The following is a 121028-nucleotide window of genomic DNA, read 5'->3' as shown; positions in this document are numbered from 1 at the left end:
TTTGTAGTATGATTGGGCATCTCTTGGGTATATTCCCAAGAGTGGTATTGCTGAATCCTGAGGTAGGTTGATTCCAAATTTACTGAGAAACAACCACACTGATTTCCAAAGTGATTGCACAAGTTTGCATTCCTACCAACAATGGATGAGTGTTCCCCTTACTCTACATCCTCTCCAGCAAAGGCTATTGTTGGTGGTTTTGATTTTAGCCATTCTGACAGGTGTAAGATAGTATCTCAAAGTTATTTGATTTGCATTTCCATGATCGCTAAGGAAGTTGAACATGACCTTAAGTGTCTCTTAGCCATTTGAACTTCTTCTGTTGAGAATTTTCTGTTCAGCTCAGTGCCCCAATTTTTAAGTGGCTTAATTAGAATTTTAAAGTCTAGTTTCTTGAGTTCTTTATATATTTTGGAGATGAGACCTTTGTCTGATGTGAGGTTGGTGAAGATATTCTCCCATTCAGTAAGATGCCTTTTTGTCTTAATGACAGTGTCCTTTGCTTTACAGAAGCTTCTCAGTTTTTGGAGGTCCCATTTATTCATTGTTGCCCTTATTGTTTGTGCTACTGGGGTTTTATATAGAAAATGTTCTCATGTGCCCATGTGTTGCAGTCTACTTCCCACATTCTGTTCTATCAGGTTAAGTGTGGTCAGACTTATAATGAGTCTTTTATACATTTGGACTTGAGTTTTGTGCATGGTGATAGATATGGCTCTATTTTCATTCTTCTACAGATTGATATCCAGTTATGCCAGCGCCATTTGTTAAAGATGCTTTCTTTCTTCCATTGTATACTTTTAGCTCCTTTGTCGAAAATCAGGTGTTCATAAGTTTGTGGGTTAATATCTGGGTCTTCCTTTCGATTCTATTGGTCGACTTCTCTGTTTTTTTTCTTGCCAATACCAAGCTTTTTTCATTTCTACAGCTCTATAATAGAGTTTGAAGTCGGGAACGATAAGGCCTCCAGAAGTTCCTTTATTGTATAGGTTTGTTTTGGTTATCCTGGGTGTTTTGTTTTTCCATATGAAGTTGATTACTGATCTCTCAAGGTCTATGAAGAATTTTGTTGGGATTGTAATGGGGATTGCACTGAATTTATAGATTGCCTTTGGTAGAATTGTCTTTTTTACTATGTTGTTCCTACCCATCCATGAGCATGGAAGATCCTTTCATTTTCTGATGTCCTCTTCAATTTCTTTCTTCAATGCCTTAAAGTTCTTGTCAAATAGATCTTCCACTTCCTTGATTAGAGTTACCCCAAGACACTTTATGATATTTGTGGCAATTGTAAAAGGTGAAGATTCTCTGATTTTCTTCTCTGCTTCTCTAACCTTTGTGTATAGGAGGGCTACTGATTTTTTGAGTTGATCTTGTAACCTGCCACTTCACTGAAGTTATTTATCAGCTGTAGGAATTCTTTGGTAGAGGTTAGGGGTTCACTAATGTACACTATCATATAATCTGCAAATAACAAATGTTTGACTTCTTCCTTTCTGATTCGAATCCTCTTGATCTCCTTATATTGTCTTATTGCAATTGTTAGTACTTCAAGAACTATTTTGAAGAGTAATGGTGAGAGTGGTCAGCCTTGTCTTGTTTCTGATTTTAGTGGAATGGTTTTGAGTTTCTCTCCATTTAATTTGATGTTAGCTGTTGGCTTGCTATATATTGCTTTTATTATATTTAGGTATGATCCTTCTATCCCTAACCTCTCCAAAACCTTTATCAAAGAGTAATAGGGGAGTTCAGTCAAACACTTTCTGTTTGTGGGGCGTGTCGCCCTTAGGCTAAAGCTTGCCTATAAATCTGCAAGCGTGCTCCTACTAGCTCTCTCGCCTGGCTCCCATGTCTGAATGGATCGTTTGGATTCTGGTGTAAGCTGGTGTATGTCTCACTTCTGTTTATTAAAGCTGTATATTTTTTATTAAGATATTCTTGGGACTTTTCATTACCAATCGCCCTGCAGCTTCAAAAGAGGGGTGCTGAATTTTGTCAAATGCTTTTTCCACATCTAATGAAATGATCATATGGAATTTTTCTTTCAGTTTATTTATATGATGGATTACATTGATAGATTTTAATATGTTGAATCAGTCCTGCATCTCAGAGATGAAGCCTATTTGATCATAATGGATATTTTTTGGATATGTTCTTGGATTCTGTTTGCCAGAATTTTATTGAGAATTTTTACATCGGTGTTCATAAGTGAAATTGGTCTGTAATTCTCTTTCTTGGTTGGGTCTTTGTGTGGTTTTGGAATCAGGGTGACTGTAGATTCATTAAAAGAGTTTGACAATGACTCTTCTGTTTCTATTATGTGAAACACATTAAGGAGTATAGGTATCAGCTCTTCTTGGAAGTTCTGGTAAAATTCTGCATTAAAACCATCTGATCCTGGGCTTTTGGGTAGAGAAATTTTTGATGACAGTTTCTATTTCCTCATGACATATAGGTCTATTTATATTGTTCACCTGGTCTTGATTTAATTTAGGAAAATTGTATTTATCTAAAAACAAATCCATTTGTTTTACATTTTCCAACTTTGTGGCATACAGGCTTTTGTAGTAAGACCTAATGAGTCTCTGAATTTCCTCAGTGTCTGCTGTTATGTCCTTTTCTTTTCTGATCTTGTATATTTGTGTGTTTTCTCTCTGCTTTTTGATTAGTTTGGATAAAGGTTTGTCAATCTTGTTGACTTTCTCAAAGAACCAACTCTTTGTTTCATTAATTCTTTGGATTGTTTTCTGTGTTTCTATTTTGTTGATCTCAGCCCACAGTTTGATTATTTCCAGTCTTCTACTCCTCCTGGGTGAATCTGCCTTTTTTTTCTAGAGCTTTCTGCTGTGCTGTTAAGTCTCTAATGTGAGATTTCTCCAATTTTTTAATGTGGGCACTTAGAGCTATGAACTTTTCTCTTAGCACTGTTTTCATAGTGTCCCATAGGCTTGGGTATGTAATGTCTTTATTTCCGTTGAATTCAAGGAAGAATGTAATTTCTTTCTTTATTTCTTCCCTGACCCAGTTGTGGTTCAAGAGTTGACTGTTCATCTTAGATGAGTTTGTAGGCTTTCTGGGGCTAGAATTATTGTTAAATTCTAACTTTATTCCATGGTGGTCTGATAATACACAGGAGGTTACTAATATTTTTTTTGTATCTGTGGAAGTTTGCTTTGTTACCGAGTATGTGGTCAATTTTCGAGACGGTTCCCTGAGATGCTGAGAAGAAGGTATATTCTTTCTTATTTGGGTGGAATGTTCTATAGATGTCTGTTATGTCCATTTGATTCATTACCTCCATTAATTCTCTTATTCTTTGTTAAGTTTCTGTCTTATTAACCTGACCATTGGTGAGAGAGGAGTGTTGAAGTCTCCTACTACCAGTGTGTGTGGTTTGATGTGTGCCTTGAGTTCTAGTAATGTTTCTTTTATATATGTGGGTGCTTTTATATTAAGGACATAGATATTCAGGATTGAGACTTCATCCTAATGAATTGTTCCTGTTATGAGTATGAAATGTCCATCTCTATCTCTTCTGATTGATTTTAGTTTGATGTCAATTTTGTTAGAAATTAGTATGGCCACACCTGCTTGTTTCTTAGGTCCATTTGCTTGAAAATCCTTTTCCCAACTTTTTGCTCTTAGTAGATGTCTGTCTTTGTTGGTGAGGTGTGTCTCTTGTAAACAGCAGAATGTTGGTTCCTGTTTTCACATTCAGTTTCATAGCCTGTGACTTTTTATAGGTGAATTGAGTTCATTGACATTAAGTTATATTAATGACCAGTGGTTGCTAACTCCAGTTATTATCATTTTAGTTGCTAGTTGAGTTTGTGTGATTCCCTTCTTTTAGTTTTGCTGGTGAAAGGTTGTTAGATGTCTGAGTTATTGTTTGCATTGTTGGACTCCTTGGTTTGTGATATTCCTTCTCTTACTTTGTGTAAGGCTGGATTTGTGGCTATGTATTGTTTAAATTTGTTTTTCTCCTGGAATATTTTGTTTTCTCCATTGATAGTGAAAGAAAACTTGGCTGGGTATAGTAGTCTGGGCTTGAATCCATGGTCTCTTAGCTTCTGCAACACATCTATCCAAGACCTTCTGGCTTTCATGGTTTCTATAGAGAAGTCCGGTGTAAGTCTGATAGATTTACCTTCATAAGTTACTTGACCTTTTTCCTTTGCAGCTCTTAATATTCTTTCTTTATTCTGTATGTTTTGTGTTTTGATCATGATATGGCGAGGGGATTGTTTTTTTTGATCCAATCTATTCGGTGTTCTGTATACTTCTTGAACCTTCATAGGAATATCCTACTTTAGGTTTGGAAAGTTTTCATCTATAATTTTGTTGAAAATATTTTCTGGTACTTTGAGCTGTAATTCTTCTCCTTCTTCTACCCCTATTATTCTTAGGTTTGGTCCTTTTATGGTGTCTTAGATTTTCTGGATGTTTTGTGATGAGAATTCATTGGATGCTGCTTTCTTTGCTCAGTGCATTTATTTTCTCTATGGTGTCTTCAGCATCTGAGATTCTTTCTTCTATCTCTTGTATTCTATTGGTTATGGTTTTCTCTGTTGCCTCTAATAGCTTACCTAGATTTTCCATATCCAGCCCACCCTCGGTTTGTGTTTCCTTTCTTGCCTTCATCTCAGTTTTCAAGTCTTGAACTGTGTCCATTATCTGTTTGATTGTTTTTTCTTGGTTTCCTAAGGTGTCTTTTTCGGATTTACTCATGTCTTCAAACTTTTTGTTATTCTTCTCATCCATTTCATTAAGGGAGTTTTTCACCTCCTGTTTAAGGGACTCTATCCCTTTCATAATGTCAATTTTTTTCTATTTCTTCTCTGTTAGGGTGTTCAAATCTTCCTGTTGTAAGTTTGCTGGATTCTTGTGTTTTCATGTTGCTTTTCAGATTGTTGGAGAAATTCTTGCTTTGGTGCCTGCCCATCTCTTCCTTCAAATGCTCTCTGATGTATCTTCTCGTACAGGATCAGTTCCCCTTGTTGATCCTGGACCTCTCTGACAAAAGGCCTACCTTGCTGCAGTCAGGCTATTGAAACAACAAACTCCTTCAGGGTTGTACTCACCACCCTGTCCCAGAGCCCCAACAGGCTGAGCTGGGGGATCTTATGACCCTGAAGAAGGGAGGAAGTATAGAGGGGGTGCTGAACACAAGCTTGGATGGGACAGGAAGAGAGAGGCAGTAGAAGGGGAGAGAAGCCCCTACAGACTGACCCAGAAGTTTAGGGTGTTGAGGAATGTCTGTATTCCAATTCCCAGGCTTATGCAGTGGATCAGGAAGACACACATTACTCCGATGGATCTTCTGGTACAGGTACAGGTCCTCTTGCTGGTCAGGGGCCTTGCAGACAAAAGGCCTACCTTGCTGCAGGCAGGTTATTGAAACAAAGGAACTCCTGGCTGTCTGCACTCACCATTCCATCCCAGTGCCCAAACAGGCTGAGATGGGGGATCTTATAGACACACTCACCCCTCCGATGGATCTTCTGGTACAGGATTAGGTGCCTTTGCTGGTCAGGGACCTTGCAGATGGGTGGAATGCTATACAGATATCTGTTAAGTCCATCTGATTCATTACCTCCATTAGTTCTCTTATTTTTCTGGTAGGTTTCTGTCTGATTGGCCTGTCCATTGGTGAGAGAGGAGTTTTGAAGTCTCCTACTATTAGTGTGTTTGGTTTGATGTGTACCTTTAGTTCTAGTAATGTTTCTTTTACATAAGTGGGTGCTTTTATATTAGGGACATAGACATTCAGGATTGAGACTTCATCCTCATTAACTGTTCCTGTTATGAGTATAAAGTGTTCATCTCTTCTGATTGATTTTAGTTTGAAATCAACTATGTTAGATATTAGTATAGCCACACCCATTTGTTTTTTAGGTCCATTTGACTTAAAAACCTTTTCCCAACCCTTTACTCTAAGTAGATGTTTGTTTATCTTTGTGGTTGAGGTGTGTTTCTTGTAAACAGCAGAATGTTGGATCCTGTTTTCATATCCAATCTCTTAGCCTGTGCCTTTTTATAGGTGAATTGAGTCCATTGATATTAAGAGGTATCAATAACCAGTGATTATTAACTCTGGTTATTATTATTATTACTATTATTATTAGGTGGTAGAGTTTGTGTGTTTCACTTCTTTGAGTTTTGCTGGTGAAGGGTTGTTAGATGTCTGAATTACTGTGGGCATTGTTGGGTTCCTTGGGTTTCGATTTTCCTTCTATTACTTTCTGTAAGGCTGGATTTGTGGCTACATATTATTTGAATTTGTTTTTATCTTGGAACATTTTGTTTTTTCCATTGATAGTGGACAAAAACTTGGCTGGGTATAGTAGTCTGGGCTTGCATCCATGGTCTCTTAGCTTCTGCAACACATCTATTCAAGACCATTTGGCTTTCATGGTTTCCATAGAGAAGTCAGTTGTAATTCTTATAGTTTTACCTTTATATGTTACTTGACCTTTTTCCTTTGCAGTTCTTAATATTCTTTCTTTATTCTGAATGTTTTGTGTTTTGATTATGATATGGCGAGGGGATTTTTTTTGATCCAGTCTATTTGGTGTTCTGTATGCTTATTGAGCCTTCATAAGAATATCCTACTTTAGGTTTGGAAAGTTTTCTTCTATAATTTTGTTGAATATATTTTCTGGTCTTTTGAGCAGTAATTCTTCTCCTTCTTCTACCCCTATTATTCTTAGGTTTGGTCCTTTTATGGTGTCCCAGTTTTCCTGGATGTTTTGTGATGAGAATTTTTTGGCTGCTGCTTTCTTTGATTAGTTCATTTATTTTCTCTATAGTGTCTTCAGCATCTGAGATTCTTTCTTCTATCTCTTGTATTCTGCTGGTATTGGTTGTCTCTATAGTCCCTGTTCATTTACACCTTTTTTTCTTATCCAGCTGTCCCTTGGTTTGTGTTTTCTTCCTTGCCTTCATTTCAGTTTTCAAGTCTTGAACTGTTTCCATTATCTATTTGATTGTTTTTTCTTGGTTTCCTAGGGTGTCTTTTTCGGATTTACTCATTTCTTCAAACTTTCTGTTATTCTTCTCACCCATTTCATTAAGGGAGTTTTTCACCTCCTGTTTAAGAGACTCTATCACTTTCATAATGTCTCTTTTTTTTCTACTTCTTCTGGATTAGAGTGTTCAAGTCTTCCTGTTGTATGTTCCCTGGGTTCTGGTGTTATCATGTTTTTGAGATTGTTGGAAGAATTCTTGCTTTGGTGCCTGCCCATCTCTTCCTTCAAATGTTCTCCAATGAATATTCTGGTACAGGATCCGGTCCCCTTGTTGGCCAGGGACCTCACAGAAAAAAGCACGGGCTTGCTGTGTGCAGGCTCAGTGTAACAAAGGAACTTCTGCCCAGTTGTACTCACCATTTTGTTCCCAGAGCCTCAGCCCCTAAACAGGCTGAGTTTGGGGATCCTATGACCCTGCAGATGGGAAGGGGTACCTGGGACGAAGCTGGTTTGGGATAGGAAAAGTGAGTTAGTAGCCAGTAGAAAAGCCCCTGCTGTATGGTCAGAAAGTTTAGAGGGCTGAGGGCTGTCTATGCTCCCTTTCTTCTGTGTCTGCCTGCTGGTGGGGAACACTCTCACCTCTCTGATGGATCTTCTGGTATGGGCTCGGGACCACTTGCTGGCCACGGACCTTGCAGGCAAAAGTGTGGTCTTGCTGTGTGCAGGCTCTCTGATGGATTTCCTGGTAAGGGATCAGGACCACTTTCTGGCCAGGGACCTCGCAGACAAAAGCAGGGACTTGCTGTCTTTACTGGATTTCTTTAAGGGATGTATTAATTTCATCTTCAAGGACCTTTGTCATCTTCATAGAGTTGATTTTAAGGTCTTTTTCTTGTTCTTTGGTTATGTTGGCATATTCAGGACCTGCTGGTCTTCTGGGAGAGTTGGCCTGTCATGTAGTTCAGTTAAGATAGTACTTGTTATGTACTCCCAAAACCCATGGCTGGATCATCTACACAGAAGAACAGGGCATGGTTGTGGTTCTAACACCTACACTCCAGAGGTAGAGACGGGAAGATCAGAAGATCAAGACCAAGTTGTCTACATTGCAAGTTTAAGTTAGTTAGTCTGGGCTAAAATGTGATACCCCTTATTTAGTTTTTAAATGTACATGAGTGCACAATAAGAAAACCAGTAGTTAGAGACTCCAGTTTGTTGTTGGAGGTTTCTTTCCCACCCGGTCCAGTAATAAGCACACAGAAACTATATTTGCAAAACGGTTTGACTGATAGATTAAGCATCTTTCTGACTTACTCTCATATTTTATATTAACCTATTTCTATTCATCTGTGTATCGCCATGTGGCTGTGGCTTACCAGCAAGGTTCTGGTGCATCTGTCCCCAGCAGTGACTACATGGCTTCTCCCTAACTCTGCCTTCTTTCTTCTACTCTATCTGCTTGGAACTCCTGCTTTGCCCTATTCTGCTAAGCCATTGGATGAAATAGATTTATTCATTAACCAATAAAAGCAACACATGGACAGAAGGACTTCCCAAACCACCAGGTTTTTAATATACAGTATTATATATAGAGCATATATTTTTATACTTGCATTTTTAATAAACAGTATTGTATCTACATGCTCTCTCTATGCAATTCAATTTTATGAACATAAACAGCACAAATGCTGCTGGGGTTGTAACTTAGTGGTAGAACATGTGAGCAGCATGCATGATATCCTAGATTTAATTCTTTCTAGTATGGAGAAAATTTCCAAATCCACCAATTTTGGCGACATTGGTAATTCATTGGGTGGGTGAGATGAGTTGGCTGGTAAATATGCTTGCTGCCAAAACCTGATGATCTGAGTTTGATCCCTAGGTCCCACATGGAAGAAGGAAGGAGCTAAATCTTGATGACTGTCTTATGACTTCCTAGTCATGAGTACCATAGTACAGTCAGACACACACAAAGCACATTTAATAGAAAACACTCAAAATAGTACCAAGACCATGTATTTAGTCTGTTGTTTTCCCTATAAAGAAAGACCATGAACATGTATTAGAACATATACATGTCCTGCACACTGAGCAGGTGGCATAGATTTCAAGCGCTCTGACCATGTCCTTTGAGGAGCAGGGCAGATAGATGGCCATGAGCCTAATGTCTCATACTTCATGAAGAATCTGTTGTTTCCATACATTCAAAACTTAAGAGAGTGGATGGAAGGAATGTATGAGTGACTAGCTGTCAGGCTTAGAAAACAGACCATCTTAGCAAGTGTGTGTTTTAGAGGAATGTCAAAGAAATTTTCACAGAGCAATGGCTTCTAAAAAAGAATCAGGAAGATGTTGGGTTTAGATGAACATGTTTGGCGTTGATGACTGCAGGGTAATTCACTCTTCTTTAACCTTCCTTGAGGGTATTCACTGTGATTCTTCAGTTGGGAACTTAGAAAGGGGTGATCCCACTCACCCACACTTTAGTGTCCTTCTGACTCACATCCCTCTTTTCCCTCTGAGAGGGGATACCTGCTGGGTTCTGCATGGAGTAGTCTGCATGTTGTAAGTATGAAGGAGAACAAAATCTCAGTATTTCCCCTCATCTCTAGAGATAAAGAGACTCTAAAAGGTATAGCAGGTTAACAGTCAATATTTTACAGGTATGTTGGACAGGTGTTTGGACCAAGTGAGTTATTAACAACAACAGTAAAAATGACAAAAGGTGTGGGGCAGAGGCAGAAGGATCTCTGTGAGTTTGAGTCCAGCCTAGGCTACTAGAGCTGGTTCTAGGACACGCTCCAAAGCTACAGAGAAACCTTGTCTGAAAAAACTAAAAAAAAATACAAGAAGGAGGAGATGTATTAGGAATGCCTAGGAGGGAGAGAAAGGAGGAGTTGGGTGTGTACAATCAAGAAACATGACATGCATGAATGAGAGTCTCAGAAATAAGTAAAGGATACTCAATTATAAAAAATAACTCTTGGGTCTGGACGTGTGACTGCTTCCCAGAAGTCCTGAATTTTATTTGCACCCACATTGAGGAGCTTATAAGTCCCTGTAAATCTATCTCCAAGGGGATTCAATATGGTCTTTTGGCCTCCAATGGCACCCAGGTACAAATGGTACACACATATGGTACACACTTACATACATACACACACACACACACACACACACACACACACACACACACACACACAGAGAGAGAGAGAGAGAGAGAGAGAGAGATTTTAATGCAAAAAAGCTATTTACTTACAAATTTTAAAAAGTACCAAGATTAAAAGATCCTAAACCATATATCTCAGCAGGATTTAATATCCATGACTATTTCTTCATTATGCTCTCTGCTCTCATCTGAAGTTTCTGAATATACAACATATGGAATGGGAAGTGTGTGGTCTCTAGCTTTCCTAGACTTGCCTCTTCATCCATGTAAAAGAGAAATTGAAAAGAATTAAAGCAAGACCCAAGTGACCTCCCAGAGTGGGCAAACAAGGCCAGAAGGAAGTGGGCAGAAGTCGGCAGGAGACCTGTGGGAGTAGGCAGGAATGCCCAGGAGACCTTCAGAGACAGGAAAGCAAGATCAACCTCCCAGAGCAGGCAAGAGGGCCCAGGCAAACTCCTCAAGCAGGCAAGCTAGATCCAAGCCCTGAGCACGTAGGAAGGTCCAATCCTTCTCCAGGAGCACAGAGCAACCAGAACCATAGTCCACACTCCACCTCAAGGAGTGATCATCTCAGCTTTGAACCCATTGGCATAAGGATGAGTAATTACCAGAAACAGTTGTAACTACATTGATTGGAGAAAAAGATAAATAGGCAACAAGGTAAGAACAACACAAAAGGCAACATGGCATAACCAAAAAATAGTGGTTCTACAAGAGCAAGATTTCAACATATCAACATAAGTGAAGAAGAAGGAAATTATCTTAAAAATAACTTTAAGAAAATGTTTGAGACTCTGAAAGAAGAAATGAAAATTCCCTCAAAGAAGTAGATGAAAAGACAACCAAAAATTGAAAGCAATCAACAATACCTTTAAAGAAAACCAAGGAAAACCAACAAAACAGGTTAAAGAAACAATCCAAGACTTTAAAACTGAAATGGAGACAATAAAAAAAATAAAAAAAACACAAAATGAGGAAGTCAGACAGCTAGATGGTGCTGGTCGGATATGTTGCCAACACTAAAAGACCATGGATGCAAGCCCAGACAACTGTACCCAGCAAAGCTTTCAATCACTGTAGGTGGAGAAAACAAGATATTCCATGACAAAACCAAATTTGAACATTAACTACCCACAAATCCAGCATTACAGAAAGTACTAGAAGGAAAACTCTAACCCAAGGAAAATGAACTACACCCAAGGAAACACAGGCAACAAGTAACATCACACCTCACACTCACAAACCTCAAAGAAGGAAAACACACAAACACTACCACCAAAAAAAAATAACAGAAATAAATAATCACTGATCACTGATATCACTTAATATCAATGGGCTCAGTTCACCTATAAAAAGATACAGAAGAACAGAATTGATACAGAAACAGGATCCATTCTTCTGCTGTATATAAGAAAAGCACCTCAACCTTAAAGACAAACATTGCCTCAAAGAAGAGGGTTGGGAGCAGATTTTCCAATCAAATTGACCAAAGAAACAAGCAGGTGAAGCTATTCTAATATCTAACAAAAATAAATTTCAAGATAAATTTATTTTATCTTGAAAGAGATAGAAATGAACACATTATACTCATCACAGGAAAAATTCACCAAGATGAAGCTTAAATTTTGAGCATCTATGTAACAATATAAGAGCACCCACATATGTAAAAAGAAACATTACTAAAACTTAAATTGCAATCCAACTCCACACATTAATAATAGGAGATTTCAACATCCCACTCTAACCATGGATAGGCATGTCAGACAGAAACATAAAAGAGAAGAAAGAGAACTAACAGATGTCATGATTCAAATGACTTTACGGGCATCTACAGAAGATTTCCCAAACACAAAATAATATACCTCCTCTAAAATTAATCACATATTTGGTCACAAAGCAAACCTCCCCAGATACAAAAAATTTGAAATAAACCTGTGTCTCATCACATCTCCATGGCTTAAAGTGAGAATTCAACAGCCACATGAACTAAAGAAAGTCTCAAAACCCATGAGAATTAAATAGTTTTCAATTGAATCACCCCTGGATTAAGAAAGAAATAAAAAGGGAAATTAAGAACTTCCTAGAGTTCATAGAAAAGAATGCACAGCATACCCAAATCTATGGGATACTTGAGAGCAGTACTTAGAGAAAAGTTTACAGAACTAAGTGCCTACATAAGGAACCTGGAGAAATCTCATTCAAGTTACTTAACAGCACATCTGAAAGCTTAAAACAAGAAGAAGCAAATGCACCCAGGAAGAGTAAATGCCAGGAAATAATCAGATTGAGAGCTGAAATCGATAAAATAGAAACAAAGAAAAAATTGCAAAGAATTAATGAGAGAGTTAGTTCTTTGAGAAAATTAGTAAGATAGATATGTCCTCACCTAAACTAACCAAAAGGCATAGAGGAAATATGCAAATTAACAAATTCAGAAATGAAAAGGGGGGTCATAACAACCAACAGTGGAAATCCAGAGAATCATCAGGTCATACTTCAAAAACCTGTGCCCCACAAAAGTAGAAAATTAAAGGAAACGAACATTTTTCTGGATAGGTATCACATACCAAAAGTAAATCAAGAACAATTAAACAGATAAATAGAACTTTAACCCCTAAGAAAATAGAAGTAGTTGTTAAAAAATCTCACAACCAAAAAATGCCCAGGGCCAGACAGTTTCAGAGCAGAATTCTACCAGAATTTCAAAGAAGAGGTAATTCCAACACTACTCATAGTGGTCCACGCATTAGATATACAAGGGACATTGTCAAACTCTTTTTATGAACACATACCACAAACCACACAAAGATGCAACTAATAAAATGAATTACAGGCCAAATTCCATCATAGACAAAGACGCAAAAATATTCAATAAAATACAAGCAAAACTAATTCAAGAAAACATCAAAAAATCATCCACTGTGATCAAGTTGGCTTTACCTCAGAGGAGCAGGGATGATTCAACATATGAAAATCTATCAAAGTAAGACACCATATAAATGAAGTGAAAGAAAAAAATATGATCATCTTATAAGATGCTAAAACAGTATTCAACAAAATCCAACACCCCTTCATGATAAAGGTCTTGGAGAGATCAGGTATAAAAAATGTATATAAAAATATAATAAAAGCAATGTAGAACATGCTAACAATCAACATCAAGTTAAATGGAAGGATAATGAAAGTGATTCCACTAAAATCAGGAATAACACAACGCTGTCCACTTCCTTCAAACATATATGATATAATGTTTATAATTCTCAAAGTTGTACCTAGAGCAATAAAAAAAGGGATAAAATTTGGAAAAGGCTAAGGCAAACTTTTGTTATTCGCAGATGATATGATAGTATATATAAGTGACCGCTAAAATCTGACAAAGGAATTCCTACAGCTGATAAACAGTTTCAGTAGTGTAGGAGGATACATGATCAACTCAAAAAAAATTACTCACCTTCCTATATACAAATGATAGAGGTGAACTCCCAAGGCCAGCTGAACTGGGACTGATCAAACCAGACTCTCTGAATGTGGCTGACAACGAGGGCTGACTGAGAAGCCAAGGACAATAGCACTGAGTTTTGATTCTATTGCATGAACTGGCTTGATGGTAGCCAGTCTGTTTGGATACTCACCTTCTGAGACCTGGATGGACGGGGAAGGACCTTGGACTTCCCACAGGGCAGGGAGCCCTGACTGATCTTAGGACTGGAGAAGGAGGTGGAGGGGGAGTGAGGAGAGTTGGAGGGAAACGGGAGGAGAGGAGGAGGTGGAAAATTTTAATAAAGAAATAAAAAACAAATGATAAAGGTGCTGAGAAAGAAATCAGAGAAATATCACCATTTACAATAGCCTCCTAAAACATAACATCTTTGAATTTGCAGACAAATGAATGAATCTAGAACAAAAAACATACTGAGTAATGTGAACCAGACCCAAAAGGACAAATATAATATGTCCTCACTCATAAGTGGATTTTATACATAAAATCAAAAAAAAAAAACTATCCTACACTTCACAACATCAGAGAACCTAGATAAGAAAGAGGACCCTAAGAGAGATATAGATTGATAAAATAAGCAGGAGAAAAAAAAACAAGGCTTTCTGAGTTAATTAGGAACATAGCAGTCTCAGGAGATTATAGAAAAGGGTGGAAAGGAAGGAAGAAGTTCAGAGAAAGTTCAGAGAAAAACAATAAAAAAGAATTGACTGAGAAGTCCAAATGCCTGATAATCACAATCTTAATATCTTTACTTTTCTAATTGATTTTGTTGAGTTCTACATTTTCTCTGCTCCCTTCCATGCTTCTCCCCTTCCCTTTGGCACTCTCACAAGGTCCCCATGCTCCCAATTTTCTCAGGAGATCATGTCTTTTTCTACTATCCATGTAGATTAGATCTATGCATGGCTTTCTTACAGTCCTCTTTGTTGTCTATAATCTCTGGGATTGTGATTTGCGGGCTGATTTTCTTTGCTTAATGTTTAAAAACCACTTATGAGCGAGTGAATACACATGATAATTGTCTTTCTGTATCTGGCTTACCTCATTCAAAATGATGTACTCTAGCTCCATCCATTTGCCTGCAAAATTCAAGATGTCGCTATTTTTTTCTGCTGTGTAGTATTTCATTGTGTAAATATACCACATTTTCCTTATCCATTTTTTGGTCAAGGGGCATTTAGGTTGTTTCCCTGTTTTGGTCTCAACAAACAATACTGCTATGAACATAGTTGAGCTCCTGTCATTGTGGCACAATTGAGCATCCTTTTAATATATACCCCAAAGTGGTATTACTGGGTCTTGAGGAAGATTGTGTCCTAATTTTCTGAGAAATAGCCACACTGACATCCAAAGGGACTGTAACAGGTTGCATTTCCACCAGCAAGACAGGAGTGTTCCCTTTACCCCATATTCTTTCCTGCATGAGTTGTTTTTCATCTTGGTCATTCTCACAGGTGTAAGATAAACTCTCAGAATTGTTTTGATTTGCATTTATCACATGACTAAGGATGTTGAACACTTCCTTAAGTGTCTTTCAGCCATTTTAGATTCTCTACTGAGAATTCTCTGTTTAGGTCTGTACTCTATTTTTTTATTGGATTATTTGTTCTTTTGATGTTCAATTTCTTGAGTTCTTTGTATATTTTGCAGTTCAGACTTCTGTCTGATGTGGGGTTAGTGAAGATCTTTTTACATTCTTCAGGCTGCCATTTTGTCTTGTTGATCATGTCCTCTGCTTTACAGAAGTCTTTTAGTTTCAGGAGATCCTATTTATTAATTGTTTCTTTCAGTGTCTGTGCTGAGGTACCACATGGCTCAGTACCTTTTTCAGAGAGGCAGTCACATCTTCCTTCTTCTGTGTCTGATCTGGGACTCCAGAGTAATGGGCTTCCTTCTTCCCAGAATTTTCCTGTTCTCATTGACTCACCTTTACTTCCTAACTGATTGTCATGATTATACTTCCTGCCTTGCTACTGGGGAATCAGCATTTATTTAAAACATAACTGACAGAATATAAATCATTGTCCCAAACCACTTCTCCCTCTTTTTTTTTTATAAAAAACAAGAACTCTGAATCTAATATCCTTTGTTTAGGTTCCTCCTTACCATTAGCCGTAAAAATTTGTATCCAACATTCTAAACAAAGAAAAATATTCATAGTCCAAATTTTGGGGAATGTGGGTGTAGTTTTCCAGGCTACTTCCTGCTAGTTGTGGGCACTGATAATCTTATGGGGACCAAAAGAAAATTTTGAATCATGATCAAGTCTTGACGGAGTATCCTGTGAGGCTTGATTATCTCACACAACAGTCTTGAATCTGTTCTGGTTGTAGAACTCAGACATCTGGGTCATTTGTTCCTACCAGCAATTTCTCAGGTGGTCTTCCTTAGTCAAACCTGAGTTTTCTTAACTCACAACGAATCCACTGCCTCTCATTTCCTGTGGAAAGAAAAGAAAATCCTCTTCTTCAAAGTAATATATATTTTAACTTCAATTTTGAAGTCAAGGTATTTTCAAAATACCTATCTTGGATTAATTCAGCCACATTTATAAACAAATATCTTTTAGGAGATGCTGATCCTTCATCAGCATCCAAACAATTCGATGACAACATAATAATGTATAGTATTCAGACTCTGTGTATTTTACATCTTTATGTGCCTTTGTTTTAACCTATATTTCTTTTATTTTTATTTTTAATTTTTGGCTTTTGAGACAGGTTCTCTGTATATCTTTGTCTTTCCTGGAATTCCCTCTGTAGACCACGCTGTCCTTGAACTTACAGAAATCTGTCTGCCTTTGCCTCCCAAGTACTGGGGCTAAAGGTGTGTGCCACTACACCTTGAACTCACAGAAGTCTGTCTATTTCTACCTCCCAATTGTTGGGATTAAAGGTGTGTACCACCACATCCAGCTACTCTCTTTCTTTTTTATTTTAGGGACTTTAACCTTTTTCTTTACTCCACCAAGCTTGAAAATATTTTGAACACACTATAAACCATTTAGAATTTTTCTTCATCTTTGAATCTCTCTTTACTGTATATCTCTCTTTTTCTGACCATGTGAGTCTTTAATTTGCTAAGAAATATGGAGAGGATTGAAGGTGTGGATTTGATGACTAGATCCAGTCCATTTCTTAGCTTTCTGGGATTCCAGCCTTATGGTGGAGGTACCAGTCAGAGCCATGTTTGTTGTCACAACTCTATGGCGTTTCATGGTCTTTTCCAGAAAGCAACCTGCAGTAGTGTGCTCACAAACCACACTCAAATGCTCTATAACTGGCCCTCCTGCCTGAAAGAGTTAGAGTTTGTGCTCGCAGGATGACCCAGAAAGCTGGCAATTTAAAACACTGTAGCTTTTTTCCTGCTACAGTTGAAAACCAAAAAGCATGTAGTCAGCTTTTCATCAATGCCATTTAAGTGTTTCGTGACAGGACCACTGAAAAGAGCTGCAAGGTTTTGCAGCTAAAGCTGAGTCAGGAAGTATCTCTTAAATAAGATGTGCTTGCCTCTAGCAAACAGAACAACCCTGAGAAATTGGTCCTATCAAGACGCTGTGCCTAACTCTATTCTCTTCTGTCTAGATTTACTTCCCAAGCTCTGTTAGGCTTTATGTGGATGCAGTCATACACATGTTTGGCACCATTTGTTGCCAGGGTTTTCTGTCCTGCCCAGTTCCTGCAGTCACACAGAGGTCAAGATTAGTTATAAAACCGATTCGTCCATTAGCTCAGGCTTCTTATTAACTCATAACTTATATTAGCCCATTATTCTAGTATATGTTAGCCACATGTCTCAGTACCTTTTTTGTGAGGCAGTCACATCTTGCTTCTTCTGTGTCTGGGCTGAGACTCCAGAGGAATAGGCTTCCTTCTTCCCAGAATTCTCCTGTTCTCATTCATCCATCTCTACTTCCTGTCTGGTTGTCCTACTTATATTTCTTGCCTGGATACTGGTCAGTCAGTGTTTATTTAAAATATAATTGCCAGAATATAAATTATTGTCCCACACTGCACAAGTATTCACTCTATTACTCACTATTATTTTTTTTCAAAGTTTATTAAATTATAAAAGTTTCCATTTCTGCCCCTCCTCCCAACACCCTCCCACTGCCCCCACTCCCCCTCCTCCTCCCTCTCCATCCATAAGAGCAGTCAGGGTTTCCTGCCCTGTGGGAAGTTCAAGTTCCTCCCCCTCCCTCCAGGTCCAGGAAGGTGAGTGTCCAAACAGACTGGATCCCCAAAATCCAGTATATGCAGATGAAGCAAGTCCCAGTGTCATTTTCAATGGCTTTTCAGAAAGACTCCGGGCCAGCCACATTCAGAGAATCCGGCCACATTCAGAGAATCTGGTTGGATCTATTATTATTAGTGTTAGTAAGCTCATACTAATTTATTATACCATCTAATGTCCCCACCTTTTTTTCAATGAGGTCTCTGAGCCTATAAATTTTCCTCCCAAACCCCTACCCTATACCAATTATAATCAACCCCTAAATGATGTCCCTAATCCTGAGGTCAAACTTTGTTGGGAGAGAGGATGTTGTCTTCCAGAATTACTTCCAGCTGTCATGGGAGCGATGTTTTTTCTTTGGGATCCTGTAAAAGTAAAATTATGCTTAAGTTTCAAGATTGATGTCTGGTATAATTGCAATGAGTCTTTGAGTATTTGGTTGGGTTTTTCTGAGGTTCCTATTTGAAGTTCTGGTCAGAACATTGTGAAAAGGTGTACCATTTTAACTAACCAAATTGGCAGCATCTTGAGCAGCTGGTACCCCAAACAGGACTTTGTAGAAGCGCTATCAGCATCATGATTTCATAACAACCAGGTCAAGTTGTTGTTGTAGGGCACCATCCTTTTCCTGGAAACTTCCAAGATTACTGCAGGAAAATTCATTGTTCATTATGGAAAACTTAAAAATTCTTTATGTAGACATATGCAGACATATATATTCAATGAAAAGTACAATAGAGACAAAAATAGGTGTGAAGAAAAGTAAAGTTTTTTCAAAATTATTTTTTCTTTTTGTTCCATATCGTACTGCTCTTGACATGAGACAAAACCTTTGAATTTTTCTTTTAATAACAAGCTTGAATTTAGAGGATAGAGCCATTGTCCAACTCCCAAACCAGCTCCATATATTCATAAATACATATATGAGTGTGTGTGTATATACACACAAGCACACACATATCTATATACCTATGTATATCTATATCTATCTTTGTATGTATCTATCTATGCATCTATCTATGTATATATGTATGTATGTATGTATGTATGTATGTATCTATCTGTTACTTGATCTCATAAATTTGATTCCTTTTTCTTGATTATCCTTAGTGGATAGTTAATTTTCCTTCTATTAGAATTCAAACATCAGAGTCTCTTAAATTTTTGAAGGTGAGTATTTTCCTGCAAAAACAAGAACAGAACCTTGCCCCAACCCTTATGAGGTTTCCATATCATCTTATGGTTGTCACCATTGTGGATGAGCTGTCATTTCTCTTTTTCAAGTGATTTCTCCTTTTCAAACTGAATCTTTATTGATTTTGTTGGTATCCATAATTTTTCTTCTGCTGTGGAAGTAAGAGCAAAGCCCCTTCCCCAACATAACACATCTCATGGCTTCTACTGTGAGGTCAACACTTCCTTGAATTAAACCAGTTGATTTAATTCAGAAGAGTTTTCTTTTACCCAATGTCTCTCTGCTGCTGTTGTTCCTTTCTCATTAGCATTAAGAAAATTCAAGGCTAATATTGTCTTTTGTAGGGATGCCGCTAGTTTGTTCCCAGTTACTCAATCCCAAAATAATTACACAGACACTATATTATGTAAATCACTGCTTGGCCCATTAGCTCTAGTTTCTTATTGGCTAACTCTTACATCTTAATTTAACCCATTTTTGTTAATCTGTGTATAGCCATGTGGATGTGGCTTACTGGCAAATTTCAGTCTGTCTGTCTCTGGTGGCAGCTCCATGGCTTCTCCCTGACACTGCCTTCTTCCTCCCAGCATTCAGTTTAGCTTTTCTCACCTAACTCAGTTGTCAGCTGCAGAGACTCTAGAATCACCTGGGAAGGATATGGACCTCCAGACATGTCTGTGGGTGATGGGTGTTTGATGGAGTTGGCTAAGGTGTGAAGACCTACCCACTGGAAGTGGTACCATAGGTTTTCCAGGACTATATAAGAAAGGAAACTGAGCAGAAGCAAGGACTCATTGTCATCTGCTTCCTAATAGTTGAGCATATGACCAGTCTTCTTGTTCTTGTCTCTGAGTTTCCCTCCATGACCAAATCTCCACTAGAACTGTGAGCCAGAGTAAACATTCCCTTTAATGTGCTTATCTCAAAGTGTTTATCATAGTAACACCAAGACAGAACCCATCTTCATCTCTTCCATGTCCGACAACATAAACATCTCTTCCATGTCCTATGAACACAAAGTTAAAATTTCTGGCTGGTCAATGGATTGGGCAATAAAGGCTAACGTGTTCTAATTTTATCCAGTATCAGAAGCCTCACTGGATTCTTCCACTTTAGTGTCTAACATTCCATTCTCTTCCTGGGTCATTCAGTCTAAAACCATTGTGTGGGACTCATAAAGGAGACCACTGCTGTCTCCAAATGAAGCCTAATTGATTGGGGAAGAGGTTTACATGGAAGACAGCCTGCCTATGTATGAGTCTGTGTCAGCTATGATACCTCCACTGAGGCCTGTCCTTTCACAAGAAGCTTGTGCTTTGGTAAGTAGAGAGCCCACTGGTGACTTCAGCACCAGAGTATCTGATGTTTCTTGTAGCCTCTGCAGGCACCTGTTCACGTATGTACAGGCCTTCACAGGAACACACACACACACACACACACACACACACACACACACACTCTTAAATAAAATAATTTTTTGAAGAGATGAGCATTTATTTACTGGGGGAGGAATTCAATTGAAAATATATTTTTACTCACATAATATATCCTTCTTATTTTTCTTTTCCTACCACTCTGTAGTAAGAAGGGTCACTTGTTTGTTCCCAGCCACCCGGCTAGCTTAACCCCAAAATAATCACACAGAAGCCATATTAATTAAATCACTGTTGGTCCATTTGCTCTAGCTTCTTATTGGCTAACTCTTACATATTAATTTAAGCCATGTCCATTAATCTGTGTGTTGCCACATGGCTGTAGCTTACTGGCAAAATTTTGGCATGTCTGATGCTGACTCCAGCATCAGTCTGACTCTGTCTTTCTTCCTCTCAGTATACAGCCTACCTTTTGATGCCTACTTTTGTTCTTTCCTGCTATAGGCTCAAAATAGTTCTTTATTTATTAACCAAAAAAAGCAACACACAGGCAGAAGAACCTCCCATACCACTTCCCCTTTTCTGTTTAAATAAAAAAGTCTTTAACTTTAACATAGTAAAATTATATATAACAAAACAAGTATCAGGCAATAATTATAGTTACAATATTTATATCTACTTTATCTTTTATCATAACTAAGGAAATCTATAACTATCTATTTATTTTTCAAATCCATCGAAGTCTCAAGAAGGATATAATAGTACTTAAGTAAACAAGTAGTATGTTGTATTCAACTTCCAAACCTCTAGAATTAACAGAAACATCTCACTGTCTGGATAGTCACCCAAAGTACTTCTGAACCATTGAGATATTTATCTTCAGCCTACAGACCCATAGCATGCTGTAGACTTTTCCATGAAGCAGGAACTTGCAAAGAAAGTTCTGCCTATATTGGCAGTTTGTCAGTCACCTTTTTCTGTATCCTGCACAATGTCTCATAGACTCTTTCATGAATCCTGAACACTGAAGGATTGTCTCACATTTAGGCAAGTTCAGCAGTCATTTCTCTATGGATCCTACATGTCCAGTTAAGCAGTCCATGCAAGAGCAGTTTCTTACCCAAATGGTTAACCATCTCAGTAAGAAGCCTCTGCAATGCCCACCTTCCTCTTGAAGTAGCTTGTGCTGCCAGGAGCAGATGTGTCTCATTGTCATCAAAAGTCCTAATTTATTAAAAACATTTTAAATGCCATATTCCGAAGGTCTTTGGAATACTTGAAGAATACTTCTAACTGAAATATATTTCTATACATCTAGAAAATCTAACTAACATGACTACAAGCTTAACTAATATACATGAGTATCTATTATCATATTTCTCAATAATACATTACATTTTTAAATGAGTTACACAAACACAATACCTTAGTAAAGATGAGAAATACATACACTTATAACAAAATTGACCTTAAATTTGCACAATCCAAACCAATGCAAATTGTTCATATCTATATCAAATCCCCCTTTAAATGTAAACAAGCATTTATAGACCATATTAGGGAATATGGGCATAGTTTCTCCAAACTGCTTCCTGCTGATTATTGGGTGAAGTATGTTATTTGTGGGAGTGTTTACAGAAAGTTTTCAGGGGGTCTTATTCCATCACACCATATTGGTCTTGAAGCATTTCACAGAATATTATCTTCTGTGATAAAAACAAACTTTTCCAAGGCAACATACACTTAGACTCAAATTTTGGAGTCCATAAAATGAAATGTCTCTCTGTAATTAACTACTTCACAGTCAAAAAATTCAAAGAAGACACATTAATATACATAATCTTGACTCTGTGAATTTTCCATTTTCACATGGCTTATTTTTCTTTACTCATTTTAATTTATCACTATCTATACTCTGTCTCTTTAAATGCTTTACCTTTTTAACCATTTACTTCTTTTTATAGCTCTATATACTTCTTTTCTTCCCTCTCTCAAGCCTATGTACATTTTTAAAACATACTATGTCTTATTTAAAGGTCTTTCCATCTGGATTTGTCTTTACTGCATATTTATAATTCTTTACTATCCAGGTGCACTTTTGAAAATGCTAATCTCTGCCTTTTGTCAAGTGGCCCTGATCCCATATCAAGAGATCCATCCATCCAGAGGGGTGAGTGTGTGCCCGAGCTGCCAGCAGGACACCCTGGAAAGGGAGCACAGGCACCCCCCAGTCCCCTAAACTCTCTGGCCATTCAGCGGGGAATTTTGTCTCCAGCTACTGCCTTTCTCTTCTCATCCAATGCCAGCTTACCCCCAAGTACCCCTTTCCCTCTGCAGGGTCACAGGATCCCCCATCTCAGCTTGCTTTGAGGTTGAGGCTCTAGTGACAAAGTGGGGAGTGCAAGTGCTACAGGAGTTTCTTTGTTCCACTGAGCCTGTACCTAGCAAGCCCACCCTTTTGTCTGAAAGGGCCCTGGCCAGCAAGTGGCCCTGCTCCTGTACCAGAAGTTCCATCTGGAGGGGAAAGTGAGTGCCCAACTGGCTGGTGGGACACCCTAGGAAAGGAGCACAGGTACCCCCAATCCCAAAACTTTCTGGCCATTCAGCGGGACTTCTCCCTGGTACTACCTTTCTCTACTTTCCCCATTCCAGCTTGTCCCCCAAGCACTTCCTTCCATCTACAGGGTCTTTAGATCCACCAGTACAGCCTACTTCAGGGTGGAGAGGATCTGAGAGACAACTCCAGTACTGAGGGGTCCTAAGAGAGGGAAGACCAAGAAAATCCCCCAAGTATACAGGTAGCCACAGCATAGATTGAACCAAGCTGCCAAGATTCCCAAATAAAATTTGAAGGGAGGTGTGAATGCAAGAATTCGTCCAACAATCTGAAAAGCACCATGATAACACCAGAATCTAACTAACATACTAGAGGAAGTCTTGAACACTATAACCTGGAAAAATTAGAAGAAATAAAATTTAAAAGAAACATTATAAAACATTAGAGATCATTAAACAGGATGTGAAAAGATCCTTTAAAGAAATAGATGAGAAGACTAACAAAAAATTAGAAGAAATGAATAAATCCCTCAATGATATCCAAGAAAACCAAGAAAAAGCAATCAAACAGGTAAGGAAAACAGTTCAAGACTAGAAAACTGAAATGGAGGCAATGAAGAAAACAGAAACTGAGAGATGGCAGGATATGGAAAATCTGGATAAACAAACAGAAACTACAGAGACAAGTATAATCTACAGAATAAAAGAGATAGAAGAAAGAATCTCAGATGCTAAAGACAACATAGAGAAAATAAACGCACTGACCAAGGAAAACAGCAAATCCAACACATTCTTAACACAAAACAACCAGGAAATCTTGGACATGATGAAAAGACCAAACCTAAGAATAATTGGGGTAGAAGAAGGAGAAGAATTACAGCTCAAAGTACCAGAAAATATATTCAACAAAATTGTAGAAGAAAACTTTCCCAACCTAAAGAAAAATATTCCTATGAAGGTACAAGAAGCATACAGAACACCAAATAGACTGGATCAAAAAACAAAAAACAAACAAAAAAAAAACCCAACATTCCCTCACCATATAATAATCAAAACATAAAACATACAGAATAAAGTAAGAATATTAAGAGCTGGAAAGGAAAAAGGTCAAGTAACAGATAAAGTAAACCTGTCAGAATTACACCTGACCATGGAAACCATGGAAGCCAGCACGACTTGGGTAGATGTGCTACAGAAGCGAAGAGACCATGGATGCAAGCCCATACTACTACACCCACCAAGCTTTCTTTCACCATCAATGGAGAAAACAAGATATTCCAGGATAAAAACAAATTTAAACAACACATAGCCAAAAAAACAAGCCTTACATAAAGTAAGGAATTACAATTCAAGGAATCCAACAACACCCATAATAACACAGGCATCTGAAAACCCTCCAACACAACTCAAAGAAGGAAAACCCACAAACTCTACCACCAAAAAAAAAAATAACTTGAGTTAAAAACCACCGTTCATCAATATTACTTAATATTTAGGGACTCTATTCACCTATAAAAAGGCACTGATTAATAGAATGGATATGAAAATAGGATCCAACATTCTGCTGTTTACAAGAAACACACCTCAACAACAAAGACAGACATTTACTCAGAGTAAATGTTTGGGAAAAGATTTTTAAAACAAACAGATCTAAGAAAAAAGTGGGTGTTGCTATACAAATATCTAACAAATTTGACTTCAAACTAAAATCAATCAGAAGACATGGAGATGGACACTTTATACTAATAACAGGAAAATTCCTCAGGATGATGTCTCAATCCTGAATATCTATGCCCCTAATATAAAAGAACCCACATATGTAAAAGAAATATTGCTAGAACTCAAAGCTCACATCAAACTTGACACACTAATAGTAGGGAAATTCTACACTCCTCTCTCACCAATGGACAGGTCAATCAGACAGAAACCTAACAGAGAAATATGAAAACTAACAGAGGTAATGAATTAAATGGACTTAACTAATATCTATAGAGCATTCCACCTTAATAGGAAACAATATAACTTCTTCTTAGCATCTCATGGAATCTTCTCGAAAATTGATCACATACTCAATAACAAAGCAAACTTCCACAGAAAAAAAAATTTAGTAATCACCTGTGTCTGATCAGATCACCATGGAATAAAGTTAGAATTTAACAAAAATCCTACCCCCAGAAAGCCTACAAACTCATGGAAACTGAACAGTCAACTACTGAACCACAACTTGGTCAGGGAAGAAATAAAGAAAGAAATTAAAGTCTTCCTTGAATTCAATGAAAATGAAGACATAACATACCCAAACCTATGGGACACAATGAAAGCAGTGTTAAGAGAAAAGTTTATAGCACTTATTGCCCACATTAAAAAAATGGAGAAAACTCACATTAAAGACTTAACAGCACACATGATAGCTCTAGAAAAAAAGAAGCAGACCTCACCCAGGAGGAGTAGAAGACTGGAAATAATCAAACTGAGGTCTGAAATCAACAGAAAAGAAATACAGAAAACAATCCAAAGAATCAATGAAACAAAGAGCTGGTTCTTTGAGAAAATCAGCAAGATTGACAAAACCCTATCCAAACTAATCAAAAGTCAGAGAGAGCACATAGATATTAATGAGAACAGAAATGAAAAGGGGGACATAACAACAGTCACAGGAAATTCAGATAATCATTAGGTCCTACCACAAAAGCCTATATGCCACAAAGTTGGAAAATGTACAAGAAATGGACTTGCTTTTAGATAAATATAGTATACTAAAATTGAACCAAGACTAGGTCAACAATTTAAATACACCTATACATAGTGAGGAAATAGAAGCTGTCAAAAAAAAAACCTTCCAACCAAAAAAAAAGCCCAGGACCAGAAGGTTTTAATGTACAATTTTACTAGAACTTCCAAGAAGAGCTGATACCTATACTTCTTTATATGTTTCACATAATAGAAACAGAAGAGTCATTGCCAAAATCTTTTTATGAAGCTATAGTGACCCTGAGAACAAAATCACACAAAGATTCAACCAAGAAACAGAATTACAGACCAATGATGCTCATGAACATCGATGTAAAAATTCTCAATAAAATACTGGCATACCGAATACAAGAACATCAAAAAAATTGTCTAGTATGATCATGAAGGTTTCATCCAAGCGATACAGTGCTGACTCAACATATGAAAATCTATCAATGTAATCCATCATATAAATAAACTGAAAGAAACAAAACCATATGATCATTTCATTAGATGCTGAAAAATTATTTGACAAAATTCAACACCCCTTTATGATAAATATCTTGGAGAGTTTAGGATTATAAGGATCATATCTGAATATAATAAAAGCAACATACAGCAAGCCAACAGCTAACACCAAATTAAATGGAGAGAAACTCAAAGCCATTTCACTAAAATCAGAAACAAAACAAGGCTGTCCACTCTCATCATATCTCTTCAACACAGTGCTTGAAGTTATATCAATAGCAATAAGACATTATAAGGAGATCATGGGGATTGGAATTGGAAAGGAAGAAGCCAAACCTTCATTATTTGCAGATGATATGATAGTATACATCTGAACACCAAAAACTCTACCAAAGAACTCCTAGATCTGATAAATACCTTCAGTGATGTGGTAGGGTACAAGATTAACTCAAAAAAAATCAGTAGCCATCCTATACACAGGTGATAGAGAAGCAGAGTGGGAAATCAAAGAAATTTCACCTTTTACAATAGCCACAAATAGCATAAAGTATAGCACTAACCATGGAAGTGAAAGATCTATTTGACAAGAACTTTAAGGCATTGAAGAAAGACATTGAAGAGGATACCAAAAATGTAAGGCTCTCCCATTCTCATGGATGGGTAGGAACAACATAGTAAAAATGGCAATTCTATGAATGGCAATCTATAAATTCAATGCAATCCCCATCAAAATCTCAACAAAATTCTTCACAGACCTTGAGAGAACAATAATCAACTTTATATGGAAAAACAAAAGAAACCAGAATAGCCAAAACAATTCTTTACAATAAAGGAAATTCCATAGGCATTACAATCCCTAATTTTGAACTCTGTTACAGAGCTACAGTAATTAAAACAGCTTTATATTGGGATAAAAACATAGACATCAATCAATAGAATAGAATCGGGACCTGGATATTAACCCTCAAACCTATGAACACCTGATTTTCGACAAAGTAGCTAAAAGTATACAATGGAAGAAAGAAAGCTTCTTCAACAAATGGTACTGGCATAACTGAATGCTAACCTGTAGAAGAATGAAAATACATATCTATCATCATGCGCAAAGCTCAAGTCCAAATGGACTAAAGACCTCTATATAAATCTGACCACACTGAACATGATATAAGAGGAAGTGGGAAGTAGATTGCAATACATAGGCACAGGAGACTACTTCCTACATAAAACCCCAGTAGCACAGACAATAAGGGCAACATTGAATAAATGGGACCTCCTTAAACTGAGAATTTTCTTTAAAGCAAAAGGCACTGTCATAAAGACAAAAAGGCATCCTACTGAATGGGAGAAGTACTTCACCAACCTCCATCAGACAAAGGTCTGACCTTCAAAATATATAAAGAACTCAAGAAACTAGACACCAAAATCTCTGTAACCCAATTAAAAAATGGGATACTGAACTGATCAGAGAATTCTCAACATAAGAAGTTCAAATGGACAAAAGATACTTAAGATCATGTTCAACCTCCTTAGTCATCAGGGAAATGCAAATCATAACAACTTTGAGATACCTTCCTACACATGTCAGAATGTCTGAAATTAAAAACTCCAATGATAGCCTATGCTGGAGAGGATGTGGAGTAAGAGGAACACTCATCCATTGCTGATTGCAATGTAAACTTATGCAACCACTTCAGAAATCAGTGTGGTGGTTTCTCAGGAAACTGGGAATCAACCTACTTCAGGATCCAGCAATACGACTCTTGGGAATAGACCCAAGAGATGTCCAATAATATTACAAAAGGATTAGTTCTTCTATGTTCATAGCAACAGTATTTTTAGTATCCAGAACCTGGAAAAAACCTCAATGCCTCTCAATGGAAGAATGGATAAAGAATGTGTAGAATATATACATATTAGCATACTACTGAGCAGTAAAACATAATGACATCTTGAGTTTTGCATGCAGATGGATTGAAATAGGAAACACTATCCTGAGTGAGACAACTCAGACCTTAAAAGATGAATTTGTTATGTAGTTACTCATTAGTGGACTCTAGCCATACACAAAGGACATTAAGCCTTTTGTTCACAAGCCTAGAGAAACCAAATAGCAAGGTGAACCCAGTGAAAAATATATATAGTTCCTCCTGGAAATTGGAAGCAATCAAGATTGCAGGGCAAAAGTTGAGAGCATGGGTGTGGGTGTACAGGTGGAGATGGCGTTGGAGGATGGTGAGGGGGGAGAGAAAGGGAAGAAGGGAAAGACTGGGGAGAGCTTGGGAGAATGGAAGAGTGAAGATGGAGGAAAGGTGAATATCAAAGAAAGAAGAAGATATCTACATTAAGGGAGCCATTTTAGTGTTGGCAAGAGACTTTGCTTTAGAGGGCATCCCACATGTCCACAGGGATGTCCGCAGCTAGGTCCTTAGGCAGCAGAGCAGAGGATTCCTGAACTGTCTTTGCCCCACTATCACACTGATGATTATTTCAAATACACCCATAGGACCTTTGTCTAGTGACAGACGGAAATAGAGACAGAGACCCTTATCAGAGCAACAGACTGAGCTCCCAAAGTACAGTTGAAAAGCAAAAGGAGGGAGAAGAAGAGCAAGGAAGTCAGGATTATGAGGGGTTGATCCACCCACTGAAGCAATGTGCCTAATATAAAGGGAGCTCACCAAATCCAGCTGGACCGGGACTGAAAGAGCATGTCATCAAACAGGAGTCTGAATGTGGCTGCCAATGCGGGCGGACTGAGTAGACATAGATAATAGCACTGGGACCTCTTTGTACTGCACGTACCGGCTTTTTGAAACCCTAGTCTATTTGGATGCACAGCTTCCTAGGCCTGGATGTAAGGGGGAGTGCCTTGGACTTCCCTCATGGCAGGGTGCCCTGCCCTCTCTTAAGGTGGGATGGGGCGGGAGGAGGGTGAGTGGGGGACAGGGAGAGGAATGGGACGAGGGGAGGAAGTGTAAATTTTTCAGTGGAAAAATAAAAAAAAATGTAAAAATAAGATATTTTTCCAAAAAAAAAGAATATGCTAAGCTCTTCCTAAAACATAAGGTGCACCATTAATGGGGTATATATGGTACTTCCTGCTTGCTGACTCAGTCTAAAACTTAATCTATGCCATTATTATGGTACTTATGGTACTTCCTGATTACCTGCCCAGTCTAGTATGGCAGAGCTGCTCACGCTGCCTCTGAAAGCCATGCACACAGCCCCATTCTCAGGCTCGCATCCAGTCCATATTGCCATTAAGAAGGCTGAGGCTCTGTTCACAAACCCCACTCAATAGCTCTGTAGCTGGACCTCCTGCCTGAAAGACTAAGAGTTCATGCTGAAGCATGATCCAGAAATCCATTATTTCAAACAGTGTGGCTTTTTTTTTGCTATAGCTGAATCAGAAAAATCTTTCTTAAAAGAGCTGTAGCAAGCTGCCAGCTAAAAAAATTAAATGCAGCTAAACTTTGGTTTTTCATTTAGAATTTCTTTTCAAGCCCTCTCAGGTTTTACTTGTATTAAGTTCACCACGTTGATAAATCAATTGTTATTAGAAGGGATGTTTTTTCATTTCCAGCTGTCTAGCTAGCTTAGCTCTGAAGTAATCACACAGAAGACATATTAATTAAATCAATGCTTGACCCATTATCTCTGTCTTCTTATTGACTTACTCTACATACTTATTTAACCCATCTCCATTAATCTTTGTATGGTCACTTGGCAATGACTTACCAGCAAAGTTTTGGCATCTCTGACTCGGACAGTGACTCCATGCATCTCTCCCTCCCATCATACATCCTACATTTCCCCACATGTTGTGTTCCTCCATGCCACAGACTCAAAGCAGTTCTTTATTCATTAACAAATGAAAGAAGCACATAGACAGAAGGACCCCCCCACACCACTACTCCTCCCAATTCTATGTACACACAACATTTCCTATCGAGTTCCACTCATTTTCCATCTCTTCTTAGGAAAAAACAGGTTTCTCTGAGATAAAATATAATACAAACAAAACAAACTAGGATAAAAGAGTCTAAGAGAAGGCATAGGAGTCAGACTCAATCATTCATACACTCAGGGATCCCATCAAAACACAAAACATGGACCTGTAATACTTATAGAGAGGTCCTTGTGCAGAACAGTGCAGGACCTGTGCATGTTACCTCAGTCTCTGTGAGTTTATGCTTGTATCAATAGAGGGTCTTATTTTCTGGGCACCCTCCATATACTCTTGCTCTTATACTCTTTCTGCCTCCTCTTTTGCAGGGTTCCCTGAGTTCTGAAGGGAGGGATTTGATGGAGACATCCCATTTAGGGATCAGTGTTCCAAGGTTTGCATAATGTCTGGCTGTGGGTCTCTGTATTTGTTCCCATCTGCTGCAGGACGAAGCATCTCTGGATGATGGCTGTGTAAGATGCTGATCTGCTTGCCTGTCCAGACACAATACAAATTTGTGTGTGAATTGATTCTTAAAGTACAAGATGAAGTGTCTAGGAAAATGATTAATAAGAGGGAAATGAAGGAAGATATGGCAGGAATTGTGATCAAAGACCATTATAAGCTTGCATGAAAATATTACTAGGTACTATTTATAATAAATACATTACAGTAAAACATGAATTGACCTAGCCAGGCATGGTGGTACTTGCCTTAAATCACAAGACTTGGGAGGAAGAAACAGGCAGATCTCTGAAATTTGAAGACCATTCAAGGCTACTATGTGAGTTCTGGGACAACTCAGGCTATTACATGAAGAAATACTGTCTCAGAACAATAACAAAAGATGATTTGAAAAAAATTACTAAGAATATCAAGATTAATGAAGGCCCAGATTCTCAGTCTTGGTAAAATGAGGTAGATTGAAAATAAAACCAAAAGAGAATCTTTGTAGAAAGTCACAGTGGAATAATGTGTCTGTGTTAGATTCCTATTTCTCTATATAGGTGGTAGATAAAAATGACAGAGGAGGGATAGAAATATGCTCCCACATCTCTGAAATACCAAGAAATATTGATATTCTAGCTACCAAGAGCAATTCTCCTGCCCAACTCCTGGTTTATGTTGACCATTTTTTTTGGTTCTTTGGAGAAATGACAGAATCAAATCTGTAAAAATCCAAGAGAAACTCAGCATTGCTTCTTGTGCCAGAAAGTACACACACACTCTAAGACAAGATATAATGATATAGAGGCAATGATAGGACCGTCTGTGGAGTTTACTGGATAGATAGTCTTGCCCAAGAAATGAGCTTCAAGACACTAAGAGACCCCCATCTCAAAAGGTAAAGTGAAAGTCCAGCAGGATGACTCAGTTGATTAAGGTGCCAGCTGTCAAGACTTAAAACCAGGTTTCAATACCCAGGAAACACATGGTAGAAAAAGTGAACCAACTCCTTCAAGTTGTCTTATGACTTCTACAGTGGCACTGTGATACATATGCATATGTGCACACACACAACAAAATTCAATTTAAAATGCTAATAATAAAGTAAAGAGTAATTGAGAAAGATACCATCACATCAACCTCTGGCCTACAAGCATGTGCACACACATGTGAATACATAAATATATACACAAACATACAATATACACACAAGTAATGACAGAATGAATGGATATATTTCCAAACAATAGGAAAAGTCAACAAGGGTTACACTCACCTGTACTAATAAATCGAGATCTCAACTAGACCAAACTCCATTGTTTATGAAGCCAAAAGCATTTAGTTTTTGTTGTTTTCTGGACTGGAGAGAACAATTTCAGTCATGGAGCACAAAAGTTCTGGTTACCTGCACCAGACCCACACAAGATCAGCCAGTCATCTTTCCATAATGGATGTGGAGGGACTCTTCAGTCCTAACCACATAGCTGAGGAGCTCATGAGAGTTTATGGTTTCTAGAGAAAAACAGTCAAATTTTTTCAGAAGTGTAGCCCCAGATATTTTCATTTGCTCCAGTGAATGACCCCATACTATGAACATATGGGCAACATTAATTAGACTCAGGTGCTTATAAATGAAAAGAAGACATGATATTGGGAGGGGGGTTTGGGAGGGCATTCAAAGAAATTTGATCAGGAAATTAGGAGATGTACATGAACAAATTACATTGTATACATGTAAGAAAATCTCAAAGAATAAAACTTTTAATTATATTTATAAAAAGTACTTTATTTCTGGTTCCTCTTGGTTCATATTTCTATCTTTCCTCTTGATATATATGAGAACATTATTTTACTTTGTAGTGTTCATGGTGCTTGAATGTGCCATACACTATACTGGATGAGAAAAGTAATTAACAGACATCTAACTGTGAACCATGTAAGTAATAATAATGATCTGCCTGAAAGGTATGTCCACTGGTGAAATTCTGGCAGAAATGTTAAGAGAACAGTCAAACACTTATTAAGTGGTATTTCAAGCCCATTCTATGAGATAGAATGCATATCCTATACTGAGTCCAACGAGATCAAGACCTGAGACTAGAAAAACCATGAGTCCTAGGAGAATACATAATACTACTAATATATTAAATTCATATAGCAAAATAAATGCCTAATGACATACTGCTATTTCCATAGAATTGGGCATCACTTATCCCTCATCAGTAAAATTTCTTGTAGTAGACAGTAGTTAGCAAAAAACCCTACAACTTGTCAAAATAAAGAGAGAAAGAGACTTAGGAATTCTCAGTTCTGACCGTGATGTCTATATAATACTCCTCTCCTCAAGGCTCAGAGATCTATGTAGAATAGAAGACAGAAAGTTTGTAAGAGCCAGAGGTAGTAGATGACTTCAAGGAAACAACATTTTTCCAGACACAGCATGGCAAATGAACATATGAACTCACAGAGACCATGACAGAATTCACATGAAGTGCCCGAGCTCAAACCAGAGAAAACCCTAGCATATAGGAGCTCAGCATCCTACCCCTAGCAAAGAAAATATTGTCAACTTACAATCCCTGAGAGAGGGAAAGTCAGTTTTCTTCAATGGAGTGACACTGGGTTTGTCACCTACACTCAAGGGCAGGCCTCACACCCAGGAATAGCTACCCAATATAAACTGGACGCTATGGTCTGGTGTGGTTTGAAACAGTTGGAGAGAATATAGAGTTAGGTGGGAGCAGCAAATTAATTCTTATAATCAAAATATGAAGCTCTCACTTAGTATAAAAGGGAATTTAAACTAAGTCTTTTTAAGGGAGCATACTCAGATATCTCTTGGAAAGGGAAATTGAAGAGATTTTGTAAGTGGACTGAGGGCAGATGGAGAAGGGTTCATGAGCAGTCAAGTTGTGATGCACAGAGTGGTAGAGCACTAAAAGAGACTACTGGAAAACAAAGAGCATTTCAGAGTCGGGATAAAATCTGATGCAATGGAATCCCCCAGAAATCTACAAGGATGACCCTAGCTAAGACTCTTAGAAAGAGCAGGTATATACCCTGAACTGGCTATTGTCTGTGACCAGACTGGTTCCTAGCCCAATTTTCATCAAAGAAGTTTCATCCAACAACTGATGTAAATAGATTCAGCCCCACAAACAAACAATAGATGGAGTTCAGGGAACCTTGAAGAAGAGGGGGAGAAAGGATTGCAGACGTCAGAGGAGTCAAGGACCTCACAATAAAAGTCAGAGAATCAGCTAATCTGGCCTCATAGAAGCACACAGAGACAACCAGGGAGCCTGCATGGGGCTGATCTAGGCACTCTGCATGTGTGTTAGAATTGTGCGATTTGATACTCTTGTGAGCCCCTTAACAGGGGAGCAGGGGCTGCCTCTGATTCTTTTACTGACTTTTGGAACCCCACTCCTCATTCAACCCAGCCTGGATAAAGGGCAAGGCGCTTAGTTTTACTTACTTCCTTCATATCATTTGTTTTATTCACACTTCTCAGTGTAAATCTGCCATTTCCTAAACATAAACAGGGAGGAGTTGTTGGTACCAGGGTTTTTTCCCCTTTGTTCGAGGTGCTATGCAGGGCCATTTTTCCTCTGACTTCCTGGCTTCTCTGCTCGCTGCACCGGCTTGGGGGATTAGTTTAGAGAGAGCTTGGCCCTCTTTTGTTATGGTAATTCCACCTGCAAGCAAGGTTCCCACCGCAGCGCCTCCGTCTGACACCGCAGCTGTTCTCTAGCTGGTGGCGCCAGGTGCCTGGCACCCTCTTTCCCTGTTCTGGATGGAAGGGGGCTCTCGTCCTTCTGCCCCCTAGTATATATACCCGACTTGTGCTTAATAAAGCTGCCATTTACTCCTTGGGTGAATGGGCCTGGTCTCTCTGTGTGTGTCCGTTCAACTCCTAGGATATTTATCCATTCTTGTGGACTCGGTTCGGGAAGCGTGCACCCACATTGAAGAGTGGGCTTCGCAGATTGGGCGGGACAAGGAGTGGCCTGGGGAATAGAAGCAGAGCGTGTGGTAGGGGAACAGACCAAAAGAAGAGGAGTGCGGAAAAACTGGCCAGGATGCAAAGTAAACCAGCAAATGAATTTAATTTTTTTAAAAGAGATGTTTACATTTTCATTGTAAAGTTTATTTTAGAATATCACAACTAAACCATCATATCAATTTGACAATAAAAGTTGTCATAATGCTTCACATTTTCATTAAAAATGTATTATTGATCAAATGCAGAAGCAAGACTACTCTCGAAAAAGCTCAAAAGAACAGATGGAGGACCAGAGAAGATGAATTTCTCATTCTGCCACTGACAGTCAATTTTTTACATTTTGTATTGACACTGAGAAAGCTCAATACATGTATGAAAGCTCATAATGATCACTCAAGGCCATTCATTTAAACCCCATCATCACCTGGGTTTTATTCATAAAGTAAATTAAAGATTCCAATGTTCTTAGAAATCACCTTCTTGAGGAACACAACAGAAATTCTTAATGAAAAGTCATGCTCCATTTATGGTTGCATCTTGTGGCCCAACCTTAAGAAGAATGGGTTTTTCTGGTTGAAGCATTGGTTTTTGGCTTAATTTCAGAGGGATCTGCAATAGTGTAAAAACAGTAAGAAGATCAATGAGTGAACCAACAGCAATCTTCAAAGAAAAGCTTAAAATATTCAGGATGATAATTTTTGCAGAAACATAAAAGCTGCATTTAACATAAAATATTTTGACTTTTTTATTCTCCAAGATGTGTCAATTAGATGGTGAGAGCATACATTCACACCATTGGGTAAAATGGCTCTTAAAAAGGAACCTTGCATTGTCTCTGTGAAACCCTGTACATGCTTATTTTTTAAATATTTTAGTAAGAAAATAGTAAAATAAGTGAAGTTGTATGGAGGTAAACTACACAACTGCCTTAAGCCACAAACTACAGAATAAACATTCCCATCTCTCTATTCATCCACAAATAAAACTAATTGACAAAAAGAAGACATAACCTAATACAGAAGTCCTGTAAATTTTAGCCATCCCTTTGCATGAACAGGAACAAGTTTTTCAGAAAAGTATAAATTCTTTCTTCAAATACTTCATCATATTCCTTCTATATTTTAAGTATTATACATGCGTTTTCCATAGAGGCATACAAAAGAGATGTATATAAAATATGAGTACTAATGGTGTGTGTTAAGGGTTTAGCTGGCTTAATGTTTTCTTGTAAGAATATTATAATTGTTAACCATACTTTAAAACATTTACTAAAGACTTTCAATGTCCACACTCTCCTTAAAAACCATTTGGAGTTTGTGTAATAAAGAATATAAAATGACATAAAAAAGAGAAATGCTATTTTTCAATATAGAGAGAACAAACATAACCAAACTGGTGGCTTTAATGACAAAACATTGGCCAAGGGAATAAAAACAGCCTGTGGAAGCCAGAAGACGAGATAAAATAAATGAGGAAAGAAACCCAAGAAGAATATTGCTTTGGGGAATTAAAAAGAACACAAGAGCAGAAAATAGGGGGAGAAACATGATTGATGGAATTATGATAACTACCTGTTTTCTGGTGAATGAAGCTCCCGAGATTTGAGGTAGAACTGTCAAGATGCACCATAAAGTTGGAGCTCATTATAAGTAGAAACTCTAGAAAGATATATTTATTTTTATTTTGTCCATATGAATGTTTTGTCTGCACATATGCATGTATACCACATGTGTGCAGTCTCACAGAAGTAAGTAAAGCATATCAAAGCACCTGTGCTTAGAGTCTCAAATGGTTGTAAGGCACCATGTGGGTACTTGGAACTGAACCAAACTCCTTTTTGAGACAACCAAGTGTTCATAACTGCTGAGCCATCTCTTGAGCCCTAGCAATTGTGTTTTAAAATTATAATTTTCATCTTGGTCTCACATGCTGAGTCAACAATGAGCTTTTAAAGCCACACATGGGTGAATTATTTTAGGGCTTCAGAAATTGCCAGGAATCACGAGTTTCTATTTTTCTTTTGAGACCAGATTTCATATAATCCATGCTGGCTTCAAATTCAATAAGTGGCCAATAATTACTTGGACTTCTGATCTTCTTGCATCCACCTCCTAAGTGCAAGAATTACAGAAAGGCACCACAACAGCTACTTCATGCAGTACTGGGCATGGGAACCAGGGCTTTGTGAATGCTAGGTAAGAACTTAGCTAACTGAGAAACATCTCAGACCCCATATATGAGTTTTAAAGGTCCTCAGTGATCCTAATGTACAGTCAGGCATTGACAAGACTGTCAAAGGAGAGCTTTTTTGAGCTCTTGAAGAAGAGAGCACCACCCAACAAGCATGAAGTCATGATCACAGCTCCTCTGACTAGGACATGGCATACTCAAACTCCAATGGGCGTGACTGGAACTTCAAACAGAATACATATAATCTTTTCATAGCAACCTGTACTAACTCATTCAAATGTTACAGTTTGAATTTTTTATTCACACAGAACCAAAAGTTCCTGAGTACAAATAATTCATTTGGCCATAAAACAAATTAGTGAAACTCAAAGAAGCAGATTCATTTTTCTACACAGAACTTTCAATTGAGATCATTATTTACAAAGATAATTTTCTCCCTCACCTGTGTTTCCTTACAAGGCTGGAAGGAGAAGTTATGTAGTACTTTTGTAAGAGCAAGTTTCATGTTCATGAGAACAAATCTCATGCCAGTGCAGTTCCTGGGTCCATTCCCAAAGGGCATGTATACATAAGGATTGATGCTGCCCTTGTTATCCTTGCTGAACCTGGAGACACACAGTAATGACAAGTTAGCAAAGGAAAGGCGCATAAGAGCTACATATGTGAAGTTTCCTTTAGACATCTAATAAATAACATACATGAATTTTGAGAAAGGTTCATTGAACTTCTGCTTCCAGGTATTTGACTCTGAGAAATGTACACTAAAAGTCCTTCCCAATTTCTTTGTCCTATAAGATTTTCCATATGGTAGATGAAACAAATGCTGTCTGAGAAAAAATGCATTCTGAGTGCCCAATATACATATGATAGTGGTGTTACGGGTTAGGGGTTATCAACCACTGTCTGATTGCATTGGAGTTCCAATTTATAGGAGGAATTAATGCTTGATGCTGGAAATCTGATCAAAATCCTATGGCTAACGTGGTCATGGGCTCTAGGGGAGAATGTACTACTATTGTTTACCTAAATGGTTTTGACATCAAACTGTCTTCTAAATATTTGTTTATACACAAAAATCAGTGCTACTGCTCTCAGTTTTGGTCAGAGAAGTTTCTGAGTGGACTAGGAAACAGTTAACAAAGAAACCAATAACTGGTCATAATGCTGAGAATAAGTGATGGTGGAATGCTCAGCATTTAATAGGATATCTAAATCTTCCTCACCAAAGTTAGAGAACATCTCAGAAGACAAAGCAAAAAGATGTAAGAACCAGGGAATGAAAGGAGTGGTTGTGAAACACTATCTTCTGGACCTGACAGCTATTGCACTCATGAACTTCCAGCAGCTCTGGTTTGCTGCACAAGTCTAAACCATATTGATGCATTCCATGATGGATATTAAGGGAATTCAAGAAACCTCATCTCAGTAAAGAGCTTTTGACAATTAATAGTTGCCGGGAGAGGAGAGAATTCTCTTCAATGGCATAACTGCTGGTGATTCGTCCATACTCCAGTAAATAACTTCTATTCCTACACTTATGCAAACACGCCTAATTAAACTCATTAGTCACAGTAAAAAAAGGAACTAATGAAAACAAGAAGAAGACTTGATTGGGACAAGTTGAGTTTCAACACGTGTGGGAGGGAGAAAAGACGGGGCAATATCAGGTGGAAATAACCAAAAATACCTTATATGTGCATGCAATTGTCAATGAATGGAAAAAAAAGAAAAAAAATAATTTTTAAATCTAAAAGTTCATTCTGGATAATGCTGGGTTACATGCCTGAAAAGCACACGTCAGTTAGACTGAAGGAAAATGGGCTCCTTTCTCACACTTCAGTCATTTTGTTACTTGAGGAAGGACGAAAAATATACTCTCTATTTAAATTGTCGTATTTTTCGTGTATCTCTTCCTCTCTTGTCATTTTCTTCCCTTTCCTTCCAATTGTCCTCATAGAATGAAAGTGGTTACAAAATCACATTTAAGTCATCTTCCCATAAGAGACAGCATAGCATACACAGGCCAACGTAGTTCAAAGTGGGTTCCAATTGCTGGGATCAGGGAGGAATTCTGCAGGATCTGGCTAGTACTTTGGGTCATGGTGAAGAGCATAAACTGGTACATTTACAATAGACCCTTTGGGAACAAGCACACCATCAATTTCCACATCCTGTTTACAGACTCTTTCAAGTCTAATACCAATTGGGTATACTCTGAGGGTTTCATTCAGCACCATGTCAAGGTACTCCATCTCCATCACTGTATCATAGTTGGGAGGTGCCTGGGAAGAAAGAAAAAAGATTTGTGCTGAGATTTTACAATAACATTCAATAGGTCTACATTGTACCTCCGCATTCTCAGTAGCTACAAAGCTGAGTTCAGCATTTAAAACAACCTAGGCACTTACAATCCATTTTAAAGGGATTTTTAATTGTTTCATTTTATGTGTGGATGTGGTTTGCATACATGTGTGTATATGAACCATATGAGTGTAAAAAAAGATTTGTGCTGGGATATTACCTTAACATTCAGTAGGTCTTTGTTGTACCTCTGTGTTCTCAGTGGCTCAAAAGCTGAGCTCAGCATTTAAAAAGACCTAAATACATTTTGAAGGGATCTTTAATTGTTTTTTTTTATGTGTGTATGTGTTTCGCTACTTGTGTGTATATAAACCACATGAGTACAAAAGTCAAAAGAGAGTGCTGTATCTCTTGTAACTGACATTACAGACAGCTGAGTGCTGCGAATCAAACCTGAATTGATCCTCCAAAAGACCATCCATTGAGCCATCAACCCAGCCTCTTACAAGTTGTTAGAGTAATTAACTAACACTTTGTGCTGGGAAGATGCCTCAATTAATGAAGTCTACTACACAAGTCTGAAGACCTTAGTTCAGATACACATCATTCATAAGCCAGACACAGTGGTACACATCTTAAATCCCACTAGGAGAAAGACAGGGAAAGGGAATTGGCCAGATAGCATCGCAAAACTGATAAACTCCAGAATCAGTGAGAAACCCTGTTTTAAAACATGCTGGAGAGTGATTAAGAATAATACGCAGTGTAGGTTTATGCCGTACAGACATATGCATGCACTCACACAAACATACTCACATACATACAGAAATACACAGATGCTCATATGCTTTTTCTCTGTCTCTCTCTCTTACACACACACACACACACACACACACACACACACACACACACACACAGCATTGCAGGCAATGAGAAGGGTCTTCTTTGCCCTTGTACTGCAAACTCCAACTTTCACCTTATTGGGCAGAGCCACATCGATCTCTTCCTGCAGTTTTTTCTGAATATCAGGGTGAGCAGCCTGTGAATGCAGAGCAAAGGCAAGGGTGCTGCTGGTGGTGTCATAGCCAGCAAAAATAAATATAATTGCCTGGGCTAGGATCTCCATGTCAGTCAGAACTGAAAGTAAGAATATAGTTTAGGAAACTCTGTGGACAAACACAGAAGAGATGAGGAGAAAATCAAATGAGACTCCAGCTTCCCTATAGATGAATATGGAACAGCCGTTCTCTCACTCTGGGACTGTTATCACTTTGATGTACATGTGACACAGCCAGAAAAGGCAACCATTCCTATAGTAAGAATGTCCTGCAGTTTATGATCTGTTCCTCATCATCATTAGTTAACTTCAAGACACATTTTATTTTCTTTTAAGATTTTTTTCTATTTTTTATTTATGTGCATTCATTGTGTAGGGGTGCTGTATGTGGAGGAGTGCCCATGAAGAACAGAAGAGGGCATCTGTTACCCAGGAGATGGAGTTTTAAGGTTGTGAGCTTTCAGTGGTAGGTGCTGGGTACTGAACTCCAGTCCTCTGTCAGAGCTTAAATTTTAAATATGTGTGTGTGCACATACATATATGCAAGTGCACATGGAGAACAAAAGATGGATTAGGAGCCCATAGAGATTGAGTTGCAGGTAGTTGTAAACCTTTTGCATGAGTTATATGATTTTGTTCTTGGCAAATTATTTGTAACAATTAGTGTAAGTACTTGCTACTAAATTGAAATTGGATTAAAAAAACCCAAAATCATATAAACTTGATTGTTGTTCTCTCAAGGTCTGTGAAGAATTTTGTTGGGATTTTGATGGGGATTGCATTGAATCTATAGGTTGCTTTTGGTAGAATTGCCATTTTTACTATGTTGATCCTCCCAATCCAAGAGCAAGGGAGATTCTTCCATTTTCTGGTATCCTCTTCAATTTCTTTCTTCAAAACCTTATAGTTCTTGTCAAATAGATCTTTCACTTCATTGGTTAGAGTTACCCCAAGATTTTTTATGCTATTTGTGGCTACCATGAAAAGTGATGTTTCTCTGATTTCCCTTTCTGTATCTTTGTTCTTTGTGTGTAGGAGGGCAACTGATTTTTTGGAGTTGATCTTGTATCCTGCCACATTACTAAAGGTGTTTATCAGCTGTAGGAATTCTCTGGTAGAGTTTTTGAGGTCGCTTATGTATACTATCATATCATCTGCAAATAATGAAAGTTTGACTTCTTCCTTTCCAATTAGAATTCCCTTGATCTCTTTATGCTGTCTTATTGCTATTGCTAGGACTTCATGCACTATATTGAAGAGGTATGGAGAGAGTGGACAACCTTGTCTTGTTCCTGATTTTAGTGGGATGGCTTTGATTTTCTCTCCATTTAATTTAATGTTCACTGTCAGCTTGTTGTATATTGCTTTTATTATATTTAGTAATGAACCTTATATCCCTAATCTCTCCAAGACCTTTATCTTAAAGGGGTGTTGAATTTTGTCAAATGCTTTTTCAGAATCTAATGAAATGATCATATGTTTTTTTCCTTTAGTTTATTTATATGATGGATTATTTTGATAGATTTGCATATGTTGAATCAGCTCTGCCTCTCTGGGATGAAGCCTACTTGATCTAATGTATAATTTATTGAATGTGTTCTTGAATTCTGTTTGCCAGTATTTTATTGAGAATTTTTACATCAATGCTCATGAGTGAGACTGAGAGAACAATAATCAATTTTATATGGCAAAACAAAAAACCCAGGATAGCCCAAACAATTCTATACAATAAAAATACTTCCAGAGGCATTACCATCCCTGACTTCAAACTCTATTACAGAGCTATAGTAATGAAAACTGCTTGGTTGTGGCACAAAAACATAGATGTTGACCAGTGAAATCGAATCAAAGACCCAGATATTAATCCACAAACCTATGAACACCTGATTTTTGACAAAGGAGCAAAAATTATACAATGGAAGAAAGAAAGCATCTTTAACAAATGGTGCTGGCATAACTGGATGTCAACATGTAGAAGAATGAAAATAGATCCATATCTATCACCACGCACAAAACTCAAGTCCAAATGGATTAAAGACCTTAATATTAATATGACACACATTGAACCTGATAGAAGAGAAATTGGGAAGTATTCTGCAAGATATGGGCACAGGAGACCGCTTCCTAAGTAGAACCCCAGTAGCACAGGCAATAAGGGCAAAATTGAATAAATGGGGAGTCCTGGAACTGAGAAGCTTCTGTAAATAAAGGACACTGTCATTAAGACAAAAAGGCAACCTACTGATTGGGAGAACCCCTGGCTTCTACATGCAGATGCATATCCATCTACATGTACCTGCATGATAATGGCACTCATGTACATGCAAATACATAAATACATAGTTCAACACACACACACACACACACAAACACACACACAGATATTTTATAGTTTTAAGTTAGCAATAGATTCCTGAGGAATCACTGGACATTCTGTAGCCTCATCAGAACACATAGTATGAGGACATGAAATCTCAGAGTTTCCTTCCAAGGAGCAGTTAATAGAACTAAACCATTATAGACTATCAGGTATCAGCATTTACCTTGTAATAATTCAGCAGAGTTCCTAAAATTGGTAGAGGTTTGGGTCCAGGAATTCCCTGTTTCTTAAAAATGTCATGTTTTTTTAGACCCAAATCTATAAAGTAAAATAGAAAGACTTGTCACCACACATACAGAAGAGAAGAGATAGACATAACCAAAACCTAATCAGGAAACAAACCAACAACTTAGCTGCCTCTCCATTTCCTAGAGACCTTATGAAAAGGGTGAGGGGTTCAGTGTGCTTTGCAGCCCATGGTTTCTTTCTGTTTCTACTGAGTTCTGGTGAATTTAACAAGAACCTGAAAGTCAATCACTGGTGTGGGAGGTCCTTCTATCTATGTGTTGCTTTTATTGGCTAATAAATAAAGAAAAGGCTTTGGCCTGATCAGGTAGAACTTAGGGAGGCAGGGAAGACTAAACCAAATGATGGGAGAAAGAAGGGCAGAGTCAGGAGAAGCCATGACGCCTCTAGAAACAGACACTGGGAATTTTAACCAGTAAGACTGTTGATACACACAGATTATTAAAATGAGTTAAACTAAGATAAAAACATTAGCCAATAAGAAGTTTTAGCTAATGGGCAAAGCAGTGATTTAGTTAATACAGTTTCTGTGTGATTATTTCAAGGTTGAGCAGCTGGGAACTAACAAGTGACTCCTTGCAACAAATTGGCCCCCACATGGGCCTGATTAACAGTGCCCCCAATCATCAAGAAGAACCATGGTCAAAACTATGCCCATATTCCCCCATATTGTTTATAAATGTTTGTTTACATTTAAAGAGAGTTATGCTATAGAGATTTGCATTGGCATGGATCTTGCTGTATTGATACAAATTTAAGGTCAATTTTTTATACTGTGTATATGTATTTCTGCTCTTGATTAAGGTATTGTGGTTTTGTAGCTCATTTAAAAATGTAATGTATATTTATAAAATATAGGTTAATAGATAATCATCTATAATAGTCAAGCATATAGGCATATTAGTTAGACTTTCTAGATGGATAGATATGTATTTCAGATGGATAGGCATTTTTCAAACTTTTCAAGGACTACAGAAAATGGCATATAAAATGTTTAAGAATTTACTACTTTTTATTGCAATGGGACTCATCTGTTTCTGGCAGTACCAGTCTACTTCAAGAGAAAGATGGGCATTGAAGAGGCTCCTTATGGAGTTTGCTTGTCATTTGAGCAAGAAATTGCTCTTGGCTGGACTGCTTAACTGGACATGCAGAACCAACAGTGAAATGACTGCTGAACCTACCTAAAGGTGAGATGGTCCTTTGGGGTTCTTGCTTTATGAAGGGATCTCCTAGACATTCTGCAGGACACAGAAGAAAGTGACTGACAAACTGCCAATAATGGTGGAACTCTCTTTCCTGCTTAGTGGAAAAGTCTGCTGAATACTATGGGCCTGTAGGCTGAAGATGGATGACCCAATGGTACAGTAGAAGTTTGGGTCACTGTCCAGGCAGCAAGATGTCTCTGTCAATTCTAGAGTTTTTGAAGTTGCTTACAATGCACTTCCTGTGTACTTATGTAATATCATACCATTCTAGAGTCCGTGATGGAGTTGAAGAATAGATATAGTTTTCCTTTTTTTGTGATTAATGATAAAGTAGATATAAATATTGTAACTGTATTTCTTGCTTCATAACTGTTTTGTTATATGTAATTTTACTATGTTAAAGTTAAAGCCTTCCTTTTTCTTTAAGCAGAAAAGGAGAAATGATGTGGGAGGTCCCTCTATCAATGTGTTGCTCTTATTGGTTAATGAATAAAGAAACTGCCTTGACCTAATAGGGTAGAACTTAGGTAGAAGGGGAAGACTAAACCAAATGCTGGGAGAAAGAATGACAGAGACAGGAAAAACCATGGAGCCTCTGGAGACAGACACTAGGAATTTTGGCTGGTAAGCCACAGCTTTGTTGTGATATACAGATTACTAGAAATGAGTTAAACTAAGAAGAGTTAACCAATAAGAAGTTAGAGCTAATGGGCCAAACAGCGATTTAATTAATACAGTTTCTGTGTGAATATTTTGGGGCTGAGCAGCTGGGAACCAAGTGACTCCTTGCAACAAATCAGATCATATGAAGAATAAATATTGTCAGTAAACCTCCAGACCACAACAAGACACAGTTGACAGTGTGTGAGGGTGTCTCTAGCAGATCTGTATAATGTCAATATTAACTTTAAGAATGAGTATCACTGGAAATATAGCTCTGTAGTACAGTGCATGCCTAGTACATATAGACTCTCATATGACTATCATTCCACCAAAAATAAAAATGCACAATGAACTCAGTTGTCACTTCACTTCTGTCCTTCAGGCTGCCTGCACCATATAGGTACTGGCTACCAATGTTCATAATCTGAGTTTCACCTGCAAGACTCACACGATAAGAGAGAACTGACTTCCCAAAGTTGTCTTCTGACCCCCCCAACACACTGTCTCACATGCCACCCCTAGCCCCAATAAATAAGAACATGTAAATTTAAAGTGTTTTTACAAGAGTTAATTTCAGCTTCTGCTATTACATTTTAATATCATTTTCCAGTACCTGTGGAGGGCATGAGATCCCTGGATCCCTGGATCCTGGAACGGTAGTTGTAGATGATTGTGAGCCACATGTGGAAGGCAGGATACAAAAATAGGTCCTCTAGAATATCAGTCTGTGTTCTTAACCACTAAGCCATCTCTCCTAGCCCTGATTCCTATGTCAGTTTGACCTTATATCAATACCAGAATGCATGTCTGAGTATAACCCTATACCAAAGAGATAGTGGGAGACAGACTTTGTTGGTTACTCACAGGTATAAGAGCATCAAACTGATTGCCAGGAGCACCCAAGTTTCCAGTGAGAGAGCTGAAGTCCGGTCCATCGTTACTTCTCTGTCAACAATGTACCCCTCTGTGTTCTCCCTCTAGCTGTGTGTGCTGCACTTTGCAGGGCCTGCCTTCTGCCCACTTGTGCTGAAGTGTTCTCAGCCTGTGGTATTTATGCCCTAGAAGGATGGTTGGAGCCAGGGCCCTAGACAGTAGATGGCTCATATCTGCATCACCTGGAATTTGGTATTCTCTTAGACTTGACAGTTTATAAAGTAACTGTGTTGCCTATTTTGGTGTTCTGTGAGTTAATATTCTGGGAAGAATCAATAAACGATGTTGTCATTTTAGAAAGACCAAAGGTTCTTACTTTTCACCAAAAATTAAACAAATTCATTGACATGGAATGTTTTCTTACCAAGACTTTCTTCAATCAAAAAATACATGAAATAAAGCCAACATTTTGCCATCTGCATGGAGATCTTTACAGAATGTCTTTGTCCCTCTCTAAAAGATATTTTGTCATTTTTGACAAGTCAACTCAGCACAACAATAGCAACCTGTTAGAATCTGTCGTTACCTCATTCCCTAACAAATAAAGTCACTTCACCAAAGGTATGACTCTCACATATGCATCTCCTTTCTTCTAACCCATTACTAAGTGTCTTCCAGTTCACCCAACTTTTAATATTGTGAGAATATTCTTGGCAGTCCGCACTTATATTATTGAGTGTTGCATAGTGGTTATTCAGACCTTTCAAATTTAGTCTGGAGAGGTGACTGGCTCTAATATGCTCCAGGGGTGGAGATGCTTTACACAATTTAATGATGTTATGCTTTACAAAAGAGGGAAATAAGACTCAAACCTAACAGCTATGGGTCAGTAAAAAAAAGCCTATATAAAAAGAAGGAAGTGTGTGTGTGTGTGTGTGTGTGTGTGTGTGTGTGTGTGTGTGTGTAGGGGGTAATGTGTGGTTTCCCTCTGGATGATGTTATTACCATTAATAAATAACGAATATACTTTGGACCTATAGCAGGGCAGAAATTAGCTAGGTGGGAAAAACTAAATTGAATGCTGGGAAGAAGGCAGAGAAGGGAGAAGCCATGGAGCCACAGATGGAGACAGATATGTTGAATCCTTGCCAGTAGGCAACAAGATTCATGGTAAATATAAAATAATGGATATGAGTTAAATTAAGATGTAAAAGGTAGCCAATAAGAAGTTAGAGATAATAAGCTAAGCAGTGATTTAATTATTACAGTTTCTGTGTGGTTATTTTGGGTCTGAGTATCAGGTGTCCAGGAAACAAACAAGTGGCCCTCCTACAATGGAGGGAATTCCTCTTATTAATTGCTTGTAAATGTTCCTGGAGTTTTTTTTTTTTTTTGAGGAATGAAGATGTTCTTAAAAACACTGACTGTGTAGTTTTTGTAGAACCATATTAAAACCATTGAAAATTACACCGTGAATGGATAAATCATGCAGTGTGAATTATGCATGCCAAGAAAGCTGATGTATTATATAAAGTTTTTGTTTTTATTTAAGACCACTGATGCTTTTTTGTTTGTGAAAAGAGGAAAATTGAGGAGTAGTGATAAGAGTCAGCTGGGAGAGTAAAAACTTAGCAGTCACAAAGCCCTGGCTCCATCCCCAGCACCAAGTAATTGGTGTGCACTTCTGTAATCCCAGGACTCATGAAGTAGAGGCAGGGAGATCACAGATTGAAAGAGGAAATTCAAAACTACCTAGAGAATTTGGTCCCAAATGAGCCCACATGAGGTCCTGTCTCGGGCAAAAATACAAGAACAATAACCAAACACTTCTACTCATTCTATCCACCAAAATTCAATACCTGACACTCCATGACAGTGGTCATCATGATAAAGAGACAGACATTACCACTTACTGCTGAACTCATGACACCTAAGCATTGTATTCATTTGTGTGTTAGTCCACTGGTAGGTAGTGAGTCCACAGGCTCTAGTGAAGAGGTCTAATACCACAGTCACACAGATGGCACTAGTTCTAATCTGCAGGACACCAAGGAATTTAGGCATATGGGAAAGAGATTTTCATGGAAGATTGACAAAGGTGGGAGAGAAATAAGAGAATTGGGGACATTAACCAGAATGCATTATATACATGTGTAATGTTGTCAGTTATTAAGTCCAAAATAGTATGATATGATACTCTTGTTTGGTCATGTAGCTCAGTTGATAGAGTACTTTCCATGTTCTCACAAAGCCCTAGACTGGATCATCGACACTGCAAAACAGGGCCTGTTGGTGGCTGTAATACCTAAACTCCAGAGGTAGAGACAAGAAGACCAGAAGTTCAAGACCAAATTGTCTACATAGTAAGTTTAAGTTAGTTAGCCTAGGCTAAAATGTGATACCCATTGTTTATTTTTTTAAATGTACATAAGTGCACAATAAGAAAATCAGTAGTTAGAGACTCCAGTTGTTGTTGGAGATTTCTGTCCCTCCATACAGTAATAAACACACAGAAAATATATTTGAAATACTGTTTGGTTGATAGCTTGAGCATCTTTCTGGCTTACTCTTATATCTTAAATCAACCTATTTCTATTCATCTGTGTATCACCATGTGGCTGTGGCTTACCTGTATGGTCCTGGTGCATCTGTCCCCAGCAGTGGTAACATGGCTTGTCCCTAACTCTGCCTCTTTCTTCTCCATTATAAGCTTGGAACTCCTGTCTTACCCTATTCTGCTAAGCCACTGGATGAAACAGATTTATTCATTAACCAATGAAAACAACACATAGACAGAATGACTTCCCACACCACCAGGTTTTTAATATACATTATTATGTACAGTGTCTGTATTTTTAACTTGTATATTTTAATAAGCAGTATTGTATCTACGTGTTCTTTCTATGTAATTCAATTTTGTGAACATAAACAGCACAAATGCTGCTGGGGATGTAACTTAGTGGTAGAACATGAGCAGCATGTACGATGTCCTAGATTCAATCCGTTCTAATGGGGGGGGGAAATCCCCAAAGCACCAAGTTGTGGCTGCATTGGTAACTCTTTGAGTGGGTGAGGTGGGTTGGCTGGTAAAGCTGCTTGCTGCCAAATCTGATGGCCTGAATTTGATCCCTGGTTCTCACATGGAAGAAGGAGAGAACTAACTCTTGAAAGGTGTCTTTTGACCTCCTGATTATAGGTACCATAGCATAGTGAGACACACACACACAAAGTACATTTAAAAGAAAACCCTCAAAATAATACCAAGACCATGTATTTACTCTGTTATTTCCTCTATAATGAAAGACCACGAACATGTACTAGAATGTGTACATGTCCTGCACACTGACAAGGTGGTGACTGTTGGCATAGATTTCAAGCGCTCTGACCATGTCCTTTGATGAGTATGGAAGATAGATGGCCATGAACCTAAGGTCTCATATTTCATGGTGAATCTGTTGTTTCCGTACATTCAAAAATTAAGAGAGTAGACAGAAGGAATGTATGAGTAAGTAGCAATTAGGCTTAGAACACAGACCATCCTGGCAAGTGTGTGTTATAGAGGAAGGTTAAAGGAATTTTCACAAGGCATTGGCTTCTAAAAAGAACCAGGAAGATGTTGGCTTTAGATGAACATGTTTGGCTGTTGATGACTACAGGGTAACCCACTCTACTCTAACCTTCCCTGTGGGTATTCCTTGTGACTCTTCAGTTGGAAACAGAATCGGTGATTACACTCACCAACACCTTAGTGTCCTCCTGACTCACCCATCTCTCTCCCTCTCTCTGAGAGGGGATGCCTTCTGAGTTCTGGGCATGGAGAATCTTGCATGCGTCAACTGCAAAGTAGAACAGAATCTCAATCATTCCCCTTATCTCTAGAGACAGAGGGACTCTAAAAGGAATAGCACAATGTTAGTCAGTATCTGACAGGCAGGTTGGACAGGCAATTGGACCCAGTGAGTTATTAACAACAACAGTAAAATTGACAAGAAATGAAGGGAGAGGATATGTATTAGGAATACCTAGGAGGGAATAAGGGGAGGAGTTGGGTGCGTGCAATCAAGATACTTGACATGCACGTACGAGAGTCTCAGAAATAAATAAAACATACTCTATCATAAAAAATAACTGTTGGACCTGGAGATATAACTAAGCTGTTTATAGTGCTTGCTGCTTTCCAGAAGTCCTGTGATTTGCACACACATCAAGAAGCTTGTAACTGTTTGTAACTTTATCTCTAAGGGGATCCAATGCTGTTTTTTGGCCACCAAAGGTACCCAGGTACAAGTGGTATAGACACACACACACACACACACACAATCTTAAACCATATATGCCAGCAGGATTTAATATCCATGACTACTTCTTTATTATGCTCTCATCTGAAGTACCTGAAGGCATAACATATGGAATGGGAAATGTGTGTAGCTTTCCAAGACTTGTCTCTTCAATCCTGTAAAATAGAAATTGAAAATAATTGAAGCAAGGCCCAAACAATCTCCCAGAGTAGGCCAAGAAGGCCAGGGTGACAGCCCAGATAGGGCAGGAGTAGGCAGGAGGGCCCAGGTGACCTATGGGAAGAGCCAGGAATGCCCAGGTGACTTTTGAAGTCAGGCAAGCAAGATCAACCTACCAGAGCAGGCGAGAAGCCAAGGCAATCTTCAGGCACAGACAAGCAAGGTTCAAGCCCTGAGCATGTAGGAAGATCTGGGCCACCTCCAGGAACACAAAGCAATCAGAACCTTAGTCACCACTTCACCTCAAAGAGTGACCATCTCAGCCTTAGACCCACTGGCCTTGGGAAGAGTAATTACCAGAGAAACAGACTCAACTAAACGGATTGGAGGAAAAGATGAATAGGCAACAAGATAACAAAACACTGAACAACACAAAAGGCAACACAGCATCAACAAAAAATAGTGGTTCTACAAGAGTAAGAATTTAACACATCAACACAGATGAAGCAGAAGAAAATGATCTTAAAAATAGCTTTAAGAAAATATTTGATGCTCTTAAAGAAGAAATGAAAATTCCCTCAAAGAAGTAGACAAAAAGACAACCAAAAATAGGAAGACATCAAAGATACCTTTAAAGAAAATCAAGAAAATGCAATCAAAAGGTGAAAGAAACAATTTAATACTTGAAAATTGAAATAGGCACAATAAAAAAAAACACAAACTGAAGCTCTCAAAAAGCCAAAAGGTGCTGGCCAGATATGCTGCAGACACTAAAAGATCACAGATCCTAGCACAAACTACTGTAACCAGCAAAGCTCTCAATCACTGAAGATGGAGAAAACAAGATATTCCACGAAAACCTCAAATTTGAACATTAACTATCCACAAATCTAGCATTACTAAAAGTACTAGAAGGAAACACTAACCCAAGGAAATGAACTGTACCCAAGGAAACAAAGGCAAAAAGTAACTTTGCACCTCACACTAGCAAACCTCAAAGTAGGCACACACACAAACACTACCACCAAAAAATAACAAGAATAAATAATTACTGATCAGTAATATCACTTAATATCAATGGACTCAATTCACCTACAAAAAGACACAGATTAACAGAATGTATAAAAAACAATTTCCATTATTTTGCTACATAGAATAAAAGCACCTCAACCTTAAAGACAAACATTGCTTCAGAGGACAGGATTGGGAAAAGATTTTCAAATCAAATGGACCAAGGAAGCAAGCAACTGAAGCTATCCTAATATCTAAGAAAAATAAATTTCAAGCTAAAGTCAACCAAAAGAAATAGAGAAGAACATTTCATACTCAGCACAGGAAAAATCTATCAAGACAAAGTCTCAGTTTTGAACATCTATATCCCAACACAAGAGCCTCCATATATGCACAAAGAAACATCACTAAAACTTAAATTGTAATCCAACCACACAATAATAGTAGGAGACTTCAACATCCCTCTCTCACCAATGGACAGTTCTGACAGACAGTAACTTAACTGAGAAATAAGAGAACTAACAGATGTCATGACTCAAATGGATTTACCAGACATCTACAGAAAATTTCACCCAAACACACCTCATAGAACCTTGTATAAAATTGATCACATACTTGGTTACAAAGCAAACCTAAACAGAAACAAAATATTTGGAATAACCCCATGTGTCTTATCAGATCTCCAAGGCTTAAAGTTAGAATTCAACAACAACATGAACTGCAGAAATCTACAAACTCATGGAAATCAAACTGTCCAACTGAATCACCTCTGGATAGAAAAAAAATGAAGAAAAAAATAAGAACTTCCTAGAATTCATTGAAAATGAATGCATAGCATATCCAAATCTATGGGACACTTGAAAGCAGTGCTAAGAGAAAAGTTCATAGTACTAAGTGCCTACATAAGGAACCTGGAGAAACCTCATACAAGTGACTTAACAGCACATCTGAAAGATCTAAAACAAGAAGAAGCAAATGCACCCAGGAAGAGTAATGCTAGGAAATAATCAAATTGAGAGCTGAAATAGGTAAAATAAAAACAAAGAAAACAATGCAAAGAATCAATGAGAGAAATAGTTAGTTCTTTGAGAAAATTAGTAATATAGACATGTCCTTACCCAAACTAACCAAAAGACATAGAGGATATATACAAATTAACAAATTCAGAAAAGAAAAGGTGATCATAACAATAGACAGAGAAAATCTAGAGAATCATCAAGTTACACTTCTAAAGCCTGTATTCCACAAAATTAGAAAATTTCAAGGATATGGACTATTTTCTGGATAGGTACCTACCACATACCAAAAGTAAATCAAGAACAGGTGAACAGTTTTAAATAGACCTTTAACCCCCAAGGAAATAGAAGTAGACTTAAATGTCTCCCAACAAAAATGTACAGGGCCAGACAGTTTCAGAGCAGAATGCTACCATAATTTCAAAGAAGAGATATTCCCAATAATACTCAATGTGTTCCATACAGTAGAAACACAAGGGACATTTTCAAACTCTTTGTATGAGGTGACAGTTACCATCATACTCAAACCACACAAAGATGAAACTAATGAAGAAAATTACAGATCAATTTCTGTCATGAACATAGATGCAAAAATATTCAATAAAATACTGGCAAAACAAATTCAAGAATACATCAAAAAATCATCCACAATGATCAAGTAGGCTTCAACTCAGAGAAGCAGGGATGGTTCAACATATGAAAATCTATCAAAGTAATCAATCCATATACATGAACTGAAAGAAAGATATGATTATCTTGTTAGATGCTGAAAATATATTTGACTAAAATCCAACCAACATCCTCTCATGAAAAAGGTCTTGGAGAGATCAGGGATACATGGAATGTATCGAAATATAATAAAAGCAATGTAGAGCAAGCAGACAGTCAACATCAAATTAAATGGAAGGAAAATGATAGCAATTCCACTAAAAATCAGGAACAACACAAGGCTGTCTACTTTCTCCAAACCCATACGACATAGTACTCGAAGATCTACCTAGAGCAATAAAACAACAAAAGGAGATCAAAGGGATAAAAATTGGAAAAGAATAAATCAGACTTTTGTTATTTGCAGATGATATGATAGTATACATAAATGACCCCAATAATCTGACAAGGGAATTTCTACTTCTGATAAACAGTTTCATTAATGTAGGAAGATATAAAATCAACTCAAGAAAAAAAAAACAAGTTTTCATTAGATCAGTCTGCTTGTATCAATGAGTGAACACACCCTTCACGGTCCTGACTTCCTTTTTCATGTTCTCCCTCCTTCTGCTCTTCATTTGGACCTTGGGGGCTCAGTCCAGTGCTCCAGTGTGGGTCTCTGTTTCTTACTTCATCCATCGTCGGATGAAGGTTCCTCTAATGAGAGCTCACCAAGGCCAGCTGGACTGGAACTGAACGAGCATGTGATCAAACCAGATTCTCTGAATGTGGCTGACATGGGGGCTGACTGAGAAGCCATTGACAATGGCACTGGGTCTTGTTTCATCTGCATGTACTGGCTTTTTGGGATCCTGGTCTGTTTGGATGCTCACCTTTGTGGACCTGGAGGGAGGGGGGGAGGAACTTGAACTTCCCACAGGGCAGGAAACCCTGACTGCTCTTGGGATTGGAGAGGGAGGAGGAGAGGGAGTAAGGGGAGCAGGAGGGTATTGGGAGGAGGGGAGGGAGTGGAAATTCTTATAAATAAATAAACAAGGAAAAAATACTTATGTATATTAATATACATACTTAATTAAATTAAAAAACTAGTAACCTTCCTATATTCAACTGAAAACAGTTTCATTAATGTAGGAAGATATGAAATCAACAACAACAAAAAACTAGTAACCTTCCTATATTCAATTGATAAAGCTACTGAGAAAGAAATCAGAGAAATATGACCATTTTCAATAGCCACAAAAACATAATATCTTGAAATTTGTAGGTAAATAGATGGATCTAGAGAAAAACAGACCTTATGATGTATACAGGAAACACACCTCAATATCAAAGTCAGAAATTGCCTCAGAGTAAAGGATTGGGAAAAATATTCTATCAAATAAACCTAAGAAATAAGATGATGTCACTATCCTAATATCTAAGAATATAGATTTCAAACGAAAATTAATCAAAAGAGAAAAGAACATTTCTTCTTAGATACAGGAAAAATCCATCAAGAGGAATTCTAAAAACAGAGAACCTAGATATCAATCCACATACCCACAAACACCTAGTTTTTTACAAAGAAGCAAAAATATAAAATGAATAAAGAAAGCGTATCTAACAGATTGTGCTGTCATAACTGATTATCAACCTGTAGAAGAATAAAAATAGATCCATATCTATCACCATGCACAAAACTCAAGTCCAAGTGGACCAAAGTCCTTAACATAAAAGTAACCACAATTAACCTCTTAGAAGAGAAAGTGAGAAGTACACTTGAACATATTGACATGGTAGACCACTTCCTAAATAAAACACCAGTGGCACAGACACTGAGAAAAACAGTTAATAAATGGAATCTCCTGAAACGGAGAAGTTTCTAGAAAGCAAAGGACATGTCAACAAGACCATATGACAGCCTACAGAATGGGAAAATTTCTTCAACAACCCTACATTTGAGAGAGGACTGATCTCTAAAAACACAAAAGAATGTAAGAAATTGGTCATCAAAGAAAAATAATCTAATAAGAAATAGTGTACAGATCTAAACAGAGAATTCACAGCAGAGGAATCTAAAATGGCTGAAAGATACTTAAAGGAATGCTCAACATCTTTAGTCATCTGAGAAATGCAAATCAAAACAACTCTGAGATTCCATCTTATACCTGTAAGAATGGCTAAGATCAAAAACACTGATGACAACTTATTTTGGAGAGGATTTGGGGTAAAGAGAACACTCCTCCATTGATGGTGGGAGTGAAAACTGGTACAGCCACTTTGGATGTCAGTGTGGTGATTTCTCAGGAAATTAGGAAGCAACTTACCTCAAGATCCAGCAATACTACTTTTGGGTATATACGCAAAGGATGTTCAATCATACTACAAGGACATGAACTCCACTATGTTCATAGCAGCATTGTTTGTCTTGGGCAGAACCTGGAAACAATCTAAATCCCCCTCGATTGAAGAATGGATAAGGAAAATGAGGTATATTTACACTACGGAGTACTACAGAGCGGAAAAAAATAATGACAACTTGAAATTTGCAGGCAAATATATAGATCTAGGAAACAGCATATAGAGTGAGGTAACCCCAAACCATAAAGCCAAATATCAGATGTATTCATTTATGAGTGGTTTTTAGTCATAAAGGAAAGAGAAATCACCCTAAAAATCAAAATCCCAGAGAACCCAGACAACAATGAGGACCCAAAGAGAGACATACATGGATCTAATAATCTATTTGGGATATAGAAAAACACAAAATCTTCTAAGTAAATTGGGAGCATGGGTACCATGAAAGTGGGTAGAAGGGAAGGGGAGAGAAGAGAGAGTGTGAAATAAAATATATAGCTCTATAAAAACATACAAAAAGGCAGAGCTCTCCCGAATCCTGTCCTAGACTTTATCCAGCTCATGGAACCTTCTCGAAAATTGACCACATACTGGGTAACAAAGCAAACTTCCACAGATACAAAAAATATTAGTAACCACCTCTGTCTTGTCAGACCACCATGGATTAAAGTTAAAATTCAACAACAGTGCTACCCCCAGGAAGCCAACAAATTCATGGAAGTTGAACAGTCAACTACTGAATCACCCCTGGGTCAAGGAAGAAATAAAGAAAGAAATTAAACTCTTCCTTGAATTTAATGAAAATAAAGACACAATATACTCAAACCTATGGGACACTATGAAAGCAGTGCTAAGAGGAAAGTTCATAGCACTAAGTGCCCAATTAAAGAAAACGGAGAAAGCACACATTGGAGACTTAACAGCACACTTGAAAGCTCTAGAAAAAAAAGAAGCTGATTCACCCAGGAGGAGTAGAAGACTGGAAATAATCAAACTGAGGGCTGAAATCAACAAAATAGAAACACAGAAAACAATCCAAAGAATCAATGAATCAAAAAGCTGGTTCTTGGAGAAAATCAACAAGATCGACAAGCCCCTATCCAAATTAATCAAACGGCAGAGAGAGAATATGCAAATTAATAAGATCAGAAATGAAAAAGGGGACATAACCACAGATGCAGAGGAAATTCAGAGAATCATTAGATCTTACTATGAAAATTTATATGCCACAAAGTTGGAAAATGTACAAGAAATGGACATTTTTTTAGATAAGTACCATATACCAAAGTTGAACCAAGACCAGGTGAACAATCTATACAGACCTGTCAGTCGTGAAGAATTAGAAGCTGTTATTAAAAATCTCCCTACCAAAAAAAGCCCAGGGCCAGATGGTTTCAATGCAGAATTCTACCAGAACTTCCAGGAAGAGCTAATACCTATACTCCTTAATGTATTCCACAATATAGAAACAGAAGAATCATTGCCAAACTCTTTTTATGAGGCTACAGTTACCCTGATACCAAAACCACACAAAGACACAACCAAGAAAGAGAATTACAGACCAATCTCACTCATGAACATTGACGCCAAAATACTCAATAAAATACTGGCAAACCGAATCCAAGAATACATTAGAAAAATTATCCTTTATGATCAAGTGGGCTTTATCCCAGAGATGCAGGGCTGGTTCAACATATGCAAATCTATCAATGTAATCCATCATATAAATAAACTGAAAGAAAAAAAACATATGATCATTTCATTGGATGCTGAAAAAACATTTGACAAAATTCAACACCCATTTATGATAAAGGTGTTGGAGAGACTGGGGATACAAGGATCATACCTAAATATAATAAAAGCAATATACAGCAAGCCGTCAGCTAACATCAAATTGAATGGAGAGAAACTCAAAGCCTTTCCTCTAAAATCAGGAACACGACAAGGCTGTCCACTCTCTCCATACCTCTTCAATATAGTGCTTGAAGTTCTAGCAATAGCAATAAGACAGCATAAGGGGATCAAGGGGATTCGAATTGGAAAGGATGAAGTTAAACTTTCGTTATTTGCAGACGATATGATAGTGTACATAAGCGATCCCAAAAACTCTACCAAAGAACCCCTACAGTTGATAAACACCTTTAGTAATGTGGCAGAATACAAGATCAACTCCAAAAAAATCGGTAGCCCTCCTATACACAAAGGATAAAGAAGCAGAGAGGGAAATCAGAGAAACATCACCTTTCATGATAGCCACAAATAGCATAAAGTATCTTGGGGTAACTCTAACCAAGGAAGTGAATGACCTATTTGATAAGAACTTTAAGTCTTTGAAGAAAGAAATTGAGGAGGATACCAGAAAATGGAAAGACCTCCCCTGCTCTTGGATTGGGAGAATCAACATAGTAAAAATGGCAATTCTACCAAAAGCAATCTATAGATTCAATGCAATTCCCATCAAAATCCCATCAAACTTCTTCACAGACCTGGAGAGAACAATAATCAAGTTTATATGGAAAAACAAAAAACCCAGGATAGCCAAAACAATCTCATACAATAAAGGAACTTCTGGAGGCATTACTATCCCTCACTTCAAACTCTATTACAGAGCAACAGTATTGAAAACAGTTTGGTATTGGCATAACAACAGAGAAGTAGACCTATGGAATCGAATAGAAGACCCAGGTATTAACCCACAAATGTATGAACACCTGATTTTTGACAAGGGAGCTAAAGCTATACAATGGAAGAAGGATAGCATCTTTAACAAATGGTGCTGGCATAACTGGATGTCAACCTGTAGAAGAATGAAAATAGATCCATATCTATCACCATGCACAAAACTCAGGTCCAAATGGATTAAAGACATCAACATTAATCCGACCACTTTGAACCTGATAGAAGAGAAAGTAGGAAGTAGTCTACAAGACATAGGCACAGGAGACCACTTCCTAAGCAGATCCCCAGGAGCGCAGGCAATAAGAGAAACAATAAATAAATGGGACCTACTGAAACTGAGAAGCTTCTGTAAAGCAAAGGACACTGTCAGCAAGACAAAAAGGCTACCTTCTGACTGGGAGAAGATCTTCACAAACCCCTCAACAGACAAAGGTCTGATCTCCAAAATATACAAACAACTCAAGAAACTGGACACTAAAACTCTAATTAACCCAATTAAAAAATGGGGTACTGAACTGAACAGAGAATTCACAACAGATGAACTTCGAATGGCTAAAAAGCACTTAAGGTCATGCTCAACCTCCTTAGCAATCAGGGAAATGCAAATCAAAACAACTTTGAGATATCATCTTACACCTGTCAGAATAGCCAAACTCAAAAACACCGATGATAGCCTATGCTGGAGATGATGTGGAATGAGGGGAACACTCATCCATTGTTGGTGGGAATGCAAACTTGTACAGCCACTGTGGAAATCAGTGTGGCGGTTTCTCAGGAAACTGGGAGTCAGCCTCCCTCAGGACCCAGCAATTCCACTCTTGGGAATATACCCAAGAGATGCCCTAACATACTACAAAAGCATTTGTTCAACTATGTTCATAGCAGCACTATTTGTAATAGCCAGAACCTGGAAACAACCTAGGTGCCCCTCAATAGAAGAATGGTTAAAAAAGGTGTGGAGCATATATACATTAGAGTTTTACTCAGCGGTAAAAAACAATGACATCTTGACTTTTGCATGCAAATGGATGGAAATAGAAAACGCTTTACTGAGTGAGGTAAGCCAGACCCCAAAAGAGGAATATGGTATGTATTCACTCATAAGTGGATTCTAACTGTAATTAAAGGTCTTTGAGCCTATTATTCGTGATCCTAGAGAAGCTAAATAAGAAGGTGAACCTGACGAAAATCATGTAGCTATCCTCCTGGAGATTGGAAATAGACAAGAGTGACAGGGAACCTCGGGTGCTCGAGTGGGGGGGCTGTTGGAAGGGGAGAGGGTTAGAGAGAAGGGAGTAGGGGAGGAATGGGGAAAGATCGGGGGACTGGGATGGGGGGGGGAGGGAGAATGGATAGATATGGGATCAGGGAAGTATATACCTCAACTAAGGGAGTCATTTTGATGGTTTACAAGAGACTTGAGTATAAAGGGGATCCCAGGTCCAAGGAGAGATCCCCAGATTGTTCTCTGGACAGAGGAGAGGGTGCCTGAACTGGCCTTGGCCCACAACCATACTGATGAACATTTTGCTCCCTAGGTCCAAACGAGAGGCAGAAGGAAGGAGAACGTGAACAAGGAGGGCAAGAGCAGAGGAAACCTTCATCCGATGTTGGATGGCGATACAGACGGAGACCCATATTGGAGCACCAGACGGAACCCTCTACGGTCCAAATGAGGAGCAGAAGGATGAAGAAAATGAAAAAAGAAATCAGGACTGCGACGCACGCCATCACCCACTGATACAAGGAGACTGATCTAATGAGAGTTCACCAAGGCCAGCTGGACTGGAACTGAATGAGCACGTGATCTAACCAGATTCTCTGAATGTGCCCGGATTCCCTGGATGTGGCGGGCCAGAGTCTTTCTGAAAAGCCATTGACAATGACACTGGGACTTGTTTCCTCTGCATATACTGGATTTTTGGGATCCAGTCTGTTTGGATACTCACCTTCCTGGACCTGGAGGAAGGGGGGAGGAACTTGAACTTCCCACAGGGCAGGAAACCCTGACTACTGTTAGGGATGGAGAGGAAGGAGGAGAGGGAGTGGGGGAAGTGGGAGGGTGTTGGGAGGAGGGGCAGAAATGGAAACTTTTATAATTTAATAAACTTAAAAAAATAATAAAAAGATACAAAAAACTGAAAGAAGAATAACACATTATCACCTCATTAGATGTTGGAAAAGCCATTGACAACATACAATACCCCTTCATGATAAACAACTTGGAGATTTCAGGAATGTATTAACATACCTAAACATAATACAAGTAATATAGGTCAACCTGACAATCAACATCAAATTAAATGGAGAAAAAAATCAAAGAAATTCCAGTAAAATCAAGAACAAGACAAGGATGCCCCACTCTTTCCATACCTATTCAATACAGTACTTGAAGCTCTAGCTAGATCAATAACACAAAAGAGATCAAGGGCATACAAACTGGAGAAGAGGAAGTCAAACAATCACTATTCACAGATGATAGTGTACATGAGTAACCCCCAAAATTCTGACAGCAAACTCCCACAGTTTATAAATACTTTCAGCAAACCTCCCACAAACCTGCAAGGATGATCTCAGCTAAGACTCCTCATAATTGTGGATAAGTAGCCTGAATTGATTATCTCTTGTAATCAGATTGGTGACTACACCAATAGTCATCACAGATACTTCCTTCAGTAACTGATAGAATCAGATGCAGAGATCTACAGCCAAGCACTGGGACTAGTTTTGGGAGTACTGTTGAGGAGAGGAAGGAATGATTGTATGAGACAGGGGGTCAAGGTCATGACATGGAAATCAACAGAAACAGCTAACTGAGACTCATAGAAGCTCACAGACACTGGACCAAGAGCGAAGAAGCCCACATGAGATTGAGCTATGCCCTCTACATATGTGTGACAGTTGTGTACCTTGGTCTACTTGTAGGACATTTATCAGTGGGGGAGAAGCCTGTCCCTTAAGCCAGGTTTTTGGGAACTGATTCCTCATAATGGGTTGTCTATCAAGCCATAATATGAGGGGAGGAGCTTAGTTCCACAACAACTTGATGTGCCATGCTTTCTTGACATCCATGGGAAGCCTGCCCTTTCTGAATATAAACAGAGGAAGAGTAGATTGCTTGAAGAGGCCAGAGGGGAGGTGGTAGAAGGGAGTGGAAAGAGATGAGTGAGGGGAAACTGTTGTTGGAAAATAAAATAACTGAATAAATTTAATTTTGAAATGTCAAAATAACAAAAATACATAAAAGAACTACACATAAATAGATATTTATAGATGATTGAAGCAAACAAACAAATAAATAAATAAGATCATACACTACTGAAATTTAAAATGTTGCAATTTAGTTGTACTTTGTCCTATGAGAGATGATATATTGAAATTTTCGTACCAAATCTGATGATAATAAGAGATAGTGAAACCTTGAAAGATATACAATCTAAGTAGAGGCCAACCCTGAGTATCCCTGAGCTCTTCCTCCTATTTTCCCCAAGAAACACCTTGAGATTCAGCTCCCTGTTGCCTAGGTGATCAGTGCTCAGCTGCAACGTGGTTCATATTGGCTTAAGCACAGTTTGTGTGGATGGTAGTTGGAGGTATCTAGATGGTGTTTGGTCTTTCAGATAACCAGGATGCAAGAGTGATGGAGTCATGAGGCTTCCATTGAAATTTCCAATGACATCTTGGTAGGTCAGACAAATGTCTGCTGCAGTATTAGAGCCTCTAAAGAAGGCCCCAAATGGGTGATGCCTGGTAGAAGTAGGCAAGCGAAGCCGAGAATACTAAAAGACTAGGGAGAACAATCTGTAATATGGCAAAGCTACATAGGAAAGCTGTTGTTAGTGTAGGAAGTCATCAGAATCACATAGACAACCATGCAGCCTCTCACAAACAATGTCATTAAAGCAGAAGTGTCAAGGCCTTGTGACCCTGCTTCAGTGTGCATAGAATATCATTCTTGAAGATTTAGGATTTAATACCACTCTTGGTAATATACCCAAGAGATGCCCAGTCATACTACAAAAGCATTTGTTCAACTATGTTAATAGCAACACTATTTGTAATAGCCAGAGCCTGGAAAAAACCTAGATGTCCAACAATAAAAGTATAAAGAAAGTGTGGCACATATACACATTAGAGTATTACTCAGTGGTTAAAAAAAACAATGACATCTTGAATCTTGCATGCAAATGGATGGAAATATAAAACACTATCCTGAGTGAGATAACCCAGACCCAAATATACGAATATGGTATATATTCACTCATTAGAGAATTCTAGCCATAAACAAAGGACATTGAGCCTAGAGTTTGCGATCCTAGAGAAGCTAAATAATAAGGTGAACCCAAAGAAAATCATATATTGATCTTCCTGGAAACTGGAAGCAGACAATATCACTGGGCACAAGTTAGAAGCATGGGGTTGGGGGTGTGGTGGGGGAAAGTAGAGAAGGGGAGAGAAAGGAGAAGGGAGGGATTGGGGAGAACTTGGGGAATGGGGTGGTTGAGATGGAGGAAGGGTGGATATGGGAACAGGGAAGAAGATATAATTAACAGAGCCGTTTTAGGGTTGGTAAAAGGCTTGACTCTAGAGGGATTCCCAGGTGTCCACGAGGATGTCCCCAGCTAGATCCTTGGGTATTAGAGGACAGGGTGCCTGAACTTGCCTTGTCCCATAGCCACACTGATGAATATCTTGAATATCACCATAGAACCCTCATCTGGCGATGAATGGAGATTGAGACAGAGACCCACATAGGAGCACTGGACTAAGCTCCCAAGTTCCAGTTGAAGAACAGAAGGAGGGAGAAGATGCATAAGGAAGTCATGACTGTGAGGGCTTGGTCCACCCTCTGAGACGGTGGGACTGATCTAATGGGAGCTCACCAAGGCCAGCTGGACTGGGACTGAATGAGCATGTGATAAAACTGGACTCTCTGAATGTGGCTGACAATGATAGTGGCACTGAGATTTGATTCTACTGCATGTGCTGGCTTTTTGAAAACCTAGTCTGTTTGGACGCACACCTTCCTAGGCCTGGATGCATGGGGGGAGGACCTTGGACATTCCACTGGGCAGGGTACCCTGCCAGCTCTTAGGATTGGAGAGTGAGTATGGAGGATGAGTGGGAGAGAGGGAGATAAATGGGAAGAGGGGAGGAGGTGGAAATTTTGAATGGTATTATTTATAAAGCAATAAAATGATTTTGGATTTAAAGGCAGCATTGGTAGGCTTTGGCTTCCCTCTCAGTGTACCTTTAAGTATGCAACAACTTGTTTTTCAGTTTTCAGACTGACAGCCAGTCAGGGGTCCTTCAACCCCTAAGATTTTCTTTTCCATCTCTTTTAGTCTGCTGTTTATGTTTTCATTTGTATTTCCTGATCATTTGCTCATATTTTCTGCATTCCACAGCCCACATACACATACACTTACACATAAACAAGTAAGTATAAAGTAAATATGTTTGAAAATGATACACAGAGCTGGAGAGAAGGTTCAGCATGCAGAGTACTTGTTGGGGATACAGATGGCCTAAATTAGGATCCCATCACCCTTGTCACATGGTTTATACCAGCTTTAACACCAGTTCCAGGGAAACCAAATTGGACTCTACAGGCAATACTTCCAGTCTCTCTCTCTCTCTCTCTCTGTGTGTGTGTGTGTATATGTCTTCCCTTCCCCCTCTCTTTCTCTCTATCATACACACATACAGACAAACACACTAAAAATGAATCTTTATAATGAAAAATTTATTTCATCTCACAGTTCCATATATAATTATAATTATAATAGTGATAATAGACAACTAATTTTGTATATGAACAATTAAACTGTTAGGTTTCATTAACAAAAATATCCTCTAAATAAATGAAGAAAATCTTTTTTCACTTTTTAAAAGAATTTTATACTGAATACTGTATTTACATCATTTCCACCTTTCTGATTCTGCCCTCCAACTGCTTCCATTATTCCCACCCTCTCAAAACTTCATGACTTCATCCTACACAGTCCAATTAGTGTTGCTTGTGTGTACATCAATTTTGGGATGACCACTTACAGGTGTGTCAACTCACAACCCACACAATACATAGTCAAGTGTAACTCTGAACTCAGGCCAACAAAAAATCATGAAATTATTTAAAACATTTTAAGTTTAGAGCACTATCTGACAAGTTGATCATAACGACATCCAACTTTTTTCTCCAGACATCTTCCACCCCAATATTATTTCAAAACTAACCCATCATTTTAGCAGAAAGTATCTCTATTGACTTTTCTGTCAAAGTGTGTCTTCATTTCGCAAGTCCACCATGTCATGCCAGAGTAATCAGGGGCAAAGTTTGAAAATCACTGACGAAAATAAACATTTGTTTTACCTCCCTGTTCTGATTGAACTCAACTAATACTGAGGCAGCAAGGGGCAGGGGAACTGAGTGTATCCAGAAGGTCATTTGCCCAGGATGATTTGGGTTTATGAGTTAAAGTTCTAGGCTATTAACTGAGACAACGTCTCTCTTGATCATTAGCAAACAGAAATAATCAGCCATAGAAATTCAGCAATTCAGTTATTCTTTTAACTACGTTTACTTGTTTATTGGAGGGTCATTCCATGGTACATGTGTGGTTCAGGAGACAGTGTTGAGTTATTTCTTTACCTTCACCATGTGATTCCTGGGGACAGATCAGCTCCTTAGATTTGCCAGAAAATTATTTTACAACTGAGCCACATCACCACCCATACCCTTTTTTAACGTGATAAAAATTATACTATAAAATAGATGTCTTAGGTTGCATTCACCATTTATTTGGTACAGCCTAGAATCACCTGAGGAAGGAATCTCTGTGAAAATCGCATAATACTGTAGGCATATTTGGTAGGATTGTCTTTATTATTACTAATATAGCAGAATTCAATAAGTTTTGGGAAACACCATTCCCTAGGCAGATTGTCCTGGGCTGTATGAGAAAGTTAACTAATCATGAGTTCCTATGATTCCTGGTTGGATGCTAAAACTAATACATTTACAATACAGTACAACTTCTCTGTCTGTCTACTTAATGGATCAATAGGAAGGCATGCCAGAGATAGAGAGAAAAGATAATACTTCTTTTAGATTGCCCTGTTGTGATTGTGGGTGCTAGATCCATCATTCTGGTCATGTTACCTTTTACTATGAGAAATATGAACTGACTTGCCACTTTAATCTAGGGAAATAAGTTTGACTAGTTATCCAGAGAGGACAAAGTTATAAATTAACATCACATTACCTAATGGATTTTCTTTATCTACAAGAGATAGGGAAGCTGAAGAGATAGCACAGGAATTGAGAGCATTAGCAATTATTGTAGAGAACATGTTGTAGCTCCCTGAACCCACCGTGTTGTCTCACAACCTTATGTAACTCCAGGTCCAGGGGACCCGAGCCCTCTTATGACATTGATTAGTACTAGAAACAGACATGATGCAGGTGAAATGTTCATCCATGTTTTGTTTTGTTTTGTTTTGTTTTTGAGACAGGGTTTCTCTGTGTAGCCCTGGATGTCCTGAATATTGATCAGTAAGCCAGGCTGTCATTGAACTCAGAAATTCACCTGACTCTACCTCTTTTATGCTGGGATTAAAAGTTTGTGGCACCACATCCCTGCTTTATTTTTAAATATAAAATAAGAATGTGAGGAAGGGGGCTTGATATGACCAAAGTAGCTCAATCTGAGGTCTACAAGTGTTCAGGAAATTTCACACCTTGCAGTCATCTCAACAGTTGCTGCAGACACATTTCAGGGACCAGAGTTAAGTCCTGCTTAGGTTCAAAGATGCATGGAATGTTCCATAAGGACTTCATATGGGGGTGTAGCCCCAGCATCTCTACTGGTAGCTGAGGAACCGTGATGGGAACCATTACTGACTCAGGGTAAGGTCAACATCTAGGAAGAAAGAGAAAACTGCAAGCCCAGGCAAAGGCCAACAATTTAGAACTGAACACATATACTTCATTCTGTGTGATCACCATAGAGTAAAACTGGATATCAATAACCACAGAAACTATGAGAAACACACAAGCTTATGAAAACTAAACAACTCATTACTGAATGGAAATAGAGCCAAGGAAGTAATCAAGATAGACAATTTGAATTTCCTAGAAATGAATGAAATGATAATACAATGTTTCCAAATCTATGGAACACAATGAAGGCATCCCAAGAAGACGGTTTGCAAAACCTAGTGCCTACACTAGGACACTGTGTAGACACTACACTGAAGACATCTCATATTAATAAGTAAATGATACACTTGAAGTCCTTGAAAAATTAGAGCATATGCTACTTAAAAAACAAGAAGTGTAGACAGAAAGAGAGAATCAAAATTGGGACAGACAAACACTATGCAGAGCAATGAGAATCCCCCAAAAATGTGGAGAAAGGACTATGGGAGCCAGAGCAGTCAAGAACACCACAAGGACTCAGCCTAGAGAGTCTATTAAACAGAGCTCACAAGGCTCACAGAAAGCAAAAAGACAAATATTGATCCTAGATGGGTCTGAGCTACACTCTCTGCATATATGTTATGGTTGGAGGAGGGACTTGAAGGAGTGGAGGGAGGATAAACTGCAATCAGGAGGGAATATATGAGATAATAAAAAGTCAAGGCTGAAATTACTGAAATAGAAATACACATTGCCAAACTAGAAGTTTAGATCAGAGCATTACTAACAACCAAGCTGTCTGCTGCATCCCTTTCCTGAAAGCTTTAAAAGACAGTGAGCGAAACAGAAATGAACCCACATCCAGTCTTTGTTGAGAAATGGATAGGGGGAAATACAAAGACAGAGCTGAATCATATGGTTATACCTGCCTAAGACTGGAGAGACGGTTCAGTGGTTAAAGCCCTGGATAATCTTGCAGAGGACCAGGTTCAATTCCCCGCACTCACATGGAAGTTCATTCCATCATCCAACACCACCCATTTCATCATCCTCCCAATTACCAGCTCTTCCCTGAAATTCCCAGCAGACTCTCTAGGCACTTGTACAGCTCACACCATTGTGAAAGACTGGCATCACAGTTGAGCCATCCCAGTCTCCATACCCAGATGCCCAGGGCACATATTCTGCAGTTACTCCTCTCATCTAAGCATGAGGAAGGCATCTGAGCCCTGCTCTAAAGTCTGGTAGAATTCTAATGCACTGGGGCAGTCCCCAGAAGTCAGGAAGCAGGACAAAGTCCTACCTGCTGGCTAGACCACAAACACCTCCATACATGGCATTTTGTTCCCCTGGGACTCACTCCATTGACCAATCCTAGCCACTTCATCATCCTACCCAGGCCAAATTTTCCCCACAACTCCATAAGGCCAGTTTGGAACTAGGCAGTCAAATTTCCATGAATCTCAACTTAGACATTCTACTGGAACTGAACACCAGCCAGATACCAGTACTCTTGGATTCTAGCCATAATTAAAGGACATTGAGCCTATAATTCGTGATCCTAGAGAAGCTAAATAAGAAGGTGAACCTAAAGAAAATCATATAGTTATCCTCCTGGATATTGGAAGTAGACAAGACTGCCAGGCAAAACTTGGGTGTACGGGGGTGTGGGGAGTGGATGTAAGGGGAGATGATTAGAGAGAAGGAAGAAAGGGAGGATTCAGGAAAGCTTGGGGGAATGGGATGGGTGGGATGGAGGAAGGATGGACATGGGAGCAGGGAAGTAAATATCTTAATTAAGGGAGCAATTTTAGGGTTTGCAAGTGAGTTGATTCTAGAGGGATCCCCAGGTCCAAGGAGAGGTCCCCAGATTGTTCCTTGGGCAGCAGAGGAGAGGGTGCCTGAACTGGTCTTGGCCCATAGCCACACTGATGAATATCTTGCATATCACCCATATCACCGTAGAACCTTCATCTGGCGATGGATGGAGATAGAGACAGAGACCCACATTGCAGCACTGGCCTTAGCTTCCAAGGTCCAAATGAGGAGCAGAAGGAGGGAGAACATGAGCAAGGAAGTCAGGACCATGAGAGAACCTTCATCTGGTGATGGATGGAGATAGAGACAGAGACCCACATTGGAGCATTGGACTTAGCTCCCAAGGTCCAAATGAGGAGCAGATGGAGGGAGAACATGAGCAAGGAAGTCAGGATCATGAGGGGTGCATCCACCCACTGAGATGGTGGAACTGATCTAATGGGAGCTCACCAAGACCAGCTGAACTGGGAGTGATGGAGCATGTGATCAAAATGGACACTGTGAACGTGGATGGTAATGAAGGCTGACTGAGAAGCCAAGGACAATGGCACTGGGCTTTTATTCCACTGCATGGACTTACTTTGTGGGAGCCTGGTTTGTTTGGATGCTCACCTTTATAGACCTGGATGGAGGGTGGAGGACCTTGGACTTCCCACGGGGCAGGGAACCCTGACTGCTCTTAGGACTAGAGAGGGAGGGGGAGGTAGAGAGGGGAAGGGAAGGGAAAAGGGAGCCAGGGACGAGGTGGAAATTTTTAATAAATAAGTAAATTAATTAAAAAAAGAACATTCAATAACAAAAAGGGCAATATGGCACAGCCAGAAACCAATGATACTGAGAGAGCAAGACATGATCAGTCAAACATGACTGAAGCAGAAGAAAATATGTAACATGAAGGGCCGGCTTGTTGGGGTTTTTGTCCTGCCCGGTACCCCACAGCCGGCAACTCCCAAGGAAAATCACACACAAAACTCCATAAGATTATAAACTGATTGGACCATTAGGTCAGGCTACTTATTAGTTCTTATGACTTATCTTAACCCATTATTCTGATCTATATTAGACATATGACTTGGTACCTTTTTCATCTGTCAGCTCACATGTTGCTTCTTCAGTGGTCTGCGCAGGAATGGCAGAGGGAGCTTCCTGCTTCCCAGAATATTCCTGTTCTCATCGCCCCACCTCTATTTCCTGTCTGGTTGACCCACCTATACTTCCTGCCTGGCCAATCAGTGTTTTATTAAAATACATGATTGACAGAATACAGATAATTCTCCCACACCAAAAATAATCCTGACAATAACTTTATGAACATGTTAGAGGTCCTTAACTATGAAATGAAAATTTTTCTAAAATAATTCAAGGAAGAGACAAACAAAAAATGGAAGAAATCAATAAATTCCTTAAAGAATACCCTTGCATAGTGGGTTGTATCTGAATAAAACAAAAAAAAATAAATTTAGAGTCAGTACAGATTAATGAGACATTATTATATGAAATCTTTTTGAAATTGAGTTTAAGTTAACTGGAGGTGTGGAAATATTGTGCACACAGCATATAATAAAGACATGATCATGATATGTGACTGGTGGGCATCACTAGAACTTAAGAGAAGTTTGCAGGTGTCAGAGGCTCCCAATCACTGGCTGTGTTTTAGAACTGCTAAAGAGCCTTAAACATTCACAATGTCTGGTCATATCAAATATGTTGAAATGACTCGCCCAGAATGTGACTTTTAAACATACAGGTCAGTCTTCTTCACAACCAAAGTTGAAAGTCACTGATGTGACACAGGATATGTGTGTTGTTAAGGATGGCTTTTTTGGTGTTTAAGAGTCCACACTTGGCCCAATACTGCTAGTCTCTCTGCTTGTGGATCAATATGTAGTTCCCAGCTCCTTTTCCAGCACTACACCTGCCATGCCTGCTGCCATGTTCCCCATCATGATGATAATGGACAAAGCTTTTGAAACTGTAAGCAAGTCCCCAGTTAAATCCTTTCTTTTTAAGAGCCGCCATGGATATGGTGTTTTCTCATAGCAAGGGAATTGTGACTAAGGCTATGGAAATACTATGTAAATCACCGTGTGATAATTAAGTTCTAACAGACATGAAGTATGCAGTGCGTTCCTGTTCCATTGCCTTTCTTCATGGGAGGCCAGAAGAATATGAGTGGCCTACAGTTGCAATGTAGCTGTCCTGTAAATGTGTGCAGAGGTTTATTTAGATGAACAGATGGACAGAGCATTTGTCCTGGAAGCAAGCAAGATTATGGAGCAGACAAGTGCCAGTCACCAGAAGTTTGACACCCTTCCCTGATGACAAGTTTCTTTCTTTTCTGGTATGAAGAACAAAGAGCTCTGTTGTATGCTTCATCATCCTCTCAATATTGAAGTAACTGAGGCAAAATGATTATGAAAATATTAAATTACTCAAGGTCACCTTTCAAATAACCCTTGGAAGCTAAGATAACAACTGCTCATATATTCACAAGTGTACACAGGAACACACACACACACACACACACACACATACGCACACAAATTTCAATAAAATAACTTTTTGAAGAGATGAGCATTTGTTTACCAGGAAAGGAATTTAATTGGAATTGTATTTTTATTCAGATAATATGTCCTTCTTATTTTTCTTTTCACACTGCTCCTCCCAGTGCCATACACACACACTTCCTATCCAAATCCACTCATTTTCCATCTCTTGTTAGGAAACAAACAGGCTTCTAAGGCGTAATAAAATATAATACAAAATTAAAACAAAACAAGCAGAAAAAAGAGCCTAAGAGAAGGCATAGGAGTCAGAGTTTATCATTCATGAACTTAGGGATCTGAACAAAACACAAAACATGGACCTGTAATACATATAGAGAAGGCATTGTGCAGAGCAATGCAGGACCTGTGCATGTTACCTCAGTCTCTGTGAGCACATACATGCATCGGTAGAGGGCCTTATTTTCTCAGCATCCTCCATACCCTCTGGCTCTTACATTCTTTCTGCCTTCTCTTTCACAGACGTCCCGGAGTCCTGAAGGGATGGATTTGATGGAGACATTGTGTGGGAGGTCATTCTATGTATGTATTGCCATTATTTGTTAATGAATAAAGAACTGCTTGGCAGAAGAGAACTAGGTGGGAAAAGCTAGGGTGAATGTTGAGAGAAAGAGGGGAAGAGTCAGAGACACTGTGGAACTGCCACCAGAGACAGATGTGATGAAATTTTGCTGGTAGGCCATGACTTCATGTTGATGCTCAGATTAATGGAGATGGATTAAATTAAGATGTAAGAGTTGGCCAATAAGAAACTAAAGCTAATGGGCCAAGCAGTGATTAATTTTTTTAAACAAATATATTTTTTATGTTTACAAAAATAACCATCTTAGAAAAACCAAGTAAGTAATTTATACATTAATTATTAAAATAAGTTGTATTTTAAATACCTAACCAAGCTGGCAAAAATCTTGAAGCAGGAAGTATCTCTATCTATGTCTGTTTGCACAGTCCATTCAAATTCACACCATTTCATTCTACTTTGCCCTTCAGATTTTACTCTACTAGCAAGGAAAAAATCAGAATGAAGTGTTTTTTGAGAACAAAATACCAAAGAAAAATAATGAAAACAGGTTGACATCCAGTTATGCCAGCGCCATTTGTTGAAGATGCTTTCTTTCTTCCATTGTATAATTTTAGCTCCTTTGTCAAAAATCAGGTGCTCATAGGTTTGTGGGTTGATACCCGGGTCTTTGATTCAATTCCATTGGTTGATGTCTCTGTTTTTATGCCAATACCAAGTTGTTTTCATTACTGTAGCTCTGTAATAGAGTTTGAAGCCAGGGATGGTAATGCTTCCAGAAGTTCCTTTATTCTATAGGATTGTTTTGGTTATCCTGGGTCTTTGTTTTTCCATTTAAAGTTGATTATTGTTCTCTCAAGGTCTGTGAAGAATTTTGTTTGGATTTGGATGGGGATTGCGTTGAATTTATAGATTGCCTTTTGTAGAATTGCAATTTTTATTATGTTGATCTTACCCATCCTAGAGCATGGGAGAGCCTTTCATTTTCTGGTGTTCTCTTCAGTTTCTTCCTTCCAAGACTTAAAGTTCTTGTTGAATAAATCTTTCACTTCCTTTGTTAATGTTCCCTAAGACATTTTATGTTATTTTTGGCTATTGTGAATGATGCTGTTTCTCTGATTTCCCTCTCAGATTCTTTATTCTTAGTGTACGGGAGGGCTACTGATTCTTTTGAGTTGATATTGTATCCTGCCTCATCACTGAAGGTATTTATCAGCTGTAGGAGTTCTGTGGTAGAGATTTTGGGGTCATCTTTGTATACTATCATATGATTTGCAAATAACCAAAGTTTAACTTCTTCCTTTCCAATTACAATCCCCTTGATCTCCTTGTGTTGTCTTATTGCTATTGCTAATACTTCAAGAACTAAGTTGAAGAGATATGCAGAGAGTGGACAATCTTGTCTTGTTCCTGAATTTAGTGGAATCACTTTGAGTTTCTCTCCATTTAATTTGATGTTGGTTGTCAGCTTGCTATATATTGCTTTTATTATATTTAGATGTAATCTGTGTATCCCTAATCTCTTCATGTCCTTTATCATGAACGGCTGCTGGATTTTGTCAAAAGCTTTTTCAGCATCTAAAGAAATGATCATGTGGTTTTTTTCCTTTCAGCTTAAATATATGATGGGCAACATTGATAGAATTTTATATTTGAACCAATCCTGCATCTCTGACATGAAGTCTACTTGATCATGATGGATGATTTTTTTTGATGTGTTCTTGGATTTGGTTTTCCAGTAGTTTATTGAGAAATTTTCATCCATGTTCATGAATGAGGTCAGTCTGCAATTCTTTTTCTAGGTTGAGTCTTTGTGGGGTTTTTGTATCAGGGTAACAGCAGCCTCATAAAAAGAGTTGACAATGTGACTTCTGCTTTTATTATGTGGAACATTTTGAGAAGTATTAACTCTTGAAACTTCTGTTAGAATTCTGTACAAAACCATCTCACACTGGTCTTTTTTTTTTTTTTGGTTGGGAGGCTTTTCCTGACAGCTTCTCTCTCCTCTCGGCTTATCAGTCTATTTAAATTTCTCAACTGGTCTTGATTTAATTTTGGTATATGGTATCTGTCTAAAAAATTGAAACTTTCTTCCTGGTTCTTTGGAGAAAAGACAGAATCCAAAGCTGTGAAAATCCAAGAGGAGCTCTGATTTCCTTCTTGTGGCAGAAAGAATACATATCCTCAAAGACAAGGTGTATAAAGTGGTGCATTCCTGCAATTCTAGTGGTATGGAGGCAAGAATAAGGCCATCCCTGGAGCTTACTGGACTTTCCCAAAAAATGAGCTTCAAGACACTGAGAGACCCCCAACTCAAAAGATAAAGTTGAAGTCCAGAAAGAAGACTCAGTGGGTAAAGGTGCCAGCTGTCAAGACTTATAACCTGAGTACAATCCCCAGGACACCCAGGGTAGAAGGAGACAACCAAATTCTTCATGTTGTCTTATGACTTCTACACAGGCACTGTGATGCAAATACATGTGTACACACACACTAAAATGCAATTTAAAATGCTAATAATAAAGTGAAGAGCAAATGAGGAAGACATCATCACATCACCCTCTGCCCTACAAACATGGACACACACATGTGAACACATCAATATATACATAAGCGTACAACATACACACAAATAATGGCAGAATGAATGGATATATTTATAAACAATAGGAAAAATCAACAAGGGTTACTCTCCCCTGTACTAATAACATCAGATCTCAAGCAGACTCCAGTGACTATAAAGGTGAGAGGGTTAATTTTTAGGTGTCTTCTGGACCAGAGAGGACAATTTTACACATGGAGTTACAAAAGTTCTGCTTACCTATACAAGATCTACACAAGAACAGCCAGTACACTTTCTAGAGTAGATGTGGAGGGGATCATCAGTCCTAACCACATAACTGAGGAGCTCATGATAGTTTATGATTGCCAGAGAAGGGAGAGTCAATTTTTCCCAGGTGTGTAGCCCCAGATAGCTGCCTCTGCTCCAGTGGATGTTCCCACACTATGAACATGTGGTCAACACTAATTAGACTCACTGCCTTATAAATGAAAGAAGATATGATGTTGGGAGGGGGATTTGGTAGTGTATTCAAAAGAATTTGATCAGAGAATTAGGGGATGTACATTGTGTACATGTATGAAAATCTCAAATAAAATTTTTAACTATATTTATAAAAAGTATTTTTTTTTCTGGTTCTTCTTGGTTCAGATTTCTATCTCCCCTCCTAATATATCTGAGAACATCATGTTACTGGTAGTATTCAAAGTACTCAAAGGTGCTATACACAATATGGATGATAAAAGTAATTAACAGTCTCATCCAGCTGTGAAACATATAAACTACCATAATTATCTGCCTGAAAGATATGCCCACAGGTGAAATTGTGGCACAAATGTTATGGGAGTAACCAACCACTTTTTAAATATGATTAGAGGCCCATTATATGATATGGAAAGCATGCTCATCACTGAGATCAATAAGATCAAGAACCTGAGAAGAGATAAACCTTGAGTACGAGGAAAATACGTATTACTACTAATCTATTAAATAAATATAGCAATAAAAGAATTCTAATAATGCACTGATACATACACAGAATAGTACATCACTCAACCCTCAATAGAAAAGTGTCTTCTTGTAGTATATTGTAATTAACAAGAAAACCTAAAACTTCTCAATATGAAGAGAGGAGGAAACTTTGGAATGCTCAGTTCTGATCAGGATGTCTATGTTACACCTCTTCCCTCAAGGCTCAGGGATCCATGTGGACTAGAAGGCAGAAAGTTTGTAAGAGACAGAGGTAGTGGATGATGTCAAGAAAACAGCATTTTCCAAATAGCATGGCAGATGCACATATGAACTCACAGACACTAATACATAATTCACAAAGGTAAATAAGTTCAAGACAGACAAAATCCTAGCATATAGGAACTGAGTGTCCTATCCCTAGCCAAAGAGATATTGTCAACTTATAACCCCTGAGAGAGGGAAAGTCAGTTTTCTTCAATGGTCTGACACTGTGTATGTCAACTATATCCCAGGGCTGGCCTTGCACACAGGAATATCTATCCAATAAGAACTGGATACCATGCTTTGGTTTAGTTTGAAACGGTTGGAGAGAATATAAATTTCAATGAAAAGGAATATAGAGAAAGATCTGGTAGGAATTGAGGAAATTAATTATTATAATCAAAATACGAAGTTGTCATCAAACATTAAAAATGATTTTAAGTAAGTTGTTATAGGGAGGATGCCTAGATATCACTGGGAAAGAAAAATAGAAGAAATTTTGTGAGTGGACTTATGGCATGTGCTTATATTACTTGAAACATGGGTGATCAGCTTGTGGGGGCACAGAGGAGAAGAGTACTAATAGATACTACTGGAAAGTGAGGGCATTTTCAGAGTCTGATAAAAGACTGATGTAAGGTAATCTCCCAGAAATCTAAACGGATGACCCTAGTTAAGACCCCTAGCAATAGCAGATACATAACCTGAACTGGTCATCGTCTATGACCAGCCTGATTCCTAGACCAATTATCATCAGAGCATTTCATCCAATAACTGATGGAAACAGACACAGATTCACAAACAAACATTTGGTGGAGTTCAGGAAATCCTGCAGAGGAGGGAGAGAAAGGATTGTAGAAGCCAGAGGAGTCAAGAACACCAAAACAAAAATCATAGAATCAGCTATCTTTGCTGATGGAGAAACTCTGTCAAAGAATCACATCTAATTAGGGCATGGCAACCTGGACCCAAGGAAGAAAAGCTGGGAGGACCCAGGTGTTCTCTCTCTCTCTCTCTCTCTCTCTCTCTCTCTCTCTCTCTCTCTCTCTCCGTGGTGCCCACTGGACATATAGGAAGTTGGATCTCGCACTCTTGTAGTGAGTTTTTCCTTATAACCATTAAAATACAATTGTTATTCTTTAGCTGGTCTGGTTATTTATTATGCCGATGGAATCCTGAACACTTGGTGCCCGGTTTATGGAGTTTTTAGAGTCTCTTGCGGCTCTAGCCAGCTTCCACTGTGCTGCGTTCATCTGGACATATATTGGCCAGCTTGCACCCAACTCTGAGCCCCATAGCCTTGTCTCTGCTTGCTCCCTGTTCTAAACCCTGCACCACCACGTGAGCCCCATAGCCACATTCCTGCTCACTCTCCACTCGGCTTCCCCTGGCTCTGCACCCCAGGACCCTTGTGCTTCAGGCTTTGGGTCCAGCCACAGCCACCATGCCTCCAGAATGGGAAACTATTCAACAGTTAAAGACATTCACAGAGCATACAGTCTGTGATTTATACAAAAAAAATAGAAAATAAAAAATTAAAAAAATAACTTTTTGATTTGAGTATTTTTCAGTATTGTATTTAAGTTCAGCCATCTAAAACCGAGCACCTGGATTCAGGTGCACCCCATCACCTACTGGCAGGGACTGGTTATTTCACCTACTCCAGCTGATTGAAACACAGGTAAGACTCATTATTTTGAATTTGAAAAGGGCAATATGTCAGACAATCTGTCTAAGGTTTCTCTAGCCTTTTCACTTACACTATATGTGAGATCTTAAAGACATATAAGATGTCCCTCCTACATTGATATTTCTAGAATTCACTTTTATTCTTTTAAATTGATTTGTTTTTATTTTTGCTCTTTTTTAATTAATTAATGTATTTATTAAAAATTTCCACCTCTTTCCCACCTCCGTTTTCCCTCCCTTTCCCCACCTCCCCCACCCTCTCTAGTCTTAAGAGCATCCAAACAAACAAGGCTCCTACAAAGTCAATCCATGCAGTGGAAGAAAAAACTCAGTGCCATTGTCCTTGACTTCTCAGTCAGCCATCATTACCAGCCACGTTCAAAGTGTCCATTTTGATCGCATGCTCCATTACTCCCAGTCCAGTTGGCCTTGGTGAGCTCCCATTAGACCAGTCCCACCATCTCAGTGGGTGGATGCACCCCTCATGATCCTGACTTCCTTGTTCACGTTCTCCCTCCTACTGTTCCTCATTTGGACTTTGGGAGCAAAGTCCAGTGCTCCAATGTGGGTCTCAGTCTCTATCTCCATCCATCACCAGATGAAGGTTTTATGGTGATATGCAAGATATTCATCAATGTGGTTATGGGACAAGGCCAGTTCAGGCACCCTCTCCTCTGCTGCCCAAAGAACAATCTGGGGACCTCTCCTTGGACCTGGGAAACCCTCAAGAATCCAGTCTCTTGCACACTCTAAAATGGCTCCCTTAATTAAGATATTTACTTCCCTGCTCTCATATCCATCCTTCCTCCATCCCACCCATCCCATTCCCCTAAGCATTCCTGAATCCTCCCCTTCCCCTTTTTCTCTACCCATCTCCCCTTAGATCCACCAACCCCACGTCCCAGTGCACCCAAGTTTTGCCTGGCAGTCTTTTATACTTCCAATATGCAGGAGGAAAGGTATATGATTTACTTCAGGTTCACCTTCTTATTTAGCTTCTCTAGGATCACAAATTATAGGCTCAAAGACCTTTAATTATGGTTAGAATCCACTTATGAGTGAATAGATACCATATTCCTCTTTTTGGGTCCAGGTTACCTCACTCAGTAAAGCATTTTCTATTTCCATCTATTTGCATGCAAAATTCAAGATGTCATTGTTTTTTACCGCTGAATAAAACTCTAATGTGTATATTTCCACACCTTCTTTAACCATTCTTCTATTGAGGGGCACCTAGGTTGTTTCCAGGTTCTGGCTATTACAAATAGTGCTGCTATGAACATAGTTGAATAAATGCTTTTGTACTATGACAGGGCATCTCTTGGGAATATTCCCAAGAGTGGAATTGCTGGGTCCTGAGGTAGGTTGATTCCCAGTTTCCTGAGAAACCGCCACACTGATTTCCAAAGTGGCTGCACACGTTTTCATTCCCACCAACAATGGATGAGTGTTCCCCTTACTTCACATCCTCTTCAGCATAGGTTATCATTGGTGTTTTTGATTTTAGCTAGTCTGAAATGCATAAGATGGTATCTCAAAGTAGTTTTGATTTTCATTTCCCCTTTTTGCCTTATTGACAGTGTCCTTTGCTTTACAGAAGCTTCTCAGTTACAAGAGGTTCCATATATTCATTGTTTCTCTTATTGTCTGTGCTACTGAAGTTCTACCTAGGAAGTGGTCTTCTGTGACTATGTCTTGTAGACTACTTCCCACTTTCTCTTCTATCTGGTTCAAAGTGGTCAGATTAATGTTGAGGTCTTTAATACACTTGGACGTGATTTTTGTGCATGGTGATAGATATGGATCTGCTTTCATTCTTCAAGAGGTTGACATCCAGTTATGACAGCACCACTTGTTAAAGATGCTTTCCTTCTTCCATTGTATACTTTTAGCTTCGTTGTCGAAAATCAGATGTTCATAGATTTGTGGGTTAATGTCCATGTCTTCTCTTCAATTCCATATGTCGACTTCTCTGTTCTTATGCCAATATCAAGCTGTTTTCAATACTGTAAGTTCTGTAATAGAGTTTGAAGTCAGGGATGGTAATGCCTCCAGAAATTCTTTTATTGCATAAGATTGTTTTGGGTATCCTGGATTTTTTGTTTTTCTATATAAAGTTGATTATTGTTCTCTTAAGGTCTGTCTGTGAAGAATTTTGATGGGGATTGCATTGAATCTATAGATTGCTTTTGGAAGAATTGTCGTTTTTGCTATGTTGATCCTTCCAATCTGCTGCATCCATGGCTGTCTTGCCAGTGCAGCAGAAATGCTGACTAGGCAAGCAAGTGTTGCTGGAGGATTGTGATCTGTGCTTCTTGGAGTTGTATTCCAGGCGGTCCCTTGGCAATCAGCTGTGGTCATGATGCCACCTGTAATTTCTACCTGTACTGACTCGACCTGACTGTCCTTGGAGCCATATATGTCTGTCTTTTTCCTTATCTGTGTGTTCTTTGTGTTCCTTGCATATTGCTAACAGATCAGACTATTCCAGGCAGTTATGGATGCAAACAAGACTGCTGAGGACATTTTTGAGCTCTGCCCCACCATTCATTAAAGCCTTAAAAGAAGTAGCCAGTTTTGGGAATTGGCAGGGTCATCATTAGGACAATTTCTTGATGATGTGGAACAAAAGGAGTTAATTTTACCAGGAAAAACCTTAGAAGACTTAGGCATTTGCCTGGGAAGTATGTGCAATTGTAAACAGAAGGCCTATGAAACCTTTCTCGTGGGAAGAAAAAAACCTAACCAAAGCTGACAATATCTGAGCCTGAGAGTTGAGAATGGAGGAGAGTTGAGATTAGTGATATGGAGTGAATTTCAGAGAGGTTCGAGACTGTCTTATAAATTTCCTAGCAGAAAGCTTTCCCAGGAAGATAGTAGCCTTCTTCTTTCCCACCCAAGCACACAAGGTCACTTAGCTCAAACCAGCCAGCCACCTGGTACAACCTGATAAAGATAGTCTAGCTCAAGGACAATAGCCTCTCTGAAGGCAAGAAAAAAGAGTTTATTTTACACAATACGAGAGAGCAGAAGTCCTTGTGCCCAAGTCAAAGCATCTTCAAAGATTCTTTTTGTAAACTGTTTTATGCTGTTCTTTTCTGTTTTATGATTTGATGATGTATGCCTTTGCTAAGTTCTTTGATTGGAAAAAATACATAATCCTGCACTGAAAAAAGTAAAAACGCAGCAGCATTCGGTCTGTCTGTCAAGTTCCTCCGACATATCCTGAAATCTTCTGTCCCTTCGTCCTGTTCCCCCACGGTCTGAGTGGCTCCCCTGAGCTGGTCTGTGGCACCAATCCAAGAGCAAGGGAGATCCTTCCATTTTCAGGTTTCCTCCTCAATTTCTTTCTTCAAAGACTTAAAGTTCTAGTCAAATATGTTTTTCACTTCCTTGGTTATAGTTACCCCAAGATATTTTATGATATTTGTGGATATCATGAAAGGTGATGCTTCTCTGATTTCCCTCTATGCTTCTTTATCCTTTGTTTATAGGAGGGTAACTGATTTTTTGGAGTTGATCTTGTATCCTGCCACATTACTAAAGGTATTTATCAGTTGAAGGAGTTCTTTGGTAGAGTTTTTGGGGTCGCTTACATACACTATCATATCATATGCAAATAATGAAAGTTTAACTTCTTCCTTTCCAATTTGAATCCCCTTAATCCACTTATGTTGTCTTATTGCTATTGCTAGAACTTCAAGCACTATATTGAAGAGGTATGGAGAGAGTGGACAGCCATGTCGTGTTCCTGATTTTAGTGGAACGGCTTTGAGTTTCTCTCTATTCAATTTGGTGTTAGCTGTCGGCTTGCTGTAAATCACTTTTTAATATATTTAGGTATGATTCTTGTATTCCCAATCTCTCCAACACCTTTATCATTAAGGAGTGTTGAATTTTGTCAAATGCTCTTTCAGCATCCAATGATGAACATATATTTTTTCTTTCAGTTTATTTATATAATGGATTACATTGATAGATTTGCATATGCTGTATCAGCCCTGCATCTCTGGGATGAAGCCTACTTAATCATAATGGATAATTTTTCTAATGTGTTCTTGAATTCGATTTGCCAGTATTTTATTGAGAATTTTTGTGTTGATGTTCATGAGTGCGATTGTCCTGTAATTTTCTTTATTGGCTTTGTCTTTGTGAGGTTTTGGTATCAGGGTAACTGTAGCTTCATAAAAAGAGTTTGGCAATGACTCTTCTGTTTCTATGTTGTGAAATACATTAAAAAGAATAGGTATTAGCTCTTCCTGGAAGTTCTGGTAGAATTCTGCATTGAAACCATCTGGCCCTGGGCTTTTTTTGGTAGGGAGATTTTTAATAACAGCTTCTAATTCTTCACGACTGACAGGTCTGTATAGATTGTTCACCTGGTCTTGGTTCAACTTTGGTATATGGTACTTATCTAAAAAAATGTCCATTTCTTGTACATTTTCCAACTTTGTGGCATATAAATTTTCATAGTAAGATCTAATGATTCTCTGAATTTCCTCTGCATCTGTGGTTATGTCCCCTTTTTCATTTCTGATCTTATTGATTTCCATGTCCTCTATCTGCCATTTGATTAGTTTGGATAAGGGTTTGTCAATTTTGTTGATTTTCTCCAAGAACCAGCTTTTTGTTTCATTGATTCTTTGGATTGTTTTCTGTGTTTCTATTTTGTTGATTTCAGCCCTCAGTTTATTTCCAGTCTTCTTCTCGTCCTGAGTGAATCTGTTTCCTTTTTTTCTAGAGCTTTCAGGTGTGCAGTTGAGTTTCTAATGTATACTTTCTCCGTTTTTTTTTTAATTGGGCACTTAGTGCTATGAACTTTCCTCTTAGCACTGCTTTCATAGTGTACAATAAGTTTGAGTATGTTGTGTCTTTATTTTCATTAAATTCAAGGAAGACTTTAATTTCTTTCTTTATTTCTTCCTTGACACAGGGGAGATTCAGTAGTTGACTGTTCAGTTTCCATGAATTTGTTGGCTTCCTGGAGGTAGCATTGTTGTTGAATTCTAATTTTAATCCATGGTGATCTGAGAAGACACAGGTGGTTACTAATATTTTTTTGTATCTGTGGAAGTTTGCTTTGTTACTGAGTATGTGTTCAATTTTTGAGAAGGTTCCATGAGCTGCAGAGAAGAAGGCATATTCTTTCCTATTTGGGTGAAATGTTCTATAGATGTCTGTTAAGTCCATTTGATTCAGTACCTCTATTAATTCTCTTATTTCTCTGTTAGGTTTTGGTCTGAATGACCTGTCCATTGTTGAGAGAGGTGTGCTGAAGTCTCTTACTTTTAGTGTATGTGTACTGATGACTGCCTTGAGTTCTAGAAGTGTTTCTTTTACATAAGTGATTGGCTTTATATTAGGGGCATAGATATTTAGGATTGAGACTTCCTCCTTTTGAATTGTTCCTGTTATGAATAAAAAATGTCCATCTCCATCTTTTCTGAATGATTTTAGTTTGAAATCAATTTTGTTAGAAATTAGAATGACCACACATGCTTGTTTCTTAGGTCCGTTTGCTTGGAAAACCATTTCCCAACCCTTTACTCTGAGTAGGTGTCTGTCTTTGTGGTTGAGGTGTGTTTCTTGTCAACAGCAGAATGTTGGATCCTGTTTTTGTATCCAGTCTCTTAGTCTGTGCCTTTTTATAGATGAATTGAGTCCATTGATATTAAGTGATATTAATGACCAGTGGTTTTTGTCTCCAGTTATTTATTTATTTGAAGGGGGGTAGTAGATTGTGTGTGTTTCCCTTCTTTGAGTTGTGCTTGTGAAAGGTCCCTAGATGTCTGAGTTATTGTAGGCAATGTTTGTAATGTTGGATTCCTTGGGTTGTGATTTTTCTTCTATTACTTTCTGTAAGGCTGGATTTGTGGCTACATATTGTTTAAATTTGTTTTTATCCTGGAATATTTTGTTTTCTCCGTTGATAGTGAATGAAAGCTTGGATTGGTATAATAGTCTGGGCTTGCATCTATGGTCTCTTAGCTTCTGCAGTACCTCTATCCAGGACTTTCTGGCTTTCATGTTTTCCCTAGAGAAGTCCGGTGTAAGGCTGATCGGTCTACGTTTATAAGTTACTTGACATTTTCCTTTGCAGCTCTTAATATTCTTTCTTTAATCTGAATGTTTTGTGTTTTGATTAGTATATGGTGAGGGGATTTTTTCTTTGATCCAGTCTATTTGGTGTTCTGTATGATTCTTGAACCTTCATAGGGATATCGTTCTTTAGGTTGGGAAAGTTTTCTTCTATGATTTTGTTGAATATATTTTCTGGGCCTTTGATCTTCAATTCTTCTCCTTCTTCTACTCCTATCAGACTTAGATTTGGTCTTTTATTGTATCCTTGATTTCTTGAATGTTTTATGAAGGGAATTTGTTGGATTTTCTGGTTTTTTTATCAGAGCATTTATTTTCTCTGTGGTGTCTTCAGAATCTGAGATTTGTTCTTTTATCTCTTGTATTCTATTGGTTATGCTTGTTTCTGTAGTCTTTGTTCATTTACCTAGATTTTCCAAATCTAGCTGGCCCTTGGTCTGTATTTTATTCCTTGCTTCCATTTCAGTTTTCAATTCTTGAACTGTTTCCATTACTTGTTTGATTTTTTTTCCTTGTTTTCCTAGGGTGTCATTTATGGATTTACTCATTTCTTCAAGCTTTTTGTTATACTTCTCTTCCATTTCTTTAAGGAATTATTCATATCCTGTTTAAGGGACTCTATTGCTTTCATAATGACACTGTTTTCCACTTCTTCTGGAATAGGGTGTTCAAGTCCTTCTGTTGTAAGATCGCTGGGATCTGGTGTTTTCATGTTGTTTTTCAGATTGTTGGAAGAATTCTTGCCTTGGTGCCTGCCTATCTCTTTCTTCAAATACTCTTCAATAGAACTTCTGGTACAAGGTCAGGTTCCCTTTTTGGCCAGGGACTTTGCCCTCTGTTGAGTCTTCTGCTACAGGATTAGTACCCCTTGCTGGCCAGAAATTTCGCTGACCAAAGGCCTACATTGCTGCAGGCAGGCTATTAAAACAAAGGAACTCCCTCCTGCCTGGTTACACTCACCACCCCATCCCAGTACCCAAACAGCCTGAGCTGGGTGATTTTATGGTCCTGAGGAAGGGAGTGAGGAAGTGAAGGGGTTCCTGGGTGAAAAGTTAGATGGGATAGGAGGAGATAGGGCTTAGGATGGTGAAGCAGCTCTTGCAGAATTTCCAGGGAGATAAGGGTGTTGCGAAATGTCTTTGTTCCCTTTCCGGGCTTCTGCCGCGGGTCAGGAGCACACTCACCCATCCAATGGATCTTCTGCTACAGGATCAGTGCCTCTTGCTGGTCAGGAATCTTGTTGACTCTATTTATTTTGGTTTTGAGACAGTGTTTCTCTGTGTGACAGCCCTAGCTGTCCTAGAACTCGCTTTGTTGCCCAGGCAGGTATCCAATTGTCACTTTTTTTCTTATACTCTGTTTTGTTTTCATAAAAATATGGTTTAACACTAGAAAGATGGTGCAGTCTTTACAGTCTGAATTCAGGCTTCTTAGTAAAGAAGTTAAAAATCAAAGGAAGGACATGACTATCTTAACTAACAATTTTCAGTCAGCTGAAGTACTTTTAAACAAAGTACAACAGACTGATACCAAACTTTTCAAGAAAGAGATTAAACATCTGAAGGTGGATACTAGGACCTTATTTAAGACAATTCGGTCAACTGAGTTAATTTTGGAAAAGGTACAGTCTAAGAGTAATTCATTTAAGGAGAGGCTCAGCACTCTGGAGAAGGAAACAGCTGATTTGGTACATAAAACCCAGTCCATGACAGTGGGTGCTAAAACATTATTTGAGAGGATACCCACTGTTGAATGTGTTAATCAGACTCTGCTGAAGGGGTATGACAGATTGACTGATGGAATGTCTCTACAAGAAGGTAATATACATGCCATGAATATTATATCCAAGGATGAGATATTATCTCTATTGGACAGACTTCATACCTTAGAATCCTCAATGAGAGCATTAGAGCAGAATACGGGACAGGAGATCCAGACCTTGCAAAGGGCAATGGTAAACAGATTTGAAAAGATTGAGGAAATTAAAGACTTTGATGACCAGGAGCAAAAGGTAAGAAGGCAAAATTTAACTTTGTCAGTACGTAAAACTTTCTGGGATAGTTTCCCCAGAGTTCAACCTGCCTTCCAAGTAATAACATCAGAAAAGTAGCCAGTTACATATACCCTAAGGTTATCAAAGAATATACATGGGAGCCCATATGTATGAGTGATTTAAAAGAAATTAAACAAGTAATTGTGACTTATCGACTACATTTGTCCTTTGTTAAAGCGATGGTCAAAACCTGGCCTTTCAGTAACAAAACCAACCCTCATGATTGGGCTCAGTTAATCTCAGTTGTCCTATAAAGTGGGCCACAATTGCACTGGAGATGCTTTTCTAAAGAGGAAGTGAGAATTTTAGAGCAACAGGAAGCAGCAAGAGTAGCCAAGATTTCCATAGGTCAAATTCTAGGTGACAGACTTTACTCAGATCCTTAGGACCAAACACTTTATGATGACCACATCCTGTCTGTATGTACCTCAGCAGCTTCAAAGTCTTTGGACAGGGTTCAAGAACCAGGACACAATGTGGAATCATATCTTAGGGTTAAACAGGCTCAGAGAGAACCCTTTAGTAACTCTTTGCAAAGACTAACTAGAATTGTACAAATAGGGATAACTGACCCAGAAGCTAGATGTATAATAATTGAGTCTTTAGCTTATGAGAATGCCAACATAGAGTGCAAAAAAATCCAGATAAACATTCTTGCAGCCCCTGAAGCTTATATTTCTGAGGAAAATATTAGAAGATATTACAGACAACAAACACCGACTGTTCAGGCTGTACAAGAACACAAAGCAATTGGTAACCCTTGAGATGTACTAACAGCCCCTTTATAAATGGTTGACTGAGAAGTCAATATGGGCTAAGCAATGGCCTTTAGCTGAGGAGAAGTTTCAGGCTTTAGAACAGCTAGTAGCAATTAGATGCTCGACATATAGAAGAATCTCCCAGCTCTTGGAATTCTCCTTTATTTGTTGTTAAGAAAAAATCTGGAAAATGGAGAATGGTGACAGATCTTAGAGCTCTCAACAAGGCTTTTCAACCAATGGGCCACTGCAATCTGAAATTCCTCTGCCCTCTCAGTTCCCAAAGTGATGCCCTCTCATATTTATTGATTTAAAGGATTGTTTCTTCACTATACCTTTACAAGAAAAAGAGAAATGTTTGCCTTCACAGGCCCTACTTATAATAATTCTCAGCCTACTAGGAGATGCCAGTGGACTGTCCTCCCACAGGGAATGCTCAATAGCCCCACCCTGTGTCAATATTTTTTAAGTCAACTATTGGAAAAAAATACATAAGCAATTTTTTTAAGTCTATACTTTACCATTACATGGATGATATTTTGTGATCTGATTCAAACATAGATACCTTGGAAAGACTGTTTGAAGAAGTAAAGATAGTTTTACCTAAATGGGGATTGCAGATTGCTCCTGAAAAGATACAGAGAGGAGATTCTTTCAATTATCTAGTTTATAAAATAGGTTTACAAAAATTAGTACACAAAAGGTACCAATTAGGAGAGATCGGTTATGGACTCTAAATTACTTTTAAAGATTGTTAGGAGACATCTCCAACCTATGACTGGCTGTTGAGATAACACCTGATCTAATAATTCATTTAAACAAAACCATAGATGGTAATAAAGACTTGAATAGTCACAGAGAATTAACAGCTGAAGCAGAAAAGGAACTGACAATGGTTGAGGAAAAATTACAGGAGGCACATGTAGATAGGGTGGATCCAAATCTTAGTTGCATTCTAGTCATATTGCCTTACAGAATTTCTCCTATGGGAATTTTAATGCAGAGGGAAGATACTATTTTAGAATGGATCTTTTTACCACACAAACCAAGTAAAAAATTAAAAACTTATGTGGAAAAAGTCTCTGAATTGATTATAAAAGGAAAATTGAGACTTTGTCAATGTATAGACCCAGCAGAAATTATAATGCCTTTCACTGTTGATGAGATAAAAAAGTTGTGGGAAGACAATGAACCATGGCAAAGAGCTTGTGCTAATTTTTTGGGAGAAATCAATAACAATTACCCAAAAAGCAAGAGACTTAACTTTATAAAAAGAACTTCTTGGATCCTCCCTCGAATTGTCCGTGATGCTCCAATAACCGGAGCCCATACATTTTATACCAATGCTAATAAATCAGGGAAAGCAGGTTACAAATCAGAAGAATTGAGTAAAGTGGAACAAAGTCCTTATGATTCTGCCCAGAAGGCAGAATTATATGCCATCTTTATGGTGCTTAGGGATTTTAAAGAACTTCTTAATATAATTACTGACTCACAATATGCAGAAAGAGTTATTTTGCATATTGAAACTGCTGAATTTATACCTGATGATACAGAACTGACCTCATTGTTTATCCAGGTGCAAGGCATGATCAGGAAAATGTTTTGCTCTATGTACATAATACACATCCAATCCCATATGGGTCTGCCATGTCCTCTAGCACAAAGTAATGCAGAAATTGATAAATTATTGATTGGAAGTGTGCTTCAGGCATCTCAATTTCATAAAAAAATCACATCAATAGCAAAGGTTTAAAGAAAGAGTTTTCTATAACATGGCCACAAGCTAAGGAGATTATAAAGAGATTCCCTACTTGTTCTTTCTATAGCCAAATACAACTACCTACAGGGACTAATCCAAAGGGTACTCAAAGGAATGAAATTTGGCAGATAGATATGTTCCACTTTGCAGAATTTGCCAAATTAAAATATGTACACCACACCATTGACACTTATTCAGGTTTTCAGTGGGCAACTTCTTTAAACTGGGAAAAAGCTGATTCAGTAATCACCCATTTATTAGAAGTCATGGCTGCCATGGTTATACCTGCAGAAATAAAGAGGGATAATGGTCCAGATTATGTCTCTAGGAAGATGAAGAGGGTTTTTGTTCATTATAATATCAAGCATGTTACAGGTACACCACTCAAACTGACAGGTCAAGCAGTTATAGAAAGATCAAATTGAACCATAAAGGATATGTTAAACAAACAGAAAAAAGTGAAAAATGCCCACAGAAATAGATTACATAATTCTTTATTAACCTTAAATTTCCTTAACACTAATGAGAAAGGGACAATGACAGCAGAAAGACATTGGATAATGGAAAAGTCTGCTGAATTTAATCAACGGGTTTATTTCAAGGATGTGCTGACCTCATAATGGAAGTCAGGAGACGTGCTGCATTGGGGAAGGTTTGCTCTTGTTTACACAGGAGAAGAAAAATTGTGGATATTATCAAAATTAATAAAATTTTGGTTTTGAAAGGGAGGAACCTCTTGGAAAGGAAAAATAACAGCTCATCCACAATGATAATAATCATACAGGTGGTAAGAAAAACATACAGGATGGGGGCATGGTTCTGTTCTTATCTCCACAGGAAAACATTCATCTTCAAAAAATTCAAGGGACCCTGGATGTTTGAATACTGACAGATGGCACCAATTTACAAGCCAATAAGGATCAGCAAGAAACTTGAATATTCAAAGCATAATACATACATACATATTTATGCATATATATACACATATATGAATGTACTTATATTTATAAATATATAGAGCTGGTTTTGGAGTTGGACTCTGACTCAGGTCCTCTTTAATTCTAAGCCTGTTGCTAAGAGAAAAATCAGAGTTTCTGTCTCATGTCAAGAGCCATGATATGGGACAGAAAGAAAAAAGAATTTATAAAACTTTTTTGCATTTCTTCATATCTATTTTTGTCTTTATTATATCTTTCATTGAATATATATGTCTATATATGCCTATATAGATAATGCTTAGGGTTTCCATAATGAACATTAAATTTCCCTGCATTAATCTTTGAAGTTTCCAGGAAGAAGATGGGGCCCCACAACAACTCCACCTGGTTAATATGATGTCATGATTCTATAGCACTACTACAATCCATGTTTTGGGTACCAGCTGCACAAGATGGTTCCAACTTGGTTAGCTGAAATGTTGCACATCTTGTACAACATTCTGACCAGACCTCCACAAAATAGTCAGAGACTATTTTACCAGGCCAAATATTAATCTTGGAATTTAACCATCATTTACTCTAACAGGTTCCCCTAAAAAAATGTTGCCCCCATGACAGGTGGAAGCAATATTATAAGACAATGTCCCCTCTCCCAGCAAAGTTTGCCCTCAGTCTTAGGGCATCATTTAGTGGTTTATTATAATTGGTAGATGGTTGCAGGATGGAGGAGGAATTTTATAGACTCAGGGATCTTTTTGGAAGAAAAGAAGGATAATTGCATGGAGGGATAATAGATTGGTATTTTGAGTAATTGTTTTTAGACAATTATATTGGTATCAATTCTTGTATATTGATACAAAGTTAAATTATATTGAATATTGTATGCATGTATGTTTCTACCTCTGTTTAAAACATTGTTTAAGTATTGATATAAATATATATATATTTTTATCATATTACAGTGTACATTACTACCTCTGATCAAGATACTTATACACTGTTTACATTTGAAGGTCATTGTCCTTATTTATTGCACAGTTGTTTATTGTATTACTCTTTAAGTTAGATAGGTATTGAGAATTATAGATCAATAGTCATTTATGTTTGTCATATTTATAATTAGACTAATCAGGTTTTTTTAGATACAGAGATTATATTCAGTATAGATAGATAATCTTCAACCTCTTCAAAGAGCTGTAGAAAATGGCGTTGAATCTAACTTAGAGTTCTGTGGTAGTGAGACACAATCATTCCTGGCAACACTGATCTATTCTCGAGAGAATGTTGAGCACCAAAGACAGTCCACCTGGAGCCTTTCTTCTTGGCAGAACTGGCCTTTGGGCAAAGAAATGCCCATACCCCAACCACTGACAGAGATCCAAAGTATCTGTAAATGGATAAAACAGGACTGTCATATCCTGCCAAGGCAGGGTAAGATAGTTTTGAAAAGTCTTTTGCTTTTGAAAATGGTATGTCAGTTACGTTAGGCCTTAGCCAAAGTTGGTTGCTTCAACATTGCAAATGAGACTTTGGGTGATTCTCAGGTAGTCAATTTGTAGCATATTTCTCAATTGCACTTCCTGTTTACTCAAATAATATTGCTTCCCTTCTCAGATCTTCAATGGAGTTGAAGATTAGATAATTGTAGTTACCTTCCTCATTATTTAGACAAGCTTATTTTCAATGCAATATTTAGACTCCTTGAAAGAGAATGTTCAGTAAAACTTTTGTAATGCATTCCTTGCTTAATTTTGTTTATTGTTTATAATTTTATATTTGGTACCTGTTCCTATTGTATAGTGTTGTATTGGGTTTGGATTGATCTTGTTTAGATAAAAGAGGGAGATGATGGGGAAACTCTGCAAACCAATCACATCTAATTAAGACGTGGTTATGTGGACCCCAGAAAGAAAAACCGGGAGGATCCAGGTGCTCTCTCTCTCTCTCTCTCTCTCTCTCTTTCTGTATGGTGCCCACAGGACATATATAGGAAGTCAGACCCCCACTCTTGTAGAGTGAGCTTTTCCCTTATAACCATTAAAACATAATTGTTATTCTTGAGCTAACCTAGTTATTTATCATGCCGACTGAATCCTGAACCAAGTGTTCATAGGAGCACTTAGGAACTTCATAGAAGCACAAAGACTGAACTGACAAACAGGGAGCACACATGGGACTGGCCTAGGATGCTGCATGTACATTGGTGTTGTTTAGTTTGGTCCTCTTGTGGAACTCTTAACATTGGGAGCAGGGACTGTCTCTGATTATTTTACTGACATTTGGAACTCTACTTCTTATTTAGCCCAGTCCTAATACATGGGAGATGCTTAGTCTTACTGCAATTTAATAGCCTTTGTTTTATTCACACTTCTCATGGGAGACCTGATATTTCCTAAACAGAAACAGGAGGGGTAGATGGAGGAATGGAAACAGAGTAGGGTGGTAGGGTCAAAGAATGGGAAGAGAGGGGAGAGAAGAAACTGTCCAGGATGAAAAATAAACAGGTAAATGAATTTATTTTTTCAAAGAAATGGTTATATTTTCAGTATAATGCTTATTGTAGAATACTGCAACTAAAGCATTTGATCCAGTTTTATAATAAGAGAAGTCACCATGCTTCATATTTTCATAAAAACAAATTACTCATCAAGTTACAGAGGCTAAGTTATTCTCAAAAAAGCTGAAAAGAACTGATGGAGCCAATCAAATGTGAATTGAGGTGGTCCCATGAGGACAACAGAAGATGAATTTCTCATTCTGTCACAGACGTAGTCATTTTCTTTATATCACATTTTGATAATGAGAAACTCAATGGATGTATGAAAGTTCATAATGATCTTTCAAGGCCAATCAACTAAACCCTATCTTCTTCTGGGTTTTATTCATGAAGTAAACCAAAGTTTACAATGTTCTTAGGCATCACCTTCTTGAAGAACACAACTGAACTCTTTGATGGAAAATTATGCTCCAGTTATGATTGCATCACGTGATGCAACCTTTAGAAGAATGTATTTTTCTGGTTGAAGCATTGATTTTCAGCTTAATTTCACAGGAATCTGCAATAGTGTAAGAATAAAAAGATAATCAATGAGTGAACTAACAGCAATCTCAGAAGAAATGCTTGGAAAAATTCAGGATGATAATTCTTTGTAGAAACATAAAAGTTGCATTTAGCATCAAATATTTTGACTTCCTTATTATCCAAGCTGTGCCAATTAGATGGTGAGAGCATCCAAACCATGCATTGGGTATAATGTTGATTGAGAAATTACTGTATAAAAGACCTGAAATGAAGTCATGTTGGTTTAAGTTATTTCTGGTCTGTATTGATTTAAACATACAAGTTTAACATTTTTGAACCAGATTTTCAGCTATTATGTCATAATATTTTTTAAGACCTGAAAAGTTATTTTTGATTTGTTGAAACTTGGTACTCTGAGAAGATACATTCCAAGTACATGGACAGTCCTCAGTTCCTTACGTATGTCACCACTGCAACTGAGATGATTCTGGAAAAGCCTTTAAGAGGAAATATACTTGCATACTTTTCTATTTTCTACTCTTGTCTTGTGAGAATGGGTTGGTTGAACTGGGTCCTCAAGTGTTTTCAATGATGCTTTAGGTTCATGCTATTCAGAGATGGTGGGAGAATGCCTCAAACAGAGTTATCTTCTGATCACAGAACAAGGAAGGGGAGCAAAATTGTCATGAAGATATAGAAATATCATATTTAAAATGATTAAAGATGCCCAGTGCATTTTCCCGTGTCAGGTGTGTTGTGGACTCTCAGAACTAGTATCTTGCTTTGTCTGTCTAAATCCCTGTACATGCTTATGATTTAAATGCTTTAGTGAAAAAGTAGTAAAATAAATGAGGTTGCATTGTAGAAAGATGCTACACAACTTTCTTAAGCCATAAATCATAAAATAAACATTCTCATTCTTCCATTCATTCATGAATGAAATTGACAATGTGAAGACAAATCCTAATACACAAGTCTTGTAAATTTTAGCTATCCCTTTGCTTGAACAGGAACAAGCTTTTCAGAAAAATAAAAACTCTTTTTCCAAATGCTCCATCATATTCCTTTAAAATTTTAAGTAATATATATATGCTTTCCATAGAGTCATTCAAAACAAATGTGTATAAAAATATACATGCTAATGGTATCTGTTAAAGGTTTTATTGGCTTAAAGTTTTATTGAAAGAATATGGTAGTTGTTAACCATACTTTAAACCATTTACTAAAGGTTTTCAATGCACAAACTCTCGTCAAAGAACAATTTGTAGTTTGCAGAAGAAATAAGATGAGGTGATATAAAAAAGAGAAATGATAGTCTTCAATACAGAGAGAACAAACAGAACCAAACTGGTGGTTTAAACGACGAACCCTTGGCATAGGTGTTGATAACAGCCACAGGAGCCAAAAGTAGAGCATAAAATAAATGAGGGAAGAAACTCAAGAAAAAAAATACTCATTTGGGGAATGAACAATAACGTAAGGTAGGAGAACAGAATAAAAAGGGGAAAAGATACGTGTTTTATGGAAATATGACAACTACCCATTTCCTGGAGCAATAACTACTCCAGAGAAGTGAAGCAAAACTGTCAAGATGCTCATTAAAGTTGGAGTTTCTCATAACCAGCAACTTTGGAAAGATTCATTTATTTTTATTTTATGAATAGGAATGTTTTGACTGCACATATGCATGTATACTACTTGTGTGCAATCTCAACAGAAGTGAAAAAAGCACATCTAAGACCTTGTAAATGTAGTTGAAAATGGTTGTGGTGTACCATGTATGGGCTGGGAACTGAACCCAGGTCCTATTCAAGAGCACCAAGTGTTCATAACTGCTGAGGCATCTCTTGAGCCCTTTCAAATAGCAATTGTATTTTAAAATAATGATTCTCAACTTGGTCTCACATGCTGACTCAGCAAGGAGCTTTTAAAGCCAAAACAGTGGGTGAATTATTTGAAGCTTTTAGAAATACCAAGGCATCATAAGTTTCTGTTATTGGTTTTGATACTAGGTGTCTTGTAATCCACGCTGGCTTCAAATTCAATAAGTGGCCAAGAAACAGTTGGACTTCTGATCTACTTGCCTCCACCTCCTCAGTGCAAGGATTACAGGAATGCACACCACAGCTACCTCATGCAGCACTGTGCATGGCAACCAGGTCTTTGTGAATGCTAGGTAAGAACTTTGCCAATTGAGAAACATCTCAGACCCCATATATGAGTTGTAAAGATCCACGATGATTCTAATGAAGCCAGGCATTGACAAGACTGTCAGCAGAGGGATTCTTTGAGCTCCTAAAGAAGAGAACACGACCCAAGAAGCATGAAGTCATGATCACGGCACATCTGACTACCATATGATATACCTAAATGACAGTGAACATTACTGGAACTTCAAACATAATGCATATAATCTTTTCATACCAACCTGCACTAACTAGTCTAAATGCTACAATTGTATTCTATATTGATACAGAACCAAAGGTCCCTGAGTACAAATAACTCATTTGACCATAAAACAAATTAGTAAATCTCAAATAAGTAGATTTATTTTTCTACATAGAACCTTCATTTGAAAGAATGTTTCCAATAACACATTATTTATAGAGAAAGATTTTTCCCTCACCTGTGTTTCCTTACAAGGATGGAAAGAGAAGTTCTGCAGGACTTTAGTGAGAGCAAGTTTCATATTCATGAGAGCAAACCTCATGTCAATGCAGTTTCTGGGTCTATTCCCAAAGGGCATGTATACATGAGGATTGATGTTGCCCTTGTTCTCCTTGCTGAACCTGGAGATACACAGTAGTGACAAGTTAGCAAATAATAGAAGCATAAGAGCTACACACATGAATTTGCCTTTAGACATCTAACTAGTAACGTAGAGGTAGATTGGCAAAGGTTCATTGAACTTCTGTTTCCATGTATTGACTCTGAGAACTGTACACTAAAGGTCCTTTCCTTTTCCCTTGTCTTATAACAATTTTCATATGGTAGAAAAAACAAATGCTGTCAGACAGAAAATGCATCCTGTGTTCCCAGTACTATAATACTGTTGTTATGGGTAAGAGGTAAGCAACCACTGTCTGATTGGATTGGAGTTCCAATTTATAGGGGGAATTAATGACTGATACTCTAAGTGTGGTCAAAATCTGATTGATAGGGTGGTCATAGTATCTAGGGGAGAATGTACTCCTGTTGTTTTGCTAAGTGGACAACTGTCCACTGAATATTCATGTTTATACAGAAAAAATTAGTGCCGCTCTTAGTCTTGGTCAGAGAAGCTTCTGATTGCGGTGGAGACAGTTAACACAGAAACTCATAACTGGTGAAAATGCTGAGAAAGAGTGATGGGCTACAAATCACAATAAGTGGGTATTTTGTAAATTAGCATCTTTTTAGCTATGAAAAATGAAGCATAAGGGCCGATGTTTAGGTGGAGAGCTAGCCCGGCATGTATGAAGTCATGTGCTCCATCTCCAGCACTTTATAAAGTAGGCATGGTAACCTAGAAGTTAAAAGGTCAATTTTAGGCACACCATGACTGTGATGTCAGCCTGGGCTACATAAACCCTGGTCTCAAATGGAGAAGGAGATGTTGAAGAATTTGGAGTTAGCTGAACACATGAAAGGGTTTCAAGTGGACAGTCAGGAGAAAATTTAAACATGAAACACATGATAACTTTACAAGCAAACTTGGGATCCTAGAAGATCATATTGCTATATATGTGATTGTGTGACTAGAAATAAGAAGATATGTAAGGAGTGCTGAGGAGTTCCAACTAGAGGGGTGAGTCTGGGCTATCCGGGGCAGACTGTCCCAGAAGAGAACACAGACACCCCCCAGCTTCTGCTGCAGGATCTTCTGTGTTCCACTCAACCCTACCTTGCCACCACTGTCACCCTTTTTTCTACTGTGTCCTTGGAATACCAACTATCCCTATATTAGTGCTGAGTGTTTCTTTCCAGAGAGATGAGTATGTGCTATCCAGGGCGGACTGTCCCCGAAGAGAGCACCCCCCCACCCAGCTTCTGCAGCTGGGTCTTCGGTGTTCCACTGAACTCTATCCTGCCCCCATGGTTGCCGCTTTGGCTCCTGTGTCCTTGGAATACCAGCTACCCCTATTTCTGTGCTGAGGAGTTCAATCCAGAGGGTGATGAGGAATTCCATCCAGAGGGTTAGCCCTGTGTCTGTGCTGAGGAGTTCCATCCAGAGGGTGCTGAGGAGTACCATCTAGAGGGACAGGAACAGTTCCTGCTCATACACTGAAGAGATCCACCCAGAGAGTCAGTAACAGCAAATACTGAACCAAGACACCAAGACTCTCCTGGCTCCATTTGAAGAAAGAGATGGGCAGGTGCCAATGCAAGAATTTCTCTAACAACCTGAAAGGCAACATGACATCACCAGAATCCAGGGATCATGAAACTAGAAGAATTGAACACTCTACTCCAGAAGAAAAAGAAGAAATTGACTCTAAGCAGAACTATATGAAAATAATAGAGGAACTTAAATAGGAGGTAAAAATCTGCCGTAAAGAAATGGAAGAGAAGTATAACAAAAAGATCGAAGAAATGAGTAAAGAAATGGAAGAGAAGTATAACAAAAAGTTTGAAGAAATGGGTAAATCCATAAATGACACCCTGGGAAACTAAGAAAAAACAATCAAACAGGTAATGGAAACAGTTCAAGAATTGAAAACTGAAATGGAGGCAATGAAGAAAACACAAACTGAGGGCCGACTGGCTATGGAAAATCTAAATAAATTAAGAGAGATTTCAGAAACAAGCATACCCAATAGAATCCAAGAGATAGAAGAATGAATCTCAGACTCTGAAGACACCATAGAGAAAATAAACGCTCTGACCAAAGACAACAGCAAATCCAACAGATTCTCATCACAAAACATTCAGGAAATCTGGGACACAATAAAAAGACCAAATCTAAGTGCTTGAAGTTCTAGCAATAGCAATAAGACAACATAAGGAGATCAAGGGGATTCAAATTGAAAAGGAAGATGTTAAACTTTCGTTATTTGCAGATGATATGATTGTGTACAAAAGCGACCCCCAAAACTCTACCAAAGAACTCCTACAGCTGATAATCATCTTTAGTAATGTGCAGGTTACAAGATCAACTCCAAAAAATCGGTTGACTTCCTATACACAAAGGATAAAGAAGCAGAGAGGGAAATCAGAGAAACATTATCTTTCATGATAGCCACAAATAGCAAAAAATATCTTGGGGTAACTCTAACCAAGGAAGTAAAAGACCTATTTTACAAGAACTTTAAGTCTTTGAAGAAAGAATTGAGAAGGATACCAGAAAATGGAAAGATCTCCCTTGCTCTTGGATTGGGAGGATCAACATAGTAAAAATGGAAATTCTACAAAAAGCAATCTATAGATTCAATGCAATTCACATCAAAATCCCATCAAAATTCTTCACAGACCTTGAGGGAACGATAATCAAGTTTATATGGCAAAACAAAAAACCCATGATAGCCAAAACAATATTATACAATAAAGGTACTTCTGGAGGCATTGCCATCCTTGATTTCAAACTCTATTACAGAGCTACAGTATTGAAAACAGCTTGGTATTGGCATAACAACAGAGCTAAAGTGTTTTTTTTAATTTACTTATTTATTTATTTAAAAATTTCCACTTCCTCCCCTCCTCCCAATACCCTCCCACTCCCCCCACTTCCTCTCCTCCTCCCTCTCCAGTCCTAAGAGCAGTCAGGGTTTCCTGTCCTGTGGGAAGTTCAAATTCCTCCCCCCTCCCTCCAGGTCTAGGAAGGTGAGCATCCAAACAGACTAGGATCCCAAAAAGCCAGTACATGCAGATGAAACAAGACCCAGGGCCATTGTCAATGCCTTCTCAGTCAGCCCCCATGTCAGCCACATTCAGAGAATCCAGTTTGATCACATGTTCGTTCAGTCCCAGTCAAGCTGGCCTTAGTGAGCTCTCATTAGATCAGTTCCCTTGTATCAGTGGGTGAACGCACCCCTTGCTGTCCTGACTTCCTTGTTCATGTTCTCCCTCCTTCTGCTCCTAATTTGGACCTTGGGAGCTCAGTCCAGTACTCCAATGTGGGTCTCTGTCTCTATCTCCATCCATCATTGGATGAAGGTTCCCTCTGATCCTGCCTTCCTTGCTCACATTCTCCCTCCTTCTGCTTCTCATTTGGACCTAGGGAGTTTAATTCAATGTTCCAATGTGTGTCTCTGTCTCTATCTCCATCCAGTAGATGGAATTGGGATACCATCATTTTGCAACCATGAAAGTAATAATGGTTTTAAATTAAAATGTAAACCTAAAAGAGAGGCTAGAGAGATGACTCAGTGGGTAAGAGAACATGCTGCACAAGCATGAGGACCTGGGTTTGAATTCTCTGTTTTCATGTAAAAAGTCAAGTGTGGTAACACATGCCTGTAAATACAAATCCAGGGACCAGTGAGACATGTTGACTGCCAGACTAGCTCCAGGTTTAATAAGAGACCCTGTCTGAAGGAAACAAGGCAAAGAGTGATTGAGCACGACACTTGTTGCCTTCATCTGATACCCATTCACTCACCTATTCATATGCACAAGTGCACATACAATAGGCACATACATACATATGGCATCTGAAAAGATAAAATTTATTAATTTGGATTTAAGTGTGCAAAATAATGAAGAGAACCAGTGTGTTTGTACAACGAAGATTTCCTCAGATGTCACGTATTCAACCCACTAAGAAAATTAAATCTTCACTATAGATTAAGATAGAGTCCCTTACACCAGTAACTCCAAGAAATCATCAACACTGTTTAGGTACATGTCTCCTGACAGGATGTAGACTCAGTTATCTAGGCAGTGTTGCTAGTGAGTTCCTACTCTGTCTTTCTGGGAAAGACATAAACAGCACCTTGCAGACCTAAGTAACATAGAGAGACCAATAAAAACTCCCATCATGACTACCCTTCATGTTCGGAATGAACTTGTGCCCATGTGCTCCTAGAAAATTCCATGTATATAATAGCCATGTCCTTCTTTCAGTAACCTGACAGAGGTATTTTGCTAACTAACCTTCCCACTTATTTTCTGAGACCTGACTACTTCCTGAGAACTTCCTTGCCCATAGACCAGGGAGTCCTTGGTTACCTTTATGAGACTTTGTCTTTGGAATTTTTTTGAGTGTTCAGCATCAACTGAAGAAGATCCACTCACTGCTGGAAACAAAAGTTGCAAAAATAGAAGGTCAATTGTGAGGTCAGAAGTCAGAGTTAGATCAGGAGTATAGAAGCTTAACTTCCTTCTGCAAATGTAGCTCTCTTAAATTTACAATTGGGGTTGGGTTTGCTTGAATCATCACAGAACAAAAGCACAAGTGGCTAAACAAGGAAGCAATCCAACTGACATATCAATATGTCTAACAATAAATTACAAAGGATACAATTTTAAACAATACCTTTGATTGTTTGAAATCAAAGTTTTTTAAGGAGATGAAAATAGTATTCTACCTTTTAATTTTTTGTCTATTTTTAGAGAATTTCATCGATGTATACAATAAAATATGGCCATATCTACCCCACCATTTCTTTCCTTCAATTCCTATTACACCCTTATAATATTTCTCTATCCTAACATCACGACATTTGAATTTTATTACCCAATAATTTCAACTGGTGCTGTCAATATGTAATTGACTGTATGGGAAACCTACTGTAGGCCACACCCAGCCTCTGCAGTCATCAAAAGCAAAGAGTTTCTCACATAGAGATGGGGCTTGAAAAGGTCCTCTCTCATCTAAGGTGGAGATTTCACGATGTTGATCTTGCATGGGTCTAGTTCTTTGCCAGTATTTTAATTTCAATCCTGAGGCAGGGCACTCTTGTTTTCATTCCTATTGCTAAGGTTTAATTTATGAATTTTTCTCTATCAATTTTTTTCAAAACTCTATCTTTTCCTCCTCCAGAAATATAAATGCTCTTTCTGTCTCTTTAAATCTGTCCTTATCTGTCTACCTTTCGTGATAGATGAAGGGAAGCACATAATTCACATGTTCACAGCCCAAATCACTATCAAACCTGTACCTTTCATGAGACAACCACTTTGTACCTTCTGTTTAGAATCCAGGCAATTTCCTTTTATTATTCCCACAAATTTTTGGAAAAAATGCTATTGAATCCTTTGGAAACATGGAGACATTTAACATCTCATATATTGGAATGAGGAATGGAAAGAGGACTGAAAAAGAAAGATAAAGAATAATTTTAAGTGGAAATGAAAGTTTCATTTAGAGAAATCATGAAACACTCTAAAGAATAATTCACCACTGTCTCAAACAGACCATTCTCTCTGTGACCTTTCTCATGCTGGGTCACTACCCTAATGCTCCTTCTGTACTCTGGAGTACCCATAGGAATAAATCTCTTTCTTTGTTTAAATTCTGCTCCTGATGTTTGTGGGGATCCAAAGGAGAGACAGGGGTCATTGACATGGTTTAGTAGGTAAAGAGTCCTGCAGAAAAGCCAAACAACCTGAATTTGAATTCTGCATCCCATGTTGTGGAAGAAGAGAACCAACCAACTACTTGAAGTTGTCCTCTGATCTCTACATGCCACACAAATACTAAGATATTCACACACATTTACATACACACACACACACACACACACACACACAGAGTAAGAGAGAGAAAGAGAGAGAGAGAAGTTGTCGAATATTTATTTACACTGCGTGAAGATATGTCATTATGGTTGGTTTAATAAAGAATTAAATGGCCAGTAGTTAAACAGTAATGAGTATGCAAGGCTTCTTGGGAAATACAGCAATTCTAAGAAGAAGTAAGGCAGGGAGACATCAGCGAAACACTGAAAAATTCAGATGTGAATTACAGAGGAGAGATACCCAAGCCACAGGACAGAACATAGATTAAAAGAAAAAGGTAAATTTAAGTTGTAAAAGCTAGTTGGGGAAATTCTAAGCTACAGCCAAGTTTTCATAATTAATACTAAGTCTCCATGTTATTATTTGTGAGGTAGCAGATCAAAGAAAAGTTAAACTACACACATGCAAACACACATACATGCACACACACAAATAAGTAAATCAATTTGTTGTTATCTAATACATAAGTAATAAAGAAGTAACAGCCCATATAGCATTTGCTTCTCAACTGGGATATTATAGTTTTGTTTAATTTAGCACCAGAAACATTCTGAGAAAAATCAGAGGTATGTTCAAACTAATCAATACACTCCTATTAAATAAAATATGTCCAAAAACTCCAGGAAGTTATTAGAAAATTTCTTGAGATACAGTTTCATGATAGAGTACATGCCGAGCATACAGAAGATTCTACAATCTCCTCCACACAGCAAAGGAATTGAAAATGTCTCAAAAGAGTATGAAATGAAGATACATCCAGAAGAAGATTGTGAAGAGAAAAGGAAGAGAGGCTTACAGCCTTAAAATTTTAAATCACAAATAATCAAACTTCACATTATTGAATAAAATTTTAAGATAACTAAATCCATAGAGACATAAATAGATTTAAAGGCTTAAGGGGATGGAGGAGGCAGGGAGAGGAGTAGAGAAAGATGTAGAGCTCAATAAAATTCAATATAATCAAGAAAAAAAGAAAACACAAAGAGACAAACCAAAAATCAAATATTCAAACATAAACTTGTATGCAAATGGTCATAGCAGCAAAATTCATGGGAAGCATGGAATACAAACTTCACTTTCCATCAAAACAGATATTAAATATTACTTATTAATAGACATAGGAGACAGTTACCCTTGCTTCAGTTAATAATGTGCTACATGACAGACCTGTCACAGTGTTGACATAGTCTGTAATCCCATTGATGCAAAATACTCAGAATATGTAAACATTCAGAAAGTGAATTGGTGGTTGCTAAGGTCCAGGCTGCTTGAAGGAAGATGGTACAAATGTGCAGTGTGGCTAGAACAAAGTACTCTGCAGTTGAAATTGGTATCAGGCCATGTAAATCATCAATCAGTGCAAACCACTGAGTGATCAGAGAGCTGAGAATAAGTGACTGTTGAGTATTGAGCTCTACATGGAGCATCTGTATCAATATCCCTACCACTACAGGCTCAAGGTTCATCATGAATGAGTGTGTGGGAATAAAATTAAAGTCAGAGAGAGATGGTGTGAAGTGCTCTATCTTGGACATGGCATGGATGAATATTGAACTGACCACCTGCATGAGATCATTCCAATAATATTGGTCAACATTCTAACAGGCAGCACTGATTGAGCTCACTAGGTGTCAAAAAAAGAGAATGGAAAATAAATTGGGAGAAAGGTGTGTTTTGGTGTCTTTGGGCATTGGGAGGTGAGAGTGAGGGGAGAATATAGTGAAGATAGATTGTATATCTATGTTATATTGTCAATAGATAAATAGAAGAATTCTAAAACTAAGCCAGAAATGGTGGCACAACCCTCTAATCCCAGCACTCAGGAGGCAAAGTCAGGGGATCACTGTTTTGTCAAAATAAGTCTAGTCAATACAGAAACTTTCAGGCCAGCTATAACAACATAGTGATACCATGTCTAAAAGAAAAATGAAGTTCTAAAACTAGAGTAATGGGATACATGTCTTTGAAAGCACTAAATAGTTGGATTGTGCCTTTAAGGGGGTGAATTTTATTCCAATAGAGCTGTTAGTTGTAGTGAGTGTAGAAGAGAAAGGCAGAACTGACAAACATGGCCACACACAAGATCAAAGGGTCAAAAGGCAGAAGAATCATCATGCATACTTATTGCCAAGAATGAATCAAAAAAATCTATTTTTATGAGTTTCTTGGCCTTTTCCACAAAGGGGTCTTTTGGGTTGTTGAGGGAATCGATGCTCACACCAAATGCCGAGCTTGTGATCACATCCATGCTGTAGGCTTCAAACACTCTGAGGACAGAGAAAGAGATGTGATTTAACACATGCAGTAAGAAGTCTGATACAATTCATTTTCTTGACTAGACATGTTATACCCCTTCACCTCAATATTGACTAAGCACCTTCCATCTCCTACCCACCCTTTACCCTTGCAACCTTTGTACTATCATGTTTCTTTCTCAACTGTACATTTGTTGTCCTGTATTAAAAGGGGAAGAAAGAGAAGCTGAACATGTGAGATACACAGAAGGATGACCCTTCTGCCCTAGTTGTCTTTCCATTTCTGTAACCACAGTGGATGTTTAATGGATTATTAAAAATTCTGCAGAATCCCTGATGAAGGCAGGCAGCAGAAATGCGGCAGGTCCCCAAGCAGTGGCAGGCAATGGGCCATGTGGTGGCAGGCAGGGGGCAGTGGGTCCCAAGAGAAGCCATTGCCATGAAGGGACTGCACACAAGACCATGAGGCAAGTCTCTGAAGGTATCTAGTTCCCAGCAGGAAGCCATGAGGAGGTGGCGAGCAAGAGACAGGTGGATAGGCACACCATGCAGAGTGAGGTTGGATATTTATTTAGTGGTTATGAAAGGAAAGGGAGAAAGGGGAGAAGAACAGAGAGGGAGAAAGAGAGAGAGAGAGAGAGAGAGAGAGAGAGAGAGAGAGAGAGAGAGAGATCTCCAAGCTGCCTCTCTGAGGGAGCTGAAAAAGAGAGAGAGACTAAGACCTGTCTTCCTCAGTGGATAGGGGAGGGAGTGGGCATGTCTTATCTCTTAAAGAGACAGAACATTCATTACAGATGTACCACTACTCACTCTTTCATTGTGAGAGGCTTGCCTTTCTCTGTCTCTCTTCTCAAGTATTTTACCAAAATATCTCCATACTCTTCAATGATGGGGAACATCTAAGCACAAAACACAAAAGTACCCATGGTTGTTAGGTGTGGAGACTCAAGTCACACAAACATTTAAACTAACAGTCCTTTTAGACACCACTTTGAGTTTTCCACTGGTGAAGGTGGGAGACAGCAAGGCTCAAATTCTCTTCCACTCCTCATCCTTGGATATGGAGATGGCTTTATTCATTATTCTGACTGGGCCCAATTCCTACAGTACAAAAAAAATACTAATATTGATCTCTGTCCAGAATTTTCCATGGTTACGAAAGTGCCAAGTGGATATTGCTGTATTACAATCAGTTAGTGACTGTTTGCTATAGATAAAGCCTCATGCTAGATGAAACAATAGTCAGAATTTACTCACATCCTATAAGAAATCAGGTGATCACTGGGCTGGCTGCCTGTTGATATTTTAAACCTTTATATTTCAGGATTCTTCTATACTTAAATCTCTACGTGGTGTGAAAATTATTTCGATGGGTGAGCGTAAAGATGGGAACAAGAATTTTTAGCAGACTCTTCAGAGCTATGCAGATGGTAAATGGCTTAGGGATAGGATAGCAAGTTAACTCTGCATCAGTCAAGTTCACCAGCATGGTATTTAAATGGGTTTTTTGATATGGTGTATGTGTGTGTGTGTGTGTGTCTGTCTGTCTGTCTGTCTCTCTCTCTCTCTCTCTCTCACACTGTGTGTGTGTGTGTGTGTAGGTTAGAGTGCAGTGTGAATTCTCATTAGGTTTCCAGAGGTCTGGCATGTTCCGATATAACTCTCCACTAACTTTTTGAGCCAGAGTCTCTCAATGAATCTAGAATGTTCTAGCTTTGTTAGAGTAGATTGGCAGCAAGCCCCTAGGGCCTACCTATTTCCACACAGAGCTCTGAAAGTTATGCCCAGGTTGTATGTGATGCCTAAATCCAAACTCTGGTCTTTCACCCACTGATCCATCCCCCTTGACTGAGACACTTAAAGGATTTAGTGTTTGAGTTTTCAAGATGTATTTTAATATTTTATACATGTCTCTCTGTATGTGTGTGTTATGAATATATACACATGTGTGTGCAGTCTACTAAGAAGCTAAAGAAGCAAGTTGGAGCTCCTGTAGCAGGACTTAGAGGTACTTATGAGCCCATGTATATGGATGTAGACAATTAACTCCTCATCCTCTTTCAGAGCTTTTGGTCACTATGTCATATTTCTGACCCTGCTTTATTTCGTTTGGGGTTGTTTGTTTATCTAGGAATAGTGTCATAGAAGTCTCTTTCCTTAATTCTTTATGCAGTGATAAAACAGTAAATATAATTCCATTTCCCTGGTGGGAACTTCCTTCTATCTTATACAATGTGAGTGTTCCAACTGCCCTTATATTAAAACACTCAGCACAATAGTAAGGAATGAAAATGGCTTCCCTTGATGAAGGGCAGCTGCAAACTAGCCCTACAGCTAGCTTTACCAGGTAATCAAAGATTGAATGAGGGTCTAAGAGATGACTCAGCAGGTAAATGTGCTTGCTGCTAAGTCCAACAACTTGAGTTCAATCCCTAGGACCTATGGCATAGAGAGAACCAATAGATTTCACCAGATAGAACAGTGGGATAGTTATGGCTAAAGAGAGAGAGAATATTGAACTAAGTATCATATCTCACATCAAATTAGCATAAATAAAGCTTTTGATTTGAGAGATAATCTCAAAAGGATATAATTTGTACAGAAGCAAATCTACACAAACAGGTCAAGTGAATAATCATCACCCTGTAGACCCTGACTACACCATCAACTGAGAAGAGAAATGGATATACAAGGTGTAGAGAACAAGGCAGGCCCTACATGACAGCCCATGGGCTAGGAGGAGGGAATTGCAAGTAAAGAGGAAGCTCTATTTTTTGAATATTTGTCACCACACAAGTCTATACCTGTGATAAGCTGTATTGATCCATACAGACATAAGAAAGGACCCATGAAAAATCAAATGTAAACACAATGTAGATGACAAGAGTGTCCATCTACAACTGGATCAAAATAATATAGTATATTTACACTTCCTCATTAGCAAAATAACTACCTAGGCTCTGCTTGCATATTATTATGGAGACTACTGTGAATATTTATTGATTTCATTCATTCAATTAAAGAAGTTGCCAGGTCATGGTGTTGTACACCTTTATACCAGCACTTAGGAGGCAGGAGAAAGCAGATTTCTAGGAGTTAGAGGCCAGCCTGGTCTACAAAGTGCATTCCAGGATAGTCAGGGCTACATTATGGTGTGGGAGAATTGTCTATATTCTGTCAATTGTGTATTTTAATAAAACGCTGATTGGCCAGGCAGGAAGTATAGGTGGGTCAACCAGACAGGAAGTGGAGGCAGGGCAAAAAGAATAGGAGAAGGCTAGGGAGGAGGAAACTTCCTCAGCCACTCCTGTGCAGACCACCGAACAGGCAGCATGTAAGCTGCCCAGCTGAAAAAGGTACCAAGCCATATGGCTAACATAGATGAGAATAATGGGTTAATATAAGCTATAAGAGTTAACAAGAAACCTGAGCTAATGGGCCAATCAACTTTATAATCTTGTAAATCTTTATAATATAAGGAGTCCTGTGTGTGATTTTCTCTTTGAAACTTGCCGGTTGTGGGGTACCGGGCGGGAATGGAAACGCCAACAAGCCGGCCCACTCATGTTACATATGGCACCCAACGTGGATAACTGAATCCATGGAAAGCTTGGGAAAGTTTGGGAAAGAATAGAGCAAAGCATATTTTCTTGGTAGCAGCAATTTCTTAAGTCTGCACTGTTTGCTAGAGGCAAGCAAACATTCTCATCTAAGAGAGATTTCCTGACTCAGCTTTAGCTGCAAAACCTTGCAGCTCCTTTAAGAGGTCCTGCCACCAAAATCTTAAACGGTGTTGATGAAAAGCTGGACGCATGCTTTTCGGTTTTCAGCCGTAACAGGAAAAAAGCTGTGCTGTTTTAAAATGCCGGCTTTCTGGGCTGTCCTGCCAGGGCAATCTCTGACTCTTTCAGACAGGCAGTCCTACTGAGTGTGGTCTGTGAGCAGAATGCTGCAGCTTGCTTGCTAGCAAGGACCTTGAAACGCCATAGAGTTGTGGCAGTGAACACAGCTCTGGCTGGTATCTCAGCCATGAGGCTGGAATGCTAGGGAATGGGCCGTCAAAGCCATAGCTTTAATCCTCTCCCAAAAGACTCATGCAGTCAGAAAGAGATATATACAGTAAAGAGAGATTCAAAGAGGAAGAAAACCTCTAACTGGTTTACAGTATGTTAAAAATATAGGTAGGCTAAAGGTTAAAGTTCTTAGGGTAAAAAAGGAAGAAAGAAAGTAGTTGGGTGTGGTAGTACACACCTTTAATCCCAATGCCTGGGAGGCAGAGGTATACTGACCTCTGTGACTTCAAGGGGCAGAGGTAGATTGACCTCTGTGACTTCAAGATGTGGTAGCACACACCTTTAATCCCAATGCCTGGGAGGCAGAGACAGATCTCTGTGAGTTCAAGGTGTGGTAGCAAACACCTTTAATCCCAGTACTGGGGAAGCAGAGACAGGAGGATCTCTGTGAGTTCAAGGACAGCCTGGTCTACAGAGTTATTCCAGGACAAAGATATACAGAGAACCTGTCTCAAAAAGTAAAAGTAAAAATAAAAGAAATAGAGGTTAAAATAAAGCTGCATAAAGATGGAAAATACTCAGAGAATCTTGATACTGTATGTTATTATGCTCTCTTTGAATTGTTTGATTGCTGAGGAAGTAGCAACAGCTGCTAAAAGATATTTGCTTATAAATGCTGCAGAATTAATCCAAGATAAGTACTTTGAAAATACCTTGGCTTCAAAATTGAAGTCAAAAGGTACGCTACTTTGGAGAAGAGATTTTGCCTTTGTTTCCGCAGAAAATGAGAGGTTGTGGATTCATTCTGAGTTAAGAAAAATCCAGTATGATCAAGGAAGGCCACCTGAGAAATCTCCGACATGAACAAATGGCCCAGATGTCTGAGTTCTTCATCCAGAACAGGTTCAAGACTGCTGCCTGAGATGATCAAGACTCACAGGATACTCCATTCAGGACTTGATTATAACTCTAAATTTTCTTTAGGTCCCCATAAGATTATCAGAGCCCCCAACCAGCAGGAAGTAGCCTGAAATACTACGCTCACATTCCCAACAAATGGACTATGGGTATTTTCCTATTTAAAAAAAAAAGAGGGAAATGGTGCAGGAGAATTGTCTGTATTCTGTCAACCATGTATTTTAATAAAATGCTGATTGGCCAGACAGGAAGTATAAGTGGGTCAACTAGACAGAAAGTGGAGGCAGGGCAAGGAGAATAGGAGAATGCTAGGGAGGAGGAAACTTCCTCAGCCACTCCTGTGCAGACCACCGAACAGGCAGCATGTAAGCTGCCCAGCTGAAAAAGGTACCAAGCCATATGGCTAACATAGATGAGAATAATGGGTTAATATAAGCTATAAGAGTTAACAAGAAACCTGAGCTAATGGGCCAATTAGCTTTATAATCTTATGGAGTCCTGTGTGTGATTTTCTCATTGGGACTTGCTGGCTGTGGGGTACTGGACGGGAACAGAAACTCCAACAAGCCGGCCCCCTCATGTTACAACATTAGAAACCCAGTCTTGAAAGAGACAAAAGGGAAAACAAGGCTCCACATACCCAGTCTCACTAGGCAGCACTGGCACATGTCTTAAAGCACAGCACTTTGAAAGTAGAAGCAGGTAAAGGCAGGCAGATCACTGAGTTTGGACAAACTTTGTTTACAGATTAAGTTTCAGTAGAGTTGGGGCTACACAGAGAAAAACTGTCTCCAAATTATTTAATAAATAAAGCAAATCATAAAGGTTTACATTATTAAAGGGGGTAGCTTAGTGATGGCTCAGTGGTTAAGGGTGATTGCTGCTCTTCTGGAAGAGTCAGGTTCAGTTCCCAGCACCGATGTCAGACCACTCACAAATGCTTGGAACATTAGACCCTTGGATTCACAGATACTCTTCTGGCCTCCACAGGAACATATACACTTTTGGCATTGAGATATATAGACACACATACATACACATCAATAAACATAGCAAATATGAATCTTTCAATTTTTTTTTTTAGTTAAAAAAAGAAGTTACTTACCTGTCAGTTTGTGAAGACAGAAGAGGATTCTTTCACAAGTACATTCATGATCATGTCTGGGTCTGTGATAAATAACAGAGGTGTTGGACCATCAAGCAACCTGCTTGGGGAAAACAATAGATTAACCTATAGTGATATTTTATTCATGTTTTATAAATAAAGCTTGTCTGAAGACCAGAAGATAAAACTAATCTACTAAAGGTCAGGCAGTGGTATTACACACCTTTAATCCCAGGATTTGAGAGACAGAGGCAGATGGATCTTTGTAAGTTCAAGGCCACCCTGAACTATACAAGATCAATGCAGAAACAGATCCAGGTGGTAGTGGCTCATGCCTCTAATCCCAGCAATAGAGAAGAATATAAACTTGGATGAAACAAGATCTCGCTCTCTTTCATTCTGAGTATTTCTCAGAGTTAAGAGCTCTCTAGCGGCTTGGCTGCTTACTTTTCTGATCATCACTTTAAACCCAAATTTCTGTCTCTGGATTTTTGGGTTACAAAATCACAAACAAGCCATTTGCCTGAGGCATTTCAATATTGTGGGATAATGCTCTTGTAGACTGTAAAGATGTGCTACTCATATTGGTAATAAATGCTAGTTGTCCTACAGCCAGGCAGGATGCAGTGCCAGCACCACCAGACTAGAAGAATTCTGGGAAGATGAAAGGCAGAGAGTCAGTCACAATCAGATACAGAGGAAGCAAGATGAGAATGCCTTATGAAGAAAAGGTACCAGGTCATGTGGCTAAACATAGACAAGAATTATTGGTTAATAGAAGTTGTAAGAGCTTGTTAATAATAAGCCTGAGCTAATAGTCCAAACAGTTCATAATTAATATGGGCCTCTGTGTGTTTCTTTGGGAGTGAATGGCTGTAGGATCACGTGGGACAAACTTCTGTCTACATTAACCCAAGCCAGGTTCTGAGTGGTAGCCCCAAATCTAGACAATGATTCTCAATTTGCATGACCCTTACTAGTTATAGTTATACAACATTTTCTCACATGAGATCTCAATCTACCTGAAGGAGTCTGATCATGGATTCAGTGGAATCTTTATAAAGTAACAGGTAGTGTCATTCAAGACACAATGAGTCACTTAAAGACAAAACAGTTCTGAAAGACATCATTATTAGAAATCACAAGTGGAATTTTTAAGTCTCCATTTGTACTTATAAGAGTTTCTTATACCATTTTCTATGATTTTGCATATTTAAATATGGCAAGGGTTTGGAGAGATAAAACATAATCAAGATCACATTTTGTTCTTGCCTAGGATCTCAGTTTGGTTGCTAGCATTCATGTTGTTTGGCTCACACCCACATGTAACTCCAGCTACAGGTTAATAAGGCCTCTGGTCTTCGTGATAATTGGCACTCATGTTCAGACACACACACACACACACACACACACACACACACATACACACACACACATATATATAATAAAAGCAATAGAAATAAATGTTTAACAATAAAATATTGGGCTAAAATTCAAAATTAAATGCTTAAGATAGAATGATTAATATTTTAAAGTGAAAACCAATTTTTATTATATTAAAATTTAAAATGAAAAAATTAATCTTAAAAAATAATAAAGTACTTCAGTTTCCGGGCTTTGTATGCAGCTCATTGATAGAAGGACTGTCTAGTGTACACCAGTCCCTGGTTTTGATATATTGATCTTTAAAACAAATGGAAGTACAGAATTCAATTGAGGCACATATACCAAATTCTCCAAGACTTAGATAACATAAAAAGAAGGGCAGAAAAAACATTAGAGACAGGAGGTGGAAAGGAGAACTGCAATGCTCCAGACTTCCAGAACAGCCAGGACTCTTACACAAAAATTCTGACTCAATAAATAAATAAACGAACAAACACACACACACACACACACACACACACACACACACACACACACACGAGGCCCAGAGTCCACGGAGCCTCAAATTCTGTCCAAACTCCATAGCATACAATGTTCTCAAGGCAATCAGACCTTTGAACTATGACACTTAATGACACATGTTGTCACTTTTACAACAGAGAAGTCATTACTACAATTCTCAGCTGGCTTTTTCCTTGAACAATTAGAGTACATCCTCCTAAAAAGAATCAACTCATGAAACTTTCCAGAATACTTACCCCCATATTTTCCCAAACTTTTTATAACACTCGATGTCGAATTTCCTTATACCCTGGAAAGAAAAAGAGCATGAATTCCATTATTGTTCTGTATGTACCAACCCTTCTGTAGACAAGGAACCAAACTCTCAAATCCCATGAAGCATGGTTTACCATTTCTGATAGACAAAAGTTCTTCATTTACATGTAGTGGCACCAGTAAGGTGACTCATTAGGAAAAGGCAGAATGATAGGGCAGTATTCCTGACACTGTCCTATGGTCTCTGCACACACACTCACATATATATGTATACACACACACACACACACACACACACACACACATGTACACAGCATTAGATACACACCACACGTAAAATAATGATGATGATTATGAATATAGTAATAATAAATTGTTTTGTGGTAGTCAAATATAGAAACTTTGGGAAGAAAAACCTGAGCAGATGGCAGCACTAGCTTTGCCTCTTGCGCTCTGGATGTGAACTTGGGAATGTCTGCTGATGACTGATCATAGGCCAGGTGACAAATCAGGTTTGTCTTTAAAGATCCACCTAGATTTAAATGTGGCATATGACATTCCCATTACTAATAATTTGTTTAAACCATCCTTTTCTCAGTGCTTTTTGCCTTTAATATCTTTAAATGAAAATACAAAGCACATTGTGTAGTCCAGTGCTTGAGATGACTGACAGCCATCATCCTGTCTCAGGTTACACTCTTGTTGTTCACACTCATGCACCAGCTGCTGCCTTTAAAGGAAGAGAAGGTAGGTCCATTTCAGTGTTAGAGCAATTACTGGCATGTCTAAAGCCTTGGATCCCATTCTCAGGCCCACAAAACTAAGACAGATTAAAAAACCTGTCTTTAGGGCTGGAGATGTGATTCTGCATTCATGAGCATTTGCTGATCTTCCTGAGGGTCCACGTTCTGTCCCCAGAACCCAAACCCAGCACCTTATAACCATCTGTATCTCTGGCACCAGTGAATCCTGTATCCTCTTTTGGCTGCAGTATATACTGGACTTATGTGCATAAACCCTCATGCAGATACTCATGTACATGAATAAAGTCCTTCTAAAAGAAGCAAACACTAACCTAAACACAAGTTCCTACATGAAGATCCAAAAGGAAAGCATTATAATTCTAAAGAACCCCTCAAGCAGTCATAAATAGTAAATGGTGAGGCTAGATCTATAGAAATAGCTTCAAGATTCAATGATTATGCAGATAACCCAAGTACATGAAAAGTTCACCCAAAGATGTGTATGTAGGTCTGTGTTATGCTGATACTTCAGAAATATTCAGCAAAAAGAGAAAATGGTGCTCATGATCTGGACACAAAGGGGAAATTTTTAATCCAGTGCATCCAGGTTGATGTCCTATAAGTTGAAAACCCCCTCAAAATTTATTTTAAATAATAACAGAGTTGCCTTCCCAGAATCTTCACTAAGTAAGAAATAAACTTCCTTTTGTACACAAAGTCTAAGCATCATGTCCTGAATATCAAGATTAAATGGGCTGGAGATCTGTACATTTCATCTCAAGCAAACTTGAGGCACAATAAACTGACATCAGGGCTCACGGTGAGATGGTTCCAAATAAAAAGGCATTTTTCACCAACTCTGACAACCTGAGATTCATCCCTAGGATTCATGTGATGGAAAGAGAAAACTGACTCCTACAAGTTGTCCCTTGATCTACGTATGCATGCTGTGGTACATACACACGTAACCCAAAATTAATAAATATGCAGAAAGTTGACAATGGGAACTGTAGAGATGGTCAGTGGGAAGAGACATCATAAAATTTATAGTTTGGATCCCCAGTATCTGTGTAAATGCCAGGCAGCGGTTAAAGTCCGCAAGTATCCCTACTTGATAAAGTCCTCCAGTATCCCCACTGCAGGAGACAGAGGTGAGGGAGTCCTGGAGGAAGCTGGGTGGCTAAACTGGTGATGTCAGAGAGAGCTGGGTTTTTAAGAGACCTTGTCTCAAAGTATAAAGTGAAGAGCAATCAAGAAGTCACCCAACACCAAACTCTGACCTCAATATACACAAACATACATCCATGTACATCCATCTTCACACATATGGGTACTCACGCACAGGCAAAAACATGCATACACACTATAAAAACATGCATGCATGCATTTGATAATTTTAAGTTGGCACTTAGTCTCCAAAGAACCACTAGAATCTCTAGTATCATGAGAACACACAGCGTGAGGGCATGTAATCTCAGAGCTTACTTACAAGGAATGTTTAATAGAAAATCAAACCATTATTGACTATCAGGAATCAATACTCACCTTGTAGTAATTAAGCAGTGTTCCTAAAATTGGCAGAGGTTTAGGCCCAGGAATTCCCTGTTTCTTAAAAATGCCATGGTTTTTGGTCCCCAATCTATAAGTGAAACAGAAAACCTGTGATTACACATATAGAAGAGAGGAGATAATCATGACCAAAACATGAAACCAACAACAACTTGACTGCCCCTCCATTTCCCAGAGAGATTAGGAAAGAGATGAGAGGTCTAGTGTCCATGGCAGCCCTTTGTTTGTACTTGTTTCTACTGAATTATTGTGAATCTATGTTAACGTGAAAGTCAATCAGGTCATACCAAGTGTAAATTTTATCGCCTCAGAAAGAGGGAGTTTACAGTATGTGAGGGTGTCCATAACATAGCTGCATAATGTCAGTATGATCTTCAAGAGTGAGTACCACTGGGGCTATACCACAGTAGTGGAGTGCTTGCCTTGCACATACAGGCACTCATTTGATTATTGTTTAGCCAAAAATCAAAGTGCACAGTGAACTCAACACAGCTGTCAGTTCATTTTTGTTCTCAGAGCTGACCACACAGTAAAGGCACCGACTGTCAAGTTTTGTTATTCTGAGTTTGACTCGCAATACTCACATGATAGGAGAGAAAAGACTCCCCCAATGTTTTCTTCTGGTTTACACACACATGCACACACACACATGCACACTGCCGGGTCCCTCTGTAGACCCCAAAGAAGAATGGACTCAGCGGGGAGTCAAGTCAAGCAGGAACTCATTTGTTTCCTTACAGAATCAACTTAGAAAGCAAAACCCCACAAATCCCAGAAGAAGCAGAAGAGGAATTAACCAGTCACATCAGCAGTCACATCCATATGAGCTCGCATCCTATAGTCCCTAATGGAGATCACAAGGGCATCAGGCATTTTATGTCATCTTACCCCGTCTTTAACTCTAATCATCCTTTTTGTAAATAAGTCAGGTCTCCTTTCCCCTTCATCCCCTTCACCACCATCTTGGCTGGGAATATTTTTCATGGGCTTTGTAATATCAATGTCTTTTGAATTTCATACCCTTTTCCAGCTCTTACACTTTTGACATAGCTGACACGCTCTTGGTTTAGCTGTCATGATTTTGGTGTAAATGCCTTCTTTTAACTGTCACTGTTTTTGGTGTTAACTTGGCCACTGTAGCCTTCTATATGCCCGATTCGCCCCGCTCTCCACACACACACACACACACACACACACACACACACACACACACACACACACTGTCTCACGTGCTGCCCCTAGCCTCAATAAATAAGAACATATTAATTCATAATGTTTTTTACAAGAATTAACTTCAACTTCTGTTATCACTTTTTAAAATAGCATCCTAGTGCTTGTGGAGGTCATAAGATCCCCTGCAACTGTAGTTTCAGATGATTGTAAGCCACATGTGGATGGCAGGATTCAAACATGTGTCCTCCAAAAGAGCAGTCAGTTCTCTTAACCAGTGAGCCACCTCTTGTAGCCCCACGTCCTATGTTAGTTTTGACCTTCCAGTCAATACCAGAATACTGGTCTGAATACAACCCCAATCTCAAGGACACAGTGGGAGAGGAACTTGGGTGGTTACTCACAGGTATAGGAGCATCAAACTGATTGCCAGGAGCACCCAGGTTTCCAGTGAGAGAGCTGAAGTCAGGTCCATCGTTGCTTGTCTGTCAGCAATGTACCCCGCTGTGTTCTCCCTTCAGTTGTATGCTGTCCTTTGTAGGACTTCACTTCTGCCCTCATGTGCTGAAGAGTTTCCAACCTGTGGTATTTATAACCTGTAAGGATGGGTGGGGCCAGGGCCCCAGCCAGTAGATGGTTCAAATCTGCATCACCTGGACTTTGATATTTTCTTAACCTTGACAGATTATGAAGTTCATGTAGCGCATGTATTGATGTCCTTTGAGTTAACATTCTGGGAAGAATCAATAAACAATGTTGCAATTCAGGAAGACCAAAGGTTCTTTCATTTCATCAAAATTTCAAGCAAATTCATTGACATGAAATGCCTTCTCACCAAGACTGGCTCCATTCAAAAATACATGAAATAAAGCCAACATTTTGTCATCTGCAGTAGTTAAAGTCTGTAATAGAAGAATTCATAAATACGGGAAAGAGATTTACAGGTAAGAAGTAAGACTGACAAGAGTGAGATAGAAATAAAAAAGTGTGGTGACAATAGCCAGAATGCATTGTGTATAGATATACACGTATGTGTATGTTTGTGTGTGTAAAGTTGTTAGGCAAGAAAATGTATTAATTAAAAATAAGTACAGTATGGTACACCAGGTTGGAAATGTAGTTCAATTGAGAGAGTATTTGCCTAGTACTCCCAATGCCCTAGACTGTAACATGAAAACCACAGAACAGGACCTGGTAGTGGTTATAATCCCCACACTCCAGAGATAGAGATAGGAAGATCAGAAGTCCAAAATGAAGTTGTCTACATAGCAAGATTAAGTTAGCTATCCTGAGCTTACAGTATGACACCCTGTATTTTAAAAAATGTTCGTGACTCCTCAATAAGGAAATCAGTATATAAAGACTCCTGGTGTTTTAATACACCGTATTATATACAGTATATATGATTTTATACTTGTAGATTTTAATAGACAGTATTGTATCTACTTGTTCTCTATATAATTTCATTCTAGGGACATAAACAACACAAATGTTGCTGGTGATGTAGCTCAGTGATAAAGTGAATAAGCAGCATGAATGATGTCCTAGACTCAATTCCATTTTAGTAGAGGAAAAACCTCAAATCCACCAAGTTTAGCCTACATTGGTAATTTTTTGGTTGGGTAAGATAACTTAGCCGGTAAAGGTGCTTGCTATCAAACCTGATGACCTAAGTTTGACTTCTGGATCCCACATGGAAAGAGTGAACCAGCTGTTGAAGGTTATCTTCTGACCTCCTGGCCATGGGTGCCATAACACAGTCAGACACACTCACAAAATACATTTAATAAAAAAATTTCAAAATAGTACCATGACCATGTATTCTGTCATTTCGCCTATAGAAAAAGAGCATGAACATGTGTTAGAGCATGAACCTGTCCTGCAAAATGACCAGGTAGTGGCTGTTGGCATGAATTCCAAGCACTCTGACCTCATCCTGTGATGAGCAGGGCAGATAAATGCTAAGAGTATAAGGCAACATACTTTCTGGTGAATCTCCCAGAGTAGGCAAACAAGGCCAGGGTGAAAATCAGGAGTGTGCAGGAGGACTCAAGTGACCTATGGGAGGAGGCAGGAATGCCCAGGTGACCATTGGAGGCAGGCAAGCAAGATCAACCTCCAGGAGCAGGCAAGAGGGCCGAGGCAAGCTCCACAAGCAGGCAAGAAAGGTCTGAGCCCTGAGCAGGTGGAAGGTCCAAGGCCCCTCTGGGAGCACAGAGCAATCAGAACCATAGTCTACACTTCACTTTGAGGAGTGATCATGTCAGCCGGGACCCACTGGCCTAGGGAGGAGTGATTACCAGAGAAACAGCCTCAGCTACACTGACTGGAGGAAAGATGGATAGGCAACAAGGTAGGAACACATTCAACAACACAAAAAGCAACATGATATCACCAAAAAATAGTGGTTCTACAAGAGCAAGACTTGAACACATTAACAGATGAAACAGAAGAAAATGATCTTAAGAATAACTTTAAGAAAATATTTGAGGCTCTTAAAGAGAAAATGAAAACTCTCTTAAGACAGTTGATGAAAAGACAAACAAAAAAATTGGTAAAAAATCAGGAATACTTTTAAAGAAAACCAAGAAAAAGCAATCAAACGGGTGAAAGAAACAATTCAAGACTTTAAAACAGAAATAGAGAAAATAAAGTAAACACAAACTGATGGACTCAGAAAGCCAGAAAGTGCTGCTCAGGTAGGCTGCAGACAGTAAAAGATCATGGATAAAAGCCCAGACAACTGTAACCAGCAAAGTTTTCAATCACTGTAGATTGAAAAAAAACAAGATATTCCATGAGAAAACCAAATTTGAACATTAACTACCCACAAATCCAGCATTACAGAAAGTACTAGAAGGAAAACTCTAACTCAAGGAAATGAACTGTATCCAAGGAAACACAGGCAACAAGTAACGTCACACCTCACACTAGCAAACCTCAAATAAGAAAAACACACAAACACTATCACCAAAAAATAACAGTCATAAATAATCACTGGTCACTATTATCACTTAATATCAATGGCCTCAATTCACCTATTAAAAGACACAGGTTAACAAATGGATTAAAAAAAATAGGATCCATTCTTCTGCTGCATATACGAAAAACATCTCAATTTTAAAGACAAACATTGCCTCAGAGGAAAGGGTTGGGAAAAGATTTTCTAATCAAATGGACCAAGGAAACAAGCAGGTGAAGGTATCCTAATATCTAACAAAAATAAATTTCAAGCTAAAGTCAATCAAAAGGGAAGGAGTTGATTACTTCATATTCATCCCAGGAAAAATCCATCAAGACAAAGTCTCAATTCTGAGCATCTATATCCCAATACAAGAGCACCCACATATGTACAAAGAACCATTACTAAAATTTAAATTGCAATCCACACACTAATAGAGGGAGACTTCAGCATCCCTCTCTCACCAACAGACCGGTCTTCCAGACAGAAACATAACAGAAAATTAGGGAACTAACAGATGTCATGACTCAAAGGGTTTTAACAGAAGATTTACCCAAGCGCAAAAGAGTATACCTTCTTCTTAGCATCTCATGAAACTTTTTCTAAAATTGACCACATGCTTGGTCACAAAGCAAACCTCAGCAGATACAAAAATTTTAGAATAACCCCATGTGTCTTGTCAGATCTCCTTGGCTTAAAGTTAGAATTCAACAACCACATGAATTGCAGAAAATCAACAATCTCATGGAAATTAAACGGTATATAACTGAATCACTCCTAGATTAAGAAAGAAATAAGAAAGAAATTAAGGACTTCCTAGAATTCATTGAAAATAAGTACATAGCATACCCAAATCTATGGGATACTTGAAAGCAATCAGTGCAAAGAGAAAAGTACATAGCACAAAGTGCCTACATAAAGAACCTGGAGAAATTTCATACAAGTGACTTAACAGCACATCTGAAAGCTCTAAAACTACAAGAAGAAAATGCACCAAGGAAGAATAAATGCCAGAAATAAATTAAATTGAGGAGTGAAAATGATAAAATAGACAAAAAGAAAAGAATACAAAGAACCAATGAGACAAAGAGTTGGTTCTTTGAGAAAATTAGTAAGATAGACAAACCCTTAAACAAACTAACCAAAAGATAGACAGGAAATATGCAAATTAACAAATTCAGAAATGAAAAGGGATCATAACAACAGACAGAAAAATCCACAGAATCATCAAGTCATACTTCAAAATCCTGTATTCCAAAAAAATTAGAAAATTTAAAGGAAATGAACAATTTTCTAGATAGGTACCAATCGAAAACCTAAAGTAATTCAAGAAGAGGCAAGCAGTTTAAATAGACCTTTAGCCCCTAAGGAAATAGAAGTAGACATGAAAAGTCTCCCAGCCCCCCCCCCCCAAAAAAAAAATGCCCAGGGACAAACAGTTTTAGTGGAAAATTCTACCAGACGTTCAAAGAAGAAGTAATTCTAACACTACTCAATGTGTTTCACACAATAGAAACACAAAGAATATTTTCAAACTCTTTTTACGAGGTGACAGTTACCCTGGTACCCAAACCACACAAATATGCAACTAATAAAGAGAATTACATGCCAATTTCTGTCATCAATATAGATGCAAAATATTCAATAAAACACCGCAAAACAAATTCAAGAATACATCAAAAAAAATCATCCACCATGATCAAGTTTCACCTCAGAGAACTTATATGTACTCACTCATAAGTGGATTTTAGGCATAAAGCAAAGAAAAACAAGCCTACAATCAAAAAACTCAGGGAACCCAGACAACAAAGAGGACCATAAGACAGATATAGATGGATATAAATAGGAAGGAGAAAATTACAAGGTCTCCTGATTAAATTAGGAGCACTGGGGTCAAAGGAGATGGTAGAATGGATGGGGGTGGAAGGAAGGGGATCAGAGAAAGATGTATAGCTCAATTAAAACAATAAAAAGAATTGCCTGAGAAGTTCAAGTGCCTACTGATCCCAATCATAATATCTTTTCAATATTGCTTGCCTCTCCAAAACTCTGGTCCAAGAAGTTTCTGACACCCACTTCTTCCTCGTTACTCTGGTTCTATCTATCACTTAGAATCTCCCAAGTCCTGTTGACCAAACAGGATCCAAGAGCTCATGGGTATAGAATGGAACACTAAGAAAGAAGGACATTAGACTGTGGCTTTGAGGTCTAAAATTACATTGTTTTCTCAACTGGAATAAAGAGTGCGGAAGACAACACAATCACAAGTGCAATGAAGCTGTATCAGACAATGATAGCTAATGTGTTTGGTTCTAATATCTTTGCTCACATTAGACATATCATCCACTTCTCAACCCTATGAATGCAGCTCTATCAGTAGTGAAGAAACCGTGCCCCAATGATAACTGACTCAACCCAGTTACATAATAAATCCCTAACGCAAACAGGATCCAAGAAATCATGTAGCACTAAAGTTCAAAGTCTTTTTATTTTTACTTGTAATTAAAATAAAATTACAACATCCCACTTTCTCTCCTCTCTCCTATTCCTCCAATTCCCACTCCATTTCAATAAGATGGCCTCTTTTTAATTATTATTGTTACACATATATAATCCTAAATAAATAAATAAAAATCTGAGTACATTTAATGTCCTTTGTTTGTATGTTTTAAGGGCTTACCACTTGGTTCTGGACAATCAGTTAATAAGGAACTCATGCCAAGGGAAGACTAATTCTCTTTTTGCCAGCAGTTACTAATTGGTTGTAGCTATTCATCTAGGGATGAGGTCTTGTGAGATTTTCCCCATCCTTATTAGTGTGTCTATTGTTGATGTCAGTTTTCATATCTTGTTTAGGTAACCACATTGTTGTCATTTCATGGTTATTACTTCCTGTTCTTTCTAGGAGAAACCAGCTTCCAGCAGATTTTCTGATCCTTTGACACTTACAATATTACTGTCCACTCTTCCTCAGTTTCCTTGAGACTTAGTTGTGGAGCTTGTGCTGTAGATGTCAGGGTCTTCATCTTTCACAGCCTCAGCTGTGAAACCTCAGTGGGTTAAACAGTAGCTCATCCCAGGCCTTCCCAAAACATAATACTTGGAGCTCTGTGCTCTAACCAGGGAGAAGGTAAGGACTTCCTGGAAGACCATAGTGATGTCTAGGGAAAGGGGATGCAGTAATTCTATGATTCCCTTCTGCCCCTTAAGGTAAAGCCTGTTGTTGATTTTATACCAAAAGTATCAATGAAGGATTTCTACATTAATTGATAATTTCCATTCAATTCCAGAACTTTTGTCACTAACATGCACTGCACAGTTTGTAACTTCCTTCACACTCTCTCTGTTGCCCTAGTGACAAACCTTGACATAAGCAGGCAATTCTAGTCCCCATACTGGGACTAAAGTCAAGGCTCGGTGGTCAAGAGCACTGGCTGCTCTTGAAAATGAACCTGGGTTAAATTCTCCCACCCCAAATTATTTCTAAAATGACCCATCACTTTAACAGAAAGTCTCTCAGTTGATGTTGCTGTCAAAATGTGTCTTCTTTGAGTTACTGAGTTAAAGTTTATGAAGTTAGCTACATTCACAAAAACACAGAAAATAGATCTCGCAGAAGCAAATCCCAAAGAAGGGAAAAACACACTATAACACCACCACTAACAAAAACAAAAATAACAGGACCTAGCAATCACTGATCATTAGTATCCCTTAACATAAATAGACTCAATTCTACTATAAAAACACAGGTTAACAGATTGGAAATGAAAACAGAATCCATCCATCTGAAGTATTCAGGAAACACACCTCAAACTCAAAGACAGACATTGCCTCAGAGTAAAGAGCTGGGAAATTTTTTTCCAATCAAATGGACCTAAGACACAAGCTGATGTCACTATCCAAATATCTAACAAAATAGATTTCAAAGTAAAATCAATCAAAAGAAACAAGAACATTTCATATTAGGCACAGGAAAAATCTATCAAGAAGAAATCTCAATACTGAACATCTATGCTGCAAATACAAGAGCATTCTCATAAATAAAAGAAACACTACTAAAATTTAAATCACATTTAAACCCCACACACTAATAGAAGGAGATTTCAATTACCCACTCTCACCACTGGACAGGTACGTCAAATAGAACCTTAACAGAGAAATAAGGGATCTAATAGATGTCGTGATTCAAATGAACTTAACAGACATCTATAGAATAGTCCATCCAATATAAAAGAAACATAATTTCTTCTCAGCACCCCAAAGAACCTTCTAAAAAATCTGACCACATACTAGGTAACAAAGCAAACCTTAACAGATAAAAAAATTGAATAACCCTACATATCTCATCACCTTGGCTTAAAATTAAAATTCAACAGCAACACTAATGTCAGAAAGTACACAAACACATGGAAATTAAACAATACTCATCTAAATTATCAATGGGTCAAGGAAAAAAATAAAGAAAGAAATTAAAGATTTCCTAAAATTCAATGAAGATTACACAACATACCCAAATTTCTGGGACAGGATGAAACCAGTGTTAAGAGGAAAGTTCATAGCACTAAATGCCTACATAAAGAAACTGGAAAAATTCCACACAAGTGAGTTAACAGAATACCTGAAAACTCTAGAACAAAAAGAAACAACCTCACCCAGGAGGACTAGACAGCAGGAAATAATCAAATTGAGAGCTGAAACCAACAAAATAGAAACAAAAAAATAAAACAATGAAAAGAATCAATGAGGCAGACTTTTTTTTTAAATGAAAATCAACAAAATAGACAAACCATTATCCAAACTATCCAAAAGGCAGAGAGAGAATATCCAAATTAACAAAATCAGAAGTGGACTCACCTATCCT

General features: G+C 38.4%; 1 pseudogene across 1 annotated transcript; it reads right to left on the bottom strand.

Annotated features, from left to right (window-relative positions):
- Positions 1-34674: 34674 nt before the first annotated feature.
- LOC125399860 (cytochrome P450 3A11-like) lies at positions 34675-113775 on the bottom strand (annotated as a pseudogene). Its single transcript, XR_015736891.1, has 14 exons — positions 113610-113775; positions 112012-112105; positions 109705-109757; positions 107561-107660; positions 102512-102625; positions 102335-102423; positions 101391-101536; positions 98718-98846; positions 97772-97828; positions 63610-63619; positions 40058-40218; positions 38839-39062; positions 37223-37388; positions 34675-35199 (listed from the first exon to the last, which is right to left on the bottom strand). The product of XR_015736891.1 is annotated as a cytochrome P450 3A11-like (transcript).
- Positions 113776-121028: the final 7253 nt, after the last annotated feature.

The sequence above is a fragment of the Myodes glareolus genome, chromosome 2 (genome assembly GCF_982192425.1).
Source record: "Myodes glareolus chromosome 2, mMyoGla1.1, whole genome shotgun sequence".
Taxonomy (NCBI): Eukaryota; Metazoa; Chordata; class Mammalia; order Rodentia; family Cricetidae; genus Myodes; species Myodes glareolus.
Note: the sequence above shows the minus strand (reverse complement) of the source record. Positions and strands in the feature narration are given on the sequence as shown.